The sequence below is a fragment of the Diprion similis genome, chromosome 12 (genome assembly GCF_021155765.1).
Source record: "Diprion similis isolate iyDipSimi1 chromosome 12, iyDipSimi1.1, whole genome shotgun sequence".
NCBI lineage: Eukaryota > Metazoa > Arthropoda > Insecta > Hymenoptera > Diprionidae > Diprion > Diprion similis.
This window is the reverse complement of record NC_060116.1, coordinates 7,449,822-7,594,000: the sequence shown is the minus strand read 5'-3', so window position 1 is coordinate 7,594,000 and position 144,179 is coordinate 7,449,822. Positions and strand designations below refer to the sequence as shown.

Here is a 144,179-nt window from a genome sequence, read left to right as displayed (position 1 = left end):
CTGGAGGTGTATAAACACATTGCGGCCAACCAGCTGTGCAATGATTCAATTGAATCGAATTCATTTTTTCAGCATATAGGTGACGGTACTCGCCTTTCAACCGAACAATAAATGAAAGAGGAAATCGAACCTACGATTGAAAGTGAAGATGAATATTCCGACGTAAAAGCGGCGTAAAAGCGGTTACTATTTTCTCTTTGACGCGATTACCCAGGCACCACATAACGGCAACGATTCATCTTGCAGAAATCTTAGCGAGCTTGATGCGTAATTAAATGATTACTCAAGGATGAAATTAGCCTCGTAGTCAAACATACAGTTGCATAATCAACGGAGATCTTGCGTGGAATAGTATGGTTATCAAATGAGACAACCATAGAGACTTGACCAAAGGCGAGAGAGCTTGTCGACAACATCAAACCGGGTGAACTGTATTCGTGCATGGTATCCCGTGCCGAGTAGTCAAAGGATATTGGCTGAAGGGTAGAGAAAGCTACAAACGAGCCAGCTGCTCGAACAACGCCATGACTCATTGTCACATCATGTGGAAAATTTTCAGTTGAAAAGCATTTCTGATATTTGTTACACAATTTCTTTCCCTGAATTTTCTTTGGTATTGAATACGCTTTTGTAACTTGACGGCGGACCCGGAAATTGATAATACAATTTTATCGTGGTTGCACAACGCCGCGCTTATATCCTTTCGTTGAACCAACGTGCGACTGAATGATATGAGATACGACAGCAGGCGAAGAGCAATTTACTCAGAGCCACTACATCTGGGGGTGTGCATAATCGATTCGGAACATTTATGAGCCGTTTACGCGTAATTGACAATCACCTTATTACTTGATTTGAATACTGTGTTTGCACAATCTCAATCAACGTTTCGCTCGATAGATAGAGACGTTTCTACACGTTCCGTGTAAAACGTGCGCAATCACATTACGAATTATGAGCAATACCGAAGATAACATTACAGCTTCAGAAATGTTGAATATAAATTATAACATATCATATTAAAATATGACAATGCAAAAACCCACGAAATTTATTTATCTTAAAGCGATTCAATTATTGAGTCATTACTTTAGCGTCAAATACATAAACATGTCTGCACCATTTTCTGAATCAGCTAGAAATTAATAGAAATAGGTTTTTTTTTACATTAAGACCCGTGGTTAGTCGCAAAAATGTGAAATTGTTATGGGTTATAATCACCAAGCACTACATGCCCTACTGGAAAAAAAATGAACGTTAATTAAAATTCATTTCAAATGTTTTCCAGGGAACCCATGAGAAAAAATGATAAGACCTGATTCATTGTAACAAGACGAACAATATGATTCTGGGACACGACAAACACGAAGGCGCATATTGAGATTTTTCTACAAATTATACCAACCAAACTCTTTATATTTGAATGTACCTTTCCAATTCGAATACATGTTGAGGAGAAATTCTTTTAATAAAATGCCTCTTAATCGACATTAGTTACACTTTCTACTATTTGAATTAATAATTCTTTTCATTTTATCCACTTCTGTTTTCTTAACAGATTCGCTAATGAACCAATTATCGGAAATTCCGAGTCGCACGATAGAACACAGCTTTCGTGAATAATATTTGAACAAAAATGTGAAATATACGACTCTTTTATGTTAAAAAAAAATGAACAAAGAAAAACACAATAATTCTACAAAATTGAACTCTGGTGTGACTATATTAATTTTAGATAGAAGTGAAATTAACGAAAAGTCTTGGCCAATGTGACATTATAAATCCGCGATCTGCTCGCTTTTTTTAAGTTTAGAATAATTAAGTAGTTGTATACTTCGTATTAGTTGTTTCCCAGCCCTTCAGAGGGCCAATTATCCGACGATGAGAAAGTGGTTTCAATAGGTAGGTACACGCGCAATTTATTAAAAAGCACTAACTACTTCCTGGAGATTTTAGTGGCACTGGCGCATTGCACTGTTACACTTCTCTACAGCCGTGTGCCATCAATACTCGTAAATAGGTATTAAACGAGATTGTTTACGAGGCGACGGCAGCGAAAGCTGCAGCAGCGCAGTGGTACACAGAGACCGTCTAATAAACGGGAAACATTTCGAGAACGAGGTTGGACCGCAGAGATAATTTACTGACTATCCGCATAACAAAATTATTGGAAACTTTACAGTCGCACTGGTGGAAGCCGGGAATTCTTGCAGTTTCCACACCGTAGATTTCCCGCGTGAAATATATCCTCACACGTTCTCGTCGCGTGATTCTTCATCCAAACGATCCACCCTGCGTCTTCGGGTTCAACTCACCTTCCTATCAATTTTATATCCCGACAAATCCGCGCAATCGTTTATTATTGATCATTGCGTTACGTGCGGGGAAATGGATGCGATATCCACTTTGGAAAACGTATATCTACCTATCCACCCTGTAATATTATTCTATTATCTCGTAACAGAAGGATAATGGTGAAATTGGTCCGGCCAACAGCGGCCATATTGTTTTATATACATACATATATAGATATATAGCGATCGGATTGATTCCGGTAATGCAATTGGTTGGGATTTTATGATTTTCCCCGAAAAGCAGGAAAGCCTCGTGCCAACTGTATCGCCCGTCGGTTCGTTGGCTCGGTCAGCTCGACCAGCGCACTGCAGTCACGTGTACAAGTTCGATAATTGATTTAACGCCAGCTTAAGGATATAATATAACTACCATGACCCATGTGTACGCTAGGGTTCCATGCTCACGGTTAAACTTAGTTTAATTAAACCCTGGATTTATCGGGCCAACCCTTGACACGGATATAGGGATACAGAAGACAAGGAACACCCTGTGACAGACAAATAACCCTGCTCGAAGAAGGTCAAACATAAACGAGGCAGAGACGAAATTTAAAGGTATGTCCATTTGTTACGGGGCTGGCGTACCTACAACTTGGCACCAAGCCTCCAAGATTACACCCGCACTGAATATTCCTTACGACATCGTTCAATTACCACTGACGATCAGCGGCCGAAATTTATCATTTTCAACACCGTTAAAATTATTCCAGCGAAATGAATTGCCTTTCATGCTCAATGCAACAAAAATTAATCATCTTTTAGAAAAGAATTTGAAATACTGTTTATCCATACAATAAAAAAAATAAATAAATAAAAACTAGACAGATACATGACCATGAACTGAAACCAAAGTCTTGCTGACAGTAAATATTCACTTACACGTCGGTTTTTCGTCCATAAATAAGATAGAGATCCTCTGCAGCACTTACAAGATGCGTCGTTAGCAGGAGCTAGCTTTTGTGCGCCGAGTCGCGAAATGAGGAAACGTTTCCGTTTCGTCGTGTTTCGAGTTGGTTGAAGACAGAAAGGTCTGCCAAGACTCGCCGGACAGTCGTGACGGACGGGATATTAGCCATTTTTTGCTTCCGCCCATACGTCATGCTCCGCTGTTCCCTGTCCTCCCTACACTGCTCGTCCAGGTTCCGCCCTCATGCCGAGCCGGGGTTTTAGGACGAGGACTCAGAACGGAACGGAACTCCTGAGCTGGAACAAAGACCTAGTCCTTCAGAAAATGGGCATATCAATGTAGAGGAGCGGTAATAGCATAGCCAACAAGCGGCGGGCGGTCACTTTGTGAATGCTGATTGAGGTTATTTCGGAAGTGAAATTGTTCCCTGTCACGCACACCCGACCACGTACACATAAAAAATACATGCTCCTACGTGACGCAGAGATGAGTGAGATTCAGGATCTGAAGGAATCTTATCCTGGTTACCAGGTAGGTGTTGAAGCTGAAATAGAAGTACTCCGTTGGTCAGTGCAGAATGTACCGCAACTTGTGGTAAGGTTGAATTTTTGCAGGTTGATCACTCGCTGATTTGACATTGATTTCAATAAAAATACAGCGAACAGCAAAAACAGTACAATGTTGTACATTGGAGAGCTGCAGGTTTGTTCGCAGTTATTTGCGGAGCTAAAGGCATTTTGGTGCCCCGTTTCCCCATCTCTTATACAATGAACAATAGAAATTGAATTATTTCTATGTCATAGACATTTTCACCACCGTATATTTGGATGGTAACGCTTTCTCTTCTCCCAGGCACCCCAAGCAGGGGTGCAACGCGCTGAACTACGTGAGAACTGTTTGACTGTCTGAAACAAGCTGTTCTGTCATTCTCACTTACGCTCAACGTGGCGCCACTAACAAAGATAAATACTCGTTTATCGTCTTTCGGAATCCGTTTCCGCGAAGGCGCAAGTCGGCAAAGATAATCCATCCATCGCCTCTCCCCTGAGCTGTTCGGTTGGATCATAAAAAGTGGCCGAAGTGGTTAATGGCCGCAGGTGTTCCTTGGGAACAGAATTATGTCCTTTTCACGCGAGTTGGTAAAGACCGGGGCTAATTTAAACAAGCTCCGAAGAGCTCCGTACGCCCCCCGACTGCCCCGAAATCACCACCGAAATCGCGCCCGAATCGCTCTCAAAATACCTCTGCCCCCTGTTACACCCGAGCCGGGCTACTAAGATGGCTGATTGTGGGCTTAGCTTTAATGCCCCCAATTTTTAGTCCCTTTTAATCACCCCCCCCCCTCCCCCCCCCTTCCATCCAAGGACCTCCTCTGGAACCACCCCCTCCTCCTTCCCCCGTCCACCCATCTAATCCTTATAATCTCTTTATTATTCACTCGTCTCATATTCTCACCAGTTTTTACTTTGCTCAAAAATATTTTCACATCCGCATTCATTCAACGGTCAAAATTGCCAGCCTGCTTATGCCAGCACATTATACCTAGGCAAAACGTATTTTTTAAAAATTTCACGGCCTGAGTAACTTTGCAAAACAACCAGGTCACGAGGGACGGCCTTAAGGGTTGAAATAGAAGTTCGTGCATGCCCATGGCCCATGCAAGATTGATCAAACAACAACTCGTTTGGGTATTATTTGCCAGAACTCCGACGAAACGGCCTCATAAGCATTATACGTCGTACATATTGGCACTGCGAAATTAAGTATACGTAACACCTGTATACACATATACATGCGTAGGAATCGCAAATGAATTTCTCGCATAAATGTGGGGATGGTGATTGTGCGCTGGTACCCGGCTTCGACACATGGTGTTATAGGTATGTGTATAAGAATGGCGACGGCGCAGCGGCGCAGGTGGATGTAGAAAAAGGAAATTCGGCGGGGAAAGGTCACTAATTCGCGCGTGCGTCCGCAGATCAATACGCCTTGAAACTTCCCCCGCCCGGCAAGTCTTGATTTGTAAAAGCACGGGACAACCCATAAACAATTCTGCAAACGTGAAGGGAATACATAAAGCGTTTTGCGGTGGACTTTCGAATCCCTTGCCGGTCGTTCCTGAAATTGCATAAATATTGTATTTATCTCGTCGAACGGTTTTGTTTCCCTCCTTATTCCACTCGCCCTATTGGAGCGATATTGTATATATGCTAATTCTTTCTTTGTTATGTGCTCTGATTTATGTCACAAGCGCAGTTATTTCGAGGGGTGTAAAGCCGAGCGTGAAACTTACTAAAATTTAATGGAGAATCATCAAACTATTTTTCTTACGGATGATACGCCCACCAGATATCCGCCCCTGTATATTTCTACACTCTGTCGCAAAAATAAGTTTTCTAATGTGTACGAGATACAACTAAACAAATTATTTGAGTCCCAATTACCACTGTACGCAGAGAAACAGATACAGCATCCTTATAAGTAATTACTGAAGTTTGTTACTCGCTTAAGTTGATTACAGATGCATAATTATACTATGGTGAACATTCTAAACATAAGACAGAAATATCTTCATATCATACTCAAATTCAATTATATACTATCTAATACAATTGACAAGTTTTCATCGCTTTATACTTTCTACATTAGCAAAATCGTTTTTGTAAGCCGTTGAGCGAACCCGGATATGAAAGAGAAACGAAACACTGACAACACGACTCACAGTGTGGGTAGAATGTTTTGATTGTCCTCGAAAACATAAGTACATAGGTTATATTTATTATCGATATGGTCGATTTATTATCGATTGCTGTCCTTTATCAACGCGAGGAACCAGACTCTGACATAGATTGTCTCATTTATTGATGAAAAGTGGATATGCTCACATTTTTTTCTAACCTTAGAACACAAAAAAATTGCGACGATGAGGTGTAAGAGGCTCTTATATTGCTCATACCGCGCGTGTCCTTCGTGTTTTAAGTGGGTCACTGCGAACTTTGCACAGTGCCAGTCCAACAACAATTTGAACACGATGCATGGACGCGTAATTTAAACGTACTTTTCAATTTGCCGCGATTCAGGAATAAGAGGTATTGTCCATATTTTTATAGTAATTTGTTTACTCGTCAAAACGAGGTGCCTGTCATCGTGCGCGTGTGTTTGATGACCCCTCAAAAAGCCATTTGACTGTTGGCGTCGTAACGTCGCGATTCGATCGACCGCCTTGTTATATCGTGTTATACCTTGGTGAAAAAGGGAAACTGTAATCAATTCGCGATTGTCGGAACAACGTCGAGCGAAGATACGTGGAGAAGCGGCGTATCCTCGTTCCTGATACTCGAAAACTCAGCCCCGGATCTAGCCCTCTAAATTACATGGCACTGAAGCTATTTGGATTTAAGACAGAATACAGAACAAGATTGTTTGCTATGAACTTGAGCAGCTCTGTCCCAGCGTGAAATATTTGCTTCCAAGGCTCTCTCAGTAGCGCGAGCAATTAGAACAAAGCTGCGAAGCCTTCTTCGCCCCGTCTAGAGGGCTCGTTGTCTGTTTTATGTATACGATAAGGGTGGGTGAGCAGAGACGCGAGCACATGAGTCTAAAGTGTTTGAAGAATGACAGCCTGACGACAGCCCTCCGCTTATCTACGATCTACAATTCTGTAAATTTCACCACCGAGCAACGCGCTGCACATTGGCGTCGAATCCGTTTGACACACCCGACGGAAAATCCGCCCCCCAATAGTCTTATCGGTTGAAAGTTAGCTTTACCTCCGAGATAATCTGGTTAACGTTAATAACGGGGGTGCGGAAAGTGGAATACCGTGGTAATTACTTAATTGCCTCACTAATTCGGCGATAGCGATCGGCGTCGGGGGTTGCAGGCCTGCAGTGTCCGTATCGTTGACAGATTTGCGGTTCGTTGGAATTGTTTGAAATGTGAAAATCACCGGGCGAGCCGCGTGCAGGTGAGCCGAACCGTGTGATGAGGGAGCGTTTTCTACCGCCACGCCGTTGAAAATTAATGCAAATCCGTCCGCAATAAAATTTAATTAGTGCCAATCAGCCGTTTCGTACGGCTCCCGGTAAGTTAACCAAATCAGATGAGATAGCCGCTGATGAGTTGAGAAAGCCTGCAGGTCGAATAAGGCCTCACGGTTGTAGCTCGACTATTAATTAGTCTTTCTCTGTCTCTCTCCCGTTCTATTCTGCAGTTTTATTAGGGGTGCATAATTAATTATATGCCCCCGCATATTTTTCCTTTATATATATATATTGCTGCGGAAATCCTCATTACGAACTAAACCCTTTTTTCCAAACTTTCCTGTGATCCTGTCGTACGATTTGCAGGTACATTCACCTGGAATATTATTACAGCCACAAGTATTTTCTTTGCTCCCTTTACTGCAGCGCTGGTGCAACTTCGGTTCGCAAGTTGAATTTATATTAGATCCTTTCCAACAAGGTGACCAAGTTATGATTTCTAATTTTTCATATTCAACTCGCACGTCTTATTTTTTGCCACATATTTTAATGTGTAATTAATTGATAAAATCGTCGGTTATTTCTGTAAAACTGTTCATCACTTCGCGGAATTTTTGTATACTTATGTATGGAGTATTATTATCTATGCCCTCAAATTGGTTGAAACAAGTTTGAAGCAAGATTTTTCCATCAGCCTGGGGTAGAATATTCACCTGCAGAAGTTGTTTCTGTCAGTGACAATCTGAATAGCAAACCCGTAACGCAAATTCATTTCAACCTTCCATCTCAATTGAAAAGTTTTATTGCCAATCTTCGCATTCATTCAATGAAAAATCAAGCACACCCGTTTCCTTTATTTCATACCACTCGCTCTGCCTCTGCGGAGGTGCAGAACGACTCGCGATTACGTGAAAAAGTATAAGTTCACAGGAATCGACTGAGACTTTGGATTCTCCGATTTAGAGGCCTTGGTGACCCGGAAAGAACCCGAATTCGTGTCAGGCGCACCGTTCAGTTTTTGCAATTACCGTTATACCGTTATCCTTAATTTACTCGGCATATTCGCGACAAAATTTCTGCGAAACATTGTAGGGTCGGAATGTAATTGGAATACCGTTGTAAACCAGCAGCCGGTAGCGCCATTAGGCTAAATCACATCAATGCTTCGAAATTGGAGAACTTGTTTCCAAGTTCGGAGGTGAGCGTGACTGGAATCCAGAATTAATATGTATTCGAAATAGTTCCGCCGTTCTTATGATTCAGACGCGTCAAGGCAGGCACATGCATAACTTGTATATAATATGCAAATCTAGCACTCCCATGTGACTACCCTCACCCTGATTATAAGTAAAATTTGTGTCTGGTCTGACAATCGTCTGGATCGCTTAATTCGTTACTCGCAATTATTATTTCTACATGTGAATTACGAATAATGCACAATTTACTTTCAGACAAAACAGTCTCTATACTATACCGCGTGAAAAACAGTCGGTTACCTTTAAGCTCGTCAGTGTCTTACGCTCGTCGATAAATCAGAGCCAATTTTTCGAGGAGGGAATAAATTCATTCGAGTGGATAACTGCATTGTGCCAGCGATGCTGCACGAGCACATCCGATTATTGGTGAAACTGGATTTCGGCATTTCTTTAACGGCTGGACCGTTGCCAAGGGATGTTGTTTCCTGTCGACGGGGGTTAGTGGCACGAAAGAATCGATTTGGTTATTGAAATAATGTCGGCGGTTCGGTACTTTTATTACCTTTTCCCGAACAAAACTTGACCCAAGTTGGTATCGCGAAGACGTGATCCCCTTGAATTAGATATACCCACTCGAAGGTGTAAGGGTAAAATTTTCGCCTGATATTAGAAGACCTAACGATCTAGATAATCAAGTTCACACAACGAACCAATCTGGACTCTTACCACCCCTTTCCGAAAGCCCATGCAGAGATATAACGGAAATATCCAGGATGTCTTACTCGCCTCGAACACGCAATCGGGACCCCGTTATGAATTCAAATATCACGGCACCTCGGTACGTCCGGGTTGGTAATGTAGAAAATGTACCCACTCGTGTTATACACACCGTCTACACCTCCGCCAAGTATAGTAGTCGAGTTCGTCATGTATGCAAGCGGCGCCGAGGCAAAGGCGGGAGCTTGTTACCGTTTCGTCGGATTGCCAAGGGTACCGAAACATCTCGAGGGATCCCGTCCGTTTCCCGTCTGCGTGTTTCTCGGTTAATTATTTAATAGAGATGGTATAATTAGTGACGTCCGTCGCCCTGCACACCTGCCTCCTCCACAGCCAACACTGCCGTATAATTATGGCCGCGTTGTGTAACCGAAGCACACTGACGACGACCCGCTGAATCAAAGTAATCACTAAAAACACAGTTTACTGTTGCCTCTGCAAACGAACCGGGAATTTTCCTCTCTTCCAAACATCCACCGAACCTCGCTCTCCATTTCCAAATCTCCACTAGGACCTGGAGCAATTAGCATCGGGTGGTGGACGGCCGATGCATTCGTAGATCAGCCGAGCCTTTTGATCATTACTGAAATATTATCTTCCTTGATTTATAGATGCTCGTAGTTAAGCCGAGCGACTCGAGCAGCCGCGTAGGAACTGCTTCATCCCTCAACTCTGATAAGGAACAGGTAAAAAATCTTCAGGGTTTCCATTGTCTCGCGAGAAAGCATTTGCTGCAAACTGCGCGGGACTTATCTAACACGAAGTGCACCCCAAACCAGCGCCACCAAAATATCCGTCTCCTCGTTATCGTTATGGATAAACGAATACGAAACCTTGGGGTTGAGCGCGATTCTATGCCTGATGGTTTTTTCGTTCAACTCCATGCCTTTAGTCGAGCGATGTACGATACGAGAAGCCCTCTTTTGAGCGTAGACAAGCTTTAAGTTAAATTGTAGTTTTTGATTCTACGTTTGCATTTGTATCTTTACACCGCTACGATTAATGTGTTTTTGAAAGAACCATACTAGGCCTTTGAATCGGCTTTTCGTCACGGACAACGATATAGTTGTTGGATTACTGGCGCTATGATTTTTGTATTTAAAACAAATTTTTCCTGTCATTTGACAGTTTCACCTCACACATAAGGCTTTTGTAATTTAACTTTTCTGAGGTAGGACCCCCTCAGGGCCGAAACGTCAAAACTCTTGATTCGTTTTCGTTGACCTTCGACACCGAGAACTCCCTCAAATCACTCAAGTTCAAGTCCAGATTATTATTCAATTATTGTCAGTACTTCAAAGTTGCATCTGTCGCCAAACTCTTGACGTCTACTTTTCAATTGGACCGAAATGAATTTTGTACGTTAACGAAACCTATCAGCATCATCAGGTGGGCCACATAAGATGAGAATTTGAAGTTGCGCATTTCAGTGGTTGAAAACTTTCAATTTAAAAATTTTGTGTTGTTAGAGGAGTTAACTATCACACTTTGCAATCGGTTAATATTTCGGCAAACCGTGTTCTTCACCTTGTCTCTTTCATAAGAGAAAGAAACTGATGTGCGGTGGTTGGAGAAGGTCGTCTGAGGAGAGCAGTAAGCTTCATGGACCAAAGAAACATGGAGAAAAATAATAAAAAATTGACTCGTATAGCCGGAGAAGCTTCCCCGGATCTGTACGAGCAGAAGAGGACCGTGCGCACCATGGCAAGAACGGAAACGAGGCTATAGCTGTGTGACGATATTCACCGTCTCACTCACATGCTCAGACTCGACCCGGCTACTTTCTCCTCTCTCTCTCTCTCTCTCTCTCCCTTTTCCTGAGCTTTCTTGCCGCCCCTCTTCTTCGTTTCTCCAGGACTTCAAGGATCGTTGAACCAACTTCTCTGTTAGTTCGTTTTCCGCCCTTGGATCACGCTCTATCCTCTCACCCGGTTCACTCGGCTCCTTACGTTCCATCCATTCCCTTCCTGTGTCCTAAAAAAGCGAAAACTCGCATCTCACTCCGATGGATTTGTTTGGTCCCGTACAGACACTTCCGGTTTCAAGTTTAACCCGAAGCTGCTGGAGTCTCTCACCCCAAGTGTTGTTCCTATCCCGGTTCAACACGGCCAAAATCCACTATAAAATGTTGTTGTACTGCCGGCCAGTAATCAGGACTTTGAAAGGGTCACAGAATACGCGTGATGACCGAAAAACGCGATTGGAGTAACTTCTTTCACGTTTTAGGATCCCTTATCTTTTGAGAGAACTAGTCGCATCCGGACGAGGAACCAGAACCTACCACGACGCGAGCAGTACTGGATTTTTCGGTATCTCTGCACCGCAACGAGGGGTAATATTCAAGCCAGTTCGTCAAAGTTAAATGAAGCTTTGTCGTAAACTAACCATTTCACTAATTCAGGTGTCGCGTCGGGGAGTTTGGCAGGCGCAAAATGGGACGACTCAGGGTCCGCGACTGGAAGTGAGTGTAGGGTGCAATTTCTGCTATCCCCTCACGGTGCGGTTCTACAGTCACATGTTCGATTTTAGAGTGCTCTTCGAGCCTATTTTAATCGCACATACCTAACCACTCTGTGCGCAGCGTTTCTTCATTGAAAGTCCAAGACAACGAAATGCTCCAGCCAAGACAGAGCGAAGGAGATGATCGCTCTCCTCCTCCTCGGCGCGTGATGGACCACGACCAGCCGCAAGCTGAGCTGGAACGAGCTTATCGTTAGCGAACCCATCGCGCAGGTTCGAGTTTCTTGCTGATAGGTACCTACCATGAGAAAAAGCTCCGATATGTCCGCGTGTACGTGTGGCCTGGAAGAGAGGCTTTATTACTGACATCTTTATTGTCGGGGATAATTGGTTGGGACCCTGGCAGGCTTCGCGGCGTCGAAAACTGATGGGCATCGTCGTGATTATTGATTGTTATTCCAAGTCCGTGTGGCCTATACTCTATCCGCGATATTGGCTGATGTTTTCGATATCGAGAAAAGTTGCTGGCGGGTAATCTGAAGTGAACGGATTTCTCCGAGGGAAAAATTGATGAAGGGTAATATCCTGTTTCATTAACAAATATTTATTCTCGATGGGAAAATGTCTGACTTGCAATATTAAAGAAAGAGAGAGAGAGAGAGAGAGAGAGAGAAAGAGAGAGGAAGAGGGAGCGAGAGGTCCTTGGAGACGGCGTGAACGGGCACTCGTGTGAACGAGTATCGAATATTTTTCTGCGAACACCGTCGGTTGTATAGAGTTTCTCGCACCGTGACACATCTCGGCTTTTTTAATTTCCCGGGTTTTATTCAGACCGGAAGTTATTGTAGCTGTCGGGTGGAAACCACCCGCTTCGCATATCCGACGGGGCGCCAAGTATCTCGATCCTCAAAAAGGACTGCATCTAACCTTTGGAAACATTTTTCAACTTGTTCGTTTCAAATTCCCCCGACTCGCATACTGCTCCGGAAGTTGATTCAAGTTGTCTGGCGCCTCCGGTCGAAAATGGTACAGTCAGCTGATTTCAATCAAAACCTTTCCGACGCTGCGCCGCTGCTCCTGTGCTACTGAATTTGATTAGGCAACCAACTAGACCCACGTTTGAAGTTGAATTACAGATAAAATGAAGTCGAAGTGATATCATTCGATTTCAGATTGTCACGTCCCTGCTCATAAAAACTTCCATCTTATCGAACTTTACTGTTCCGTCGTTCAAAGTACGCTTTTCATTTGCATGTAGTATAACAATCCAAGAGAAAATAGCAATTCAGGCCAATTACCTTTTTCATTCCATCCCAACGGCCTACTTTTTTCACTTTGTTTTCTCGCTTCGTCCCCTAACTCATAAAGTTTCCATATTCCGTTAGAATTCGCAAAAATATTTCATTTACTTCCGTCTCATATTACTCACTTTCCTGCAGAGATGTCTTCTCGTCGACATTTTTAGTCTACAGGTTTCTTCATGGACTGAGTAAGCGTTCTGATAACGAATATTAACGAACTAAAAACTGCACTCGTTGAAAATTGTTTCGAATCACGTTATATCAGCGACGAATTGCGAGAGCCAAGTGAATGTAATTCGTTACGCATGACTACCAATGGGGATGAATTCAAATTACACTCCACCTGTGTTTGAAAAAGTAACGAACAAAACTCCTGGTTTGGGGAACAGGTGAGAGGCGTGCGTAGATATAAGGTAAGTGGAAAAATTGTTCCGGAAGAGAAGAGACGTTCGTCTCGAGATTTGACTCCAGGGTGTCGTAAGAACCGCTAGCGTTGAGAGGTTGGACGTAGATTGTGCTACAACCGTAAACATAAACAGACCTAATTGAGATTGACGACTGGCTTATTTGCTGTGCTAAATAAATGAACTGAACTGAGTTAGCTTGATAATATCCGTCCTAGTGACAGAATTCTGGAATATTCCGCGCCTCCGGTTTCCCCTATTTACAGCGGACACCCGTACATATTTATAAGCTGAAGATAAGGTAACTCTGTCTGAATCCAGAGGAAATTGACCATAGGCTCAAAGGATGACTGAGAAACCTTACACGACCATCCCCGTTTCGCTGTGTGTCTCTGTGTGTCTTTCGGCTTATCTCATTATGGCCTGGAATTTGAGAAGCTGCAGCTGTGTTGGCGTTAGACAATCTCGCTGAAAATTCGAACGCAGAATTTAACTTATATTTTACAGACAATTTCCAGCACTACAAAGATAAGCCGTGATTCCATTCGATACAGCTTCGCTTGGTAAATTTATTCGCTTACTTTGCAAGAATAACAGGCAATTAGGATTCTCAATTTGCTATCCTTGTTCAACCGAGTGTGTCAGGACTGTGAGAGATAACGAGCCATTTTGGAGGGAAAAGGAACGGTCGGTGATTTTTCACATGACGTATTGAGAAACCTCAGGAAATTATTTATGTCGTTCAAATAAAAGAAAACCGTCTCCCCAACTGCTTACTCTTAACGTTAAACTAATTTATAAGTTAGAATCGACTTGTAATTCCTGCTGACGTTATACCGAGTTTTTGAGAAACATTGGCATGGCCGCGCACGGAGGTCGTTAATTACCGCTGCAGACCTAGATGAGCTTTATCGAAGTAGGTAGTTATTGAAAAATATCCACACGTCCAAGTACCCATTTCAGGGATATAGTTCGAGAAACTTTGCAAGTCCGATAGCGAAACCTCGAATGTCTGGCAAAGCGCGCGGGTATTAAGTACAGAGAAAGAAAAAACGAGGAGAAACTACAAAAACTTTACCCATATTACAGTGGAATTTAATTAAATTAAATAAGTGCCAAGATGTTTGTCCCTGTAGAAAATTCTTCAACATTCTACGATACAGTGGCCCCGAGAGTATATGAAAAGAATGCTGCATGCAGGCGAGAGCTGCTCTCATGATCGTGGAAAACTCTGAGATTACGTTATTTGGTTAATTGAAATTGACTTTTTAATCTCCACCCTCAAAGTCTCCGAGGCAAAGTATTTTCTAAAGACTCTTTATCGTCCAATTATAAACGCGGATGAATACTTAATGTTGATAAGACTTCCACGAAGCTGTGTGCTTACCGCACAACCACGGTTACCGTCAAGCTATATTACATCCCGACTTAAATCTGTTCAATGAAAGCATTGTCTTCGCTTTTTTCGCTACATTCTCTTCATATATCCATGCAGTGAATTAGGTATACACTGAAGATATTCTTGAAACCTCAAGATTATATAAAACCTTCTATGAAAAGTTCTTCCCAATATTTACCAAGATTTTAATTATTATATTTTCAATGACCAGCTCGTAGCGCAGGATCCGTTGGTATAAGCCTTGTTGATATAGCGAAGCTAATTATTAAGCCATCGAATCCTTGGACTTACCATGGATTGTAATTTCATCAAACTTGATATATTGAAGTTGTCTGATTCAACTCTGATGCCAAATCCTTGTGAAGCATTCCCATGATAACCTGGCGTGCCGTGTACCCAGGTCAAGTTTATGTTGGATTAAAATCACGTAATTATTGGATGGATAGATCCCAACCCGTTAGCTTAGGACAGAGAAACCAGAGTTCAGTAGGATAGTTGAAGTGGAAGGGCCACCCTTTAGCCAATATCACTTCATCATCCGGCGTTTTCACGAGGCAGACCGTAACCTCTTAAATCATTTGAAAAATATAGTCCCTATATGTTTTTACCCTCCTTGGCGTGTAATAAATCCAATTTTATTGGCACAAGTTAAAATATTGCGGGAATATTTCTCTTGGCTTAAACTTAAAGATTCCGCAATTTATACTAAGTACCACAGATTTGTATATACCTATAAAGACGCCTACGTTGCCCCCTGATTTTCAATTTTACATTATGCAAAACCCTGAGTTGTGCCGCGCTCCGTTCGACGAATAAAGAATAATTTCTTTTGCTACGTACTGGCAGAAATATTTCGAAGACTATCGCACGTCGGCTTAAAAACTTTGCGTTTTCCAGCACCTTCTGCACTGGAAATTTCATTCAACATCAAATTTCACCCAGCAGCTGGGGTTGGAGCCACGGATTGAATCTTCCTACTCTCCAATATTCGTGTAAACATTCCGTAAGCATAAGTGAGCGTATACATACCGAAGGATGGAGTCAATATCGGAGTGCACGATAAACATCGATGCAGATGCTCTTCTGTATTGTTGAACGATTTCGCCTCGACATTTGTATCTTACAAGCCGAAACTTTACTTACGGCCCTTCGAAAAGTTAAAATCTATGCTTCTAGAGGACTCGTATGTATATTTGTCGTGCGAAGTTTGGTATTTTTCATGTTAAATTCAATATTGCAAAAGTAGAAAACAATTGTACAGATAGCATGAATATCACTACCTGCAGTATCGCAATAAATGACAGTCAAATAAACTCGTCTTGACAAACGAATAATTTTTCAACGTCCTCTTTATCGATGGAAATCGTATTAATATCAATGGAAAAATTGTATAATTACCGAGAAATTGAATCTACATATTTTAGTTAATGGAATTGGCCAAGGTATCGAAATGAATACGTAATCGATTAAAATGAGAATTACTAAATTAACCCTGAAATTAAATCAGCTTTAAAGAATTTTAAAGTCGTTGTGCAAGGTATTACGATATCATTAACGGTCATAAGCGTTTTAGCTGAAAACAGTTAAGAATTTTACCGCGTAACGACAATCACAATTTATTTCTTGCTGGCGGAAAGTCAACCTATATTTTCATTCGCCCTGATACAGAAAAAAATTTTCACCGTAAAACTGTTTATAATCCGCAATTAACACGTCGATATAATTCAAATTCAAGTGAGATCCAAAGCTTTTCCGCTTCCCCTTGTGATCAATACGCGATTCCGTGGAGCAATATTTACGCGCTTTAAAAGGGATCTTGAAAACTGTAGGCAGGTTTTCGGAAAATCTTCAAAGTTCCCCGCGACGTAAATCTTCCCTCGAAGACATCTAGTGAGAAATATTCACGAATCGTGTATTTTTCGGTTGAGCACGCGGAACAGCTCTAGAATCCGGGAGAATTTCCTTAACATATTTAAAGGGATGGCTGCAAGAGAAAAAGTACGAGAACTACAAAGCGAGACAAAGAGTAAGAGAGAGAGAGAGAGAGAGAGAGAGGAAGAGAGAGAGAAGGGAATGCGCGGGAATGGGAGGAGAGACAGAAAAAGGCGATGCAAGGGGATGAGAAAGCGGAGCGTTGAAGGAGAACGGAGAACGCCGGTACATGGCAGTAAACGCCGACACTTTCTAGCGCTCCGGGAATCTTATATAAAAGCTCATAAATAAAATTCCCGTACGCCCAGGAACCCAGGAAGAAGCTTTTTCTTAATTGTTTTTGGCTCATTTTTTTCTCAACGAGTGGTTCATCCCCTGGGAGAGGATCGCGATAGGGGCTCGAAAGGCGAGAGAATTCAAAGATTGCTTCAACATCGATCGACCGCGCGTGCCTATATAAATGTATAATAATATACATCTGTATATTGTTGTTTATTTTGTCCTTTTTTTTTTCATCAATCAAGCAAAGTCAACCTGAAAATCCCTGAGAAAATCTGAAACGCAATGAAATTTCGCCAGTTTCTACGGCAACGACATCATATCTCGGATAGTATTAACGTCGAATCTCGTCTGAAGATCTTATTATACGGGAAAGAAGAAAAAGCTATGCGAGAAAATATTAAATACGGTATACAACTGACGCTTGTTACGCGGAGACAGACTGCGGCAGATCTTGGAGTATAACAGCTTCAATTGTTTCCAAAATCTCTCTCTCCCCTCCTTTCCATCCTAAGGGATGCTTGTCTAATAGTCTCGAGCCGAAACAGCGGCTATATTTGGTCTCACTGGACACAAGAGAACGTAAAAAAGAATAAAAGAAATTGAGTACATATGTATCAGGGATTTCAGGCCACAGGGCGACCCACGCAAATGGAGGAAAATCGTAAGAGATAAAATGTGAATGTCCCGAAAGATACGCCCCATGTGTATGACAGCATTAAAGTATTGTTACCAGGGAAGCAGAGCTCCGGAAGATGCGATGGGCATTCTCTTTTCATTCACCATTTCATAGATTACACTTTTTCATGCCAATATTGCCTCCCTGCTCAGGGGGAGCAGGGATTTCAAAGTAGAAGCGAAACAGGATCCGTCGAAAACCCCGAGCTGGTGGTGTGGCAGGTCCTCCGACCACTGCGAGTTTTTTCAGTTCACAACTCTCATTAAGCTTCTTTCCAACTTAATATCACGTGAATTCAGTCATGAGAGAGAAGCAACGACGGAGCAAACCTTCTTTGCCCTGCTGGTTTTTATTATCAAGCCAGTTAGATTCGCGGAGAACATAATTGTAGGCCAAATTCTCTAAACACGGGTCGAGCTTTAATGCTGTGCTCATGCGTAGCCATGAATCAAGCGCAGAACTGCGTCTCATCGTCAGGCTGAACGAATTCGGTTAGAAAAGTAACTTTTTTCGGATTCTTTTTCTCACTTTCTTTCCCACACGCATTATTATTACACTTATTCAAGCCCACTTTGCGCTATAAGCATATCGGGGTCGTCGATCAAATTGCTGATTATTATGTTATTTTACTTCCTAGCATTTTGAAATGAAACGAAGATTCACTCGGTACTTATGTACATATATCAGACGCAGTTTCAGATGCGCGCCGGTATCTGACGTCATTTCCGGAAGAATCTTGAGCCCGGAAGCCAGGCTTTCGAACACGTTGCAATCGGGCTGGTGAATAGTGAATGAGGTTCGTTACGGGAGACGAATGCTGACAGCAAAATTTCATAATTACGATTGTATTATGGTCGGGCGTGACTGGTGGCTTTTCACTTTCTACAAAATAATTACGACCCATTGTCTGGTTTTGAACAATAAATATACCAAATCTCGTAGGACTGGGATATTAGAATATTAATCGTCGCGATAAGGCAGTAAGCGATGTTCTGCAACCATTTGAAACAACCGTCAGTGAAAAAAGATTATAGCTACTTGGATCCACCAAATGACAACATTTATGCGGCAATCGCAGACCTTCGTTGAATGATGTTGTCAATTATGATTGGCATTGAATTGTTTTTTTTTGTTTTTTCTTTTTCCCTATCGCATTCTCTAATTGCCTAGTATCAAGAATTTTCCAGAGTCCCATTAGTAAATAAGAAAGACTGAATACCAGTTCCTTCCAGTCAGTCACGTCACATTCAAGACATCACCTGAGTTCTGATACCTATTTTTAAAGCCGGACACACGATATTCTCGATAGATCTATCCACCGCAGCTGAATGGTACTTTCATCTCTTAATAAATGTGATAAAAATCACATATCAGTCGTGACTTTTTTCTTCCATTCCAAGAAACGAATTGTCAGTCAATAGGTGTGATTTAATTTTCGTCGTGACGTCTTGGTTCCGACAAATAAACTCAAAAGCGCCTACCTGGATCCAACTCACAGATGAAAGCTCAGTAGGGGTCGTCGGGCAGAAGGGAAGATGGGTTTAGCTAGGTGCATGGGTATCCGGGTAGTCAGTACGTCGTGTTAGCTTTGCCTAAGACAACTTGACACGTTTGCTGTCGCGAGAGGTTACGAAGGCAGCACCCGACCCATCCACGCTACCCGACGTATATCCACCGTTACGTAGAGAAGCGCCCTTGAAGAACGAGGTACAAGACGCGTGTTGCTCGACAATCTCAACGCCCTGGTCGTATATCTCATTCTCGTGTCTCCGTGTCTTTACCCTCGCCCAAAGTAGGCGAATACGAGGAGGGAAGCAAGGAGGCGAGGGCAGGGGAAAGGAGAGCTTAATGCGCGATTTCTGGTCTGGAAGTGGATTTGCAAATATCACTCAATCACAGTGGGAATAAGTTCAGCGTGGTGTGTAATTCCTTTAAAGAGAACCAAGATCGCGTGCGGCTTGTGTGTCGAGGAGGGCGCCGAAGATGCTGAGAGTGCGAGCTACTTGCTCAATAAACAGAGAATTATTCCAGATTGGTGTTATCAGCTTGGAAAATGCTCATTTCCTCCAACCATCCGTCCGTCTCACCGTCGACGGTCCGTTTTAGCGGAGCAAGTGGAGCAAAGTGGAAACGGAGGAGGAAAGTGAGGAGAGAAGGTAATTACAGGGGAAGTAATTTTGCCGGAAAATAACGTCAAGACCCAAGGAGTTTCCGAGGCTCCTACAGGCTTCGAGGATTTCCAACTCTGTTTACACCAAAACGTCTCCATGGAACGTACTCGCTGAATTTCAACGTGTATTGTTTCATCGATAGCCGACGAGAAACTTTTTCGCGGAAAACTGAGCTATTGAGGAACGAGAAACGGAAAATGAATAAAAAAAGAAAAAAGACAGATATACACTTGTATTCGCCAATCGTCACACCTAGACACTGTACGCGAAGCCGGGAAATTGAAAACCGGAAACTCTGACCGATCGGTTTTAAAGACGAAATAACGGAACATTTATCACGAGCGCGAAGACACTTCGACCCCTTTTCTGCAACCACGTTAACCCATTAGCAATAGTTCGTTCGAACTCACCGTCACCACGACCACCGCTACCATTTTTCAACTCAATGTCCGCATCGTTTGACTCCCGAGATCCAACGCTTCGTCAATGCCGCAGTTAACCCGGAGAAAAGTAGATTTCCGTGACATTTTCTACTCAGTAGAAAATATAAACTGTATATTAATCGATCACCCAGAATGTACTTACTGAAAATTGTTGCGAAAATATGAAGCAAAACAATATGACATTCTGAGTACTTCCGGTGATTCCTCCTTATTGTATGCAAAAAAAAAAAATTACAATCAACGAGCGATGGTGAACGTGAAATAAATCTGGAAAAGCTGGATGGAGAAATTTGAAAAGCTTCTAGTGTGAAAAGAAATTAAAAGAAAAACAAAAATTCCATCCAAAAAGAGGAAACGGAACTTATCAAGTTACAAAAGTTTTGAAACACTGCACGGGCTCTTAGAGAAGCGAAGCAGCTGCTAACGATGCAACACTTCGGAATTTAAATTAATTTTCTTTAACTCATGAGCTGTTGAGTACAGTATAAAAAGTGACTTCAGCGGTATTTCAATTATTGTTGATAAAATTCTTATCAAAATCAATTTCTGATGCAATTTTCCTCTGGGACGGATGAAATAATATTTTCCCACAGAATTACTAGAAAGAAGAATTTGTGAGCTTTAGTTTGAATCGCGAGACTCTAAATACAAAGATCATTTAAAAACAAAAACCCGAAAAACCAGAGTTTGCTGGATCAGACATGAATAAACCGTCAGGAGCGTATAAGTAGGTTAAATTTTCCACATGAATAATAAATGTGGTGAAATTCAGAAGTGACCGCTTGATGCGCCTGAAATTAGGGACGGATGAACTTTTTTCAAATCCCGTCGACACTTTGGTGCAAAGGCTAAACCCTCTTGACCCAGGGCACCGACAAACCTATGCCTTTAGTCGCTTGCAGATTATACACGCGAGTACCGCACGCATGCTAAATATTGTGTTTGCCCGTAGGTTTGTCTTTCGCGTGCAATAAATCCCGGGAAATTTCTAACCCGGCCTCACTCACACCCCGCAGAGACGAAAGGGATAATCCTGCCCCGCGTTTCTTCATCCCCGTCCGCGACAAGCGCGCCCCCGTGATATATGAACGGTGCGTAAACGCATCGCTCCGTAACTTCCGACCAAAACGGTGAAGAGCGTCCGGTTATCCCTCCGTGTGCCGCTTCGCCGCGTCGCGGGTTATCAGGGCCCGGTCGGTCGGTCCCCCGGGGCCCGTCTGGAAGCCGACCTTCGTCGTTTCTCGGATCGGTGAAAGCCTGCGTCGCGTGCGCTTATGTATAATGTAATTCAGCGTCGGTTGAGGAGCCAAATTTCTGCGCGATTAAGAGATTTCGAGGCTCGTCAGCGCGGCTTAGGCAGCCACACATCGGCGCCCCCAAAACCCGGGGCCCCAGGTTCGAGCCCTCAGCCGAGAATTTGACGTCTCGTCGTCCAACTGTCGCCTGCCGCGACCCATTAAACCCGCGAGTGAGTCGGTCTATAATTCATCCGAGTAACGCTAGTTGCGTCAGGTTTCGCTCCCTTCGCCACTTCCTCTCTCCGTCCCTCTTTCGCTCCCCTGGAGGAATCCCGTCGTTGAAATAGCGAAGAAACCCCCGTCTCCACTTGCCACTCTACCACACGCGCGTACACGTCTTCACCGACTCACAATTCATCCCTTAACTGGCTGGACCCGGCGATTAATTAAGAAGAATTACGGAATCCGTACGTACAGCGACCGCGCATCGCGAATATTCATCCCCACCCCTCGACACCCCTCGGTATTATTTCGTCACCTACTTTCAGGCTTGAATAAAAATTCACCGATCTCATTATTTCCGAACCCAATATCCGTGTAAAGGCGCGATTTTCGAGGACTGAAGCGCCCCTCCTCTTCCCCTCACACCGCCACCCTTCCAAACGCTCCCGAATCCGCGCGGCTTCGTGGTCTGATCGAATCTGTCAAAGAGTAAAAAATGTCGGTATTAAGATTGCGAGTAGCGTTTGGCACGGACTAAGTTGGGTGGGACTGCTGCGGGAATCTAAGAGTGAAGAACGTGGAAAAATAACGGTTTGGCGTGGGAAGAGAAAGAGGAAAAAGAGGGATGAAAGTGGGGGGAGGTAGGATGACGACTGGGGGCGAGGAGTGAAGAGGGAATAGATGTATGGCAGCAATGAGTAACGCCCGATGTTTCCCCTCCGCACCGAAACCACCCCTTAAGCCGACACCTAATTTTCCGCATTTCAACCCTAATCCAACCTATTCTACGATTTGCCCCGAGATACGTCGCACTATCTTCGTTATCGGCTGTCCAGAAATGCGGTATTTTATCCAAATACGAATATACGTATTACGTACTTACGTTGTGGTTTTCCGTAGAAAGAAATCCACAGTCACTATTCTATCCACCAGTTCTTAGTCATTCGCAAAACGCAATACACCACGGACTAAACTGTTATCCGAGAAAAGACGACGCCACTATCACAGCAATGTTTCTTCACTAGGGTGATTGTCAATTTGAAAAAACACTATGTTTAGTGATTTTTTCCATTCACCACGAACTGTTCCAATAAGTTTAACAAGCTCAGTGACGAACACATTTCTTGCAAAATCGCCACAGTTCGAACAGTTTTCCGATAATCTCGCAGTAGTTACATGAAATTTTTTTGTTGTCAAAATTTACACCTGGCATCGATCACTTTCAATTAACAAAACACCGCGAAACATCCACAACCATTGTTTTTTTTTTTTTTTTTTTTTTTTGTCATATCTGAACGAATGAAACGTTTCTAGAACTGAAGAGCTGCACGCATCGATTCGCCCGATATTCAGGTGATTACGTGTCAAACTGAGCCAAGGTATTTACTCGTCAGCTATATCTACTACCTGTCAGCCGTCCCGGTGCGGGACTTTATCGCCGACGTTTGAGCGAGGAAATGGTAATGAATTTTTTGATGGTGGCGCTATACGGGGTCGCGTGACACGTATTTACCCTGAGCTTCCCCTTCTAATCCGTGTGTACATCTCGTTGTCGTGTTTCATTTTTATAAAATTATAAAACGTATTAAGCAATTTGGATTGATGAAGTCTAAAAGCCCTTGGCCACGGGGCGTTTTTCTATGCGAAACCATTAGCTCCGTTCGTTCCTTCGTTCGTGCGGTGAAATTCTAGAGGAACAGTTCACCCGGAATCTTCGAGTGGGAGTGGTTCGATTAGACCTAGCTTAAAGTACTGCAATCAGTGGATACCCACCCCCTCAGTGCCGTGTAGGTATATCTAGGTGGCAATTAACTGCTGGGACGCGGCATTTTGCCAGTAATCTTGGTGGAAATAAATAGACGGTGACTGCTGCTACCAGTTCCTTCGCACCGACTGACGATGGGCTAATGTCGTCGTATACACAGTCAGGCGATCTACAGTATAAAAGCGAGAACCTGATCGCGTGACCCTCCAAATACTCGCCTATCTCTCTTCAAAGTGTACATGTGAAGGTTAGAAGAACGATAGGACCGATAGTTTCATGGAGAGGATATATCTATCTGTACAATAATTTGAAAACTCGTTTAAACTTTAAACTACCTCAACGTTTAACCAGTGAACTCTGTTCTATCTGCCAGAATGGATTTTCCACCTTTGACCGGCACACGCGTCTGAGGACATGTTTCACCTACTGTAATCCGTGTAATTCATTCAGCAAAGAGCCTGAAGGGTTTTTCTTTGTTTTCAATTGGTATCCTTATTGTCATGATTGTAGGCCTTCGTCATACCACCGCACAGAACGTAACTCACGAATTTGTTGACAGAGTGTGACATCTAGAAGCATGGTTGTTTGGAAGGAAGATTGAGCTTCAAGTGCCGAACCGATGCCTGTGAAAAAGTAACTGCCTGGTCCCTCATTTTTTCACAGTTTTCCTAATTGACATCCATGAAGAGCGGAAAAGGCTGAACTCTAGAAATAAATACTTCCACAGAATACTTATATTTGTTGATTATCACAATCATTTGTCTTAATAATTGTACGAATAAAGATCTGCTGGGTGGAAAAAGACCCAGCAAAGCAAAATTGGAGGCCTAACAACGGTATAAAAACAAAACCTGTTCAGCAGCTGAGAAACTAGCATTAGGCGAGAAGTAGATTTTATTCTAGAGAAAATAAGAGCCACTTCGAAGATGCTGGAAAACTTTTCCCATTTCAAGCAACCACTCGCTCTGTATGTCCGTGATAATAATAGTAATAATAATAATAAGACGAAGAAGAAAAAGAAGAAATCCAGCCTCACCACTGAAAGACAACCAGCTACCAGCTACGTGTGCGCAAGATCTCGGCTTACGATGTTTCAGGTTACTTTGGGCTACTTTGGTTCATGTTGTCGCTTCTCTTGCACTCCTCGGTTCCTCGATGTTCCACCACCTTTCGGACCGAACCCGATACAGCCTGCAGGTGAATTTGTGTGTGTGTACCTTCCGCTTTTCTCACCCGGGACACTAATTCTCACCACAGTTTATATATATTGCATTTATCACGGCTACGTGAGCCGCGTTTAAACCGTGTTTTCCTATTTCCTTTGCCCGCGCTCTTCGCTCTTTGTATACAAAGGGTTGCGCAACGGCGACCGAATAAATATTGGTAGTATGCCAATATATTTGTATATATTGACACAATGATGGTCAGAAGTCTCAGCTCTCAGCGCGGAACGAAACCTCCATATTAGTATTGAAAACAACGATAAATCCTTTTTTGATATGTCGCAACACCCTTGCGGCAATTCGGTTATTCCTGATCAATTCGGTCATTGCGATCGGTGATCTATAGTCCATTCAAATCAATGCCAATTATTCCAACGAGATATGTAAATTCGGTGACAACGAAGGCTGTTGGAATGAGGATAGTGCAGAGCACAGATGTCCGTGAACATCGTATCAAACCTCCGTCTGCAAAGCGGAGACTGTTCCTAGATCGATCCAGAATCATCTGAATCAGTCATCCAGAATTCGAAACCGAGCCGAGCGACCGGCTTTGACTTTATTGGATCATGGGAAACACGAGGCTGTTTGCAAACCCGACGTTTACCACCGTTGGCCGAATCTGTTTGCCGACAACTGATATTTGCTCGTTTGTTCCGGCCATGATGAGCCTTCGGAGTATTACTCGGGATGTTAAGTTCAAGGTGATTTCAGAGAAGACGTTATTGCAGCATGCATAAAGTGGTCTACTCGTTTTTCTCTTCGATTTAATCTGAAATACATTCGTCGAATCTTGTAACAGGGTACTCGGAACTGTTATACTTACAAACGAATAAAACACGCTCTTTGTAACGCCCCCAAGGATTCTTAAACCCATATCTCGACGTAGAAAATAAGAAGATCGACGTTGAAGAAATAATTTTGGTAGAAGGTTTAGCCGGTGGTTTATATATATTTACTGTAAAAGCCGTAAACCACTTCGGGAAAATCGTAACACTACAGCGTCGGAAAGGCGGGCCTCGTAAAAACGAACGACCCTGGAAAGCACGCGATGTTCTTTAAATATTACGGCGACAAGAATTCTTCCGTCATAATATACGTCTACCGCGCATGAAGTGCACACCTATACACCAATCCCATGCACAATTCGGAACGGTAGAAATTCTATGACAAAATTGGTTTAAAGGGAACACGAAAAGAAAATATTTTGAGGAAGAAGTCTAATAAGGATGAGAGGGCGAATTATCTTCACCTTCGAGACGTTGGTTCAACGTCGTCGAATTGGTCTCTCGTGTTTTTCTTGAATCTGTATCGAGTTGTTCTACAGTTTTAAAGTAATTTGATCGTTCGTACAAAGTTTTGTGTGTATAAATTAGGATAACGGGAGTTAAGTTAGATCGAAGAGTTTCCGAACAAGCGTCAGGATCCCCCGTCACCCCCCTGATTGGTGGGGTTGAAAATCTTGAATCTTGGCACGTAGTGGCAGTAATGATATTGTTTAAAAGTTGCAAACCGATGTATAGATGGTGGATACGAGGTCCTCTCCTCCACTCCACCGACAAGACGCGGGGACAAAGCGTAACGAAAGTTTTGAAACAAGACAATTTTTTTGATTATGTCCAAAAGTTTAAAATCTCCGTAATTTATATGCAGCTGCCGATCATATCTCGGGGCACTTTTAAATTACTTTCTTCATTTTCCAATTTCTGTAAAACCCGTCGGGCTAAAATCCTAATAAATTATTGAAAACCCAGGGTATTCATGAGCCCCGCGACTGAATGAATATGTAACAGAGGCGATATCACGGCTTTCCCAGCGTTTATCCTTGATATCAATTTTACTCCACCAATATTTTCGGTGTGACACATACCTCCGTGCACCAGGTTTATTTTAAGCTGCTGATTTTATTCGATTACTCTCCCAGTATCTACCTGACGATGAGGCAGCCACGCGCCTCGCGGTCCCCAAACATATTCCTGCTCGAAATTCGAAATTTATCAAACATATTGTAGCCTTATAAGCCCACGACCCGTGTCTATCATACTTCACCGGCCTCTGTGGAGCTCAAATTGTATACTGTGTAAACACTGTGCGCATTTGGCCTATAGCTTTCTATTTAATAACCACATACGCCCTCTGCACGTCTCGGCCCAACTGCGATCAATCAAAACTAATTGCGTACCTACGTTCTCTCGATTTCACATGGATATTGAGATTTCGTTATCGCGCAGATTCGAATCCACGCCACTAGCTGATATGCAAACATTATACGCCCCGCGGCTGTTGCAGGCTAGGTAGAAATGAACCGATTGAACACAGTCACCAATAATGACATGTCCTTTGACTTTACGTTCAACTAATTTATCACGAATTCGATTGTAATCTTTCTTTCCGAAATAGATCAATTTCTGTCGGAGATAGGTACGTGGGCACGGGAAATTTCATCATCAAATTCTCTCAAAGTTATTATAATATCACCCGACTGTCTGCAAAAATTACATCTTTCAATCTCTTTCACAGCATTTTATAATTAATTTGACAAGATCTACCAAGGATACAGATTTATTCTCATTTCTTGTAATTTTCTAAACAGTGACGTTGTTGTTGTTGTTTCTTTTTTTCAAAACGTCGGAGTGGTGACAAGAAATACAACGTGGAAGTTCCTGAACTTTGTTGACTAACATTTTTCAACCTCGTCCATATACCGAAATCTCGAGATGTTTCAATTTTCGCCGAAATTCTGACACCTGGGATTTTTCTTTCATTCGTTTCTGATGTATTGTATGGTAAAAACATATACCCATATATCTAATTAACCATACAGGTACAGAAAATTAGAGGAAAAAGTGAAATGAAGAAACTGAGTGAAAAAAATGGAATCGAACAAAGGTAACTTGTAACTATTGTGTCATTAGTAACTTAATCTACCGTCAGGAAAAAACAGTTAATTCGCGAAATCACCAGCCTCGATTGAACTTGAATAAAGGAGCGAGAAAGTCAGCCGTCGGCTGTCTTAGCGAAGCTCACCTGTAGGTCGGTCGTGCAGATACTCCCGATCCCTTCGCAACGCTTCGCAAATCTCCATCCTTCTCAGCGAGTTCTCGCTAACTGTATCCCAGCTTCGTTACACCCCGTTGCTATTTTGTTCAGCTTATGTTAATAACCTCGGGTACTTGGGGTGGTTAAAGGAGATCGGGGAGATAGCGACGTAGCTGTATCTGGGCGTAGCACACATGTGCGATAATTTCCGTCCACATATTCGCAAGCGGGCGCGGGGCCTAAGTGGGTGGGTATATGGGTAATACTATATATATGAGGAATTCCATGTCAACTCGACCAATGAATTTCCCTCACCATTTTTTATCTGCTTTAGGATTCTTCGTAAGGTTCTCCGGCTGCAAAAAAGCACGTCTTGATTTTTTTAACATTTTTTTCTACAACCGTTAATTTTTTAGGATTTTTCAAACCTATCCAAAGATTGACATTTCTAAAAAATTTTCAAAAATCTTATTTTTCATCCCGATCATTCTGACACCCGTCCCATGATGTGGCGATTTTTCTTTCTATTTTTTTTACACTACTTTAAACATTTTGAACAAACAAAATACCATGTTTCAACATTCCAAAAACTATCAAAAAATTACGAACAATTTTATGTTCTTGCGGTAAAGGGTTCAAAATTGAATACAGAATTTTCGGTAATTTTTTGAGAATTCTTAGAGCGTTTAAACATGCTGTTTTGTTTGTTCAAAATATTTAAGACGCTGGAAAAAAATTGTAGAAAAAATCTCCCCATCATGAGACAGGTGTCAGGATGATCAGGGTGAAAAATACGATTTTTGAGAATAATTTTGGATTTTTAAAAGGTGCCAATTTTTCGACAGGTTGGAATAGTCCTAAAAAACTAACGGTTATAATGAAAAATGTGAAAAAATCAAACGGTGTTTTTTTGTAACCAGAGAACCATATGAAAAATCCTGAAGCAAATCAAAAACGGTGAGGGAAAATCATCGCTCGAGTTGACATGGAATTTCCCATACATACCCACTGTTTGTCGACGGAGTCTAGGTAATGTTCATCTCGTGTAGTATATTCCCATTGTGCGCTTTCCTGTTATACAGATGAATATTCGACGCGCTAGTTTAGGGTGCTACATGCACAACGCCACGATTAGGACCCGCTCTGGTATTTCGTATTAAACGAAACAACTATACGGCGAAAGGTGAGAGAGCTTATCGCCACCGCGTAAACTACACACGCGGGTTAATGTCTTAACACAACTCTTGGCGCGTCTCTCTAATTGTCAGCCGAAGGTTCAAGAAGTCAATTTCTGCACACGTTGTCAGACATAATAAATTCCTCCCAATTATCCCCATTCAATTTTTCAAGTTCTTTTCTCTTTCTCCGTACATATAACACTGTACTTATATAACTTATATAAATATATATGTATAGTACTGGTATATGCATTCTCACACGAACAATCAGGTGACAAATCAGCTTCGCCGAAGATTTCTTTAAAGCGTCAAAAGGCTTTCGCAGTCGCTTTCAGAACTAGGTAATAACTCAAACTCTGTCGTTTAGAATCTGTACTCCTTCGAACTGGAGGCTTCATACAAAGAATCCGATAAAAATCATTTTGCGGTACGAAATAGCGTAAGTTATCCTGAGAATGAGCCGAAAAACTCTGTAGAAATTCGTCGACCTAACCACAGGTTATTTTTCGCAACGCACCGCGTTATATCAATCCCGGGGTGAACGAGGCTTCGAGAAGAAGGACACGTTTTGTGCCCGAGTTTGACAGGCTGCGGTGGTCTGCGGTAGCTGTCAGGACGCTAATGCGTATGATCGATGGGGCAGGTCGAAGGTAGCCAAAGTGCCGGGATCGTAGCATCCGTGCACCTGGACATCCATCCCGTGAACGGGGGCGCGGAAGCGAATTTTAATACACTTTCACAGCCGGAGACGAGCCTAGAAAACGCGGGGGCGTTGCCCGAGATAAGCTCTCCGGGTATTTAACGAATACCACGGTGTGGAAATTTTTAATTAAACCGAGTACCTGCCCGCTTGCGAAGATTTCCGAAGCATACCGCATCGAGTTAAGGAGGTAGTCCAAGGGATACTTATACGTCGGATAATTAATGCGGGGAGAATTTGAAGGGACGAGAACGAAAAATTGGACAAGGAGTTGGAATATTATTCTCATTCACGCGCGTTTCCCCCGCAGCGGCCAATGAGGGGGAAAAAAAAGACGGACGACGGAAACAAGCTGGCGGACGGGGCACCGTCCGGTCGAGTCCTTGTGTTTTCCACTCCATTTACCACTTCTTTCATAATATATATAACGGCCACCCCTTCCTGTCCGGGTGCTTCGACGGCCACCGCGTTAACATCAGGAGCGGCACTCAACGCCGGTGAAAAGAGGCAGCTGAATGTTCTCTGTGAGGGCGTTCGTTGACCCGTGAACGGAGGCGAAACTTGTTACTATCAGCTGTTACAGACTTTTTACTCCGGGTTTTCTCGCCCTTGGAGGGCCGACAGACTCCCTGAATATTCCACCCCCGTATTTTCCTCCCGTTTAACCCGAGGGCTCACTCCTCATTGAACACTCGGGGCCCCGCGGAGTCCAACCGGAATTCCGCAGCACGGCGATTTTCTGAACTAGATGTGTAGCTTCGATCACCCCCAATGCATCCTCGATATATTTCACCAGGCATTTTCACCCCCTCTGGACGATTCGAATCACCTGAATCGGATTCAAGTATAACGAAAATAAATTCCACCTCTACATCTTCGGCGTTTCCCGCACTCTCGATGAACAGCAACCCCGAAGCTGATCGATGGAGAATATCATCATCTTCACACCGAGCCACACCAGGGTTGCGTTGCTCGATTTATTCTTATCAGATTATCCAGAAGGTAACCTCTAATAACTACACAATTCGACGTGGAGGAAACCTTACGCTGAGATAACAACGCGAACACACTGTGAGATGACGATCTCGCCCGAAGCATTTGGTAACGCCGTGACATTTGGGTCAAGAGCTTTTGAAGCGTAGAGCTTAGTTATCCGATAGGTTGGCGGTCGCCTTATCCCAAATGAGAGACACCGGGACAATGATCGCTAAATTAGGCCCTGCTCCACCCCAACGCATACGTGTTGACCCATACATGTCTCTATTTACCGCTAATATTACGAATGCAAACAAACGTACGTGACGAATAGAGAAACGATGCCTTCGGCACGGGAAAACTCTACTGGCTAGGTTATCACGGTGTGGAGATCGACTCACTCAAATGTGTCGTTTCATATTTTTCAATCATCGTTTAAAAATAGACAAATATCAAGAACGGTTCAAATCATATCACTTAAGACGTGATTGGCTATAGCTGATAGTTTTCCCCGTCGTCGAGACGATGATTTCGGAGAAGTGACGGTTGCATCCGGACGGATGAAATCTAATTCGAGAAATGATATCCTGCTAGCTTCTAACAGGGGATGAAAATGCCTCTCACCTTTTTCCACCCACGACTTGCAGCCGATATTCTTTAGTTTGGACCAGACCAGCGGACGTGAAGATTAGAATCGGATCAGCCATCCCACAGGAGAAGGTGGAATAGGACTGGTGACGCGCAGACGAGGAGAAGAGGTCATGGGTCACAACCGTCCGCCGATGGTGCATTAAAAGCTTTGAGCTTGACCGCACCAGCGCACTAAGCCTCGATGAATATGTCTACCTTTTTCCTTGCCGTCTCCTCGATTCGACCTCACCTGACGGAATTCAAGGATCTGTGTTCAGGATTCCCCAGGGCAGACAGGCACCTCCTTCTCTTCCTCGGCCACCTCGCCAAGCAAATTTAATTTCGCGAAAAGGAAAAACAAAAAAGAGAATCGGGCTGACGCGAGTCGCATTGGTAACGGGCAAGCGGGCACGAGTAGAAATTCATTTGAAACGTTCCCCGTTACTAATGTCTGCGGTCTTTATTGGATTGCCAAATTAAATGTCCAGGGTGCCATTTCCGCACCCCTTAATCCCTCGACGTCTCCGTTCCACGCTGTATCAATCGCCTCGCTGTCATCCCTCTCTTTTACCCATCATGTCTCAGCGATCTCCCTTAATTGATTGACTAACTAATACCCGATCGGAAGCTCGGATGACAGCGAAGCCCGCGAGAATACCTGAACCGAATTATGTCACTTGGAGATAGTAAGTAGGCGAGACACTCGAGTGGCTCTTTTCTTCCGTTATCATCCCCTCCGCGCCCTTGATCCTCGCCTACATTCCACATAATCCCTCAGATCTCGCGGCGAGATGCTCGAGAGCTGGTGACTTTACTCGAGTGACGACATCATCTTGCTCGCGTAAATCTGCTCCCGCAGAGCAGGAAGAGAGGGGGGCGAGGTGAGGGGAGAAGGAGTATTAACGGAATACCGTAATTAAACGATAATCGAATCTGTTATCTGATTTTTGAGGTAACCGTTGACAGATAACTCGCAAATTTCACATATAATAGGTTCGCATAAATCTGTTACGAAAATTTTGATACCGTCGTTGTAATTTCCATGCTTTATAACGCGATAGCACAAAGCGCGGACGCGCGTACAACCAGGGGCATTAATTTTTCCATTTGTCATCATTTCGTTGCGCGCACTAATTATCGCGCAGCTTGTATTGTATGCGCGTACACAGATCATACCTACATATACATATACATACGTTGGTCGTACGTAGCGTTAGAAATTTATAACGCGTTACACGCAGAAATGCTTTTCCCGCGTATTAGTTGTTGGCCAGATTTCATTGCACCTGCATTTGGCAACGAACCAACGCGCCTCACTTTTTCCCTCCCGCAGGTCTCTCACTGTTTTTCGCACTGTGCACAGCGGGTGAAAATATCTTTACCTGCAATATGCCTCCCCGGCTATGCGACGATAATCATACAATATCCGGAAAGAGAAGATTTTCGAAATTCATCCTCATTCTTCCCATTGCCTATTCCGTCGCTCGGTGTAACTCGCGGTGTCGTTAAAGGCTGGGGTGAGAGACAAAGGCGGGTGACGGTGTCGGGGGTGGGGGTGGGTGCAAAGCATAACTGATTGTCTTTTGTTTCGGTGCTTTGTTCTTACGTGTTTCTCCCACTCACATTTGTCCCTGGCCTGGACCGCCAGGTTTGTTTGCAGCCTCGGTTTCTCTCCATTCTCCGTTCCTTTTCCCCCTTCTCCCCCTTTCCCAATGGCTCTTCTCGTCTCACCACGTCGCTTATATTTTAGTTTACGCGCAGTGGCAGCGACGGTGGGGACTGAGTAATGAATATGGTTGGGTAAGTGTGCGCTTTTGTTATAGGGGAAAGAATGATGCGCTTGGGAGAGATTGAGACGGAGTTTCGTTTCTTCCTTTTTCTTTTCTTTCTGGGATTCCTTCCCTTACCTTTTATTTCCTTCTTCTATCCTTTAGGTACCTCTTCCTCTTCCTCTCCCCCTTCCCCTTTCCCTCCAACGAATTCGTCGAACTGTATATTCCTGCTGGCCCGCGATCCCAGCCTCTCGGTGATACCAGAGCGTGTCATTTGCCCTTCGTCTGATTGGAAGCTACGTGTCGTACGTGTTCGCCGAAGCGCGAAAATCCTCACGACGCGCCCTTACCTTCTTCCCTCTTCCCAAATTCCCTGCCCTCCTTCGCTTCCTCTGTTTCTTCTATCTTTATTACGTTTTCCTCTCATACATCTACTTTTTCCTTTCTCTCTCTCTCTCTCTCTCTCTCTCTCTCGGATAATCTAACGCTCTGATTGTTTTTCCTCGACTACGTTTGCGCTGCCGGTACTTCAATTCTGCGATAATCGATCGTAGCGACCGGAATTCAGCTCAAGCGAAGGGTGCGAAGTATAATATATATATATATATATTTATATATATATCAACTGACGACACTTAATTAGAACGATGGAATAAATCTAATTTTGTGTATGAGTGCATACATGGGGACGTTGTAGACTAGCTACATAATGAATCCGAAAGAACACTAATTTTCACTTGAACTGTCGCAACTTTGTTATTTGACCAAAAAGATAATATAAATTCAAGCCTTATGTTTTCTGGAAACCGAACAAATGGTACAAAAGAAACAAAAAACCGCCGCTGAAAATCGTCTGGGAAACTTTTAATTACTAACTTGTCAATTTCATCGTTGACTTTCAGTCGAAAGAGGGTTACAGAGATAATCATTTTTCTCCTTTTAATCCATATAAGTAGCTGGATTATTATGGTATATATATTGACTCGAGAAGTTAACCATTTCAAATAATGATTGAACGTACCAGGACCCGCTCTGGAACTAAAGCCATTCTAAATCCAACGGTGTAACTTTGGTAAGATTTACTGCAGGCCAGGCACTCATTTGGCAGCCAATTACAATGGCAGTCAAGTGAGGGCGGTGCGGTGATCGTCGGGCTGGTAGAGAGACGGTAGAGAAGCTAACGGAAGTGGTTACGACCTTCCCCTCGGTCCTACCACGCTCCGCCATTACTAGCCCACTTCAACATATCTCGGCCTCACCTTTACCACCGCGAAGGAGGAAACTCGTGTTAGCCCCATCGCGGTGGCTCCCGAACAGTCGTAGACAGATAGATTCATGGCTGTAACGCCGTTATGATCGCACGTGTAATTGAAACACAGGAATCCCGCCACTAAGCCCAGGGGTAAGCCTCGAAACCAGAAAATTATTATCAGGCTTCTCCTGTGTCCTTGCCAGTCGGCGCGAGGATCACAGAGACTGGATTCACACCGTCTAGATTACGCCAGTGAAACGGAAGGAGTCATCTTCGCCGAATAGGTAATATTATGTCCATCCCCAAGCTTGTCAGTCTACTTTCAGACAAATTGACAGCCCCCCGATCGTCGCTCGAGACTGAAAATTCTTTCCTTCAACCCCTACTGACAACACCGACAGGGAAAATTCATGCACATTCGACGACAGGCGTGAACTATGTGTGTAAGGATCGGCAGGATTGGGGATTCTCACCCGCGACGCGGAGTCATTACTGGAGATGACGCTTGACACGGAAGGCGAACGGGCTCTGCGGGGTGGAAATCATTTCAAACGATACTGCAGGGGCGGGAAGCAGACTATGCACAACGTCATCTACGGGGTATGCACGCTACCCTTTTTACAGGCTGCATCCCCCTTAAAACGACGCGCGTTTTCCACACCGCGGACAGAATGATTACAAAAATATTACTACACTTCTGGGGTAGTTTTTATTTGTTCAATTTTTTATTTTTCTTTCACGCCTCTTTCTTTCTTTTTTCATTATTATTATTATTATTATGTTGTCGTTTTCTTTCTTATACCCGGTGTTATTTCACAGCGTGCTGTTTCCCCTTTTACCGCATGTGCATATTGCACAACATACGTGCGTTTGCACGTCTCGCTGATTTCTTTCAGCGACGTAATACCTTGCCCCGAGCCTTGAGACAGGATTCAACTGGCGTTAACGGATCCTCAAACAAGGTTCTACGTTTCATACTCGGAATACATTAAGGCCACGAGTGTATGAAAGAGATTCGAATGACAATCGGATCAGCTCTTTCACCATTAAAGTCTTTCACACTCGCCTTCCAAGAAAATCATATATAACCCGCCACCAAGCTTCGAAGTACAAGACTGACGTCTTCTTACGTAGAAGAAAGTAGATAATTCGATCGAATTCCGCGAAATTGACAACGAAATCTATTTCACGTCTATCCTGAGATGATCGGTTTTTTCAGGGGATGCAAGCCGATATCTGACAATCGTTCATGAAGAAAATTTTCAAGTACAAAAAGAATAGTAGATTTCTTCACTCACTTTCCGTTATAAGCTTGCAACTCTGGAAGATGTATACTGTAGATATTTACACACCTTTTTATGTCAAAAGTCCCATCTCCCAGACAGGACCTCAATTCCTCAAGAGCGTATCCGTCTCTACAGCAGAAGCAATCGTCGTCAGGATAATGTATGTATATGTATAATGAAACATTTTACGCGCACCTATAGTACATATGGCAGAAAGTTTCGCACAGGTTGTTTTGAATAGAATCGCGGTAATAGACGAGAGACAAAAGAGTGTGTCAGCGCGAAGAGAAGCGGATTGTCAACGTAATCAGTCGGATTCAGATAATAATAGGTGTTCCAGGACCCCTGTACAGACGTCTGGAAGGGTTCATTATTCCCGCGTAGATTGTACGTGGGTCGAGGCAAAATCACAGACATCTGTAAATCCTCAGAAATGTAAATACACACACGTGTGTGGAACACAAGGGAGCACCGACACGGTACGCAGAGTGAAACGAGTAGAAACCCCGACGTATTCTTGGCCAAGAACCAAGAACATTAATTACTTTGTTGGAACGAAAGTCAACGTCTGGTGTCGCAGGATCCTTTCAAGTCTTCCTTGCAGGATAGTCAAGCATCAGCAAACGCAGAACCGATTCCAATTTCGGGCTGACCCGCGGAGGCCGGAGGTTTGCACACTGAAACGCCCCCTGGAATAATTATCCACCCCTTTATCAAACGAGCAGGAAACTCGTTACGGCGTACTATACAGGAGGAAACATTCTTGCGGAAAACGGAAGTTTCACGTTTGCGTCAGGAAAGTTATCGATCTGGAGCCCCGAACTTCAGCGATTGAACTGGTCACGCTATTCGCCATTGACGAAAGCACAGGAATTAGCATCGAAACAAACGATGAAGGCGTGGCTTGCGCCAACTTTTTTCCCCCCAAACTTTGCCAATTCTCTCGGGTGGGATCAAGCGGTGCTTATCTTTCTTATTAGTTATCGGACCTCAGCGTCGCGTCGCTCACAGTCAGACATTTCTTTGCGTCGGTTACAATCTCGAGAAGAATAGCCGGGCATGCTCGCGAGCTGATTCTCGGACAGATGGAGAAACGAGCTGCTGGAATTGTGTTCCGAGTCTCGTAAGGACCTATTAGCCCACGTCTTTTATATCCAGTAGACGACGATCCGAGTGCACTCGGGACAGTAAGGATCACTCGGCAACAAAAAAAAAACCTGGTTGTGAAAAGCTGAATTTCTCTTCTATAAGAGAGAGAGAAAGAGAGAGAGAGAGAGAGAGAGAGAGAGAGAGAAAGAAAGTATAAGAGAAAAAAAATAAGAATATCTCTTCGTCAACTGCAATTGCCGGTGAATCGTAACGACGGAGTGGAATAATGAACGTCGTACCTTCTCTTTATACACCATCAGTGCGAAAAGCTGCGAAAAAATTCCGCTTTCCTCAACTGTACAGGGGAATTTGGAAGCGCCTCACTTATTTTGGCGTGTCCCTACTTCACGGCGAATATTCAGGCACAAATAGAGATAATCTTGAGCGCTTTATGCTTCACTCAGCACCCCATATTGCAGTTGTGGCTTTAGCGAATGTGGCGCAGAAAACCCGTGGCACAACTACGGCGTTGCGTATATTGCGCCATTCAAAGTCAAGGATACTAGCTTGCAGACACGGTATTGGCACTCCGGGCACAATATATGTACATAAATCAAGCAATGGTCGAATGAAGGGGGGGAATTTTATGGTGGCGAAGTGAGTGAAAATAAAAATGTTGCCTGGGCGTACCCTTTTATTTATGAATTTATCTGTATAATAAAATTTATATAGAAATTCTGAAGGAACCTTCGGGTTCTTTAGCTGGTCCCATTAGGCGGTTCTATCTCCCTTATAAAGTCGATAGCTAAGAACTATTGTTGTGCTCCCTACAGGCTTAATGCGAAAACGGAGAGATATTAAGCATAATAACGGGTTGGAGGAGAAAATAGCCGAAAAAAATATATATCGGTACAAAAAAGTAAAACCAAAAAGATGGTCTCTCCGCGGGTATCCACTCCTCGTTATTTTTCTCCGCGAAGGCGAGCTAGGACGAGGCTGAAAAAGCTAGAGGCGATCTCTTTGAATACGCGGCTGGAGCAAAGATTGCCAACGGTAATAATTATGCTACCGGAGCTTTTATTTCAAAGGTCACTGAGTCCTCTGCAACTCACAATAGTGGAAGACACAGCGTCGTTCAAAGGAAAATTTTTACTCACTCTTTTTCCTCCTCTTTTCCTCTTTCGCGAGTTGTTACAAATGTATGTCACCTGGGATCAATGAAAAAAGTCAACTGCACGCGTCAAGTATTCGCCGATAAATTAACTCACGCTGAAATGCTTATCATAAAATACAATCCTTCCCGGTAAAATACAGAAATATACCGCGGTTAAAATAACGCGACGGGGGAATAAATCTGACGAGTGCTCTTTTCGCGATTTGTGTGTCAATCAATTTTTTTGCGACGATCACCCCATGCGGTCTCTGCCCTCCTGATTGACGTATGTATATGTTAAATTTTTTCACACGATCGAAGTAACCGCGGGCCAAGTTGAGTAAATATTGTTTAGCAACGGTTGAGATTTTATTAGCGTAAAAAAATAACAGTTATTGTCAATTGAACCACCCTTCGAGTGTTTCAGATATTAGGTACATATATATATATATATATATATATGTATATGACCAACCGCGTACGTAATTTCACCTGCTCGCGTGACAACGTCAAGCAGCGCCTAGAGGCAGAGCAATTATAACCTGGTAAGGTGTCGGTGTGGTTGAATAAGGTCAAGTTAGTCTCAGGTGCTCGACGAGGTCGAGTGACGTGTGTCCGTGATATTGTAGGAGGCACTCGACACATGGTTAGCTGGAGGCTTCGCATAATACAAAGAAACATCTCGTATATTATACTAACCGACAACAGTACAAGTCGTGCACAGTTGTTATTTTCAGACCAACTCAATGTTCATACAGTTGCAAATATGTACACACCGTGATGTGGCTGTCGAAAGAAGCTTTTTAATTTCAATGCGTAAGCCGTATTTCTTTCCTCGTGGAAAATAGAAAAGAAATAATAAAAAGAAAAACAGTAAAATCGCCAAAAGTCAGAAAAACGAAATCGAATCGAGATCGCAAGATTTCTACGAAACCTTATCCAGTTTCAACTATTTCGGTTGGTTAGATTTCAATTTCTCGGCAGTTGAAGGTAAGAAGTGTGTCAGACGCGTGTGTGAAAATTTTATGCAAGTACGTACGTTTTCAGACACTCTACTTCAGGAGGTGATTGCGTGGTCAACGGAATAAATCGATACGGAAACTTGAGACTTTAATTCACCTGCCTGTAGAGACCGCATGGTATTATACCTATGATATATTTAAATGAGACCTGGAAAAAATTTACCAACGCAGACAACATCCAGAGAAATAGAGAAATATAGCCTATTGTGTTTTCTAATTGCGAGAATATTTTTCACTTCACATATGTATTCATTGGTCATAAATATTAATAAAAAGAACCGCAACTGGGAAATTAATCCATTTTTGCTGCTTTCAAAAATGTGCCATATGAAAAAAAATATATATGATTATTATTTGTCATATATTTGACATATGAATATGCCATATGCATGATATATATTTTTTTGTTACATCTGAAATGCATATCTCTTCGTACGGCGTACCTAAAATTACTGCATCTTCTTCAATTTTTCACTCTCCTCATCAGATGAAAATTCAACATTCCTCGAAATTATGTTGAAATTTTTATACTGTTATGGTTTTTTTTTTTTTTTTTGGTTTTCTTAAACGAATTATTCGTCCGAAACGTGAGGTGAATACGGCACGTTTGAACGTGACAGAGAAAATCCAGTTTTGGAAATACACACAAGGTTGGGACACTCAAGCGACGAATATTTTCACGATGAATAACACTATTATCGAAACATATACTAACACGTGTTCAGCACGAAGCGTAATTGTATGAGGTGGTTGAATTTTCTCGTTCGGTTGAATAAGGGTGATTTCTCTGCCGCTTTTATTCCTCAATTTGCCCTTCACGATTCTGGGTTACCAAAGCTCACCAGGGAGCGAGGAATAAGAGACGTATAAAAGTGAAAAATCAAGGAGACTCGGCAAGCCGAGGCTAATAATCTTATACGGCCGGCGGATGAGGCGCTCGCAAAATAGGCATCATGAAGTCTTGAAACGACCGGTGAATCAATTGATTTAAGACCGTGCCGCAGGCTCCGCGCAAATCGGGGATAGAAGGCGAGAGCGCCGAGGAGTCGGGGTGAAATAAGAAGGAAGTCGGTGAGAGCCCGCGAAAAGACGGTCCTTCTGGATTAAAATAAATCCTAATCTAGAAACTCGGTCGTAAAGTCGAAAGCCCCGAGTGGATCGTGAAAGGGCGTTTGTCCCACGCGGTTTTGGGCGAATGAAAGGGCGTCGCGACGATGGTTCAGTTTAATTCCGTAAATACGAGTGACGAGTAGAAAATTTTTTTAATGAAATGTAAATTGCTCGATTTTCCGCCGAGATTTTTTTGATCGACGTATATGTCAAACCGCGAAATTTGCAGACGTTTGATGGCAAATATTTTTATACCTCCGCATACCGTAGCGGCGAGAAATCGTAATGCGATGCATTGCCAATATGGAATAAATCCGGAAACGCCGCATATTCGACGAGTCTCACACACGATGCACCTTTGGAACAATGAAATCGGTTGCAATCTTTCTCGCCATTCTCGTTCTATGCCGTATTCACTACACCCCCTGCGCTACCCAAGCTGCGGGTTCAATCCACACGGGTATACTAACAACCACGTTGAGATATGGAGAAGATGCGCAGGCGGGTAATATTTCAACCACCGTGCACACCTAAACCCGGTCAGGTAACGCGGCTCTTCCTACAACTGTACGTAATAAAGCGGCATCGAAATATAAAGCAGTATATCGTGACTGAAAATACATCCAACCAGGTATATTTCTTACACTTTGTTATCGGTACTGAGAATCACCGATACTGCATTGCACTTTTCGTATTTTTTTTTTTTTTTTTTTTTCTCTTTCTCTTCGTCAAACTGATTCCAAAACCATGCACGTCTGATCAGCTTAAATTCGACTTATCGCATCGAATTCGTAGAAAGTTTTACACCGAGGAAAAATAAAGAAGAAAAAATACATGTGGCACAAGCGGTAGCATTTTTTTTTCTTTTTTTTTTTTTGACGGGACGTCCCACGTCGATTGAAAAAATTGAATCCATCGTCTAGACGAACGAATTCTAATCTGAAATGAGCCCAGAGCTTATAAAGCTTCGAGGTATTTTGTAACTTGAATTAATTATCATTACTGAATATTTTAAATTAGCCCTATCGAAGGTACCATTTTTCTTTCGAAACACGATTTTAAACGAAGGAGAAAAGAAGAAGTATAAACGGAGAATCGAGAGTCTGTAAATACCAAAAATAAAATAGGATGAAACTGGGAAGAAGAGCGAGCAAATAAGAGCGTTTAATTCGCGGTAACGAATTTGACAAGCAATTATGACCATTGACTGTATAATGTATGTATAAAAGACACGTGCTAAAGATGGCAAATTGAAGAATATAAAATTTCCCAATTATAAAGAGAAATGTATTTCCATCCCCAAGGAATAATGAGATTGCACGAAACCCTTTACCGAGGCAAAGTTTTTACCATTAAAAAATTTATTGAACTTACTAGTCGTGAAGAGTACGATGAAACATGAATTGCCACGAAGGGTGGAAAAGAGGATCTGAAGAGTCTCTCCTCGGCTAAAAAATTAGAATTCGAGATGTAAACTGGGGGGAAGCTTTTGTATACTTTTCTAACGACAACAGCCTCGCTGGGTTTGTCTTTAATTACAGGGCTCTCACATTTCAAACTTGTTAAGGAACCCTGATTATTCCACGCTTTCGGCTTAAAAAAATTTCCCCCCCTTCTGTCTCTTTGCTAAATTTCAATTGACTTGAGCAAGTATCATTATGGACGGTTCGTTAAACAGCTGTCCCCAGTAAACACAACTATATTATACAACTAAACAAACGTATAGATATAACGGATGACAAAAAAGTGTAAAAAACATGGGGCGATTCGTTTGTTCTTATTAATTGCGAAGAAAACGAGATAACGCGAAGAAGGAAACTATATTACTACTCGTAATATTTAACCAGCAAAAATTTCTACATCGAAATATAGGTAAACCCTAATAATCATGAATATAATAATATCACTAAAACATCGCAAAAAGTGACGCAGAATTTAGTATTTACGCATGAAAACAGCACCCACACATATAGTCATGCAAATGAGTTTACGGTTTCGTTCTGCCAGAGTTTCGTCCCTGACGATTCGCTCCTGAAATGTACGAGCGTATACAATCAGGGTCTGCTGGAACAATGGTCGGACAACGTTATCGCCAAGCGTTGCGATAATCTACTCCCTACATGCAGCAGCAACTACCGAGAGGGGAAACGGAGTCCGTCGTGGTGGCCGGTCAGTTGCAATACGACTTGGCCGTATTCGTACGGGGTAAAGTAAAAAAGGGATCGTTAGACCAGAGGCAGCTCATTAGGCGGAATTACCCCCAAGACGCCTCTAGCAACACCTTCGTCCCTCGACGGCGAGGTTTTCGCCAAGGGCTGCAGGACGACGGCCAATACTAATTAGTTCCGTACTTGAGCCTGCACCTTATTCCTGCTCTCCCCCACCTCACCGTGTTCATCCCTTCACCCGGGCTCTCCGCTGATGAATAACCTAGATTCCTTTTCTCTCCTCGGCAAATTACCTGCAGCCCAAACCTTTCCGCGCAATCTGGGGGTCGCTTTACCCGGTTATGTTTGTCCGATAAACCGAATCATACCCGGACTTCACTAGTGCACCGTTGACAGATTCGATTTATTGTTGGTCTTTTTTTTTTTTTTTTTTTTTTTTCTTTGGCGACCATCTGCCACTCTCCACTAATCTTGCAGTTCGTCTTGTATCCTTTGGTCAAACGGTTTTTACATCAAAACTGTCACGTGACATCGAACGTAGGATAAGTTTTGTATTTTATTTAATAGTTTCATACGGTTGATCTGAAAAAATTCTCTGACACATCACCTCGAGAATTGTTAAGAGAAGAACAAGCTTCTAGGAAAAGTTTATCCAGCATAAATCAAATTTTTATCAAAGAATATTACAATATACCCAGTGAAGTTAAGCGTATGGATTCTGGATCGAAAAGGTAATCCGCAACGATAGAATGAAATTTCCGCCGATCTACAGGATAGCGGATGACGTGTCCGACACAAATACACTCTGTGCAGCTCCTCGTTTGAACGAATGAAAAAGACACATATATGTATCTACGGGCCCGCGGAGTTTCCAGCGCAATCTGGACAAAAGTGAGAAAGCCACTTCACTTGACTTTCCTTCACTTCCGGCTTTTGGTTGACCTAAGCAGAAAGTGGCATTTTCAGTAGCACCAAAGGTTTTCCGACTTCGCCCCTTATCGCGATTCGTGGATTCGAAATTGTTGCCAAGAGAATTCCCGTTCGCTTGCAGTATGTCCCCCGGAATTTCGTTCCCCGTGCCTCGTAATCCCGATCCTTGCTCGGAGTCAAGTAAAGAAATGATCGAATTCTCCTGATGGAATAGAGATGTATCAAAATAATTTGCATTCGTAAGATTTAAGAGAAATTAACTTTTTTTGGATAGTCGGACACCTTCGCGACAGATTTCGGGGAGACTTTTATTGACCGTCATGCACACCAGCCAGCGGTTTCACCCTTCCGAAGTCTCGACTAATTTTTTATTTTTATGTTTCCCTCCCTTTGTTTTCGAGTGTATTAAACGCATATTTTGTCATCCCTGTATAAAGGTTACGCGGTTACATACAAAACATTTGTTAGGCCAGTCTGTCTCTCTCTCTCTCCCCCCTCTCTCACTCTCGTGCACGAACCGTCGGCATATAAAAATGATGTAACATTCTACCCCGCAAAACTTCGTCTCAACGATATAAAAGCGATACCCTCGAGTTTTTAATATCTTACAAGAATCCGGGAAGGATATTATGTCTGCCATTATACTACATATATCCTTGATCGTCGCACGCGTCTTTTTCGCCCTGCATCCATCAGATTAGTGAATATATCAAGATACGTACATTGAGAATGATCCTTCCACTTTATAATTCGGAAGCAAATAATTTAACCCGATTGAAAAGTACGAGAAACGTGAGCCAAACGACTTGAAAAAAATTATGTGAATCCGGTAGGGATGTGCGGTGAAAAGGAATTCTTCGAATGTAGAAAAGAATATAGCGCATGCAAGATTCTGCCTGTACACCGAGGAGGAAAGAAATTCAAGAGTATGTGAGAGAGTGGCGAATAAGAGGAAGGAAAAATATTTAATTTACCGTGGACGGGGAACGAATTACATATATAAAAGGCGCGAAATGATAACAGCGCTTTATGGGTGGAAACAACGTGGAGAAAAAGAACGGAAATGTTAAGAGATATGCAAACGTACGTATTTTAATTTACATTTTAATGGTCTTCACACAGAAACTTTACTCCCTCAGATTTTAAGTTTGCCTTGACTTTACCCGCACTACAATAATGTCCCCCAGTTGCACGAATTACTTTAAGCAGCTCTGCCATTGTTTACCGAGTACTCTCTGATCTCGGTATTGTACGTGTCCAAATTGTTTTTTATTAATAAAAAAAACTCGTTTCATGTCTATAGACTTTTTAAATTTCCCGCGATAATTGGCTGACTCTGTGGCAATAATATCGGAGAAAGTGGGACGGAGTTTCTAACCCTCGTTCCCTGCGGAAATATACCAGCTATATCGATCACCACGAGACGAAAATTCCTTAGACGGTATAAAACATGGTTTCCAATTGGTATCACAGTACGATTATTATCGCACGAATCAGCTGTCACTGTCCTGTGATCTACGGTGAAAACTTCACCCTTCGATTTTGTTCTCCTCAAACCTTCTACATAAATAATGAAAATTGAGGTTTAAACACCATCCGTGTGTGCGTCTTTTTTTCTTTTTCATTATCAGGTCACGAAATTCTTTCAAGGGGTTGAACGATATCCCGAAGTCAAGTAATAAAAGGAAATAGGAATTTTATATACCCATTCTCACCCGTGTCATTAAAAAATACGAGCGAATCAAAGTGGTAATGAGTTACTCATCTGAGATTGAAAAGAGGGCAGATATAGTCTTCTAATTGTCACAGATGAACCCCTCGTCATCTAGTTTCGTTTTTACTTTTTTCCATTTTTTCTCCATTCTATGACACATTTTCTACCTCCACGTTGAATAATGCTGAGGTTCTCCGAGTGAAAATGAGGAAAAAAAAAAATAAGACACGAGAACAGATATAAAATGTAAATGCAGATCATATCGCTTGAGTAAGGATCGCTCAGATTTTGTTTTCATTTTTATTTCTTCTTCTTTGGTAGCTTAACCCAAATGTATCAAGCCCAGGCTTGGTTTTCCACTCGCACAACTGCAGAGTCCTAGATTAAACTTCTTGTTTCAAGCAGAAGTTCTTTAAGCTGTCCCCTTATCCGCGCAGAACGTAAACTAAAAGTTATGCCACATGTAAAGCATGTAAATCTATGTATCTTGGTGGGGTGAGTTGACATCGGAAAAGCTCTTCGCATATACATATATAAAGCATCTGTCGTCGGTCGAAGAGATATTCAAGAGGAAGCAGCAGCAGCAGCAGCAACGGCGAGAGAAGCAAGAAAGAAACAAGATGAAGAGGAACAGGTACAATCGTTGTAACAGAACCAAACCAAAATAACCTTCATCAGCGGGAGAACGATTCTGTGGGCGCCATATGTATACTATATGTTATATCTATCTGGGCGAGAGAAAGAGCTGCATCACTTAGGTGGAACGACACGAAATCTCGGCGTAAGGAACATACGTTCAATTTCCCATCAGAGCCCTGTGTATTAGAAATGGCAGCGGTGTTCAAGTGGAGAACGCGAGCACGTGCGCCCGTAATTGTCAGGGCAACTCCCGGGGCTCTCGGCTATCCGTAACGGCCCCAAACGGCACCCAAACGGTACCCAGAACGTAATGGCCTCCGAGAAACTTGGCACATTTTTTCACCCGCTCGTTGTATAGACTCTCGGGGTACAAGCAATGCGCGCGTCTTTGTTTCGCAGGGGTGAAAGAGAAAGTCTGCGCAAGAAAACTGGTGGGAATAAAGAAATTTTCTTTTTTATACTCTTTTTTTTTTAATACAGATTTTTTTTTTCTCTCTTTTTCTTTTTCCTTCTTATTCACCCTTCAATAAATCGCGACCCCTAGACTGTATTGATACCGATACTTTTGCAATTTATTTATCACCCCATGAGGGTTGTAGAGTCAAGGATATCAAAGATATCGAATCCAAGTTTTTCTAAGTTTTTTTTTTTTTTTTTTCTCTCTTACACAAACAAAGGTGATAATCTTATAACATTCTGATTTGTGACTTCGGCCTTTCTTTTCTTTTCTTTTTTTTTCTTTTTTGTGGGGAGGTCCGTTTCTGCTCCAACACATTATGCCGAGACAACGACGCGTGACTTTGTTTCAATCGCTACCTTTGCTGTATTTGATCAAAGAAAAACAGGGAAGAGAAAAAATTCGCGGTACTTGATTTTCTCCCGCAAGCCTATTACACGATCCTTTTATTTCTCAGGATGAAACACATTTGAGAGCGGAGAAAGTACCCACCACTTAAAGTGGCACAGCAGAAGAATCGTTTCAAAGGATTTGAAACACACGTAACATGATTGAAATAATGTAATACATAATGAGATTTTCATCTGAGATTTCTGCGAGATTGTTTGAAACAAAACAACGGGGCGGTGGGGGGACGGGGGCGAGTAGACCGTGGAAAGTGCACGAGATGCTATTTCGCTGGAATCGAATCACAGAACGAAACGTATAACATCAGGTCGCAAGTGAAAAGTATGATATTGTAATAAAGGGAAACCTAGGAATTTCGCCTGAAGGAACGAATAGGTTCTCCGTGCGTAATGAGCAAACATCGAATTACAGAAATCTCACAGCAAAGAATAATATGTGAAAAAAGCGGATATATTTTGAATTAAAGTACTTCTATCAAAATTTGAGGACTGGCTGTTTCTACAGAAATACTCGATGGCCGAGTAACCGTACATTATACAAATGATTTAACATTCGACGACTGAATATTACATCGACATCAGCTGGACTGGGGTGTATAAGGAGTGTGAACACAACTTCGTTACAATACCATCGCAATCAATAGAATCGGTACAATTCTGCGAATTTACGATAATTTAGCGATCAGTAACTGGCATCGAACACGATTCGATTGAGTATTAAAGAAGGCAATGCGTAGACTGTACTGAGACTAGTCAGCAAACAATTTGCATCAGAATACGCGGAACACCGGCTGATATCAGGTGCATTCTATACTATAAACCTATATATATATATATATCGATTGAAAGGGGATTAAATTTGGCAAATCAGCCAATCTAACAAAGTGCGCAGCATCAGAGAGGCAGGTAGACAAAAGCCGCGGGGAAGCTCAAGTTATAAGCGTTGAATGATGTGTACACATAGATTACAACGGAGGTACTAGAAGCCGGGCTTAGTCGGGAGCAGGCGTATATCCGTATGTGGTATACGGATATATCGCCCCTCCGTCATAGAGCCGTGAAAATTTTCCCAGCTGAAAACGGCACGGCACGTCAGTTTCCCATCGATGTTATATGTATACAGTGCCCTGTCGTGTAAATAGATACTCGACAACGAACTCTCGGCAAATTGAGAGAGGAAGTCGGTGGAAAAGATCCTTCAATCATCCCGTCGAGCCTCGAGCGGCGGCGCCGAGAATCGGATACTCTTGAAAAAATTGCATTCTATTTTTTTTTTTATATCCTTCTGTTTCAAAAGCTTTGCCATACTTTGTTAGAAAAAATCTAGCAAATTTTCCTGCAACCGACGCCTCATATTTACACCAGCGCGTATATGGTTGCCTAATTATTGCGGTAGACGTTCGCGTCTGACACTTGCAACCATCTACTACTGAGCGGAAAATGCATCGACATTAAGTGATATTGACAGTGACGGGAAAGGTTCGGTTTGTTTAAGGAGCTGGTTCCGAAATTGATGTAGAAATTACAAGGCTCGAAATGCCTGTTCAAAAACGAAAATATAGAGGAACTGAGGCAAAGGGGAAAACTTGAGAAAATAACATGATTATGGTTATTTAAATAATCTATTTTTGTAACTATTTTCACTTATACCAAATATCCCACTTTCAAGCTACCTGAAAAAAAATTTTGCTAGGCAAGAGCCATTTCAAACATGGCAAAACAAAATTTTTCACATTCTATTTTTCCTTCACTTTGCCTCATGTTCGCCAGTGTGAGATAAGTATTTCAGAAAATAATGTCATTGTGGATTTTTGATTCAAAAATCCGATAGACGAGTGAAGAGTATAAGTATCGAGGAGATGAAATCACAATTTTTAATAACGATTTCAGAGAAACCAGAAACACAAGACATCTAACTTGAATTAAAAACGCACGTACTTTTGGATTTTCTAGGTTTCGTGGATGCGCAAAAGAGATCTTCACATCTTGACGTCAGCCATCTTCACTTACACAGGAGACGCGAGGTTCGCCGTATTGCACCCGGAGTCCTCGGACGACTGGGACCTCAAAATCGAATATGTCCAGCCACGGGACGCCGGGATCTACGAGTGCCAAGTTAACACTGAGCCTAAGATCAACTTGGCAATCCTTCTTAGCGTTGAAGGTAAAACTAGCAGAAAGTATACATCAATATGAGGTACATCATAGATTACATTCTGTCACCCAGAAACGATCAGCTTTGTTATTGAGGAGAAATAGCATCACCAAGGAAAGAGGCTCGCAAACTCGGTCAATTGATAATAATTTACTCTCTATAATTTAGCCAGAAGAATATGTCACATTTAGCTAGCTTACACACAAAGGAAGGACTTGTTAACTTTATCAAGTGTGGAAGAGAAATTTGTGTTCTCAAGTGAAACTAGATTTATTTCAATTAACAAAAAATTGTATCCACCACATTTGTTCACCGTATTCGGTGAAGTCAACAAGTTTTTTTTACGTCTATGAAAATAGTTGAGTCTATGTATGCAACGCGAGGATATTTTCGCAAACTGTTTTCTGCAAAAAATACACATTCACGAGCGAGCTTACGCAATACAAGGCTTGTTTAATCCATCAGAACTACTCTCGAGTGAATTAGAGAAAAGTAATCATTTTTTACGCCACTGAATGGGCATGATTCATACGTCCAGACAAAAACAATACGAAAAATCACAACATTCTCCTGATTCAATGTTGCACGATGAATCTGGACCTCGCTACTGTAAAAAAAAAATATCAAGCTTGATAAACAGCTCGTATATGTACTATAATAGAAATTGAAGGATATCGAATAGTTTTCACTGATTAGTAGATATGATTTAACCAATGCAAGAACCGGGCGTAAAAATCGATTCTTCCAAGGGGAGTCGACCAGCCTCGCATACCGATTCCCCACCAACGCGTGTAACCTTGTGAGATGAAATGTTTACCCAACACGACAATCGAACTTCCTCCGTACATAAACTTACTTGAAAACTCGAAAATAGAGCACTCTCAAAGGCTTGAAATTAAGTGTATCGGAAAGTTTTAGCACTCTGGTGTGAAGACTCTTAAGTGTCAGGAGGCAAGATCGGAAAAGTTAGGTCCGAGGGAGAGAGGGTGGGTAAGGGAAAATGTGGGGTGAGAAAGAGATAGGAGAGATTGGGGGGTTGAAGGCAGTTGGGCGGGTTAGTGCGGGAAGTCTGATAGTTCGAACGAGGAGTTGACGTAATTGTTCTTCAAGTTAATTACACTCAACGACTATGGGTAATAAAGTCAGAACTAACTTTCAGCTCCCAACTTTAAGTTTTCAACAAAAACTAGTGTAGTTCTCTTGTTGATCGCGAGGATCGCTGGACGCGCTAAGAGCATTATCCCAAGAATATCGGAAGTGGATCAGTGGGGTGAAGAATTTGCCCAAAATATATTCGGTCCCAGCGACTTCGGATCAAATTTGTTTAAACTTTTCTCGAAACTGACCATTTTCCCAGCCTACCACAGGCCTTATCTCACCCTGCATCAGCGTTCGATTCGAACTTGGAGTTCCTACGCTTAAACGTTGATGTAAGACGGGACTGCGACCGATGAATACACCGCCAACCGCGTGAGGATCACAGTCCCTTTTTTTACCTTCTTTCGCCCTCACCCTTTTCTTGCCAACCCTAAAAATTATTCCTCGCGCTAGCTGGCGAAGTACGAAAAAAATTTCACAGAAAAAGACGAGCTAGTACCCTAGTTGGGCAGGAATTTTATTTCGCGGATGCTATTCTATCCTGAAAGGATCATCGCAAAAACTTGCCAGCGTCGATCCTATCCCATTGTTTTGACCACGATCCAGAGCTTTCTTACGGTTCCATCTAAATGTCCTAGATTGTAGTCACTCACTTGTATTTTACTTTTAGGGGTAGAAAATAGCAAGGTGACCCGAGTGTTTGTTTCGATTTTATTTTAGACTCTGCGTAGGTTCACCCCGTTATGCTTCTTGTCGGTTTTTGTTTTCAGTCTCATAGTTGTTTTTTCGACAGGTTTTCAGCCTGAAACTTTAAAATTCTGAATAATTAACTCGATGTGTATGTCTGTGATCCCGTTCCAGAAAGTGCCCCTGTCCCCGCCACCGCGCCCAACGCCATTCACCGGACCTTCAACTCAGGTTAGAATCAAGCCAGGCCTTACCATTACTGTTATTATTTTTTGGTTCATCTGCGTTCTGTACATATATATTTTTTAATTTCCTCACTGTTCGTTTTTTTTTTTTTTTTGTTTTTTTTTTGTTCATTTACTGCTATTCTGTGACTAACGCATTTCTGCAGCTAATTAAATCTTCGTACTTGATAAATATTTTCATAACAATATGCCATTTGCCATTTACCAGCATTTACTTTGCTTTACATCGTCGTCATCGGCGTGGCATAATTGTATTTGACAAAATCACAACCATATGATACACATTTTCGCTATCAGGCTTTGCTCGCTTCATCTTTTTTAGAGTTATACATATATGATATAAACTGTGTATATATGTAGCTATACGTATAATCGTATGAATTGCAGTTCAACATAACTCTATGAACAAACCTATGACAAGAAAAATGTGGAAACTATACCCAACAAAGTTTCTGTCTATCGCAAAGAAAATTTGCAACAAAAAAAAAAAAATGAAGATGGAGAGCCAACGTCATGTCCAAAACCGTCCAAGTTGAGACAATCGCTAACGCGTAAAGTGAACACCACATTTACTTGGAGATATTGTACTCGCTATCACGCTATAAATGAGTCAGGATCTTGGTAAAAATATTTCAAATCTTTACATGCATATTATATGATAAAATTGTCTTTTCTTTGGACGTAACTGCGGCTGATCGTATGGCGAGTAGGTAAACTTAAGCTGACACTGAATTTTCCATAGATGAACGAAATTTATTCACCATTTCATCTATATTGAAAGATTTTTTTTTCATCCTTATTTCTTCTTCCTGTTGCCCATATAACGACTACCGGGTTCAGATTTAGCCACCAAAGGTATTCCCTGGGCACTCCCGCGTATACCCATGGGTAGTATTGATATTTGAATGACATAAAAAGTTTGCCAGGCATGGTAAGAGATAAAATCGACAAAAACTATGAAAGAAAAAAGTAAGAAGAACCGAAGAAGTTTGCAAGGCCCTAGGAGGCTGGACCTTGCGTAAAAATAACGCGAATACCCTTAGACCGTCGTTCCAAGTTTGCATGGGTCGGTAGGTACAGATCAATCATCGACAGTTTTCCTTTTCAATCGGGAGAAGGTGGAAAGGGTGGAGGGGGGCGGGGGGGGGGAGCTCGAACCAGCTCCAACTTTTTGGGGAAGCGGCTGTTCGGAGTGTTGGGACCAAAAGGCCACCTTGAGGACCTATTTCCGATCCATCCATACGAACTTGCTGCTCGTGCGTATTGAAAAAGTTGCGAAAGATGTCGCTAAGAGATTGAAAATGGAATTAACTTAAAGAGAGCTCGGATGATGATCATTCTAGAGCGTTGATTTTTCTTGTTAGTAATTATCACCTTCACGTCGATTTACAACGTGATAAACTTGATTCAGATCAGCTGTGCAGACTAAAATAATGGACGACTATCAATTTTTGCCATGTATATATATATATATATATATATATATATATATATACGGTAAAATTACGCTGAATTTTCGCACGGTACGAAATCGCCAACACATATAATATACTGCAGGATATCTCGGGACGTGGGCGAACGACTAGGTACGTGACGTTGGGAGCAGTCGTCTAGCGCTTCTACTAGTGTCACGTAGGACATGAAGTGAGTTTGAAATACGTCAGAAATGTTCGCCATCGTGAGTCCGCTTGACTTATGTTCCAGGCCGTGGTCTTCGTCTCAATCTAGTCAAGTCGTACGTTTCTAGTGTGCCTCGAATAGCCATATATGTATATAATGTGATTCATCATGTACATTATATATATATATATATATATATATATATATATATCTATTTGTATATACAATTTACGAGGGGTCCAGTCTGCCGAGACAACAAATGGCTGGTAGGGCGATGGGGATGGGGTTGGGGGTAGGGGTGGGGAAATATTCACAAAAACCAAAGCGATATTATTTGTTACAGCTGCTCAGGCGAAAATTTCTGGACCAGAAGACGTATACGTGAAAAAGGGCAGCACCATCAGCCTCACGTGCACCGTTAACGTTCACAGCACACCACCAAGCAGCGTTTCATGGCACCACGGCGTTGCAATTGTTGACTTTGACAGTCCGAGGTTCGTCGAGTTATTTATAAATGTACTAAAATTAAACTGCCTGTCAATTATTTTCGCACATTAATCACGAGTTTTGAGTGAATTACTGGAAATATGTTAACGAAAGATTTTCCCGAGATTTGCATTTCAACTTTAAACGTCATTCTTTGCATGTAGTATCCTTCGACTAATCGATTTCAGTCATTGAATAGCAAATCCTTTAAATTATCTGGTAAATAACCGTGTTCATCCTGCTGTTTAAAAACGACAAGATATTTCAGGGAAATTTGCAAGTATAAGGATCTAAGTTCTGATTATATTGCAGATTGAATTGTAAACCGTGCGCTAATTGATATTTCGTGTTTCATCCGATAAGTTAGTGAAGTTTATAAAACAAGGGATGATTAGCATTTTATCCGATGAAAATCCATGTTCTTTGATATTGTGTAAGCGCAGATAGACGTATAGAATAAGAAAGCTGATTTTCTTCTCAGAATCGTAGTTATAATTCAGTTCTCTATTTAATTTGAAAGAGGAGATTAAGAGAAAAAAATTTTCAACGGAAAGAAAGAAAGAAAAAAATAAAAGAAAAGAAAAGAAAAATAATGACAAACAAAAATGTCGGAGATCAAGGGATTCTCAAGCGCAATATTTCTCCTCCGTAAATGTGGCATTAACCGCTTTGGCACCAAGTCTGGGTTGGGGCGATTAGAGAGAAGAGCATTCCTGGTACGTGGAGGGATAAGAAGGAAAATGAGGGAAAGAGCTTGAGGGCCGGATGCGAGGGGCGTGGGGTGAAAAGTGGAAAGCGGGAAGTGGAAGGGGCGGCAGAAGGGCGAAATGCCCGCGCATGGTAGAAGCAGACTTGCGAGTCCTCTCTCGGGCTCAAGCAATTGCAATAATTATCACATTTTTCCGGGGCATACACCCCGACAAGTTGCTGCTGGTGCACTGGCTGCAAAGTATTTTTCATAATTCAGCGTTCATCACAGGGGCGGCGTGTCACTGGAGACTGAGAAGACGGAAAGCGGCACGACCAGCAAGCTCCTGGTGACCCAGGCGAGGCTGAGTGACAGCGGAAATTATACTTGCATTCCAAGCAACGCGAATCCAGCAAGCGTCATGGTTCACGTGCTGAATGGTGAGTGTTACACGTATGTCTAGCATGCATACATGCCCATCTCCTTTTGATCCTCAACCACCGGGCCATGCATGCTATGCGTGTGGTGCACCAGCCTGAAATTCATTTGCACCAGCTACCGCGTGTCGTTATGACGTGGCTATTGCAACAACGTCGTTTTTCGCACTCGCACTCTCTTTTCCCATCGTGCAGATATTATCGCTACTTGATGAGTGATAGTCAGTTATTTTACACGCGTCTAGTTCATTGAACTCTTTACTGTGTATTACGTTATGAGCTGAGAAACGCATCTTATTCAGTCGTCAGGGACAAAAGACGTGATACGTCAACGAATAGCGATCAAAGTTCTTTATTATCGCCTCTCCTGACGGAACGAATTTCACAGTTTTTAACATGTGGAAATAGAGAAAAAAAAAGTAGCTCAGGCGATGATTAAACAAGTCGTTAAACAAGTTAGGCGGAAACGATCTTTCAATTGTAGCATTCTCATAGTGCGAAAAAATTTCACGTGTATATACAACCAAAATTCATTTACTTTTAAAATTGCAATTAATAATGATAATAATAGTAATCATAATCAAAGAATTGAATGTGGTCGCAAAACTGGACGTTTCATTTTCACGTAAATTAATTTGATTGAAATCCTGGCCAACATATTTGTCCGGTTATCAGTATGGAAATTCCTCAAATTTCAGACCACTTTAGCAACTGGATTGATTAGTATAAATTACCAGACATTCATATTACATTGGCAACAAGCTGGATTATCTATATACCGGTTGAAAATTTGTGGTCGAGTTTTCAGGATAATTAGCTATGCTTTTGAATTTACGTTGCTTCACGGTACATAACAGCACACCCAGTTTGGTTAGTTAGTTAGGTAATGAATCTCGTAGTATCCTGCACTTTGCCCTATAGAATAATTAACTGACCAGGAAAATCAGTGAAATAAAAGATTAATTTCTAATCCACTAAAGATGCACATTTTACCCGTCTTGCATAAATTTAAAAGAACTGAAGTACACGTCAAGCTATAGAGAAAGATATCTGAAGATGACGTGTTAGATCGCTAAAAAATTAATACCACTCAGCTGATTCTAATAAAACTTGCATCTTGCCTCGGTTTGAATATTGATTGATTGAAAACATAAAGAACTTGACGTCAATATGATATTAAGTACCGATGTACTTATTGTTAGAAAGAAAATCTCTGAAATTTCCTCCCGTTTGTTTTAAAATTGCCTCCCGAAACGACTTCATCTCTTCGTAGAGCTTATCAATTTTCGGAAAATATATAACACGAGCGAAAGCCGGAATTTTCTTGGAAAGTTTAATTAACGTTTGAGCTGAAGTAAGTTGGGAATTGCGTTGGCGAGTTTTTGGATTTGTCAAATAACCAGAGTTCTCCCAGAGTTTTATAATTTCGGTAATAAAATTTGTTCCTCTGACGTTTCACATCTCACACACTTCACGTTGTTTCACCTTCACACGTATCAAATTTCATTCTATCCAACGGTATTTACCGACAAGCATGAATATTAAAGTACATATCCGGTTCATTGGATGCGGAAACTCCGGCCCTCCGAGATTATTTGGAGCCTGAAAACAGGTTGAATTACACTCTAATTCGCAAGCGTATTTTAGGCAAATATTATACCACCTGGGCACGTCGCACATTGAATCAACAATTAACGGTTAATACGCTGACTGCGAGGTAGACAAACTCGGAGTATAGATATCGGGGTTATTGTCTCACCTGAATTAAACCAAACGTCCGGGAAGAGCTGCAGCAGAAGTCGATTGTTAATTAACACAATTATTATTAGAAAGGTACGCTTCGATGTGAATTTTGATCTATCCGTAACCGCCGATCCGTAATTGTTATTCGAACCTCAGAGTGAATTCAACACAGCGCAAGCTCGTTATACGATTTCGCATGTTTATTTACGGATAAAAATTTTCAATTTCAGGTGAACATCCCGCCGCTATGCAACACGGCGGAAGTTGCGGGGTAACGCCAACGCTGCTTTTGGCGACCATGACGTTGCTGGTCGCGAATTTTCTGAGGTGAGCAATCTCTAAATAAACGACGAGGCTGCGATCGATTATAAAAGTCACTACGGTTTGAACACAGCGTGTCAAGTGTATAAGATAATAAAAAATCAAGGAACCGGAAACGAAGTGTGTTCACCGATGATGACAATGTACATATAAACAATGAACGCGTTGCTAAATCGGCCAGTGATCCTAAAAATGAAGCGATTATTTGTTATAAAGTGAAAAGTCAGGCTGAACAATTGATATAGAAAAAATATAACGAAACAGTGACATTTTTCTATGATTCAAATTGAATAGATGAATAAATAAATCAAACGAATATAAAATATAACGAATAAACTAAAATTTACAAAAAATACTCTTCCCCCTCCCAGATTTGGACAGAAAGTGCTATACCTTGGGAATTGTACGTATACACATTAAGGATATGAAGTTGTACTTATGTGAAATGATTTAGGATAGATTATAATTTCATCAAGATAACATAACTACGTAGCTAATACCGTTTGTACACATAATATAACCCGAGGGTACCCGGCAGAGTCGTACCGCAAATACAGGAATGTGAATTATAGGCATACACGCATCTAGGGTACCCGGGTCGTATGAGACCCGAGGTAGAAGGCATCCAATTTCAAATTTTTATGTATAATGAAGAAGTTGGTTAACGATTTTAGTCAGGCATTAAGCGCTCTGTATCGGTAGAAATTCCCGACGGCTTTCCGCCCGAGGCTGAAAGGAACAATTTCGAATGATTAAAATTCTTGGAAGTAAATAGTAAGGTACGCTGTTATACCCCGTCAAGAAACGATCGGCAAACGTTGAACCTCACCACAAATTGGAGGGGTAAAATTTTAAGGGGTTTTCTGTACTTCAACGCTCGCGTAAGGTGTGGCAGAAATACCAGGACTTTGTATCATACACGCACGGTGTTTTGTTCTTTGTTATGCTATATATTGTTAACTTTCGTTGATTCAAAACGGTAACGATGTTTTTCATTCGAGCAACGATTGGTATAACCTTGAGAATAAAATCCTGATTATATGCAATTCTGTAAAGAGAAACGAGAAAACACTCACTTGTTCGTTAATGAAAAATTTCATCACATTATCTTCCCGCAATTGAACTGTCGAATAATTGATGGCGTGAAAAAAAAAGAAAAGAAAAAAAAACAATCAAACGAACGTTTCTATTATCATGTAATAGAGCGGTTGCATTAGGACGAAATCAACTAGTTGTATAACTGTTGTATATTAAATACTGTAATAAAATTTAAGCATGAATGACAAGGTATGTATTTAATATTAACACTAATTTGATATTATTAAACTCATGGCCTAAGGGAGATTAATTTTTGAAAGTTATTAACTTTCGAAACCGAGAATATCGAGAAGACAACAAAAGAATAACGAATCAAGTATTGATTCTGAACAGATCAATTTTGTACTTTACGGTAATGCGAAAAGTACTCTTGCCTGTTAAAAACTAGATTTCAACTTCGAATAGCCATACAATAAGTTATATAGAAATAAATATATTTACTATATGGTAGACAAAACAAAAAAAAAACAAAAAAAATAAAAATAATAATAATAATAATAATAATAATAATAATAATAATAATGATGATGATGATGATGATGATGATGATGATGATGATGATGATGATGATGATGATGATGATACCGGTATGTTAGTAAGTCAAGTCGTTGAAATATTTCATATGTGAAATAGAAGAATTAAAAATGCAAAAAAAAAGAGTAAATGACAGAAAAAATAGGTTTATAACACCACTGCGTAGCGGTTAAAGAAGTTTTCAACACCTTTGTTTCTTCCCTTATTGATTTTTCCCGTTTTCATCTATCTCTTTCACTCTCCGCAAGATTGTAAGAAATGTGTCAATCAGTTTTTCTACATAACATTTAGTTGCCACGATATGACAATATTTCAATAGAAAAACAAGTTACAGTAAAAATTTATCTAATCAAAATCCATTTCCATAAGCAAGTTCCAAGTTTTGATAACACTCTGTTATTACACACTGAATAAACATTACTATCAAATTATGGAGAAAAAAAAAATTTTCGAATTGATTAAATCAGAAAATATTTAATATGTGCTGATAATCATTGTGATTTAATAATCAGCACACTGCTCAAAACAATGAAAAAAAGAGAAAAAAAAAACCAATCATCAGGGCTGCCAATGTGGCGAAAAGCTCTGTCAGAAAAGAAGAGTTGAAAGAAATACGAAACGAAAGCACGAACAGAAATGAAGAGGAAAAAAATTTAGGCAAGCAGAGGATCCAATACGTTATTATATTATCATATAATTAGAAACCATTGTAAATAAAAATCATACTATTAGTTCTATCATATTACGAGACTTCAAAATACGTTAATGCATGAAAAAAAAAAAAAACGTGAGGCAAAAGTAACGAGAATAAGAAAAAAGAAAGAAGGACAAAGACCTTATTGTAAAAACATTCCATGACGTAAGCGCTGTTTAAATAAATGTAACGAGTCAAAATCAAATTAGTTTTATACTTGAAACCTTTACTTATATATGCTATCTATAGTATATTTATTCCTGTATATATCCGCCTCCGTGATTATTTTCACTCTTTTGCACGATATAATTCACCGGAGACTTTTTCCCGTCAAATCATCCCGTCATTCGAAATTATCCCAATTCCCAATGCAGATGCGTTCCAGAATACATAACTCTGACTCCCGAATGTGCAGTTCCTCGGTCACTGAGGTAACCTAATATTATAGTATCCCCAATTTTTTCCACCGTCAAAGCCTTGCTTTTTCCAGCTTTGAGGAAGCTCCGATGAAGCAGCTTCGTTGACGGCGTATGATCATGAAATGCCTATTCAATTCTCGAGAAAAAAGATCATTTATTCTTCGTCAGGTTTCTTCGGGGTTTTTGTGCCGCATGACGTTACGTCTTCACGTTAACGGGGATCAAGAACTACCAGCTGCTTTCAGGATAAATTTTCGCCGCACTTACGCGTATAATACGCTTCATACAACTGGGGCTACATTATATTATGCAAGCTCACCAATCATTCTGCGATTAATCGTTGCAGAGAATAAATAAATCACGAGACGGTAAGTCGAGGAAAACCAAAATGTACTTGTAGTTTTACTTCTACGCAAAGAGCAAAGTGCTGAATTATTTAACGCAAGACACTGCATGTGTATATTTACGCTAAATTCCTTTTCGCATCGCAAACTTTATACCGACGATCCGCAGACACGCATGACGGCCCATAGTTCATCGGCTTAAATGGTCTGGCTTTTAAACCTGCAATTTTCAAGCCCAACCTTAAAAGCCTGCTAAATTTGGAAAATTAACTACCCAAGGACGGGCAGTGCGACTTCGAAAAAACGGGTAAACCTTTTCTTTTTTCTCTTCTTTTTTTTGTTCGACTCTGCGAATAACACACACTGCGTAAAAATATAAAACCCATATATACGCGAGGTAAGTTCTTTTATGTATGTACGAGTTAAATTTTCATTTAAATACAAATTGCTGAAAACGGGGTTTAAACTGTTATAGTTATGCGGTCTGTTAATTGTTGGCAAGTAAAACATATGTGGAAGGTGTGCATACTACACGTGTGTACGCAATTCGCTGGTGATAGATAGCCGTTATATACAAACGCGTTCCACTTTCTGCCATATGTCGTATATACATTGTTTTATTTATTTTCATTTCCTCATTTCATTTACTTCTTTTATTTCCATTCTATATATGTATGTGTTTCACTGCGGGCCACAGCTCGCGATTTTTTTGTGACAAGTTGATAAAATATCAGCTATTCAACGATATATTCTGGCTAATATTTTAGAAGCTTAATTGCTTTTCGATGACAGTTAGACCCTTTATTCGTTATTTATAAAAATTTTCAGTTCAAGTAAAAATTCTGCCGAATACCCAGATGCAAGGAAAATGAAATTACAATATAAAAATCACAATGTTTATTTAAAAGTTCCCCACGACTAACATTAATTCTATGCTTGATCTTTCGACTGAAAAAAAAAGATGGCAAAATATGAATTATTTTCATCCCCGATTAAATGTCAAACTCGATCGCGATACCGCTTGAAAAAGAGTTCACCTGATATGAATTGAATTTGCCGTACCAAAATATTATATCTGTACCTCGTGATTAGATTTCGCAACATAGGATAGCATATAATTTTATATCTGCTTATTGTTAGTTGTTATTGCTGTACGACACCGGCGGTTTGAAGTGGTCAGGATCCACCTATATAGTTACGAATTGTCCTTCATTTACCCTCATAATATTGATAATTAGGTCACGTGGATACTGTCATCACTGATTTTCACCGTTCGTTCCATCGAATATCCGCGGGATGAATAAAAATCATTTCAAGCGACAGGGTGGCAGACTTGCGTTACGTATAGTCATGAAAGTACCGGAACAGGAAGAATGGCATCAAAGAAAGTGACACCCACCTAACGAGGTGAAGAGAAAAGAAATTGATGGATAAAATATTGAAAGAAAAAAGTAAAAGGCAACGTCTGATCGGATAATGGGGAAACGAAATATCCTTCATGTTCAGCATTGCGGTTGAACTAAGCCCCAATTTCGAGAGACGAATTTATGGTTGTGTGCACGCGGTGTCGATGCAGTGTCTGGCACCTACCTTCTATACATATACGAATTTCACCACGGGTGCCGCCGCACTGGGTGGGAGAGAGTGCACTTTTCCAATTTTCGAACCACCCGACCGTTCATAAAGCATTTTGATTCATTCCCAGCGGAAATTTGAAATTATTTTATTCGTTTTTTAACGCCCCCAGTCAAACGCGTTTCCTCCATACCGTGTTACAGCCGCTAGATATATATACGCGTGTGAATTCTGTTCAATACAATTTCAACGCAACCGTTATAACAGACGAATTACCGAAACAATTTTAAACTCCGTTGCTGCCCAGAAGTGACTGGCAAATCACTTTTCTTTCGTTTATTATTATTCGGTTTATTATTATAACTCAAGGAACAAATTTCGAGCAAAGATCGTAAAGCCTGAGAGTATACTTGGTCTAAACTAAAGTCATATTTTTCTGACGAGATCTAATGATCGGTATGAAAGTAACACGGACCTGCGCATACATACAGTGGACAAGTTTGAACGAATAATTTCGTTAGCTCTAGAATTAACTGGTAATTGAAACAAACAAGGGGGCTTTAGCTGAAGCGATTACTTTAGGGGTAATTTATTTTGGGGTGAGATTATTTCAGGTCTGTAGACCCGAAATTCACTGACTTCATACGGCAGAGGTGTGGGTGGATCGGACAGAGATTCCGGTATGATTACACTGTGTTTTTTACATTGTAAATCAGAGTTGGATGGTCGATGCTGTACGTGAGAGTTATCTTCCCTCTCAGCCTTCCGATCTTTGCCCGAAAGAATTAAATTCCTGAATACAATCCGAGGATTAAAAAATGTGGTAAGATATGACGGTAAGTATCATTCACTCATAGATCGGGTGACGAGCGATTTTTCAAATAATCTGAAGTGATTTCAAGCAATTTTAAAGTGACTGTTTTCCAAAGTGATTTGCAATTTCAACAAGTGAATATACCCCTCCGCGTACAGTCGATACAAAAGCGAGTAAAACTGATGAAAAGTCGAATACACAACGGGTACAATTTCAATTAGGATCGCGGTGCAGGCGAGTCATTAGATTGTAAAATATGGACCGCCTTGGCGAAAGCCTCTGAAATATTCAAATCCATTTCGCCGTCATTATCGGAATATTTCATAACTCGTGAGAGAAGTACGTTCCATATTTAGCATAAAGAATTTGTGAGTGCTAGAGAATTGGCGAGGGTGTATAAACGCGAGAGGTGACATCAGCTTAATTAATGTATCACATTACGCGGCTATCCCTTTTACAAGATATAATGTATTACACGTATTTCTATTTATGAAAGTTCGCTTCTCCACGTTGCGAAGCTCTTTGAGAAGAGAATTGAACATCACACTTACTCCCAATCGGTAATCAATAAAGCTCAATAAGGCCTATCGGTAATTCGTTGATTAACGTTGAATAACGGAAGTGTTGATTCGGATGCCGTAATCATTTCCGGGTCAAGCCCCTCGATCTTATATATGGGTACAATCCTACGATCGCCCCGCAGCTTATTAATTAATAATATTCTCTCGAGTTAGAGATCGCTGCTAAAAGCCAAAGCGCTCACCCGACGGGGTTTGTCAGGCAGGTTAATTAATTCAGTTTAAAATGTTGGGGAAGAAAATTGCTGGACTTAAGTTAATCACTGCTGGGAAGTGGAAAAGTATTCTCTCGGTGAATGGATTCTGACCAGCCGTATTCTCCCGCTCTCTTTTTATATCTCCACCGTCTGTTCCTGACTTGTGCAGACAGACGTGCTAGTTTTATTTTACACCCCTCGACATATTTTCCTTTCTTCTTCACTTAACTTTTCCAACTGTCACACAAAGACGAGGCGAGCTTGTATTCAAGTAAACCTCCGCACAAGAATGTTCATATTCACTGTAAATTATTCTCTTTTCTCAGAATAAAATAGTCATTCAACTAATCGTTACGCCAGCCTCGATTCTCAGCCCTTACAAAGATTATTTCCATAATTTCACACTAACTTGCTTACCGGGCGGGCAAACTTGGAATATAATCAACACGGTTGAATACGAGAACTGCAATGGATGTGCTGTAATAACGAGTTCTTTAATGACGTTGAAGTTTCCTTTTACCTTTACGATACGTGATAGACATATTATACTCTGTAATAATCGACCTATATTTGCCGACAAAAGTTGAGTTTCGTTTGCAGGATCGTTCCGTCGTCTAGACGCTCTATCCCCTCGTCGGTGTTAAAATCTAACTCTGTTTGAAAATTTATGTCCCCGCGTAACTCACGAGGAGTTACTCCGGCACTGGATAGTTGATTGTGTCGCATTCATCGGGAAGTCAGTTTCACGACAAGCTCCGATCTATCTTCAGACTTCAGCCAGAAGATCGGATACCCACGGGAGTCAAAACCAACCAGCCAAGGAGAAAGGAATCGGCGCCTTTATTACCTCATATGCTTAACATTTTTTCCCGGCTAACCAGGTTATTTTTTCTCAACGGTTCGGTCAAGAAGTTTCAAAATAACCGAAATCAAAGTAAAAAGTGAGCAAATTGTTGTAAATTGTTGTCCTGAGAGTATTGGAGAAGTTTGAAAAAAAAAAAAAAAAACTTCACGGTAAGAATTTCGAATGGTGAGAGATATAACAAAGCTGTGAGTAAAACTTGCGGGTCTGGCTCAAAGAAATTTGGCGGATGACAAAAAGAGAAATCAGAAAAAATCTAACGCATGAATTCGACAAGAACACCAGTTTCCAATCTTTTTTCGTTCCGGCACACACTCCAACGCTTATTCAGCCCAACTTCTGGATATTTAATCTGCAGTAATATACCAATACACTGTCTATAATATTCCTTATACGCAGCGAACGATTTTCCGCCTTCAAAAGCTACTCCCGGGCTTATCTTATACATATATACGAGAGCATTTACTTTGTTCGAGACCACCCCCTCCCCCCCTCCCCCCAGCCACCCCGTTGTGCCAGATTTCCCCCGCGGGCTCAAAAAATTTTCGTCATGTTCATTCGCTTTCGCACAGCAGCTCGCATCAATTATCTTACGCAGCGTAAAGGAAATTTTCATGAAACAAATTGTGCTTCAGAGGTGAAAAGATTATATGTATAATGTGAGGCATTTTATGACATCTTAATCAAGATTTTGAGTCGGTGTCTCAGATTGGCTTTATAAATTTGTGTATGAAAGTACATGACGAAAAATTCAATCAGAATTATAAAATTTTTCTGAATCTTTTTTTAAGATTTTAGAAAGCTGTTTTTTTTTCAATTCTTTGAATTATATAGAAGTTTTCTGAAAAAAATTACGATTGCATATTTCGTCATGTAAAGTACATAAAATATAAAGCCAATCTGAGACATCGACTTAGAATCTTGATTGAGATGTCATGGAATGCCTCGTACGTACAATATATGCGTACCGTACAACGCCAATCTTGAGTAAAAAAAAATTTCTCGACGAATTCCTCTGTCAAGACGTCTCGCTCCGAGGCGTGATAATATTAATTATCACGTTAGCAAATACCGAATAGTTCTCAAGGTATAACGTCACTCAAGATTAAGAGACGTGAGCAGGAGAAGTGTGAGGTGATAATCGAGGACGTGGTATAAACCATCCAAAAGCGCTATCTCAAGGAGTTAACTGAAGCCGGGCGGAAACTTGTCTAGGTTGTCAGCCAGCGAAACGATCCCTCGGGTCAATTCTGATGAAATTTCACGTTAAGCCGGCGCATTCAACGGTGCACAACGCTGCAGGTGTGTAGATCTTGGTACTCTGGTGGAATGACGAGGGCCCGAGATGACGAGGTAACGCGCTCCCAGCTTAGCTGATGCATGAAAACTTCCTCATATGCTATTACACCGCGATGAGTTGGTTCTCGCTCCATAAACGATGAGGACATCTCCTTTGCCTTCTTCTTCGTCTTCTTCTTCTTCGTCATCTTCATCGCTTCTTCCTGCTCTTTTGTTGATAGCACGGGATATTTGGCGATGAAAAAGGTGTGTGAAAAAAGCTGATACATGAAGAGATATTTGTTGGTAATGTACCAAGTTAAAACGTAGCATCATGGTCTTCTCTACTTTCATTTTTTATTTGCTTATTTCTTGTCTTTATCATAAATTAAATTGTCAAACCCTCGGACCACGAAAAACGGAACCACAATGATGCAGGCCCCGGGAAATTTCGAGCTCCAAAGCACATTTGCGCTTTGAAATAGTATAAATTTTAGCATATAGTCGTTTTCGTCGTTCGTTTGTTTTTCGAACAATGTATTATACGAATTAATTCTTCCGTCGAATGACGATAACTTCACTATTTGATCAACTGTCATCAATTGTTTTTAGAACAACTTCTGAAAAAAAAATTTCGTACGTCTATTATACATAGGTTCCACGTCATCTAGTTATTATAATGGTCAAAGAGCTACAAGAGGAAGCATAATTTAATACCTGCAGACCTTCTACCAACTTTAAGAGATCTACCAATTTAAAATTTGAGGAAATTATAAAATAGAAATCTACTTATGATTAAACAATAATCGAAAACCTCATATCCGCGTACCTGATTACAAATAATCGCTATCCAGTATAAAAATATACGTACATATTTATTCAACCGGTGATTATCTCAACTTTTAAATACCCTTTACTCTCGTGAATTATTCCTTTCTTCACTATTTCGTTGAGGTCACGTGCGTTTGAACTTTCTCACGTGCGAAAGTTAAAACTAGTGACTTTACTCAAGGCTGGATTGTCTTGCGATAAAAACCGTGCACCGATCGTCTAGCTTAGGTATAAGAGATGCTAGTCCAACGGTCACGTAGTCGGGATAAAGAATTACGATTATTACGAGCTGACGTAAATTTATAGCTTAGAACAGTTTGTAGAGCGTGAATAACGCGCACGTAGTCGCATGCTGTAAGCTCGTAATTGTTCATCTTCGACGATCACCTCCGTACACTAAACTTCATTCGTAGACAAGTTGTGAATTTTAATGTGTTGCAGAGAGCTCCGTCTGCCCTCAAAACAATCCTACAGCTAATTGTAAGTCGGAATAGCGATAGCGATTAAAATTATTAGGATAATTATACATTAGCGCGAATTACATCAAAATTTAACAAAATATATTCCGCATTTAGTAGATTTATATTATATATAGTTAAATAAAATAAATATCGCATCTCTGAATTATTTTAATCATAGTTAATTATATTTATAAACGCTTCGAGAATTCATCCAGCTTCTATGTAGGTTGTTCGAAGAATTTTTACGTACACTGATCAGAATCTAACTCGTAAGAAAATTTCAAATTTCGTCCAAACATTCTTTCGGATTCAGTGCTTCGATATATCCGCGATGCCTACGTTTTACCGCACGATCACCGCCATAAGTGAACAGTCATTGGCCGGTCCTCGCCTCCACGTTAGGGAAATATCAAAGCAATCTCGCAGTTCGAATGGAATATATACCTCAGGGATCGCGATTTGACGTGTACCAAGTCAATATTCCAATTCCGAGACGTGCGTCTTTTCTCTCTTCCGACTCCAATTTCCCTTGGACAAAGCGTATAAGAGGATTCGACGAATGATTGACTGGCTGTAGTGAATACCTACGCGTAATTGGTATACCTATCTGAAGTGAAAATACGACAAATAAAGACGGTTACACAGCAGAATTGTCCAGAGTTGGGGACGTTTGTGATTTACAACTTTGAGGGCGCGAAGGATGATTGGTGGAAAATTTTTAATGACAACGAGTGAGCAAAATGAAAATATGAATCATTGAGTCTGAAGTGGTAAAAGGTGCCTACGTGTGAACCGGGACGAATTATGGCCTAAATATTCGCCCGGCTTAATCCCAAGGCTTATTTTCGCCGCAGTATGTGGTAAATGGAAATATGAATAACGATTTACTGTGTCAACTACAGGCCGAAGACGATTTTAGTCTGTATAAAATTCGTGACTCAATTATCGGCAATGTGAAGAACCTGCCTGCAGTGTTGAATGAAAATCGAATAAGTTCGACGCGATCGAATGATATTTTACCAGCTGAATCAGAACGACTGGTAATATTCGTTGTACAATGTAGTAGAAAAAACAATCATTGGTCCGTAAAATTTCAGGGAATTTAAACGCCAGACTAACCTTATAAATTATTAATGTCTTACGTAATATCTAAATAATTTCCCTTGTTTAAAAGTAACAGGCTCGTCTTTTGAACTTTCCTTATCATTATAACGACGTCTTATACGAACTATCAATCAGAAATACTGGGATACAAGCGTGGAGATGCGCTTCCATGTAAGGGTATACCTAGGTGGAAACGATTAAGAGATTTTTACATTTATGGAAATTGTCAACCACGTAACAATGTTTATAAAAAGCCAGTTAGACATCCGCGTTCCTCGACTCCCCGAAGCCGCGAAGCTGGCGTCACGTTGCATGTCGTCATGTTGCACACCGTCGTAATGCATGGCCTCCATTCCTTGTCCTGAAACAATGATGGAGATAAATCTATATTAAAAATATTCATCAAACTCCTATAACTACAAATTACAACAGTATTACACAAGAAATTTAACGCTTCTTGTTTCTTACAATCGAATACCAAAAACTTCGGAAATATTTTACGATGTGTAGAAATTACACGTCAAGCGTTAAAACGAAATAAAAATTTCACCGCATAAATTTCTTAAGCGTATCTTTATCATTCGTATAAAACAAAATTTTCAACAGATTTCTCCATCAAGCAGACTATTAGGTAATAAATGGAAATGCTTCGTCCACACCGAAGCTTTCAAAGCTTCCATTCCAGATCGTTCGAATGATTCCACAACATTCGCATCTCGACGTGAAAGGCTAATGAAGTACAGGATGGAAGCTTTTCATTCTCGATGCGATCATTTTTAAGTATGTAATTATTTCACTCCCTTTATTATCAACGAACCGAGACTATCGAGGAAGAATTTTTGTTCGCAACCCCTTCCCCAAAGAGCTTATTCTCCTGCAGCAAGCTTTTTTATCGAATAAAATAATATGAAATCCACTGCATAATGGAGTCCGTGCTTCCTGGATCTTTGTTTCGTTCTATTTTATACTTTATATCTCCGGTTCTTTCTCTCATTTTTGTTTTCTCATTCCTATCACTGTCGTTATTATTGTTATTATTAAGGTTACGAGTTTCGCGCTGTTTATTGAAACTCGAGTCCCGCCAAACCCTCTCCGGCAACGCAGTAGCGGCGACTCCCGACAGGGAACGGTGGAAGATTTGTAGGTTTTAGCTCGGCTGCGTCGTCTGCGCTCTTTTTCTCTTCCCAACTCGACCCCGGTTCCCGTTCTCGCTTCCCGAAACCCTCCGACCCTTTCACTTTAAAAAGAACAACCACAGGGTAGACAACCAACCCTCTCCGCAAGGCTACAAACCGCAACGCGTCGATCTCTCCACCTCTTCCCACATTCCTGATATATACGTATATATATACAGTTGTAAATCCACGTTTCGATAACACACAGAATAGAGCACAACAAAAAAAAAACAAGAAACCAAACAAGATCAGCACCTTGCGGAAGAACCGATCTGTGAATTCAAGTTGAATACGTTTTGACAAAACGAAAGATATCAAACAAAATAAATACGTATAGGCAATATGCTTGCGTGAGCTTTGAGTCAAGTGTACGATTCTGGTCTGAATTTTATTTAAAGAAAAAAAACCGACACGTAAAATATTGTTTAGAAAAATTGCGTGGGAAACAACAAACGTAACGCATGGATTTATCAGATATATATTTCAGCACAGATAAACAGAGTAAAAAGTACCTCTGCGTTATACAACTGAATTTTGCATCCAGCATGTAAAGTTATATTTGTTATCTAACGATTAAGCAACCCTGGTATAATTACCAAGATTAGACGTTACGCGTGTATTTACCTACGTACAATACAAAATTCAAAATGTGTCTATAATACAAACACGCCCTGCAGTTCCGCGTTGATGTCCTTGCGGGGTATTCAACCACGGATTCGAAAGAACAGAAAAATAAAAATAAAAATAAAAAAGAATAAACACAAACCGGACGTACAGAGAGAAATATATATTTAGTTATTTGAGGAGAGAAATGCTGCATTGCGACCCCTCGAAATATTCCCCATATGTATATATATATATATATATATATATACATTATATACATTCAAAGTGTACCTATACATATATTCCACCGTCGATTTGTACCCGGTGCGAGGCGGCGGGTCAGAGCTCGGTATATATTAGCCACAAATCATACGATTATTTGTTCAAGTTCCCTCGATTTGGTGTTAATAAAACTATTTCATCGCATCGGTATTCCCCTTCACGTATATACATATACACATTATACATATATACACGTAGCGTATACCCCCCCCCCCCCCCGCGCCCCCCCGTACCAACTGCCTGCACACTCGATACGTAGGTATATGTATACCTATGTACTTGGGTGATTTAGAGACTGAGAAAAAGTTCGCAAGTCACTAACCGGTGGTGAGGGGGTGAGGGGAGTGGGGGACGGTCACGGTACGCAGGCATGCTGGGGCTAACCTGGACGAAGCATCTCTTTTCTCGGGGTTGGAAGGGGATGGGGCTGCATGGTACCTACGACTCTCGACGGACCGATTTGATCGCGAAATGCGCCCAGATAGTCGTTAGCGTTAACGCTCGCGTTAGTTCAACAACGAATCATACTCGTTTCGGCACAATCACTTCGCGAGTACCTACTCGCAAGGCATATTTGCGCCCCGGTGAATTACACAAATTGAGTAATTTCCGAAAGTTGAGGAAAAGAAAGAATGAATTATGCTCGTGAAATTTAACTTTACTATGGGTGTTCGCTTTCATTGAAGAGAAAAATATCGACTCTGAAAATTATTAGTATATACATAATCGGTTGATTGAATTTCAAACAAGATTAATTGTTAATTGATTATTTGTACACGCTACGATTTGGTCATAAGAATGGCAATTAAACTCGATATTCGACGAAACTTCGATAACTTTTCAAACGATTCTATTCATTCCGCGTCGCGTTAGCTCCGATTATATTATTATTTACCACCGCAATTTCCAACTAGTTCTCTTATACTTCTCAACCTCTATAATTATTTATATGTAATAGTTTTATTGACGGTGCTTCGTCGAGTTTTTGGCTTCATCGATCCCTCCGGAATTTCATCCCTTCTACAGGATCTCCTGCTCCATTGCCGTAATCGTTGTTCATTCCGAATGTCTTCGCTCAAGACAATCTCATTCGAAGTTCGATGACATTCGAGCGTCTCTCTATTTCTCTCTTAATAACGACCTCACTGTACACAATATACGTAGGTATAATATACGTCGAGTTATATTTATCGTCGAAAGTAATCACCAGAAATCGATTAAAACAAACTCGTTAGATTCCAGTAGGACCTCAGGAATTGCTATTAATTGCTTTGAAACACTTTTAGAACTGTAAATATTCGAACTTTGTATTTATTGCAAGAAAATTTTTGAACGTTGAAGATTCTCGAAGATTAAACCTTTCGTCAAGTATTCTGAAAGTATATTAAATAAAAATACGTTTTACTTCACAAGCATATATAACCAAATATTAATTTCATTGAAAGAAAATCAAAATTCCAACATTCATATACGTCTAGATAAAAAAAATTTGTCCAGTCTTATACTCTGAGTGTTCAATACGAACGTAAAAATTTTGCGATTCTGATCGTGTCTGCAATATTGAAGTACGAAAAATCGAAGGTGGATGAGGAGGAATTGGTGCAGATCGAAAGTAAACTTGCAGTAAGGGTGTGTGGTTTGGGTCGACGATTCGAGTTATGGCAAAGTGTATGAGGTACGAGAGGAAAAAAGAGGCGAGGATATGAACCGGGGCGGGGAAAGGACAGGTCTGGGACTTGGTCGTGGGTTGGAAGTCGTTGTAAGTTTTGATATATGCGCCAACGTTATTTACGATCGCATAAGAATTAGCTCAGACAGCCTCAAACCCCCGTCCTCGACAAAAACGTCTCCGTTATGCGGACCACCACTGAGTACTTAAGCCATTCTTGTTCGCCCTCCCACCAACCCCCCTTCAAGTAGGTATATATAGTTTTCAAAATAGTAGACTCGTGGCTTCCCCTTAATAAACCTTCGGCAGTCATTACAGCTATTTATCTTGTAATCCCGTGTGCGTCAGAAGCGATCATCGCGGCGTTTTTCTTTGCGTGGAAAAATGTGCGTCTTAACGATTGTGAATCAATGAGTTCAACTCTTCGTTGAAGTAAAGATGCGACGCGATTTTCTTCAATCACTTGAACTTAGTATGGGGTAAAAATCCTCGTTATTCTGCAAGCAAATTCACGCAAGCCATCTTCGTTCGATTGACTATTTTTCCGCATCGTTTCTATTTTCCGTTCAAGTTCTGTATTTCTTGTCACTGTTCTCAAGTTAATTAACTTGGAAAGTAACTTTCTAGCCCAGTGTATCAAAGGTGTCAGCAGAAAGGGCAAACGTCCCTCGATTACCCAACGTTCGCTCCACCACTGTAAAATGTGTACATACAGGTTATATATAATGCATAAAGTTTACGTTCGATTTGAGTCGTTAATCAAAGACCGACTGACTAGCAGCTACGAGGTAGGTAACATTACCCGGAGTTTCAACGCTTGGCGAATTCATGGTCGATGCTTCGATACAATAGTATATAAGGTACTTATACTACCTAGTACCTACAAATTACGTGCATAAGCTTAACCAACTGACAAGTACCTCCGCCACTTGCTGCAGTTAATTCAGAATCGTAAGGTTATAGGTACGGATAATATTATACGTATTAACGCTTCAAAGGACACACCGACCCTTGAATCACGAGTACGTATATTGACGATAAATTTTATATACATAACGCTGGTGTTTCATTGCCAACGTAACTTACACGATTGGATTGCAGTCACGGAAAAATAATAAGTAATAACACAAAAAATCGTAATAATGAAGAAATTACATTATACATGTTAATAATAATAAAATATGTGAGCACTGAATTAAAATATAGGCAATTTCTTTCACCCTGGAGAGTTTAATACTGCCTGCCAGGCGTTAAATCTATTAAATATTCTCGTCACTCGCCGGTAGCTGCATTTTATTATTATTTTATCCCCTCTAGAATTTATAATATTATAACGACAGTTTCTGCACTACTTGCACAGAAACTGTCTAGTGAGAGAAAATGCATTTTCACCGGTCCAAAGGAGGTAAAAGTCTGCAGCAGTCGCACGGAAAGCGTGAGTAGTAAATCGGTACTCGCAGAAGATTTGTGACTGTAATTTTGTATGGGTTGTAAATTGTGAATTCTAAATGCGTTAAGTGAATTGGCCAAGAAGTGGTAGAAACCCGATCCGACGTTTCTACCGCCAGTAATCCGTTTAGTACCTGAATTGTCGTGTATACGGTGAACGGCTAGAATCGGGAAAAAACCTATAGATTATATCTATACCTAATACATCTCGTTCAATACTCTTCCGCGGCTTACTGCAGCATGTTCCTCAATTTTTCATCACATATTTCTTCATTATCTTTCTCTACTTCCCCGTTTTCTCTCTCTTTCCTTTTTTTTGTTTTTTGTTTTTTTCTTACCCCCCCCCCCCCCCGTATTTATTATTTCATTTTACTCGTTCCCGACGCCTGGCTTCGTTCAATGCCATCAATTCGGGGACGAAAGCCGGGGAAAGAGATGCCCCTGAGATTTGCCGAATCTGGGATTCGCATGCGGGGAGGACAATGGGAAAGAGCTCACCTTCTTCCACGACGAGGAGAATCGTATCCGCACGTCCCTCCGTCGGTCGACAAGAATATCTGGCCCCATCGGCTGGGGTCACGCCGGCCAAGGTCAATTCAGAAACCGTCTGCGCAGCCCCCTTTTCCGTCTCCACTATGATGCCGCCCCTGGCAGCCTGCGGGATAATAGATAATGCAACTTATCGACAAAAATTCAAATTACCGGCATACTGCTCGCAGCCGCCTTAAAACACCATCTTGTAATCAGTTCTACGTTATCCAAATAATCACTCTGCCGCAAGTCTAATTATATGCAAAAGAAACTAGAGGGTAAAAATTTTTCAATAATTTCATTAGCTATTTTGCAATAAATCATGAAAACACAATAATTTTCTCGTCAAGTTTTTCCTCTCGTAAAAGAAATATACCTACTTTAAATTCAAATTCGAAGAGCACCTCGCCGAATTTCCTGTACATATATGTATGTGTATACGCAGTATAACATAATGCAAGTTTGTAATATCATAGGTAAACGCATGACGTGAAAAGCTTCGCGTCGTCTGATTTTGACAGAATAAGACGTCGCTCTTCTTCGAGGTATGAGATAAGTGTGTGGGTGTGAGTGTATGCAGTGAAATACGTGCATACTCACATGTAGCAATACACGTGTGTACTAAATAACGAGACGAAAAGCCACGAAATCTGCTTGAAAGCGATTTCATAGTCGCAAGAAGGAGGGAAATTTTTTGAAATCGTGCTTTTGGCACAACTCGGTTCGCGAAACCCACCACTACGCCGTGAGAGTTTTAAACGTTTCATTTTGCAAAAATACAAATACAAATATATTTCGCAAGGAAAATTTCCAGGACTATTCATGTCTACAACTTAACTTCCACTCTCGAGGAACGTGCATTAACGGCTACAATTTTTATCTGCAGTATATTTGTGATAAAATTCGAACCAACCGCGCATTTGTCACTTGTTTACACTCCATCGCGAAACTTTTCAATTATTGTATGATCGGATTATATATTATACATCGATCTCACCCAAACCTGAAACATCCATCCGGGTGAATTTATCTAAGGCATTGAGGTTGCTGACGAGAATATTCCAATTTCCGGCCAAAAGGAGGACAACGTACCTTACAGGCGAATAAGGATTCGTGAGGCTACTCAAGATTTGCGAGACAATCGCTTAAGCCTAACGAAACCGTCGATAAAACGCGAGGTAAATGCGGAGTTCGTTACTTTTACGAATTACGCGGCTTTTTTCTTCTTTCTAAAAATTTCTAAAATGTTACACTCCATACGTAAATCGGAAGTGAATCGCACTTGTCAGACTATACCAAGAATGCGAAGAATTTACGCAACGATAAACCGAGAGAGTATCAATCGAGCTCGGAGTTAGGGTGAAATTAAAGCCGTTAAGCCTCGAAAGGCTAACGTAATTCGTCGTGCGGCAATTGAAAATCGACAAGTGGGAGGTAGGTATTACCTAAAGCGAAACGGGTGGTTAGATGAGAAAAATAATTGAGTATACTGCAGTGCAGAAAGACGACTCGAACGTCAGAAAGAAAAAAAGAAATCAAGTAAGACAGAAAGAAAGAAAAAAAGGAAACAACCAGATTTAAACTCGAATTAGTTAAACTTTGCCTCGTTACAGGAGCAGCAGCGGCGAAAAACAGGATCTGAGAACAAGACGCGGGGCGAAAGTGAATCCATCACATGATCCTGAATGAGGTTCAGCATCGGGCAGACGAGAGGAATGGCTAATTACCAAAGAGCGTATTAATAAGCGGCGTACGTTGTGATTACCCACTTGGAATGTTAGAAGTTTGTTGTCCCGAAGCCATTGCACGCCTCTGACGGGCCTCGTCTGGTACGGCGACGTGACGACGCACCTTAGGGTGATAGTTGACCCGGAAGACACCCTCTGCTCCCTGGGGCCCATTATGGCCGCCAGAGGTGCTGTACTCTCGTAACCTGAAAGTCATGTTTTTAACAAATATTATTACCACGAGTGATACAGCGGGAGAAGATTTTTCGAGAAGACAAATTGTAAGCTGAAATCGGTACCGTTGATCCTTTCATCGATCATTCTTAACGCATTCAGACGCTATCTCCGATGTAATTCAAATATTTCAATTCAAAGTCACTCATACAATTACATTTCGTCGCAGAAATCAATCAGTGAGTTTTAAAATTGATCCCTGAAGTTTCTATAAAAGTGAACCACGTCAATTATTTTTTTTTTTTTTTTTTTTTCTTTCTTTGGTTTATTTTCAACTGAATACATTCGAGTACCTAAAGAAGGTGAATTGTAAAAACATCCGGCAATATAACGACGGAGAATGAAATTTTTTAGCGAACGAAGATCGGCTTTGTAATGTAAGGTGGATGCAGATATAACCGTGAGATTGGAAGATAATAAATTTCAATAAAATATCGTCACGACCCTGAATAACGATATATAAGGAGAAAGAAAGTTTCGTGTTCGACAATGTATCTGCAGATCAGCAGGCATAAGGTATACATAATTCAAGGTGGTACTTGGCCGCACGGTGGAGCCGAGAATCAATTTCCGCAAAAGAACTACTTCTACCTCTCTCTCTCTCTCTCTCTCTCTCTCTCTCTCTCTCTCTCCATTTTCTACGCTTTTAAGCTGACACGAAACTCTATCGAGATCAAGGATGATCCTATTAGACTTGAGTTAATCCATATAGGTAGTAGCCGGGTAACGCATCTTAGTGAAATATTATACCGAGCTTTCGCGCACCTGCAGCACAGTACCAGCAACATGGCAGTATAACGGCAAAAGCAGAAGCACTGGTACGAAGCTGCTGCTGCTGCTGCTCTCTTTATTATCATTATTTACCGAGTACCGAAATCGGTAGAATTGATATCCGTAATTATTTCTTACCATGATCAGTGAAATAAGAATCCTATAAAAAGTAGTTACGGGAAAATTGCTTTTAAAAAGATTGAAACATTTTTTACGACGTGTAAAAGCTGCACAAGCAGGAGACAATAAGATGAAAAGATAACCGCCTGCACCGGTAATTTGAAATTAAGGTCAGGCGAGGATCGTATAGATCCCTTAGGAAATTGAACTCCGGAAATTCCGAAGCGAGGATGCTTCGCTCAGAGAGCTTTAGATCAGTGTAACGTGTTTTTCCCGTCGCATAGAAGGAGAAGGTGACGCGGATGGCTCGGAAGGGACGGAAAATACTCGACAGCGACGCGGATAAAACTCGGCTTGCTCATAAAAAAGAGGAAAACAAAATCTAAGGAGAAACACAAGATTGACTTACATAGGTAACTTTATGGGAGCAGTAAAAAGGCGAATAATCAAATTAATTTCCGGAATTATCAATTTAAGATGGAATTAAATCATTGATTAAAGTTACCAGAGGCGTATAATCTAAGGTGATTTTCACTATTTTCCTCGCCTTTTTTCAACTTCTTCGTTACATCTTGGGATGAAAAATAAACCGAAGCTACAATTTTATCATTCCACTGCGAGACCGTTCGAGTACCTCAACCTAAATCCTACCCACGCAAACCCTTCGAAGTCGACGAATTTAGCCGAGGAGAAGATTGAGAAATCATTTAGAAATTAATCTCATACTCCAAAATGATGGTAGGTATGCTTTTATGTATACATATAAAATCGCGTGATTTGGTGAACCATGGAAAAGCAACAATTCCTTGCTATAGAATATTAAATTACCATTTCAGCACACGGAAGATATGCGGTATAATCATACGGTGGAAAAGGATCAATTGTAGTTATTCATTTTACATAGATCCCAAGATCAGCGAGGCTCTTAATTGTCCATAGCATAATTTTCGATAACCGAACGAAGTCTATAATATGTGGTTTGAGCTTTTGATAGTCCCTTCTCATACTTACTTATGCGAGTCTGCTGAGAGTGCGGCTCGTCGTGTCCCTCCGGTTTGTCCGGGTCTGAAGCAGACGAATAATAATCCCGTCATTGAATTGCATCATCTGACTAACAGGAAAGAAAAATAATGTAGATTTTACATTTCCTGTGATGAATGTAAGAATGGACAGCACTTTTTTTTAAAGTTAAACCTACAGCAACTGTGGCAAGATCTACAAATCCGATAATAAGAGTTACAACGTGCTTAGGTAAATGTACCACAATTGACGTAGATTCGACTCGGAGAAAGTGCTTCTCATATATTCACCACAACGATATAAAATCTACATTACATTTGATTTTTTTCCGTGCAACGACATGACTGTTGTGACAAGGAAAAATAGTTACCCACCCCTGACGGCGAGCTGAACCGCGTACATCATCTTGGGCTCCGTGTTCACCTGGCATTCGTATCTCCCCGAATCCGAACGCCGCGCGTTGTCGAGCCTGAGGGTCCAGGCATCGCTTCCCGGTGTGTGTTGAGGGGCAAATCGGGGGTCTGAGCTGAAAGCCACATCGGCGGAAGTCAGAATGTGAAGATCCCTGTTCCTGATCCACGAGACCTGTGAATTAACAGTCATGTATTTTAATGGGACATCGCACGATCTGCATGATGCAGCCAAGTAAGATTAGGTGGGGGTCAAAACTTGGAAGGGGAACTATTGCGAATGGCCTATACACCGAAATTTCAAACATGTGAAAATAAAATACCGAAAGATGATGAATTGTTTGAAATCTTGATTTTTAAAATTGTCTCTTATTAGAATGACTACTAACCAGTGACTCAAGATTTTCACATGTTTAAAATTACGATATATAGGCCATTCGCAATATTGACCCTTCCAAGTTTTGACTCCCACCCGTAAGATCGAGTCTTTCAACGCCTTGCGAAGTATTCCACCGCAGACGTGCCTCAAGCTGCTGGCAAATATGAAACAACGAGTATTTGTACAGGCAAGTACGGCAAGCAGGGTGCATTTAGCGCGTAATATACGCAGCAGCTATGGCTTAATTGCAGGATAACATTCGTTGTGCCGACATAAGCAGATACGTGCTGCTTTTAAGCCGCTCCGCCGTGCGGGTGTTGTTTTCAGAGAAAGTGCGGGTGAAGCTTTGTGAAAAATGTTGAAGGACGCGTACATACGCTTTGCGTGATATTTCATGTATGAACAGTACGTGTACATACAGCTAGTGCGCAGCGGTTCTCTTGAATCAGATATCCGCTAATTGCGGCTGACTGTTCGCTAGCAATTAGTTTTCGACAAGTGCAGCCTCCCGTCCTCCGCGTTTCAATTCTACAATATTGTCTATACATACAATATTATACATACACGTGCTTTCCAACATTTCTTTTTTCTTCCACACGGCGAAATTTGTTGGTATATTTATTGACGTGTTGTGTGTACATCCGAGCATGGAGAGCCTACAGTATCGGAACCCTTCACGTTGGCACGTACCAGCCGTTTACAAACGAGGCGATTTTTCATTTTCAGGTGAAACATTCTTCATCGTTTTCGATCGAACGAATCAACGAATGAATTTTCTGTCGCAACTGTCACAGGCTGACAGGATGACAATATAGGCGAAGCTTGGATTATGAAATTAACGATCGATCTGCAGTTCAGAGGGATGAAAAAAGAAAAAAAACGAGGATAAAAAAAAAAAAATTGGAAAAAGGTGAAAACAAAATGACAATAACACTGATGAGAATTGCCGAACCAATTATACACGTATCAACGTTCAGCGGATTGTACGTTTCGAATTATATCTGATCAATTATACTAACGAGCCATAAACGCCTGTCAATTTTCATTTCACTCTGTTTTTTATTTACCAATTTTTGAACCTCTTCTCTTTTCTCTTTCTATCTTTATACATCCTTCAACCGTAAATCCAACGACAGAGATCAACGAGGATTATTCAGATCACTACCTAGCTAATAAACCTATAAATCGTTGCATGCATCCCGCGTTGAAAACGCCAGACAAATCAAGATTTGTAAAAATGTTCAAATACTCTTTCAAGTTACGCTTCACATAACATTAGTCGGCACAGGTTACATGGCTACATTTCTCCGTGTCAAGAGCAGCAAGTTTTCTCTATTGAAAATCCACATCACGCTCGTTGCACGTATGTATGCGCAAGTGAGTATAGGTAGGTCGGTAGGTCGGTAGGTCGGTAGGTAGGTATTATATGACAAGCACATATTTGTGTATTTACGGATCCATAACGTTTTCCGTTTGTTATAGAAACAAATGGCCGTTACACCGAGGCATACCGGCGTGGTAGTTGACTATACATATTTTATAGATTGCAGTGCACGTATATGTACTATTCTTAGTTTATACATTCCACTATATTCCTAGGTGAACGTGAACCACACGTACAAATATGTCGGCATATATATAAACGGCAATAAGAGAGAATAGTAAAGAAGAAAGAAAGAAAGAAAAAAACAGCGCAAGCGGATAGATATAAATTATGAAAATATTCTTATTCACAGCCACGTGATATTCAATTTCAATATTCGTGTTTTCTAGATCTGTTATTTAAGTACTAGACGTAATGAAAACAAATAAGGAAGAGGTGGACTGAATTTATTTGGCTTTCTAATACGGTAAGACAGAAAAAGGTGGCAATAGACCTGTGCAGGTTGAAAGTAATTACACCGAGGCTTTTGTAATAATCGCCTTTTGTTTTCCCACCCTGTGACGATTTTGCAAACTTGTCATCATCGTCGTCTGAAAATAAGACAGAGGCACCTAATCGTCACTTTTTCTCGAGTCTGGCGTTGGCAGATGGCACAACGCTCGGAGTGAAAACGGACTTCTTTCTTATGACAAACATGTTATTACTGTCGTTTCTTTGCCCGTGCTTAACCTTGGAAGTAAAAGATCTTCGGAAGCAAGAATTTGGTGGTTCAAAGTTCGCGGCCAGGGGTGAAAGATTCGCTAGAGGTTAATGGTTGCATAAAACAAAAGGAGGCCCTGATTTTCCAAGTGTCCCCATAAATTCGAAAGGGAATATCCGAGAGGACGAGAAGGATGAAAATCAAACACCGACCTGGTCGAACCCTCATAGCTGCTTTCCCCTATAACCTCACCCTAATCGCTATTGTTTTTCTACCTCAGTGATCGCTGAACCCGCATGAGTTCCATTTTTTTTCTCGTCGTATTTTTCATGCGAAATTTTCTACTTTTGTACATTAATTGTATTTGAACATCGCAACGGCTGAATTTGATACGTTAACCTACTCGAAAAATTCGAATAGAAAATCATAGTTTCAAGATGAACGAGAAAACTGATATCCGAGTACACGAATGCATTGAATTAAATTTTTGAAAATGCTGTGGATACTGATAATCCAACTGATCGTGAAAAATACGCAACCTGATCGATAGTTTGACTCACGAGTAAAACGAAATACAAATATAATATTAACGACGAGCATGAAGAACCGAGCGTAAGTAAACTCAGTCACCATTTTCATTGACAAACCTTTCAATTAAACCGAAGTGAAGATAAAAAAAAAGAAAAAAATTTAAAAAAAAAACACTGAAACTTCTTTCTTCGTTGGCTCAAGAAAACCTTGGAATTCGAAAATATCTTAACCATTATGAAAAATATGCAAGATCGCAAAAAGCGGAGTTGATGAAAGATGAAAAGGAAATGCGAAAGGGTGTAAAGGCAGCAATGCAGCGCAGGGTAACAGTGGGTAATATCGGAACGGGAGGATCGGTCTACTATCTTAAGAGAATTTCCCACCCCTCGGCTGGTCGGACGGCAGTAGTAGTAGCTGTATAAGTGAGAATATACAGAGTCGGTAAGGAAAAGGAACCAGTGGAATGGAAAAGAGACTGGAAAGAGAAAAGACGACGGTGGCAACGCCTGCAGTCACACAACGGCCTCTCTCTCTCTCTCTCTGCCTCTCTTTCTCTTCCGCCGCTTTATTTTATTTTATTTTTTTTCCTCCTTTCTCCCCTTCATTCTCTCTCTAGCTCTCTTTTCCCCTTGCACGCACACGGAACACTTTACGAGAATAGCAGGCGTAGCAGATGAAAGCGCGGTTATGTCGACGCTATTGCTATCTTTTGTCTCCCGAAGCGCAGCGAACTCTCTCTCTCCGGCCCGTTTCTCCTTCCGTTTTTCCAGTTCCTTCTTCTTTTTCGCGACCTCAAAGCCAGAGTTCTATTTCGGACATCCAAGATGTTGGCTGGCGCGCGACCAAGTGCCATACCTATCCCCAAGCGGCTAGAATGCTCCCTCAGAACCTCCCGCAGTCTTTAGTGTTTCCCATCGCTGCGCCCGGGGTGTCACCCACCCCTTACTTATACAATAAGCCGAGTCACTACGTTGCGTGTCTCGCTTTTAAACGATTCTAAGACGTAATAATGCCCGTCCCGCATATATGCCAGTATTTTCCTCGGACGTGGTTCAACGGAAATGCAACTTTATTCAAATTAGCGTAATATAATAGGTGAAGGGGGACCGGATAACGAAGTGGGTATTAGCTATTCATTTTCACGTTTGCTATGGTGCAAATATTTCCACTCTGCAGCAAAATATGAGATAGTAAAAAGCGAATTTCAGTCGCCACTTGTGTAGATTAAACATAATTTTATCAATGTGTGTAGTATTAATAAATTCATGCCAGCAATTCCGATCCCCAATGGTATGTAATTGATTAGCCAATGGCCGTTGATTACACGCCCTTCGAGTTGAGTGTACGATAATAATTAGAGAAACGCGAACATTTTATTCTCGTTTTCCGTTTCTCCGATTGTTCCCGTCGTCGTATCTCCGTTCTCGGCCGCGTTTTCATATCTTCCGTCAAGCGGGAAAGATCAATTACGCGATGTCGAGCGACTGTCTCCTCAACTTGTACCAACGAACGAACAAAAGACGAGCGGTAATCTGCGTTATCGGCGAATCTGGTCTCGCAGTATACCCTCCATTCCAAAGGATAAAATCCTACATGGCATTGTTAGCCTCCTGCACTTACTGCCATCTTCTAATGAATAGAATTCATTTCGTTATCCGTTGCGAAATCCCGATTAAATTTAATCTACTCAGGGCTTTCATTTTTCGTGTAACACAGATGGAACAGAATTCCAGTCGTTCCATTTAGCATTTAGTTTTGAAAATTTTTCAGCCAATATTCCGTTCCACGAAACAATTTGATCGAGGTATACCGACTTTCAATTTTCCGGAAAAATGTACTTTTTTTTTCAACCATATCACGAAGCACGGAATTCTCTGTTCAATTTCACCACTGCAGGCAGAATTTTCGGTAGCTTTTGACCGGATGAATTTCGTTGTACACTTAGAGATACATAATCCGCGGCTCAATGCGAGCTTCCCATTTTCAAAACCGAATCACAAACAGAGGAAACAGAACCCGATGCAGCCGCACTATTCTCGTATTTGGGACAGTGACGATAGCCGGAGGAGCAACGTAACGCTAGAGAAAAGCCCTCAAATTCTTTCTGTTTCTTCTTTTCGTTTCTTGTCGCCAACGTCCCTGTCCATCCGTTTCACAACCGTCCACCAATTACCTGCCCTGCCAATCACCACGACGACGTCGGTGATACGTTTTGGTCGATGGATCGCTATGGCGTATGGAAGCTCTCTTTCCCCGGTCTTCATTCCGAAAATAAGTTAGTTATGTTCATATTTAATTTTTTATTTTTAAATTCCAATTAGTTTAGAGCTGCGCTCTACGCACTGCATTTTAACCAATTAACGACACTTTGCTCTTGGCGAAAACATTTTTATTTCCATGCATAAAAATATATGAAAAACCTGAATCGAAATGTGAATAAGATTCATTTTAATTCGAGCTTCTCGAATGAGGCTTTAATGGTTTTTAAAAAAATCAAGCTTTTGTGACGCGTTCGTCAACCGTAGTTTCATACTTTCTATTTGGAAAAAATATCAAAAAAATACAAACCACAGTTGCATGTATATATATATATTCATCTGCTTTGGGAAAATATGCTACATTAACAGCTAAAGCGGATTCGAGAACTTTGGGTGTTTCAAGAATAGATTTTATAAATGACAGAAGATTGAATACCGTCGTATAATGTTGTTCAAAACTTTACGAAAATACCTCAGAGGCCGTTTTTCTTGCGACTACTTTCTTGCCAACGTTAATACAATACAGAAGTGAACCACGTCTGATTCTTGATATTCGTACAATAGCGGGCTGAAGTTCCCACAAGACTTTGGACTCGAGTAACGATTTAGTATCAGATGAGTTACGACGGATGGTCAAAATCAATTCCGACGTTGTTTGTAACAATAAAAAGAGCGTCGGTTGATTTCAAAATTGAAATTACCCATTCGTAGGCACGGGGCTTCATTCTTATTCATTTTTACTTCAAGATTATCAGAGCCCACCTACAGGCGGAAAGATCATCAGAGTTTCTTCGTTATTTTTTTCGTTTTGTATGTCCACACAAGAAAGAATGTTATTTCCCAGTAACTTTTAATTTATCAATCTTAAGTAAGCAATTGGAAAAACAAGAATGAAGAAAAATAAATGCTGCCTAAATTTCAGTTCTCATTTCAAATTCCATTCCATTCCTAACTGTAAGAACGAAAAATATTGTATTTAAGGGTGCTGAAAATCTCACGATCAGATGTATCACCAATTGACATTGATGCAGAGACAAAAAAAAAACGGACAAAAGATGAAATCTACCATTAACAAAAAGTAATAATAATAATAAAAACAATAATTTAAAAAAAAATCACAGAAAAGTCAAAAAGACCGATTTCAGCTTTCAAATGAACACGCTGTCGAGAATAAGAATCCGCATCACTGTTAGAAAAATACACACAGGTACAGTATATAGTTTGTAACACTCGACCAGCAGAGCAGAGCTTATTTGGGCCTCAAACTGCACGGCAGCAAGTAGTTAAGATTCCATTCGTTCAAGAGATGGGAGCTGGTAGAGGAAGAGGATGAACGGACGGTGCATTTTCTTTGCGAACTAACTTCATTAGGACATCAAAGAGCCGAGGAGCTTCGCCTCGGGCTGAGATCAAAACAAAATAGGTACGGAACGACGCGACGCGACGCATCGCCGTGTCGGTGCACTCACACGACGCATTCACACGAGATACGCTGCAACGAATGACGATAATTATACTAGAAGAAGCTGTGGAACCGAGCCGGGACGCAGCGCCAGCGACGTCGGCGACTCGCGAACCTTCGGGACGCCCTGCCAGGTCTTACCTGGTGCTCTCTGGACACCCGGCGGGTCGGCGAGGCCACAAAAAGGCCACCCGACCCTCGACGAGTCGCGCATACCGATGAACCCCCTGCGAGAAATGCTTTTCTTCCAGGAGGAAAAAACGCCCCTTATCCCGCTTCCCCTTCACCAAATATTCCCCTCCGGCGTCCCGCCATTTCGTTTCGGTCAGAGTTTCAATTTTAACACACAACATACAATTCCGTCACAGCAACCACAAACGTGACCGTAACGCGTGTACCTTAAACAAGTTCTTTTTCTTCTTTTACGCGTGATCGGTATGGTATTAAGAATTCGACGTAATACAAGTTGAGATTTTTTTCTCCACAAACAACGGTTCTTCTTTTCGTCACTCAATATTTCTATCTTACGATTGTTATTTACACGAATTTCTCTCGAATGAGATAAAATTTTTCAACAAAACCATTTGCGGTCATGATTCACTGTAACAACATTAAACGATAATATGCGCAGTGTTTTACCATCAGGATTAGCACATTTCTTATAATTTTTAAGTAAAACTCAAGAGTGATTTGTACCCCTTAAGCAACCGAAACGACCGGTAAAAAAAAATACGCGTACAATATTTTTATATGTAGAATAACATATTATAGAATAAAGAAAATCGATCAGATACCTAGAGGATAGCCTACAGCTCGGGTATTCGTTTCCTCGTGGAATATCCGAGATAGGTGACAGATAAATAACTCTTTCGTCAATTTCGCTGGTGTAAGAAGGTCTCCGGGTGTATTTTTTGATGGGTAGTAAGGTTCGTCGCCCACGCTGGGTACGTGGGTACTGCGTAGTCTGATAAGCAGTATATCCCTAGATGGTAAAAGAAACGATTTGACCCTGCATTTTTATACATCCACCTTATACCAACTACTGGAATAAAAAGTCAAGATTACCGGAATATACGTTCACCGAGGTCTTCGGGCGTGGTGAGAAAGGCAGAAATCGCAGTAGTGGACACCCGAAGCTAGCTGATCGAGTTACCCGCCCTGCCGCCTCCTTCCTAACCTGATTTCTATTCGACCCACACCGAGTTCATTTATAACTTCATTTTTTTTCCCCTTTCCTTTTTCTTCTTCCTCTGCTTCGTTTTTCTTTCTTTCTTTCTTTCTTTCCTTCCTTTTCTTCTCTTCCTATATCCAACCGACCGATATCACACCGAACACTGTTTTACTGCCGGAGAGATATTGACACCAGCCTGCAGCCAACGGCTGCTCTCTACCGGTTGACCGCAGGAGAAAAACTATAGCTGACGCTTTCGATATATAAAATAACTCGTTTTTGCAGTTTCTTTTTTTCTACGGTCTGCTGTACGCAATCATCGAGATAAAATGAAAAAATATTTCCGCATTGAGTTGATACTTGGTTACAAATTCGTGGAATAAAATTAAATTGAATATCTCGTAGAATGATGTGATATATTGGCTCAATCGAGATACCAGAAATATTAATTAGTCATTAAAATCATCATAGTACATCTATCCGATGTCAAAGAAATTTTTTCTATACTATCCAAGAGGAGTTTTACAGTCCTAGATTTAATTTGAAATCAAAATTCAAGCTGTCAAGAATTTCCCCGACCCCGAATTGTTTTCAGGTAAAATTGAAATACCAATAATAATCGTACAATTGCCCGCTGCACTGCCACAGGAACTGTTATTAGTTTTTTAACTTCTGAAACCCGAAAAGCCACACGAGGCTTATTGCATGTATAATTGTATATGAATGAGGAGCATTATTGACCATGACAATAACGAGCTTATATCCTACGGCAGAGACGCACAAGCTTAAGAAGAATCGTCGGGGGTGTGATGGGGATGAAAATATCTCTGGTTAATTTCGCACCAGGCCAGCATAATTCCCGGTTGACCGCAACCCTTTACCAACGATCCCTTGTCACTCGAAATGAACCCGTGCTTCGTGCCAACGGCAACGGCAACGGTGCTAAACCTAAGAGGAATTTCTATTTATCAGCAGCCATGAAATTTGAGTCCGTTATATGATCGCTTCGTGACTCGCGATCAGAAATGCCTCAGGCAAACCACGATCGTCATCCAGTCAGTCCACCAGTTTCGAGAATCTTAGCGGTCAGGAATATTATTATCAACTTCCGGGTGTGCGACCAGAAGGGTTCCTCTCCCCTTCTATTGACCCGGTGACGTTTCAGGGACGGTAGAAGCCCCACAAGTTCCGGTTCTTTAAGTTTTCACCTTCACGACGAGGTAATCCTTGGAATACATAATTGAAGGTGAACAATCGACCTCCAACAATAGGTAGGCAGGCTCTTTTTACCCCTCGGCGAGGGTGTGTAATCAGAAATCTCCGAGACGTAAGCACCCTTAAAATTTTTTTAGCGCTATGTCCGAATTTCGACCCTTCATCGATTGGCTCGTATGATCGATAGAGCGAATCCGTAACCGAGAAAGCATCCCAGCGCGTCAAAAGGCTCGCAAAATTATTCTCTAGCCCGTGTGAAATATTTTCGGAAGTGAGAGTTAAACGATTTGTGAAAGTATGATTGCAGATTTTTTTTTAAACATGTTACAATTTTCCAATCACCGACTGCCAAACGATTCGTGAGTAAAAAAAATGTACGATATATTATTATCCTTCGAAGCAATCGTATCAGCATATTACGAAGTGATTCGATTGTCCGCATAGAAGAGACGATGACCGGAAAATCGACGACAATAATTATAATTAAGCACTTGGTTGGCCAACTAACTTGGTTTGATACGCGCATTTAGAGATCAGCGAGCCGTGGCCTACAGTTGTCCGGGGGCTAACGTCGAGCCCAACGAACCTGCAGGAGTCGGGTTAGGTCGGATCGGTGTAATAAATATCACATAAACAGCTGCCGAGTTTGATTTCGCGGCAAGGTGGGCTGCAAAACTTCTCGCCAGATGGTTTCTAATAATTTATGTGGCGTTACGTGTTGAAGCGAAGGAATGGCTACCAAAATTTCTCATTATAGTTCCGCACGTCTATTATAAGCTCTCTCTCTCTCTCTCTCACTAAAGTAGTAATATTCTCCCAGTACATTCCGAGCAAGTGTGTTCGTTATGCGTACTTAGGAATAATTGCACTCTATTTTTTGCAACATCCATGTGTTCACTGCATTGTATATGTAATACTAATATTCGTGCATAAGTACATACATGTATGTGTAATTTACATTATATATTACACTGGGCTTTGCGGAATAAGCCCTTCGAGTAATTAGCTCGGTGAAAAGATTATACCAGCGTCGTTGCAGGGTGAAATAAAGGAGGAAAAAAGAGAATAAAAGGAAAATAGATTTAGTTTCAATGGATGCTCCTCGTTGAAAGGGTGCTTAACGAAAAAGAAAACCATGGATTACTCCCCTCGTCTTTTCGGTAATCCCGTAAAAACGATCCGAATTGATCGCCGCACACTAACTCCGACGTACGTAAATCTACGTGTGTATACGTGCTCGTGTACAGAGCCGTATATATCCAACGGGGTAGAACCAAAGGAGCGAATTTTGGCAGAGGGTCTTTCGACGGAGCTTAAGGCTCATCCCGATTGACCTTCAACGAGAATCACGCGAAATACACTCGAGCTCCGGAATCGCTTTGAAGTTTGCATCTTTTTGTTTCACTCAGCTTTGCAAAAATATATATGAAACAGGAAATTGCTTGTTTTTGCTTTATCATTTTCACTTTCTCTCGCTCCACACGAATTTGAGGTTGGTGAAACGGATGTATCATCTTACATCACTGTTTCCAGCAAAAAAAATAAAAATAAATAAAATCGTAATTCATTTAAAAAAAAATCCCAATTACATCATTATAATTCAATTTTCCATATGTCGTGTTATCTTTTACACTACTGCGAAATTTCCTATCAACGATCACAATCAAATTTGTCGTGAAATTTCCAAATGTAAAAAGACAAACTTGAAAATTACCACAGACCTACGCGCAATCAATCAATAAGGGATTGAAATTGTGATCCCCTGCATCCACGCATCGAAAAGAAGCTAAATACCTTATAATAACCAGAAATATGTAACAATAATACGAACTAAAAGGACACGCCGCACATTCCCCAATGGTTGTACAGCTCATATACCTACACAGTATACATCGGATAGACATTCCTGCTTGCGATTCGGCGCGTGACCTATATGCTCGTTCGGCGACCCCTAGGCCCGGTGGAAATGCGGGTGGAAATAGAGGAACGGGGTGGCGGAAGAGGGCGAGAGGCGGAGGCTGAAGGGGCGAAGGGGTGAAGAGGTGAAGAGGTGAAGCAGGAATGGGGGAGGAAGGATATTGGGGATAGCCGATATCCTTTCAACGTGTCCGGCTCCGTAACTCTGTCCTCTGCTCGGTCGTCCGCTCTGATGACACTGCGCCACCTTCCATCCCCCGCGCGCACATATGTCCCTATATTACTACGGGTTTACACCCCACTGTAGATTGGTGCCTGGCATACACGACCCCCGTGTAATACGTACCTATACATACGATTTTATCTTTCTAACACCCCCACCCTCCTCAGCCCAACACACGTACAGATAATACGCAGTATCTAACAACGGAGATAAATGTACCCGATTCGTATATTATATCTATTTTACTGACGTCATATAAGTTGGCAATTTTTTTTTCTTTCTTTTTTCTTAATTAGATTTTAACACAGGTCATTAAATGTGCGTATAACAACACTTTTCAGGAAACAAGGAATTTTTGTAAAGTTTAAACGGTCCAACCTTACCGATGGGCGATCGCTGTATAGTTTATAGTTTTTCTATATTATTCTTGTCTCTTTATTTCTATAATCTATAAATATGAGAAATCGGTCACCAAAGGAGGTACGGTAGGCACACGTATGACCAGGGTGTAAAACCCACAGGTTTTATTTTTGTTCGCGTGTGGGTGTGATGTGCACAAAACACATATATACCGTCTACAAGCCAGTATGTATATAGACGATGGTGCTTTGCTATTCGCGACATGAAAAGTTCCCGAAGAAGAAGAAGAAGAAGAAGAAGAAGAAGAAGAAGAAGTAGATGAAAGAAAATAGAAGAAGAAGCGATACTACAGTTCGTTGAATTTCATCGGTGCTCGTGATTCGCCTGAGGTCAAGAAAGGCTGAAAATACTATAATGAAGACTGCAATATCATGGCCTGTCTATAATCGCAGAGTGCATACATTATGTAACACATGACAGGTATAATACGTAAGAAATAAATAAATGTCTTGTAAGGCAAGTCGAAGGAATCAGTTCGAATACCCTGAAGTTTCGTTTCGTACATCCGCAGAGTGACAAAAAAAAACACAGTATAGACACAACACTCGAAATTTGAGCCAAATTGAAAATTCTTTTTATACACTTCTCGAATCTCTCGTCACTTGCGTTAATATAACTTTGATCCAAGAAACAATCTCGAAGGTTGTTTAACGACGGACTATATACGTATACAAATGTTATATTATACGTACAACATTCAAAACTGTACTCAATCATACTTTTTCCTCGTCTTCTTTTTCGTTTTCTCACCTCGTCCCCTTTTTTCTTTTGTATAATCGCAATCACGCGGTGCGAGGTTACAAATTTGCATCATATTTCGTGTTCTTATTTAAGATATAGAAAGCAAGAGAGAGGGAGGGAGGGAGGAAGAGGAAGAAAGACAAGAAGACCTGCAAGTTGAACGAGACGAAAACTTAGCAGGATCGCGAGATTCGCGAGACCCTGTTTTATCTGCTTTTGTCCAGACGTCAGTCGTTCATTGTCAGTTTGTCTTCCGAGATGGTTCGTCGTTGGGTCCACGGTACGAGGGAGGGTGGTGAAAAGCTCCCGCTTAGAGTGGTCGACCGTGAAGTGAGGAGGAGAAGGACGAGGTGTCTGTCGCGTCTCGGCAGGGCGCATCGGGTTAACTGGGGTATATTCCCCGTGGATGATAAATAGCGGTGTATAGCCGTGCAGCCCTCCTCTCGTATAGCAGTGTCTATACCCTCTGTAAGGATATACGCTAAGGTTATACCTAGGAAACGGTTTTCGCGGCACACCGCAGCTCGCTCGCAGGGGGATATTTTTGGAGAACCTATTTACTTTTACCCCTTTCGTCCTTTTCCCTCGCCTTTTCTTTCTTCTTTTTCTTATTATCGTTGTTATGATTATGATTATTATTTTGCTCGTTCCTTTTTTTTCTCTTAATCATTCATTTCCATTTCTTCCCGTTCCTTTGTCCATTAATTTTTAGTACCACCTCCCCCCTCCCCCCCGCTGGCCCCCTGTACCTCTCCGTAACGAACCAGGACGTCAGGAATGATTCAGTAAGATGAATCTTCAAAGATATCCCTTCTTCTCGGTGTTTCGCGGCACCCCCGGAGGGGGTGGTGAAAAATTGATCATTTTATATGATTATATAAATGAAAGAAATAAGGAGGGTGAGTGAGGAAAAAAGTGAGCAAAATTATAAGGGTCGAGTGTTGAGGAAGATGGAAAAAAAAAACTGAATTCAAATTCCCGTAGCTATGTTTTCAAAATTTATTTAAAAACTAATTAATCAGCCTCTTCGTAATTTTCTTCCACCCTTTATATAGAGGCGTGAGAGGTGTTCGATTAATTTTTCTTTTCTCTCTCTTTCTCTGTTTTATCGTCGTCTCTTTTTTTACGCGAGTTTTGATACAAAAGTAACCGTTGTCAAATCTGTCTTGAATTATGCAGGAGGAACGGTGGAGAGGATGAAGGTGGAGTAGGAGTAGGAGTAGGGGGAGGTGGTAGGATTCGGGATCCCATGACAGGGGATGAAAAATAACACAACAAGAGCGCAAGTGGCACCCCGTAGCGAGAGATGCCAACGCGAGAGACTCGCTCTCTCACTTTCTCGCTCGCGATCACGCCGCGCGGCCCTGTTACCCGGGTTGGGTAATTTATCATCCAGTCAATTATTGGATAACCACGAATGACGGAGTCCTAACCGAATTAGTATACCAGAATAATGATATTTTATCAAACAAACGGTGAACCAACTAACGCCGCACGCTGAAAGCTAACTCACAAACGTTGCGCGTCAGCGTGTCACAATTGCTTTTTAAACCACCCACCCCCCGTTCATCGCCACTTTCCAACATCAATGCCTACAACCCGTCGAAAATTGATCCACTCAACCGTGCGACTAATTTTGACTTTTGGGCAGACATTATACCTACTTCTTACATGCATGTACCACGAGGACTTTGAGCGACGCTCGACGTCTCAAAGCGCGCACGTAAACGTACCACCATCAAGCAACTCGGATATATCTTAAAGGGGAGCACACCTCGAAACGTATTATATCCTAGTTTGCTTTCAGGCGAAAGATACAAGCGTGGTAGAGCAGGGAATTAATTGTTCCAGAGCTAATGTAGTCGTGCTTCAAACTAATATATACACACCCTCGCTTTAAAGTATACATATACGTATACAAATTTCGCATACATTATGTACCTATTTGTCTGAACAAAGCCGAACAACCCCCCCGTCCGTATTCCCTCGCAATTTTGGCACCATGAGACAGAGAGAGAGAGAGAGAGAGAGAGGAAGAAGGTGGGGAGGGGGTTATATAGGGGGTGTCTTTTCCGCGTGTAGCGGTGGCTCAAGTTCTCTGTTCGCACGACTTCCGTCTAGACCTCCTTCCAATTTCCCATTCTCGCCAAGTTTCTTCTCTCTCAAAACTTCCTGATTAGGGATTTGATAGTGTTTTTTATGGAGTTACCCCGACGTAGATTCAGCTGGTAGAGAAAAGAGAGAGAAAGAGTGAGAGTGGATGAGAGTGAGAGCGAGAGAGGTAAATATCCGGGACTCGGTAATCGGGTCCAACTATCTTTTTAGATCACTCCTTATGTCGAATCATACGCCATTTAGGATCGAACGCTGATCCTCGACTAAAATACTAGGCTTGCTCTCGCCCTGCACTCACAGGGTTTTAAATTAAAATCGGTAAAAATATCGGATAGCCGAACCCCGTGGAGATTCTCCTGCCTGCCTGCATGAGTCGTCTGGCCAAGGCCACGCATCCCTTGAATTCGTACCCGTTCCTGGCAGACTCCTTTAATTAAAATTGGGAAAATATTGACCTAGTACTACTCTCCGTCAGAAACTGTAACCTCTCTCTTATCCTCTTTCCTTCTCGATCTCAGCATCCGTGACACACGCGAAAACGTGAAGCTTGAATTACAACCAAACTGACGCGAATCAACTAAAGCGTGTACTTTATTCAACAGGATATTTACTCTCTAAAATTCAACGAGCTAGATTAAAAAGAAAGAAAGAAAGAAAGAAAAAAAAGGAAAACTATGCTTGAGGGATGATTTAGAAAAAAAGAGCTCGATAAACTTCGAGCCTCTTTCAATGAATGGGATATATATCGAGTCGTATCACAATTTAATTGCATCGAATTTAAGGGATCAGTGCGAGGAAGAGAACAATAAAATACAATAATAAAAATGCGAATGAAATTCAGTGAAACTCCTCGGCAAATTCGAGGCGCTTGAATCCTTGCACCTGGAGGGGCAAATTTAAACGAATGCGGATATCTAATACACGTGGCGTATACGTGAGATCGGAAGAATGAAACGAGGCTGGATGAATAGGCGGACGGATCGAGGTAAAATGAGTCGTCTAAATTCAGACTTGCCTCGCGAAGAGGATCGTTCCTTGACCGGGATATCGGCCTAGGTGACCACACCAGCCAGCAGTTCTCATTCGACGAAAGTGTCCAAGAGGCGTTCCTCCTCGTTCCGCAATAAGCAATCCTGCAGAACGAGGATCGATTCAATATCCCCCGCACACACAGGATTTTTCCCCCGACAGATATTGAAATTGCAAAATAGTTATTCCACCCCTCACTACGCAAGCTCTACTATAGCTGCAAGCCTCGCGGATTCACATCACATTTTATGCTTTTTCAATAGATAAATTCAGTGCCTTCCGCTGATTCGACCAACACGTAAAAAAAAAAAATATTAAAACGAGGAAAAAAAAAGACAAAAAACAAAAAATGGTAGAGAACATTTGGAGAGAGAAGAATCGCGAGGTAATGAAAACCGCGATCTACCACTGCATGCAAGGAATTCCCTTTTTTTCTCCCCCTGGATTCACGAAACCATTATAATATAATTATCATTCCGCTAATCGTAATATAATCCCTCGAGTCGTAGGTTACTTATATAACAACTGGGTAAGTTTATTCTGTATATAAAAAGCATTCAAGGTCGTTACGTGTGTCGCATACAGGAAGCTGCAAAGCTACATCCGCTGTTTCGAAAAAGCACGTGGTCTGGAGTGAAACCAGTGTTCCAGGTGGCCGGTGTCCGCGGAGGACGAGGTTCAGCCGTCGATTCCCGAGGGAAAGAGGCGAGGCGAGGCGAGGCGAGGCGTTTGTAGAAGTTCATTTCTAGAGAATGTGGGTGAAGTCGTGGGGGCGAATGTGTGCGAGCGGCGTGCAGGTATCGAAGCCTCCGGCGATCGCGAATAACTGGCAACTATTGACACGCTGGAGGGGTGAACGTTTCCCGCTAAACTAGGGATTTCCGAACAGTCGTATTTACTACCCTCAAAAGGGGTTCGCTAACCCTCGACCTCAAGAGCATTTAAATCAGCCTCAAGTACCCCCTCAAGTAAATACGTAGGTATATTGTGTGCATATATGTACCTTCCTATAGAGCCCTGCCTAAGGTGATCGGCAATAACCGATTACTGCCTCCATTTTATGTGTAATGAGAGTATAATGTACTCTTCGGAATGACCGAAGACCACCGGGTTCAAACGCTATGAAATACTCAAACAATGCCGAATCAGGTCAACAATGAACGTTTCGGAAAATTGAACAATAAAAAAATGATCAGATCTGTGAAAAGAAAAATTTATTCTTCTCGCGATAAAACCTAGAAAAAAGTCGTCGAATCGGAGCTTTTTCTGAAATGTATTTTTTTTTTTTTTTTCTTCTTTCTTCAAACCTTTTTTCTCTTTATGAAATAAATCGCAAGCAAGCTTTTCACACCAATGAACATTGGATTTATTTCAGAATCGCGTCGCGAAAGCTTTTTATTGTTATATCCTATATAATTCGTCAATTTATTCGATTGAACTCTCCATTGAATATAGATAATTCATAATTGCGGGACATTATCATGGAACCTCTGAAACAACGAACCATTATCTAAAAAAAATCCTCCTTTACGAAGACAACAAACTTTACCTTGGAACTGGTGAGAAGCTAGTTTATCGAGGCAGGAACAGCGACGAATAAACGGAGAAAATGAACTCAAGTTTATTTCAGTTTGACCAATTGATCTATCCAGATGCGCTTTATTCAGAAGCAGCAACAAAGCATCTCGGACTCTCCCGGTTTAATAAATCAAACAAAAACGAAGCTCGTCGATCGATTCTGCGATTAAATCGTGAAAAGCAAAGTTAACTCAATGGATCGCTTATACGTTATATCGAGCGAGAGAAGAAGACGCGGCTCGATCGGAAAGAATGAATGAAAAAGAGAGATTTCGACGATTTCTCTGCTTCTCGATTCTCCCCCGTCTTTCTGGCACTGTCGGCCCCTCGAAAGAAGCAAATTTTCCCCCTCGGTTCGCGAATAATAACCGCGGGGCGATTTTAGGCAGAGTGTAAAAGCTGCAGAGTCGGTGTTGAACCGATTTAGCCGCTAGCATCCGGCCTTCGTCGTCGTCTTATTCCAACATCAAGAGTCATCCCCTTTCGTTTTATGACATTATTTTCCCTCGGCGCTCGAAAACTTTCCGATTGCCCACTTTTATTAGAAATGCAACTCTGAAAATTAACGTGCCAAAGAACTCGCTCCGAGCTGACTTGTTTGCGAGCCGGAGTTCTGCTTGTAACGGTCTGACTTTGTACCCCTGTACCCCCGACGCCATCTTCCTCTCTGCTCATCTTCAAATCCATCCTTCTTCCCGTTTATCACTCCTCCCTTTCCTTTTCTCTCGCAAGCCGTGCAGCCGCTTTGTGTGCCGTTTGTGTCGCATAGCGAAAGACGCTAAAGAATTTTCCTCCGCGTTCCCTGGAAAGCTTCGCATACCTGCGCCATACTTATTATGAATATTCGAGAAAAAGAATTTTGTTGCACCCTGGTTCTTATAATACTTCGTCGAGATCGTCATCGTTTTATTGGTTTATTTTTTCTTTCATTTTTGTCACCCTCCCCTCTGCACGGCACTGCAAATAGACGCCGAGACTCCCGACGCCCGGAAGTTCTCCGATCACATTTTTGACGGTTAAGCGAGCTCTTGACGCGTTTAATTCTGCTCGACGTTACGTGCCAGGGATACGCCATCAATCAATACTAACGACCAGACCGGGGGTGAAGGCGGCACGCGATCGCACCCCGCCTCATTCTCTTTCCACGCTCATTCAGTCCGAAACGAGAACCATTTTCCAAGTGCGTAAATTCCCGTCTCTCCCCCTTCAATGTCACTCGGAACGTGCCCTCATATCCAGAATTCACGTGTACGAAAAGCTCGCGCGGTATTGCGCGAAAACAAAACTGTACTTCGGAACGACAAAGAAGAAAGACAAAAACCTGCTATTATTATTATTTGTAGTCAATTTTCAAATATTTTCTACCGTAACAAGTTACGAGTATAGAATAAAGTAATTTATAATTTATTAACAATACTTAATGCGATCTCTGAATAAAATTCAGCGCTGATCCACTACGCGTGAAAGGTGAAAATACTGCAGACTGTAGCTTTTTCGACAAAACCTGAAAGATATTTGTCCAATAATTGTGAAACCGTGCAGGTTATGCACCGGCAAATTGGCCACAACTTGTTTCACAACTTGTTTTCAAGCATGGCTTGAGTCCCCGATCGTGTAAGAGATACCGATAGAAGGGAAGGGAAGAGATGAGAGGAGAGGAGAGAAGAATGAAAGTTGGGGTCTGGCTCGTAAAATCTGTTTAATGAAGTGGTCGCATACACACCGCTTACTTTTACCAATATTGGAACCAATATTTTTCCCCGTAAATTATTTTTCCCCCACGAAGCTTGAGGCTGAAGATAATTAGATTTATTAAGTCGGCCGATGTTTACACGAGCTTGGAGCGTGATTTATTGAAGAAGGCCCCTCGACGGACAAGGAGCTCGAAGATGGTTACACGGAGGTGGGAAGGGGGGAGAGGCGAGGGGTACGCTTGGGAAGGCGTTCGGGGGCCGAAACTGAGGGAAACGAGGAAGGGAGGAAGCGCTTGTTAAGAAGATTATCAGGCGAACTCTTTAACTACTTCAATAAGCCCGCATCGGCAATCTGTTCTGAACCTGAAACTTGTTTGAAGAAAAAAGAGGGATAAAAACGAAAAAATAGAAAAGAAAAAAAAATCGACTCGATTTCAAAAGAGCGGTAAAGATTTCGCAAACAATTATCGTCTCGATTATCAACACGGATTTGGAGCAAAGAGAAAAAGAGAGAGAAAAGAAAAGTTAATTCCAACGCAAATACAAATCATTTATATATTTTACTTTTATAACAAAGATGATGACGAGCAACCATCATTGACCGGATAAAAATCAAGTCATAAATGATCAATTTAATTGAGATATCTATAAGCTATATCGCATGACGAACTCTACACCGGCTGTGTGACAAGTAAAATGTATCGCATATAAATTCTATTTGTCGATTGGACACAGCGCGACGGTTTGATTGATAGCAAAAAAAAAGGGAGAAAGCGGGGAAAAAAACGATGAAATATAAAAGAGGCAAAAGAAATTCGCTTTAACTGTGGCGAGATGATGTAGTCGCGTAAATGACACGTGTCGATAGTTTTCCATCCAATATATGCAGTGAAAAGCCGATATCGCATTCGGTGTATATATACCTACGTATAGGTATGTACGTAGGTATAGGTATGTATACACAGGGGGCTAAAAATAAGCGATGAGATGATCGAACGAATTAAAACGAAACGAGCTGCCTATAAACTGGAAAAACAGAAATAACATTCTCTCGACAAATAGATACGGAAGGAAGAGTAACGATTTTGTACATTTCTTTCGTTAATTGCTTACTTTTCGATTGCAAAAAATGTCCAGAATTCATCCCGATAGTTGACATTAAAAATTCGCACACATCGTAAGCGAAGAATAAAGAATAAGGTGAAAAAAAAGCAGAAATATTTAATTTAACACGTAAGTCACACTCGCCTAAGTTCAAATGGACGCAGTTATACCTTCCACTGCTGTACCAGCCAATTTGATCATGATTAATCGTAAAACTTGAAGAGAAAAAAACTTGTCTCAAAATAAAAGTGCAGTGCAATGAAAAATATATAAGGCGAGTAGTTTTGCAGGGTACATGGTTGTGCAGGAGTTGGATAATGGGAAGAAATGTTGAAATTTTAATTACAAAGACCATTCATAAGTCACATTGTATGAATACACGACAGTAGTTTCCCATCCAATCTAGAAACGTGCTTTTCAGTCGATATTGCGAGCGATTGAACTGTCGCAAGATTTTATCAGGTCCTCGATTTTTCTTTCTCTCTCCCGCTCTCGCTCTCCATCTTCCACTGTCGATCTAATATCCTTCTCTTTCATTTTCGCCCCTCTTGTTTGGCGTCTACAAAAGAGGCCATCGAATCAACCGGATGGCACCCTCGTCGATTTTGAATAAACATTTCGTACCGATGGTCATTTAACTAGCTACAATCCTTCGGCTGATCAGCACAAGAGTTTTAGGTCTTATTTTCTTCAACATTCCCCCTCGATTCTAAATCGCGAATTACATGAGAAACTTTTCATTCCACTAACTAAAAATATGCAAAGTTAGAAAATTAAGTTCGTATTACGTGAACGATTGAAAGACGAACCTATTTTTACAGTGACACAAATCGGCCTTAATCTGAATCTATTTATCTGAATACATTTTTCTACAGAGATGGGAATAAAAGTAATTTAGAATAAAATATACAATAACAAAGTCGGAACCGAGATTTGCATAAGTAAAAAATAATTAAATTAAAACGTTCCCGCGACAATACGGGCGAGAACTTTGCCTTCCAGTGTCGAGAGAATATCGAGAGGATTCATATCCGATAGATATTCGCAGGGATATAAACGCACACGTCTGCAATTCTCGCTTTTACACGCACAAACATACACACATAATACACACCAACAGAGCGGAAATCTACGAGACAGAGTTACAAACGATGACGTGGTATTATTTTATTATTTATGGTTTGAATTTCCCGTTTCGCGCGGTTCTGTGACGTTTTTCCGATTCCCCGGGATTAAGTTACCGCGAAGCGCTGAATTAAAACGCTAATAACAAGCCGGGCGATATTTATTGGGAAGCTTTGCCGCAGCCTGTGGCAAGGGCAGAGAAATTTCCTCTCATCTCCTCCCTTCGCCTCGCCCTTCGTACAGGTAAACGTGCAGGTCGCAGGACACACTCAGCCTCTCCGCCCGCCTCCCCATAGGCCAAGAGATTTCCCATTGTTTTCACCACAGTGTTCCGTACACATTTTTACGAGGACGATTTCGAGAGCTTATATCCTCGCGGTTCAGACCAGAAATAAGCTCGCGAGCAGGCCGAGGGTGGATTTAAGCGATTTTTCGCGAGACAATGGCGATTGTAATGCGCCACGATCAGTGGTTGGTAAAACGGCGTGTAAATTTTTGGAACTTACACGAGCCAGCGGCGTATCCCAAAGGAAAGGAACCTCGACTCCTGATTCCGCATCATAATAAAACGTCAGCTTTAACCCTTTCCAACCCTCCGCACCAGTCGGGCTGTATCAGCTCGGATGTAGTAGATAGCCGGTCAGAACAGAAGCACTCCGGCAGCACGCAACACATGCATATGCATGTCTAGGTATGTATTATTTATGGACGTATCGTGAAAACTCTCGATGCATGCAGCAAATTTTTAAAACATGTTAACGCGATCCGACGCCTCGCCTTTATTTTTCGCGAAAGGAATTTTCTTACTCGGCTGGATATTATTCGATGATAATATTTGTTGGAAATAAATTGTTGCACAAGTGCAATCACGAATCTCTTTCGCTGTTCCAACCAGCAAATCGCAGCTATAACAGCTCATTCAGCTCTCCTCGGTGACCAGCATGTCATATATTTATTTCGCTTTACGATCAAGCAGCTAACGTGTAACAGGTGAATATTCTATTATTGCGTATAGAAAGGGAATAGAAACCACGGCGAACAGGTGGATCAAATACACGAGGAAACCACGTATGTAAAAAGTATCACAAGGCCGAGCCGACGACAGTTTACATGTAGGTGGTATCGACAAGTGGAATCCCCGAGGTGAAATCAGCATCCGTTGCTTGATGATAAATTACGTATAGAAATCCGAAAATTACACAACTTTCATCGTGCACACTTCACTGTGGCTAGAGATAGAGAGAAAGAGAGCGAGGAGTGGAAAAAAAAAAGAAAGCAACAAAATAAAAAGAACCCGCAAAAACACCGCGTCTCGATAAATCCACATTTCGAATTATATATGTATATATATATATATATTATTTCTAACGCATAGTTATCGTCTTAAAGTCTCACCGCAACACCTCAGAAAAAGAAGAAAGACAAGGTTTTTAATTTCCTGCAAATCTTTGAAAACAAAGGACGAAAAATTATCATGCTGACTCGAGACGATACATACGAATTTAGAGGTGCGGCAAGTATAACATACAACAAACACACTTCAACACTGAGAGAAAAAGGGCGGGGAAAAAAAGAAACAAGAAGAAGGGGGCAGAACAAGAAAAAGATTCGAAAACCCTCGATAAGCTCTTGAAAGGCGTACCGTTACGGCTACGACCCCGCAACATTTCGAAGAATGAAAGGTTTTCCATCAGATTATTTTTAACCTTTCAGATCTTTCGTTCGATATCGTACTCAGTTGCAGCCGCGGTTTCCGTCAACGGGTAAAATTCTATGTAGCTATACCAGGTGTACAGATAGCCGATTCGTCTATCACGTGTGCAAATGCAACATATAGGTATGTACAATCGACAGAAACCTACGTCGCCGTATGTTACACCCTGCGGTGAGATACGTCTTTACGGGAAGTTTCCCTCTTATCTAAACTTCCAGTGCAGTCCTCTGATAGCTGTAGGTGCCATATATATTCCTGCATGTAAGGCTACATACGTTCAATATATAAATATACTTTATTTCGTACCTATGTCACTCTCCGCGTGATTCTTTAGATTTATCAATTCTCAACCCGATCACAGAGATATATATATATATATATATATATATATAACGTTTACATAACGATATTACGGACCTAGAAAATAAAGAAAAAAAAAAGAATAAATGACTCGACGAATTTCATTCGGTTTATATCAACTTAGCAAACTTTTGTTTTTCACTCAAAGACAATTCAATTTTGAAAACATTTTTTACATCATCTATAAATTGCGTGTGCAGGAACTAAAACCGCTGTTTCCACGTACCCCAGGAAAATTAAATTTCGCTCATTTTGCCGAATGACAATCTTTATTTGTTTTCATTTAATTTTTTCCCTTCTTGATCTTTCTCTCTCTCTCTCTCTCTCTCTCTCTCTCTCTCTCTCTCTCTCTCGCACTTTCTTGTAATCGGTGCGTGCGACGTTTGAAGATAAGAAAGTCTTTTCTCCTCGCCTTGATTCCCATTTCCATACATTTTTAATCTCCTCTTTACGGTACTTTCTTCTGCATCAATTCATTGAAAGAGTTTTATAATTTTCATTAGCAAGAAAGCGCTGAAGATAAGGCAGGAAAAACATTTCCTTGAAACTGGCTAATTGCATTGTACACACAAGCTTTCGAGAAGGAATAAGATTACATCCAGCCTCTATGGTTACATCAGATTTGCTTATTAACTACAAGATCCTGTGTGATCAACAAATCCCACAACCGGGCATGGTTTTCCAAGAAATTCTCTGCATAACATCGTAAAGCAATCACTTCAATTCGCGGTATCGCGAAATTTAAGCACCTTTTTCAGAAATTACATATTACCAGGCACAGAGAAACAGAATAATCTACAAGCATGAAATACATTGTTACATATAAAAATCCATTCGCATCTCGATGCAAATTGGTTCACCGATATTCAATGACGCGTATAACGATGGTCTCGTTTCACTTTCCATGAAACCAACACCCCGAAACCGGACAACGAAGATAAGGGATGTTTTTTTAACGGCTTACAAAGGTCCAGCCTCCCACCAACATCTCACCGAGGGTACCAATATTCCCGAGCTTTTTTATACCCTTGACAGATGACTCGGTCAAATGTGTCTAGCCCTATTCGGATTGCAGAAATATTAAAAAAAGTAAGCGTCGACCAGTGTACTACATAAAGAGATACGAGACTTCAAATTTTTTGCTAATTTTTTTCTTTTCAATTTATATTCATAAATATATATATATGTGTGTGTGTGTATATAATTTTTTGTTCAACCCCCGAATACCCAGCTATGCTTCAAATTTATGGAAAAACGTTGTGTTATCAGAGCGCGGTGAGAACGAGACGCTTGGTATTAATAAGGGCAATCACAGCGTTAATCGCCTCGAGATATCAATTAGCGAGAGCCATAGCGTCACTATAAGAGCCGTGACTATACCCGGCTTATCTCAGGAGGAGAGAAGACTGGCTTGATATTGGATATTTCGTGGCCAAGTATTTAGGTGCGTGAATGTATATGTGTGTAATATGTACATAGGTATACCCATATTACGTACGTAAGCGTAAGCACGTTGGTGAATGGAAGAGCAATAATTTTCGAAGGAGTTCTCTCAGAAAAATAACCAATCGTAGTTGACGACAGTTTTTCTTTTTCTTTTTCTTTATTCATCATCTCCAATGAAATAATTCATACCATCTAATAACTGAGCGTGAGTATGTTACATACTACATGTTATCGCATCGTAAAAAATATACGTGTAGGTTATCATACTCAAAGCATTGGCAAAGTGAAAAAAAATTGTCTCATTCCGAGCGTATGGAGCGAGTGGAGGAATACCGCCAAAATTCTGTTGTAGCTAGATGAATAAAAAATTACGACACAAAGTAAACAAATTAATAAGGGGTAATCAGAGCGCAGACCACGATTAGACTTGAGGATAATAAAGAACAACCTGTTTTAAAACAATTAAACAATTTACGCCACTCTAAATGCATCGCGAGGGACACGGTGGCAGAGAATTGCGCGTTGCGAGCTCTTTGAAACCTTAATTACTGAATTATATTGCCCTTGGGTAATTCAATTGGGTAAATCGCGGTAAAACAAGTCATACTCAATGAGTCATAAATCAGCGTGACAGATACAGTGTTGAATCGTTGTTTATCCCCTTCCTCCCGCCCTTGCCAAGAAAAGTGCACACCCTCGGCAAACCCGTTCACCCCCCGTAGAATCGCGGCGTCGGCGTCGGCGTCGACGTCGACGTCGGTATACCCTCGGGGTCTTCCGAGAATGATGTAATAAGTGCCTGCATTTTTCTCCGTCGTTCTATACTGTACATATACCCGACGGTGATACGTTTCCTATATATAACCAACGAATGAATTATACATGACCGGAATGCCGTGTATCTGTATTATTATACCAACATACATACTTATGCATAAAGGCACGTATGTAGGTACATAATATTCAACAGCGAGATATACCAGCTCTTGCAAAGCTCCAAAGCTTTCGCCATGTGCATGCAGATAATATATTTCGCTTAAACAAATTCTATTTGTTTAAATATATGTATACAAACGCTTAGACTTACAGCTTTGATTTTTTGTTACACACTGTGTAATAAATGATACCTATTCTATTCAGGAATCAATTTTTGTGGATGTAATAAAGTGCTGCATCGGTTGAAACATGCAATTAACATATTAAGAGTCATTAAAAGCAAGACCCAGTATATATATATATGGAAACGAGATCCTCGCTATTCAGGTATGATTAGATTGATACAATATTTTCCAGCTCGATTTACACGTATACATATAGTGTTGCACGAGAATTGATACGGACCCGTAAAAGTTCAAGGTATAGAAGAATCGAATTATAGAAGACGAGACGTCGGAGTTTTCGAAATTTTATATATTTCTCTTCATCAATCGTGCCGCATGCGGCGACGATGCATCGGTCCGCAACGATGATTCCCAGTGACGAAGGCGACGCAAGCGGTGAAGAGCCCTCCGCAACACAACCACTCGGTGTTCTCAAATTCGCACCTTTGATTAAAAACTGATCAAAGCACGGCCAACTGTGTTTCAGCAATGGCGGCGAGGAGAGTGGCGCGTGCTGCGGGAATGGGAAGGCCGACGTTTTTTCAATCCCTCACTCTTCACGTCAACCGGAATGTTTTGCAATTCTCGGGAAGGGTGAAAAGGGCGACGAGGCGAAAGGGCGACGGAGGGAAAACGCAGAGAGCAGGCAGGTGTACGGAAGATATAAATAGTTGAATTTTATTAAATCCCAACGCGCACACACATATTATTATTAAAGGGGAAAATTTTACTCCTTTATCGAAGTTTTCAATGAAAATTGACATTTTTTTTAAGCATTCCCTCCTCAAACTTTTATACATATGTATACACAAGTACATGCAAAATAGAGTGAAAATTTAGTCACTCGTATATACTATATATATGCTTCATCTTGCATTTCGTTTCACGCGTGACTGCCGATTTAAGGGATGCAGGATGAGAAATGGGAGTGAATCGACTTAAACCCCTTTTTTCATATATTTGCAGAAAAATTTCTATTATTGCTGTCATCAAACAAGGCTTTTTTTTACGTTCTCCTAATTTTCTCCCATATATCTTAAACCCACACATAATTGGCTTGATCTCTATCTTTCGTCAATTCTTAAGCCAGTTAATCCAATTTCAAACCTACGATTCGAAATTCCAGCATTTTACGTCTCCTTCCAGTGGGGCAAATTATATTTAATAAAGTCCCGACAGAAACTTTCCGACACTTTTCTCAGCCCTGCATCTTACGCTTTAACCTCTCTTCAAAAACTTCACCCCAAGTAAACCCGGGAAGGGCAAGACTGCACGTTCACGAAAAGTTTTTCCTTGCCACAGAAATTTAACTTGCAAATATATAAAATAATTCGCGTTATTCTAGTGTTGTTCTCGCCGTCGTCATCTCAGCATTTTCTAACCATTTTCTCTCTCTCTCTCTCTCTCTCTCACTCTGTCCCTCTAATTTTCTTCAGCTTGTTACACCGCTGTATCTGCACACATCACGCATAGCAAAACTGGCTTCGAAAACTCGCGTTGCGAAAATAACATAAAGAAAGAAACTAGTTCAAGACAAAAGCAGCTAGGGCGTGGTATGAAATCACACAAAGCGAACCGTGAGTGGTTGCATAATGCAGAGGGAAGAAAATGTGATAAGAAAAACTACGGCAAAGAAGCTTGTATGCAGCAGGCGACTGACTGATGTAACCATATGCAGGTTGCACGTGTATTATTACAGCCATATAACGACGCGCCGCATGCCATATAAATAATATGATTCAGAAGAGAAGGGATGCTTAATCGAATTTCTAATGAAACGGAATTGCCGCTATAACCGCATAGATCTACCAAAGTTACCTGCACGCGTTACGTACAGTTTTATAGTAAATGGGATCCGCAACAACGTTGCATTGCGTAACGGCGAACGCACGCTTATGTAAGTCGTTCATCGTTACACCCGTAAGTAACGACTCAATTTTCCCCCAACAATTTCAAATTGTAATCAAATCTCATCGAGATTTGATCAAACACACAACACGAAATTACAAAAAAGTATTTATTTAGGTATAAAAGTTGACTGGAGGAAAAAGGGGAAGGGAAAAACATGAAAGAAAAACAAGAAAATGCGCTCACCACTTTGTCGCCGAGATTTCTAACTCGACAGGGCAGATAAACGGTTTGTCCTTCCAGCGCGCTGACGTTCGCAGCCGTGGGTGCAAACACTGGCAAATCATTATCACCATTTTCACCGACGTCTGATAAGCTTGTGAAATTTCTTCCTCCGAAGCTATCGGATGTCGTGCCTCGAGGATAAACGGAACCTAAAATAATAATGGCCAGTATAAGTGCTCGGCTTCGTAATTAACAGACACATAGAAAATAGAATTTCGTTTCTCCAAGGCATCGTATAAAGAATTCGATCAAAATCCTGAAAATTTCAGAGAATCGACGCAGAGACTTTCAGTCCCAGAATCGAAAACTCTGCACAAGATTTTTCGGCAGTGCTCTTAACGTGCTCTTTCTCTCTCTCTTTCTCTTTTTTTTTCTTTTTTTTTTTTTTTTGTCAACCTGCAGTAGTTTCATCGGCGCTCGATCCCTTAACCCAAAGAGATAACACCCGTATACACACTGACTCGATGACGTTATACAAATGACAACTCCCCTCCGCATCGCTGTTGTTTTCCCCTCATTTTCCATCGGCCCCTCATCGCGCACCGCTGTAGCAAAGTCCCGATAACTCCAGATTAATTAGCAAAAAAAAAAAAAAAATATGAAAAACGACAAGAAAAAGAAAAATAAACCACGACGAGGGAAAGGGGAGTGGAATAAAACTCTTCACCGTGGAATGAATAGGCAAGTGGAACGCAAAACGCGGGCGTTATACAAACGACAATCTCGGTATTAACACAAAATTAAACCGGCGCCGCAGCCGCCTCTCAAATATATAGTCTGTATCCACGTTTTTACCTCGCACTTTACGCGCAATTTTCACTACAGGCTGCAGAATCGATGCACACGCATATATACAACTCATAGCCTAAAAGTTCTAATAATTACACTCTGGGTATACACTTGCGGTTACACATCTCGTTTTTACAAAAAAAAATCTTCCTCCTACTCATATTTTTCTTCTCCCTCGCTCGTTCGTTTTTCCCTTTTTTTTTTCTTACTCTCCTGCATCTCCGGAAAAAAGGAACACGGTTCGTTATATTTCCAAAAAGGTTTGCCAAGGAAGTAAAACTCGAAGCAATCTTGGAAAGAAGAAATGAAAACAAGGTCGTGGAGGGAAGCGGGGAGTAGGAGGGGGAGTCAAAATTGGGGTGAACTCTTTACTTTCTTTCTATATACGTATATTGTCTGTATAGGTTTGTGTGTGTGTGTGTGTGTGTGTGTATATGAACAGCTAGTCGCGAGACACATGGCACACGGTCCAAAGTTTACACAACAGCATCAAAGACAGAGAAATCTTTGAGAAAAGATCTCGTACTCTGACCCAAACTACGATCTTCGTGCTATACTTCCAGCCGTCCTAAAATCAACGCGAAATAAAACATAATTTATTACAGATGCAGGTCCGTATTGCGTGGAGTCAGGGAGTGGTCGACACGTTCGTGGCTCTTCGTTCGCCCTGCGTCAACGGTAAAAAACCAACCGCAGTGTGAATAGTAAAAAACAAAATACAAAAAAAAAAACAAAAAAAAAAAAAAACACACAACAACAATGATCACTTTTACGATACGGTGAAAAAAGGCTACGTTTTATAGCCGTCCACGCTCTCATCCCATCGTGATAGCTCTCCAGCAGCCGTTTGTCTCGCAGTGGGTCATTACGCGGTCATCCATGTGTATCTCTGCTCGACTATTATAACACCCTCGGACGAAGCCCGATTGTTTCAAGGCGCAGCATGCCGCAGCACTTTGCAGAGTTTTATTCCACCACCGTGCAGCCGTTTGCATTCAAAGTGCGAGCGGTACAGAGGGATAAGGGAGAGACTACGCGGTGATCCCTTGGAGTTTCGAGTTAGAGTTTGGAGTACGCGTCCTCGGAGCACGTTACAGGACGCGAGATCCTCAAGGGTTTGGGGATGATATCGACGGAGAAAACGATTTCCGCGTGTGCCAACCTGCATTAGTCGTTGTTCTTGCCAACTTTTCGGTCGGCTTACGAAATTCAATTGGGCGTGACGAAGATCGTTTTATGTGTGTACCCACATCCCCTATTCGGATTACTTGGTATGAAAACTGAGCCCATAGGATTTATAACAGGGAAAAGATTTGCGGGCAAAAACAAGAGCTGCGACGGAGTCTTTTCTTGTGTAACGTACAATAGAGGGAGGGGGGAGGAGATCGATATGAAAAATTTTTATACCACGATATGAAATATTTCGGTACGTTTGGAAGGGGCAGCGTTTTTCGTCGGGATAAAATTTTTTTTTACCTGTAATATATCCTGAGAAAAAGAATAGTGAATCGGAGCTACCAAGTTATGAAGTTGTTTACTAAAACAAGTTGAATATACGCACAAAGGGGCTTTTAAACTGCAGTACAATATCGATAAAAATTTATTACATACGGCGTTGGAATTCGAGTAGTTTTTTCTAGAAGTAACTATTTCGTTTTTGGATAATTGAAGAGGTACAATTGACACTGTGAGTAAAGCGAGGCTTCCGCTTGATGATAATAAGAACAATATCATGGAATGAGGGAGAAGAAGAAGAAGAAGACTAAAAACGGAAAGAAGAAAAAGAGTGTAAGAAAGAAAGGCCGACGAAGCCAACCACGCACAAAACTCAAGACGAAGGAATGGCAGAAGAAAACAACAAACAGGCATCAAGCGCATGTAACTCGTAGGAATTTCCCCACGCTTTATGCCCCATATTCCGGGTATTTTGTAGCGCCATCTTCCACATGTTCACGCCTTCAAGCACGCCACATATAAATATAGTACACCTGCCCCTCGCGGCAGCCGCATGCCTTCACATCTACACACCCCTCTGCGCACGATACCTCTATCTATAACCTAGACGTGCATATTGTATATGGCACTGGCAAGTATAGCAAACCCTTCAACGCACACATGATATCCATAATCTAGAAGATGAGTATAAACATATACGTTACAAGATGATCCCTCCGCAAGAAAGAAATATTTATACACACCTATTTCTCCTAGAGATAAATTCTCCGCTTCCAACAATAAGTTATATGGATTGTGTGAAGTACCGGAAGAACAAGAGAGAGAGAGAGAGGTGAAGAAACCAACAAAAGGATTGGGTAGCAATACTCAACTCAGCGAAGATTCAGGCATCGGCCTGTATCCTTCTGCCAGGAGATTCCAACGTCACCTAATCAAGTCCAGTCGTAAAATTGATCACAAAGGTGAAATTTTGGTAAACTAGTGCAAGCGTGTCCACCACAAGAGGATAAGTCATCAAAGAAATCTCTCTCTCACTCTCTCTCTCCGCGGAAACTAGTTGTCATCATTTCCTGGTTAGCCCGACGCGAACTGGTGTCTCCATAATTCTCATCGTCTAATCTACGGTGCTGTTAATAAATCATTCGGATCTCCTAAACGAAATATTTAAACTCCTGTACAAGGTGCAAAAGTGTCGACAACGACTAGATTTAAAATCTTAGTTTGACGTAAGTATGTAATATGACTATACATGTAGATGAATATGTTTTTTGTATTTTGCTTTAATTTTTGTCACGCCATGGCGCCAAAAAGCCAATAAATTTACTTTCACCACATGATAACCTCCAACGTTTCGGTAACCGTCCTTCCCTATTTCTCTCTCTCTGTATTAACTCCCTCTGGGCATGTAAAGTACCATCTCTATCGATGATTAAAATCAAGAATTTATAAAATATAATCTCACAGTATAGATGCGTACATATTTACAAGTACACTTTGATGTGTTGACTCTATATTCAGCGAAGCTAAAATTCTGAACTGACTTTCGTCAGGCATTGCAGATAAGTTAGTAAAAAAAAAATTTTCTCACATTTTCCAGCATCGTTATTTCTTATAACGTCGACGAGATATTAAGAAACCGATTAGAGATTAAATTCATATTATACAAATGTTTGGCAAAAAATTCCTCGGCTGCAGACGAATCAAGTTCTCATGGCTTTACGATGATCATCAGGTGTTGTAATGTGCTGATTAAGTTTGTCGGACGATGAACCTGCGCCATTATCGCTGCACCGGTGCGTGTGCTTTGATAAAGTACACACCGCGCGTGCAAAGTCAAGCAGCGTATGCAGCCTCCTCCCACCACTTCCAAAGTACTATTATCAGGCGCTATTGTACCATGACAGCATCTCATGTCAGTCAGTTTACGTTTCCGCGCACCACGCATCCTCTCACCCACGCAAGCAGCAGACACTTCTTCCGTCTCCGTCTCCCTCTCTTTCTCTCTCTCTTCCTCTCTCGACAATTTTCACAAAGAGAGGAAAGCCTTGTTCCCTCCCTTCCCGACACGATGAACTACGTCCCGGTTCCTCGTGCTGTAATGAAACTATAATAGTACCTATAGGTATGTGTAGCAATAAACGCGTGAACCGAAAGGGAGGCTGCACGCGATGAGAAACGGAAGAGAGGAAGTGAACAGAGCAACGGGTGAAACAAAAGAGGAACGAATATACATCTAGGGAAACGACCAACGGAACAGAAATGATAAGTTTCGGAGCAGTTGGATCCGGATCCACACATACATAAACATACAGTAACACCGGTGAAAATTTCGCCCAACTATTTTTTTCATTGTTTATTCTAATTTTTTTTTTTTCTCTCTTCATTCATTCGTTTTGGCAATTTTCTTCGTTTTTTTTTTTTTGCCTTCTACAAATTTTCACCGTAGCAGGAAAGTAATTCGCGGTGAGAAACTTTCCTCATACTACACGAGGAATGGCAAAACGCTCCCTGTACAATGCGGAGAATACGTATATATATGCCTCTTGCAAGTTCAGGATTGTACAAAGACAGTCTCCGGGCTCTACGTCATATCCTGTGGGGACTGTTGCGGGTGCCGGAGTTTGTAAAATGCAAAGAGAGAGAGAGAGAGCCACAACTGCGCAGGGACAAATCTTCGTTTACGAGCGACGTACGTATACGTCATACATACATATCGTATTACTTACACTTTATACATATAGATGCATATATATATATATATATATATATACAACATGCCTAGGCGAAGCAAACCGCAGCGGCGAGGAAACGGGACAGAAAACATCTCGAAATAACGCAATAAGAGAAATACCGTAGCTTCGACATGTGGCTCGTTCTCCCTGGCGCCAACGGTCTTTTTCCCCGTTCCTGCAGCTATACGTATAACCCGAAACTAATTTTACTGGGAACTACAAACAAACAATTCCCGCCCGCCAGGCATCGACTGTTCCTGCACACGAAGTAGTACGTACACACGACAACCAGCCAGTACCACCTTACACCACCATCATGCCTGCATCAGGTTATAATATACTTTTCCGCTGAAATTCCCGGCGATTCGTATATTCCCCCCCCCCCCTTCCCCTTTTTTTGCGTCGTTTTTTTCCTTTTCTTTTTTTTTCGCATTTTGCGTCGCTTCCGCCGCTTGCACTTCTTTTCTGCTATTTTTCTGCACAGAGCATTTGCGTACGTAGGTACGTAAATACATACGTACCACTAACAAGTACGAAAGTTTCTTCGAAGTTTACACAATTTTTCAAACGCTTCTGAGACGCGGTGTCCCGGCAAAAATATGTATATATAAACTAGATAGCAAGTGCACACCCATCGTTAAAATACGATATGGAATTGGCGATGCAGGAAAAAGATTTTACACAATTTTTCTCTCGTTTCCGTAATCTGCCACCTGCAATGCAGAAATATCACTACTCTACATGCATACTTCGTTCACACAAGGTAGAACTATTTCATATAATATGCTTTGAGAATTGGCACCTGTGTCTAAAGACAAAATAAAAAAACTTGAACTTCAAAAAAACTTGAAAACAAAAAAAGCTTTTACCATACAGGATCAAAAACCTTTTTTTTCCCAAATCGATATCTCGTTGCAATTTTCTTTCGCACAATAGTAGAAACGCGAAACACGTACATCGAAGTATCAATGAGAGCAAAGAAACTGGGGCTCAAATGTTACACAGGCACTAAATTCCACGAGATTCTGAAACGTTATATATGCAGCCACTGCTTGTCCCCTCATCTCGTATTAAAAGGGGAAACACAAGCCACGTGACATTATAACCTCGGTTAATGCTTCCTGAATACATTGCCCGTGATTCTATAATTATTCACAATTTTTTTATTTCACTTTTTTTTATTTCACTGCAACGCCAACGGCACTGTCAGCATCGCGTGGTTTCACAGCTTTCATCGTGACCTGCAACCGTTGCAGGATGTCGACAAGGGAACGGTTCCGGCCACTGATGCGAGATAACGCACTATAATACGACTTTATACTACCTGCTGCATTTTTTTGTTCTATAAGATGAATTCTATATATATTACGTGCACATACATATATAACCTGTGCATATTCCCTAACAGAAAGGCGATGCTCTAGCGCAAAATTCGATTTAAACCCACTCTCGACTGAACACTGACTAAAACTGTTCTTTCTCCATTCTCTTTTTCTTCATCTTTTGATACAGATTGTATTTTTCTACAGTAATCAGCGTATTTTGATTCGTTGACGGGTATTTTAAAAAATTCAAGAGAAAAGAAATCACGAAAAGTATCGATGAAAAGAATCGTTTTTTTTTTTTTTATTCATTTTTTTTTTTCAACCCGAGTTCGAGGAAACGTTGACTCGTATCGTACGGCTTTTTGTATACAAGGTAACAATTTACAAGCCGATAATACAAATGAATCCAACGGATGCGGCAAAGGAGAACCGTTTTTTGATACTATTCGGTAAAGAGAAGAAATAAAAAGTATGCGAGAATCTGAAAATCCATTACTTTGGCGATCGAGCGACGACGCGGCGACAGACGCGCGAGCACCGCTTGTCGACATCCCGATAATCACAAAATTCCGAAAAACCAATTTCCCCGAGAACACGGAACTTTTACGCCACCACATAGGTATACAAACATACATCTGTAAGGTGCACACATGCTTCGAGACGTCTCACGACACACTTCGCGTGGCACTTATACTCGTACGGTATCCGGATATAACGTCTACGTATAGGTGTGTACATTTAGGTGCCTATATTTGGTCATAACGTGACGGAAAGAGTTCAGAAAATGTATTTGAATAAAAAGTTGAAATCGAAGACAGTGAATATTATACAATTTGTCAAAACCTGGTCCGAAAGTTGCAAAGATCCAAATTATTAGTTCTTATATTACAGCAATTATTTTTAGTGATCGAAAATCCCAAAGAAAGAAAAAAAAAATATCAACAATCGTCTTGTCAGAAGCTTGAATACCCGATAAAATCATAAAAATCCTGAAATCCTGGCAAGTATCCAATTCGATGAATAGCGCGAGAAGAAAGAAAGTAAAAGAAAAGAAAAAAAAAAAAAATGGCGAACAGTTTTAGACGCTGAATAATACTCGAGGTAACGATTAGCGGAGCTCCAAAGGGTCGCAGGTCAAATAGCTGGTGCGATTCGCTAGCGTGAGAGTGTCGCAGCCATACACCAACCTAATTGCAAGTCCGCCCCAGCATGGGTATATAAACTAACTAACAGATGTCCGTTAAATACGTCTTGCAGCAGTGAAGTTGCCGAACTTAAAATACCATCAGGGGGTCTCCGTTTAAATTAGACGTGTTGTGATCCGTTTAAATTAGACGGCCGCGCGCGTGCCGTTTGTATATACCTACGTGCACAAGTAAGAGAGCTCGGAGGATCAGAAGATCCGGATTCCTTCCCTTGGATCGTCATGGGGTGAAAAAAACGGGTGGCGTGAATGGGCTAAGACGGCGGTGCTGATTGGAAGAAATGGTAGGAAGAGGAAGAGGAAAAGGAAGAGGAAGAAGAAAAATAAAGAGAAACCGGGGGTGAAAGAAGTGGGAAATCAAAAGCGACGAGAGCTAAAGTCGGACAACCTGCGCACCTAAATCAAAGAAAGCTGGGGTAAGAGCAGCGAGGCGATCGGCCAGCAACCCGACCGCGGCTATATCGGTAACAAACCTTGCCCCCTTCGCCTCCCCCTCCTCCAACAGCATCCGCGTATTCCTCTATTCATAGACACTCTGTTTACATAGCAATCCTTGAATCGTTTCCGCACTGATTGAAATATGGTCTTGAAAGTTTCTTTTTCATTTCCATTCATTTTTTCTCCTTTCATTTCATCCCACCCTTTTCATTCCATCCTTATATTTCTTCCCGCCAGGAAAACGCCGTAAATGGCGGTGAATGACCGTAAATATTATACCACTTATACATCTAGTGCCAGTGATATAATAAAATCGCGTTAAGAATGTTTCTAAAAGACGGAGCTGCGGCATTGCACCGCAGTCAAGAGCTCTTGGTTATTGCAAGCTTTATTTTATTCTTCCTTTTACAATTTTTTTTTTTTTCTATCTAATCGTCTCATCTCTTCCTTACGTGCTAATAAAATATTGCACTATATTTCACGTGCGCCACCAAATTGATTAAACAGGCTTCTCGTTAAAGATTAGAAAGTTTGCGTTCCAGGAGGAAGAGTTTAGTATTGATTTCTATTTCGTTTTTCACTTTTTACAATCTCCATTTTATGAACTCCAGCCGTAAAATGTTATCGGCGAAAAATGGTTTGGAATAAAAAAAAAAAAAAAAAAAAAAAAACACCAAGATCAAAATATTCGCTGCAAAAACTGCAGGCAGTCCGTTGAAACAGAAACAAATTGAACAAGGGATCTGCAAAGAACTGCGATGCAAAGAGGTGTTGAAAAAAAAAGATGACTCAACGCATCGTCGACGTTTTGCACAACGTCAAACACGCGTTCATCCTCCGGGCGAAAGCCAGTACTTGAAAATTATATCTGACATCCGTTTAACAGGAGAACTGCTAACCGATACTAAAAGTATAGATATATACCTACGTATGTACACCGAGAAGAGTTATAGTGTTTGACTTTACCGTACCAAAGATTAAGTTTTCAATCTCTGCGTCGAATCTAACGAGGTTGAAGAGAGCCCCGCAGGGTTAAGCTTTCGGTAAAAGAAATTTGCCTAAAGAATTTAATACCGAGCTAATTTTACGATATTGCAAGGGTAAGAAGGAGCAAATATTCCGCAGCTATAATACGATACTTTTCATTCTATACGTAGGCCTAATTTCATCGCGAATTTATACGGCAGGCAGTTTATCGAACGTTGATGTCAGCAACATTTCAGCCTCTAATTCGAGGCAATGCATATTACTGCGAATAGAGAGTATTCGAACGGCGGCGTAGAGAGTAACGCGGTGAGCGGTTTAAATCGTTCGAAATAGAGAGAACGCAGCGTCGGGTATAATAGCTGTCTAATTAGTTAATCATAAAGTAGATCGTTGGTAGAAAGGCGCCACTTTGGTTGATCCACGACAACGAAGCTTCGCCCGGGCGCAAATTTCCCCCATAATATACGATTAATAGGGAATCGCCCTGCTGGCGGAAAGCTTAACGTATAATCGTACCTGACGGCTTTTACCTCAGCGTATATTATAACGTATTCAACACGAACCGAGAGTCGACACGAGCTCCGAATAAATATTACAGCGAGATAGTTACACGTGTCGAAACGCACCGCAACCCTTGAACTTCAAAATGAAAGTCAAGTCTGAAGCCAGCTGATCTTTCTCCTTGAATTTACAATGTATTCGATGTCGTCATTTCTATATTATTTGCATTTTAACATTTCCGCGCAGAATGCGACGAGAGAATGCGGCATTTTTTTTTTTGCTTTTTCTATCGCATCATAAATGCATGACGGGTAGTCGTTATTAGACTAATTCGTCGACTCCCAATTCCGATCCAGTGATTGGTGTAAATTCGCGCTAGCAAATTACTGGAGCAGAGCCTGCAGAATTTTCGCAATAGCGAAATTTCAGCCACGGTGTAATTATCGTACTGCAACTAGCGATTGACACGTCCCTCATCTCCTCGTCGAATGTTGAAATAACCTGGCTCGTTAAATTTTCACCGAAGATCTGTGCCTGAATAATTCGAGTGAAGAAATGTTTGCTAAGCAGCGTCAGCCAGTAGATAGGTATACGGTTCTCGAAAATTGTTTGAATTTAGTACATTGCATGTATAATTTAACGTAACAATGGAAGGAGGGCAGGTAATTTTGTCCAGAAATGACTAGATTTAAATGAGACTTCCTGAAAAGCGTTCGTCTCGCGGCAAGAGGAGAGTCACATCCACACGAGTGGCGGCCAAGCGCCGGCAGTTACTCATGCTTAGGACAATTTAGCTTAATTAATTAACCGTGCGTTGTGACGTCGCGGTAATTTATGCTCATAGAATGATTCACTGCACCGTAAACCCTGCAGCAACCAGCTCTGGTTGACGCAGACTCTTCGCTCCTCTACTTCCTCGTTCTCCGGTTAGGCTTTCCCTTCTACAATCAACCCCGTGACAAACTTTCACCATCGTTCTTGCGCTTCGCGTTGATTCCTGGACTGTTGTAGTGTGTTTTTCTTTTCTTGTTTTTCTTTCTTTTCCTTCTCATGACACATCAATCAAAAGTAGTGCGATAATTCGTTTACCCCATGCGTACAACGCAAATCAAATTTCCAATTTCAATTTTAAATGTATCAAATTTCTAGTGGCAAAATATCCATTCTTGAAAAATGGTATCTCATCTTTAAAATATAATCGTTAATAACGTGCGAATATTGATATAAGTTCTCATTTTAAAAGAAAATTCATAAAAATCTAGTGTAAAGAAAAATCCGACTCTTTATACCGATTTCGAAAAAGCTCTGGCGGTAGGGGATCAAAAATGAATAAAAATAAAATACGAATAAGCGGGTGATAAAACGGTGTACATAAAGACGTGTCTGGATTTGGCATGGGTATATCGTTTGATAAGAAACGTCGAGTCTGATTATATACATACGTTTGTACCGTTTTACATGTCTGGGAAGGTCTAGCGTCGAGAAATAGCGGGTGCGCACAGGCATAAACGAAAGAGATTACCTCTAATCGGATGTGTGTAAAAGACGAGTTAAAAAAAAACAAAAACAACAAAAAAAAAAAAACATTTCGTCAGTGCTAAAAAGAGCCCCGGAGTGATCGGTGAGGTTTTATAAAAGTTAGAATATTCTCGTTCAGGATTTTTGAGAGATAGAGATAAATTGATAAACAGATAAATGGAGATCGAGGAGCATAGAAACCGCCAAAATCGTTTCTCCGCCGGTGAATAAAATTTCGCAACAATCTCGGGTGCGTGTGCGCACGCTGAAAACGTGAAACAAAAATGACTAACCCTCCGGAGCGTAGGCATAGCGTGTTTTTCCGCAATAAAACCCATCGCTCGTCTCCGCCGATGCAATAACCGCCCACACTCTAATTACCTGCTGCACACAGTTTACACCGTGGGTGCACTTGCACCATAGGGAGCTGCTGCCAGAGGCTATAATATACGCTCATAACCGAGGCACCTACAAAGAACCAACAAGCACGCACCAAGCCGAGCTTGCGGCAGTCCGGTGAAATCAAAACCGACCTAACTCAACATCAGCCAGTAGTCCGTTCATGCGTGCAACAAATGTGTACAACAATATACGCGCGATGTGTAGTATTATACAGAGTGACTCAAAAACGTACGGAGAAACCTGTTCGAAGGTGGATCTTAGGCCTCGAAAATTCGCGTATCATTTTCTCCTTCAAATATCGCAACGTGTAGTTTGAATGAGGGGAAAAGATGGGGGGAGGATATGCCGACGCGTCGATTACAGTTTTAAATAGATGAAAATTGGTACGAATTTCGCTTACGAACACAATCGAAATAGATTAAGATTAATCTGCACGATCTTCACACTAGATAGTGTAAATTTGATATAGAATTAAATTTGAATGAAAAAAATTGATTTGCAGTTTTTTTCCTGTTGTAAGAATAGATACATTTTAATTGGTGGAAATTCGATACACACCTCAGAACTGAACGATAAAATTAAGGAGGTTTGGTGGGACGAATTCAATACCTAACTTTGGTTTGGATTTCAAGAGAAAAAACAAATACTAATGAAATTGTAATCAAGAGCTAAGGTACTGGTTTTCCATTTCATTGTTAGATCGCATTACGAATGGGTGAAATAATCTGGTAAATTCGTTAGACTTTACTCCACGATGACTTGTGTTGTTAAAAGCTACTTTTCACAAATTTACTGCAATTTTTGTCTTCGTAACAGTAAATTTATAATATTACTGTTTTTTTTTTATCTAATTCAACATCAGTGCAACCTTCAAGAATTAAATACTTACAAATACTAACGTGATTGAAAATAAAAAGTCAACATTTCCACAGGCTCAAGTTTATAATTTTAAATTACTTTCTTGCTTCACGATTTAAAAAAAAATTTCCATACTGCATACGAATACGTAAATTTGAGAAATCCTGAAGATACGAATAAATATTTCATACGAATAAAATGAGTAAATAATTATTGATTGCCGACTCACACACCGGCTAAAAAATAAATTGTTCAATATTTCGTCTTACAAGATATACGACAAACGACGCACATTCATTTCGGCGCCAAATTCACACTCATAAATAACATCCCCTCACCCGAATCTACGATACAATATACCTGCGTAAAAATACCGACTGCAGAGCATGCAGGTATTATATGTTATACCAAACAGTAGTAACAATATCGGTATGAAAACCGCCTGGTGTACAAAAACGCATAAATACACAGACGCGGCTAAAACACGTTAGTTTACGGGAAAATGTTACACCCGGTATACACACGGGGTGCGTGCTTTATTTGCGAGCACGAAACCAAAACCAACCGAAGCAAGGTAAACCAGAGCAGCGTGAGTAAGGTGGGTAAGCTCGCATTGGGTGCAGGAGGAGGTATAAAGTATAAAGCACCTCTGCTCCACCTCTGAGGCTGCGTTATGGCTGCCTTAGTTACGTGGCTCACAATCAAACCATGAGTCAACGTCATGGGGGAAGGAAAGGCCAACTGAAATGCAACGGGATTTTCACGGAATGGACGCTGGGTGAGGTGTTTGAGGAAGAATAATTTGCGATTTCCCACCATGGCACACCCTAAAAAGTTTGTTCAGGTTAAAAGAAATATTCTGTCAGAAAATGAGTGTTCTACGTTATGTGGAAGATCTCGATCTCGTTGACTCCTCACTTTTATACATATTCTCAAATATATGAAGTATCGTGAATGAAATTTTTCTTTATTGCTTACATCGTTCGTAACATCAATTTACGTAAGAAAGAGGACTTACGCTTGTAATATTAAGTCTCAAGTTGATTGTTGAGAAGTGAATCTGACGACTTTTTCATACTTAATTCAATCTAAGGAAATAGCTATAATTCAATATGAACTTTTCATTTAGGAGAATAGGATTTCCTGTTGATATATTGTTGTGCTATGGATCTTGATCTTCGGGTTTAACATGAATGTCAGGAAAGAAATAATAATTCAAGTGCCACAACGCGTTTCTCCACAAGTTCAAAAAAAATATGAACAAAGTGAAAAATCAAATGAATACGATGTTCCACATAACACATAACGCTGATATTTGCAGAACATTTTTCTTTTAACCTAAACAAACTTTTTAGGGGGTGCCATAGGTGGTGGAAAATCGTGAATTATTTTTTTCTCAAACACCCTAATGGACACCTTCGCTTCTCCCCCTCGGTTGAAAAATCGAGGATTAAAATTGTTGAAGAACAAAAGATTGAAATCGAACGATGGTGAAACCGTGTCTGGTTTATTGTTAGTAACGGTGCTCGTATCACGTATGACGTTTTACCGGCGTCCCCTATAAGTGTAACGCTATGAGCGCACCTCTGGAGAGAATTTAACTAGTGAAATACTCTACAAGCAACAGCTTTGCACCGTTTGCTTTATTCGTGAGAGCCAACGAGTCTTCGAGCAAGGCTGCAGCAATGCGATGCAAAATTGCACACACACGTAAAACAGTTTACAACTCGGCATATCTGTTTGATGAAACGTCGGGCGAAACGAGACGTGTTGATTAGATTACAAGTCCTGCAGGCAAGAAACCGAGAACGAAATAGATACGGTGAAAGGATTTAACCCAGCTGTCGAATAAAAAGCACAGATTTCTCCGAGCTTTTCGCAAATACGATTAATCTGCGATATTGCTTTCTTTTATTCTTTGCAATTCCATCACCTCAGGGTGATTCCAGCATATCAACAATATTCCGTTATTGAAATGTTTCAATTTATTCGTGAGTAGGCTTGAAATGGTTAATTCTTATGATTTTTAATAATGGAAAAGCTATTTTGAATTTTTCAAAGTCAAGAATCAAACTCAACGCTGCAGTTGACTTTGAACTTGTATTTATTTCAATACCACTAACGATGCTCGAAACACGGTTAAAACTTGAGGAAGTAATCTGAACAAAGAGATAAAAGTGGAAAGAAAGTATAAAGGAAGAAAAAAAAACAACACAAACAAGAAAAAAGAAAATGAATCACAAGAAAATTTTGCCCAAAGCGTCCAAACCGCAAGACGTTACTGCTTGTTGAACGAGTGCGTAGCTTCTGTCGGTGGTTAAACAAATTTCTCAGGAGTTCGAACGCTTCAAATAATTTCCAAAGTGCTTTTCAAACTTTGTACGAGAATTACGTGAAAGTTTAATTCTTGATTAATTATGACTCTTGCCGCAAAGAATTTCAGGATTAAAGCATTATTCAAGGGTCAGGGTCGAAAACGATGTTACAATCAGAGTACAAAGGCTCTGGCGATAGTTGAGCACAAGTTTTTTAAGGTATAAACTCTAACCAACGAAATACCGAAAAAAAATCTCCATGTTACAACCTGAGGTAGACTCTGAAGAAACTCAGTTTAAAAAATACAAGTTTGGTAAGTTTTAAATAAACAACTCGGTGATAAAATATATTAAAACGTTCGACAACAATATCGTAATATATTATATGATACAGTTATTTATGTCGTAGCTATAATTGACAGAATAATAATTTTGTATAAATTAAAATTTGAACGTCAATTAACAAACCAACGCATTTATTTAAGAATTTTATGCATCAGAGCTATTTTATAGAGCGTTCAATTCTCTACAAAAAATATATATTTTTCATATTCGTCAACGACTTATAAAATTCCAAAGAGCAAAAAAAAACTTTTCACCATCTTATCTCCACAAGATAATTTCATCAAAGGCTGACTATCTTAGAATTGATATAGAGAGCTTAAATTTTTATGGATTTGTTTTCTTTTTGTATCAATTCGAAAGCGTTTAAGCCTCTGGGAGCATAAAAATTCAAACCAACCCTATTAAGAACCACCCTAATGTGAAGTATCTCTAAAGTATCGGGTGATACTAGTTAAATCCTTGTTTTTAAAAAGAAAAACAAAAAGAAAAACAAGATACCCAGATTGGACACGCGGCCGGAGAGTCACGTTCAGATTCACTGATTGGTCGGCCAGCTTGGATTCTTTCCGGTAGATGGATAAATAGTTCGCGATTTCCACCGCTCGTGAAAAGCGTTGCACCTCTTAATTCGCGTTAGAACCACGAGCCTTATACTGCTTATACATTATAGTCTTACACGATCAAATTTCCCACTCACCTGAATGGACGAAATTTGGCAAGAATATTGCCGCGGCGATGGCGAGTAGCGGGTGGAGCACGCAACTGCGTCGTCGCCCTCGTCCTCGTCCTGGTCCTCCGTGTTCTTCTCTCCGATGGCATCGAGCCAACGGCTCGCTTCCGAATCTCCGTATCATCGTGTATCGCACCGCATACTTATTCCCAATCCGCACTCTGCGGCACTTGAACGCGCACTAGGCGACACGCGACTCATCGAACACTAACGACTCTCGGTTCGCCGTCCTTCCGCCCCGGCCAAAGAGCCCGGATTCCGGGACCGCCAGGCGATCCTGCCGGATGAATCACTCGGTATCTGAAATAAAAATTGTCGTACATGGTCAAATTATGAAGTATTAGAAATCGGAATAAAGGGCGCCGATTATTTTAAGAAAAATCACTTTTTTGCCTTGAGGTCTGATAAGCAAATCATCAATTAGACCGGCCACAAATTTTTTGTGAATAATATTCTGTCACATTTCTAGATTTTCCAGGACCTGAGACTCAGTTTTCTCTGACATTTTCCCAGTTCTAGTAACTTACTAAAATTTAAATCGTTCAGCTTATTAACGCTTTATTCGGTTCGAATTCAATTCGAATTGAAACAAAATGTAATGTACAAAAACGTCCGTTTAAGCAAATTTTTGTTTCTTTTTTTATCAACGTAAAATTTGTAAATTAGTCACCTGAAAAAATCTTATCTTATTCCCATGGTAGTAAAACCCTTACACCAGTCTTAAAATAACCCCAAAGCATTTTCACTGTAAATTCCATTAAAAAAAACGTCCAAAATAGTCTGATTTGATCAAAAATAAATAATGAAATATCGTAAGAATCGTTAAATCTCATTTTTTTAGAAAAATTAAACCTCAGTCACTGAAATAAATACCATTTTTTCAGCTCAAAATATTGAAAATTTAGTGAATTACGATATCTTGAGTAAAATGATTCATTTCCCGGTATTTCCTTGTTTTGTGAATTGTTTTGTCATAGGTATTGAAAATTTCATTCTGCCAAGGATAACTAACTTGCCTTGAAACATAACAGTTAAAAAGTATCCCGGAATTTTGTCAAGTTCTTGAAAACATTTCCATTTCTTCGCAATCATTTTCGACGTGGGGTATTCAACGACCCCGATGTGACACCAGTGTTATACACAAGAGGTGTGCAGCGTAAGGGTTAACAAAGTAAGTAAATCTCGTAGCCTCCAAAGGAGTAACCTTGTGCCCATATTTACAACGATTTGGGCTTACCGAAGGTACCGCTATATAATATAGATGGAATTTAATAGTCAGGCAGGCGAAAGCCACACATGACGGGATGGGCGTGTTGTATATAGCGGTCAGCAGCACCAGGTGATTTAATTAGCCGTAAAACCACGTTCGCGGTCGAGACAAGAACCGCCTTCAATTTACCTGCCTGAAATACACGAACGGACCCAACTTATGCCACGAACGACGAGGGAAAGAGAAAAGGAATCACTCTTTCGAGGTTTGCGAGTCTGCTAATTTTCACACGCAGTCGAGTTAAGGGTGTACCTGGTCGATTTCGACGTTGATGTATATATCTTCAAACATCGAAGTCCGTCTATCACAAAGCTCATCATCCCCATTCTATACGCAAGAAACAAATAAAATAGTATTAATTTTATGAATTTACTATTTTTATTTCGTAGAATCGATACCATTTCTTTATTTTAGCGTATAGAATGGAACTGGCAAAAGCTTTTTGCTGTTTCAGAAACGTTAACTTCGATATTTGGAGATGCATACGACGACAACGTGAAAAGCAACCCTGAAACTGGACGCAGCGAGCTTTCTGATCGGTGCGAGCTTTTGCTTTTCGAATGTTATCCAAAGGCGAGCAGCCTTGACGCGAGCGAATAATTCTCCGGGTACAGGGGAAGGGGGGACGTCGAAAGCTCCTTGTTTTACCCCGTATGGTTGCTCTTCGTATTTTCTATCCAGCAGCTACCTGCCCCCTGCGTTGCAGACTGTTCACCAACTTTCGGGACGAACTTTCCTCCAATTAAACTTGACTTCTACAAACGAGCTTTTTAACCAAATCACGAACTAACTTCACCCCCGAGCACCTAAGTAAGCCGCTGTACGCCGTAGGTACAAGAGCGACCTTGTCTGAACGATGGAAAAGCGTTCTTCGAAGCTGCATTATCGTACCTACGTATACCGAATGGGAACAGGCACAAAGAACCCTTCGAACCTGCACGCGTCAAGAGCTTTTCTTCGCCACTACAAACCCCTACATCGTCGGGACAGTTGAAATCGGATTACAGGGAACTCGCAGAACGATATGGTTACACCATAAAAAAAATTCTCATGGTTAGACAGGAATTACCCTCTGAAACACGATTTGTTTACACATGATCGTGAAATGTGCGCTTGCAAACATGAATATACATATAATACGCCGCACGTAAAAAAAGCACTCAAGAAACAAGGGTCACCGATCTACGAGATTGATTAGACTTTCTAACCGTACGGCGTGAAAGTATAATTATAAAATCTAACACCATCCCCCTTTTATTTCCCTAACACACTCCGTGACACGAGCAATTAATTTTATTCTAAACAAACCACCACGTCGCGTGCAAATCAAGCTCACGATCAGCGGCAAGCTTTCAAAAATTCTTCGAGTATAAAAAAAAAACAAAAAAAAAAAAAATCCCCGCCCAGGTTAATTTTTCTGTACTTATCAAAAAGTGGTTTAAAATTTATTTTACACGCATTGTACAGCTGTAACATGTATAAATTATATATCATTGTATAAATACAGTTGCGACTAACGCTCGAAGAATGATCTGAAGAGTGGAAGAGCACAGAGATAGGTGTGCGAAAGAGACACATTGGTCGAATTCTCGCTCGGTGTTTAAATATATACATTACAGTTCCCGCTGTCACTCAAACTTTTGAACACGCGAAAAGCGATTCGAGTGAGCTACACAGGAGCTTTTAAACGCCGCATGTTCGCGACAGTTTATAGTTACTAAACCGCGAGACCTTAATTGAATTGGTTAAGCTGAGATTTTTTCCTCTCAGCGTTAATCACACCTGTTGACGATAAAAACGAAAATATAAGAAAATAAGAAGAAAACAAAAAAATACAATCTTTCAGATTTTAAAGTTCGCGAATCTTTCAATTAAGTTCACGAGTGAAACGCCTTGCGGTATTTCGTTTATTTCAATGCAGTAAGTAAAATTTGAGTAATATAGCTAATTACAAGGCACATCTTTTATAAAATTCCGACAACGGAACTAACATATTGCCGCAATAATAGTAAAAAATTTATTGACCAAGTTGAATCAGTTTGTTTATTTGATCGAGCTATGCTCATTACTATTGAATGATCCTAATTTTTATATCCACGTGTTAAACTAGATTCTCACTATCTACTTAGTTTTCTTTTCTTCAAGTTTACATCCACGCAAAGAAAAAAAAAGTGATCTAATATTCACCATCGTCGTTCACGTTTTCCTATAATTCCGATAGTAAATGAAACATATTTTATCTGCATAAATAAAATTATATTTATATACGTGAGTCATGGAAGAAGTATTCTACTTCTTTCAACACTTACAATATGTATATCAACTCATTTATTCACGCGATTGGCAACAAGTTCCTCCTCACTATTTTATTTCAATCATCCGGCAAGCGCCCACAGCGCAGAACTATGTTTATTGGTATAGTCGTCGGTGCTTTGAAGCCTGATTTGCTTGGATGTAATAAAAAAAAAAGTGCGATTCATTCGGTAGTCAAACATCACAACGGATAACATTAATTATCTGTAAGAACACATCGTTCGAAAATTAGTCATCAAATTTTTTAAATTATTAACATATAATATATATCGATGCAAATACGCAGTAAATAAATCATTATACATACTAGGTTAGATACTGCAAGTATCAAGATTTCCGGATGATCGATGTTTAGAATGAAAACAAAACGAGTAGAAAAATTAGTTAAAAGAAAAAAAAAAGGAAAGAAAAAAAAACAGAATCTGCTCGAGGACGAGAATACCGAAATACCGGTAGCGTGAAACCAAAGTATATAGTGTTTGAAATATAATTTTAACGGCTCGAGGCGACGACGTGCAGGGGCGTGCGTTGGTATTCACGTACGAGTTATATATAAACCGTGCAGCACCATTTAAAGCGTAATTAAACCGTGTTTAAACTATTTTCAAACATCATTACGTACCCTTTCATTTCAGCATCAACATCGCCAAATGCTTCTACATAAATCCGATAGAAACGCCCTTGTGTTGAATCATACCCAATTCCTTTACTTTGCCTTTTTCTTCTTAGTTTTATCGAAAGCTCACGATTAAAATTTGCACACACGTACAGGTGCGCAAAGTTTTAGCATATATATACGATATAAAGAGATCCTAAATAATTATAAAACAAAGCATACAATGCGCTTTGAATTTCTTTGCTCTTTTCATACTCGGCATATTACGATTCGTAGAACTCGGCCGATTATAGTTACTTTTGCTACATATACATACATATACATACTGCTAAAACGCGTGGATGACGGCGGTAATGGGATGCTGTGAATCAGTGAAAAGACCATACGTTGCGACTTCTTTCATCTTTGAAAGGCTAATTAACTTTTGTAATTATGTATAACATAGCACGAGGCTGCCGCATAGGGTGTAAATGAGCGTATAGAGTAGGTAAGGTACTCGTCAATTCCGTGTTATACTATGTATAAACAAACCAACAAACGTGTAAACACACACACACACACACACACACACAGCGTAACAGCATGTTCCATATTATACCTCGTGTTTCAGGCACTTGACACTTCTTTTCACGAAACGAATTAGTTCCTACACCTATGTATATAGATACCTATGCAGGTATGTTTCGAGGCGTTGGCAGACCCGGGCAAGTGCATAAATCCATGAATTTTACACGCGTGTTGAGTGTCCTCTTTAAATTCGAGCTTTCACACTGATCCTGTAACAGCACCGACACGGGGCAGCAGCAGCATATATGGATTATACGGTGCATCCCGTGCAGCTCTCGCCGACACGTACCGCGTTCCTAGCGTTTCATACCAAATAACGATCACTCGCCACGTCACGTTTAAACGAGCCCGTTAACTAATAATTAATAAAGCCCGTGAGTAATTTACTACCGAATCCTGGGCATACCTACAACATAACACGACACCCCCCTCCCCCTGTTACGAATCACTAAATTTGTTTTAGTCAGCGTCGAAACGAGCTGGTGAAAATTTTTGTTAATTTATTCATTAATATTTTTAGTTACTTTTTTTTGTATTTTTTCCTTTGTTTTCCGTTATAATTTTTTATCTGTCAATTCGTGGACATTATTATTATTCCATGCTTCGTACCTAAATCTATTCTGTGATAAATTGTGTTGAATATCGGTAACTGGACGTAGAAATTATCTGATTCCGGCAAAACAATATATCCTAGAGCAAGTTATTACTATAATACAGATGAATTAGCAATTGAATTACTAATACCGAAGGTTATTCTCAGAGTGAAAATCTTATTACATACGCAAAGACGGCAATAACAGGTGGGTGTATATGGTATCTGGCTAAACGCAATCCGGCCGTTTCGTAGCGTATTATATTCAATGTAAAATCACAAAGGATCACTTGGATCTTAGAACTGCGAGACTCGCTTTTGCGCAACCCTACAATGCTTATCACGATTGAGGCGCAAAAGAACATTCATGCGTGCAACCTGTGCGTAGTGGATGGACGGATGGATGGGTGTATCAAGCTTTCATATTATACGTGCGTCGTACCAACGGACGCAGAAAAAGAAACCGTAGGAGACAGCGACGGGTTTTCTGAGAGGAAAGAGAAGAAGGGAAAAAAAAATGTAAAAAAGAAATGATAAGAAATGTCTCTGTGCAGGAGGTTTCCTCGACGCTTTGTATCGGCGATGAAAGCGACAAGATTCCTGTACGGTTCGAGTATTGCACATACATGTGTTCGAAATAACCGCGCATTCTATAACCAATGTCAAGGGTAAATATAGATATCCGCAATGATCGCGCTCAGCGTATATACATATTCTGTTTTAAATTTACTCACCAATGGTAAATATAGAACGTCGCACTTGGTATTAATAGATCGCGGTAGATTAAATAACGCATTTCACTGTAACATTTACGTCATGTTGTAAGCGCAAAATAACATTTACGAACGCATACCGATCGTCATGCAATAATAATATACGAACTGTGACAAGAATAAAACTGCGTATTCGAAAGTAGAGAAATGATTGACTTTGTATCTTGAAATAATTAGGTTAAACAGTTATAATTACTTATAATTAAATCGAATCATAAACAAGCCGAGAATTAATATAATCTCAAAAATATTGCATGTATTATATATATATATAGTCTATCCGTCTGTTGATTGGATGAATGCCCATTTTTTCTCTTCCCTAATTTCCTAATTTACTAATTTCCTAATTCCATTTAATCGTAGACCACCCGTTCGTTTCTACAAATGTTTGGGACCGTGTGAACTTATACAACGCAGCTGTTCCGACTCCGTAAACTGCGTCGCTGATTGCGTGAATAAAGCGTGATTTCACTTGACGATGAGACGTCGGTTTGAAAAAACTAATAAAATAACTGCCTACCATTAGCATTGAGACCCAAAACACAACATGACGAGTAACTGACTGATACCTGCTACCCACTTGCGTTTTCTCATTTGTCATTTTTGCTGTTTCTGCACTACGTACGATAAACAGTCAGAAGTTAAATGATGTTGCATATTACTTAAAATTATCTGACAGCTGAAAGTCTGGCTCGAATAAAAAAAAAAACTTCCTTCCTAAATTCATTATTTCGAAAACTTATTCTGAACGTATGTGATTGATCGAGTAAAACAGATCACAATGACAGCTGCTTTATTTATAAATAATCACACGAAAAATCGAAATCTTAATGTTTGTTCGAAGAAGAGTTCCTCTCGCTTCATTCAACGTTATAAATTTGATAAATTTTCACGCGAAACCTTGCAAGTCTTTTTTCTTCAAGAAGTTCATATAACCAGACGAATAAAAAGATTAAAAAACTATCGTATCATGCAGTTCGTGAAAAATCGAATTGAAATCAGCTTTTCAATATATTAAGACGCCTGCAAATAACGCAGCGGAACATCTGCCTAACATATCAATTACAACTATTACACAACCACATCGAACCACGATGTCTAATAAGACTAAGAAATCAAAACTGAGATTAAAAAGAATGAAGTAAAAATAAACGGGAGTGTAAAAAAAGAAGGGATGTCATCGATCCTCACCTGTTACACTCTCGACACGTGTGCGGCACCAGCCCTCGTGTCATCAAGAGCCGTAACGCAGGTCGATGAGGAAGGTGAAAATAGATTTCAATGGAATTGTCAAGGGTTGTGGGCATGGGAAGCATTATTTCCCCTCTTTCACCTATAGTATGCGTTCACTTTCCCCCAAGGCACATACACACAAACACACGCTATCGTCCGCCAGTAAATATTTGCCGGAACGATGACACTTAAAACACGCGCAAAAACGGTTTGTTATGCCGATTGATTTTTCGTGTATAAAAGTGCAATTCAGCCGAACCGGAACCCGACTTTCGAAGGGCCCTCTTTAAAAACCCTCCCGAAAAAAAACATGGAAAAAAAAAGAATTTTGTCCGCGGAAAAAAAAACACAAGAACGAAAACGAGGAAACGCTTCTCGCCCCCCCCCCCCCCCCCCCCCCCCCCCCCTCCCAAACGTAACGCAGCGCAGTGCTACCGCCGCTGCTGGAGTGCACCCGTAATTTTTTCCAAAAATAAACACCGGAGGGATCCGACTCTCCTCGATCCCTGCGGGTTGAAAGGGGTGCCAAACGGCAAAAAAAATAAAAAAAAAAATAACGTGGAATGAAAAAAAAAAATTTCGGTCATACGTCCGCTAATTGCCGATGAATTTCACTCTGTTGTTTGCCAACTTCATACTCCTCGATTAGAGATATCTCAATCGCCAATGTGAATGGAATATCATACCAATCGCTCCACTCTCTCTTTGATCCCTTTCTCTCTCTCTCTCTCTGCATATTCAATCTAGACAATTAAGATGTTAATAGCGTGCAAGATATACGTATACGGACATGTGGGATAATATTGCTTGATTTCCGTACAGGAAGTAATGTACCTACCGCGTAATTCGAATAACCGAAATACTATGTCAATCCACATGTATTACAGGTAATGCATATTGAATCGAACTGCATTGCTGCTCAAGTGATATTTATTTGTTCATAGCTATATTCCCTCCGTAATTACCAAGAAAGTTCATCGACAAATTTAATTATGCGAGTGCGCGCGCACACACACACACACAAACACGCACACTATGTAATATCCAATGATCACAGTAATTATCATACGGTTATCGACACCTATATGTATATATTATATTATTTGCTAGTGGGGAACGTATTGAGCCAATCGCTGCCGCAACAGTTATTACGTTATCCCGTTAAAATTATCGTGAAATTGGAATAGATCAGAACTAAAATGAGTAAGAGTAAAAAAAACAATTTTTTTTATCAAACTTACGCTTTTCACAAATACACTGCGACACGCTGTAACAACTTGGAGTGAAAAGAGAACCGTCGTCTATTCCGGTAGCACGTCAAAACACTTATAAACCAAAGTGTGAAGCGGGCGTGAAAACTATCGTTTAGAATCAACAGAAACTAGTGGCACAGGAAAAAGAGAGAAAATGAAAAAAAGGTAAGGAATAAAAAATAAAAAAAAAAAGAAGCAGCAACTTGTAATCAAATAACACCGCGTCGGTATAGTTTGTCCCTCCCTGCGGAGGCTCGGCTTCAAACTGCAGAGCTTAAAGCTTACACAGCTTAGCTTAGTTTAGATTAGGCTAACGATACCCGAGCGAGCGAAGGCACACGTGGTTCAACGACAAGAGTGCCAGTTATACTGACCGAACTCTGATGCGTCTCTCGGGCGACTCGCGCGAGTAGAAAGAAGCGAGTAGCGCTAGTAGATACGTAAGGCCGAGCCCTAGCTGGAGTTGTGTTGGTTAGTCCTAACAATAACCTGCACACTATCGCGTCCTCCTGCATGGCATGCAGGCGTGCAGACGTGCAGGCACGGGACTCCTTCCTCTTACCCGCTTCCCCAAGTTCATCCCTTCGTCCGTTGCTTGAAAAGGTGCGCAGTTCGATTCCATCAACGGCTTCTAAAACCTCGCGTTTTCCAGCTTTGCTTCACCTGCAAAAGACCCGAGACTCTAACCGAGGTTCTCGAGGTCCTGCGGTTGATGCAATTATTGTTTCACATTACCTGACCGCGGATGTCAAGATCGAGTGAAGCTTTTTTGAAAGCTTGAAAGTCTCAGAGTAACAGGCATAACAGGATCAAAGGAGAATTGAATAAAAAATCACACATCTCGCCACGAACGCCGACAATAAAACTATGTAAACCCCGGTTTTACTACTGGATATACACTTATATATGTCTTTTAACATGCATCGGTTTAGGATTACATTTTATAGACGTATCACAGTCTGTGCAGGTTCGAGTTTAGTAAGCTTGAAAGCGACTTGCAGCGTTATGGACGAATTGCGTTTGATATCTATACCTTATACGTTAGTACGTACATATATTTGGCAGCTGGGTATTACCGATATATCGGATATTCATTGATATCGGATTTCGTACACCTTATAGCATGTCTGATGTACCACGTGTGCCGCACCGTCGTACTCGAAAAGAAATTTAGGCGAGGGATGAATCAGCGGTGAAAAATACCGGTAAAATGTCTATTCAAAAGTACAAAAACCGCCCCAAATGAGTCCGCGATTTTGATGGAACTGTGCGAAACGCGTTAGAGGGCGGGCTCTGCCCTTCCCATTGTTTACCGTGAGAGTGTAGGGGCGATTTCTGCTTCTCATCCCCTCTCGCGGACGTTTCAAAACTTTGAAAACGGACGATAAAGTTTGAAACCTTCCAATGTCGATCCACCGGGACTGATTGCTTTTTAATTGCTTCCGACGTTTCTTCACCCCTCGTCTCCGCCTTCGCATCATGTCTACAAACACTGCGAAAAATATTACGTAATACTCGTGAAAAAGTTGATGACTCGGATGATCGGGGAACATCGTGTTTTCAAAACTCGCCTACTTTTATGTGAGCATATTGTGTATTAGCAAAGAAACATTTTTTCCCGATCGATAAATTATCCGCCACGGACTGTGTTCTTAAAATTATCCGCCACGGACTGTATTTTTAACTTTCCGTTTCTCTGTTTTCAGGGAAAGAAAGAAATTATTGTAATCAGCCCGAAAATGAAAAGTTGAGTTTTTACTAGATCTCTACGTTTTGAAGTTGAGAGAATCACCTCTAATTATTTTCAAATGGATGTCGGTACATGTGTATGTACGTGAGCGATCATTTTTTTGGTCTCAATCGCTGCGGATTTTCCAAACGTAAAACCGATTGGAGTTTGGCTTTGATCCGCCCGGTACTTTTTCAATTCTTCAAATAAAAAAAAGTCCAAAAAATAAAATAAACTTGATGATATCTTGAGAATGAATGAATTAATTGGAATGAAAATTTCTGTCCGTAAGATTTTTTGGGTCACTGGTCACGATTCTAAATTCAAATTTGCAAAATTTAAATTCGGCGTATTCGATAGGCTAAAAAAAAAACTAAAAGTATCAAGATTTTTATGAAAATTGGTACTCGAAGGTTTGTTGGGTGGCTGATCATGAATCTGAGGTGAGATCTGTAAAATACAAAATGGCGAATCTAATATAGTGAAAAAAAAATCTCAAACTATTCAGATTTTGGTAGAAATTAGTAGGCGGAGGTTTTTTGCGTCACAAGATTGCGTCCAAGATTTTTAATGGTGGATCCACCACAGTGTTTAAAATTATTTTTAAATGGTCATATTTTCATCAAATATGGTACCCAAGAGCTTCTAAATCGTCAATCCCGAAGCTGAATTTCCAGTTCGAAACTCGAATTGGATATCAGTATTTTATTTTTTTTTTATGAAATTGGAACCTGCAGTGTGAATACGGGAAGTTAGAGGGCTGGCTCATAGCCAGCCTGAAACCGCTTGTTCTTCTTCTTCTTCTTCTTCTGTTTTTTTTTCTTTCATTTTTTCGCTTCAACGTACCACTCGAATTCACCTCGATCACCCGTTGCGTGAGTTGATCGGGCGTGTGGCATCAATTGGACATTCGGACGCGCTCCACAAAGTTATTCGGGGGCGTGAGACATCAAAGGCCACAAGCGACTCTTGAAAGTGGTTAGACCGATTACAATAAGGGTTAGGGTGACCCCTCGATCATCGTCAGATTGGTGCGGCGGTCGCGAGAGACAAACAAATCCGATCGTAAATTTGCCACGCCTGACGTTATCGTTTCAAAAAGATGCCAACCTGCCTCGTATGCTTGTTAAACACACTTTGCAAAAGTTACGACCCACTCGATGCGGCAAATGTAATATGCCAAATTGCAGAATGCGAGTAAAAAACAGACTCCTGGATTACCTCGGGATTGTCAAACTTTATTTACTACTTCGTTTATTCGATAAATTTTGTTCTAACCAGTTCTAGAATAAAAAAATGGATGTTTTTATCCCTCCTTTTCATTTTTCTCCTCCAACCTCTTTTTCTTCCCGCATGCCAATTAATCTTCAATGAGCGCACTTTGATTCAATTGCAAACTCGATGCTAATGCGGTATTTATAAATCCTTATATTCCGTATGAAATCCGAGTCGGCAGTGCAGCGACTAAAAATTTTTTAAAACTCCCAATCACTGTTGAATAATTAAGGAAAAGCTTCGTGATACGAAGACCCTTTTTATATTCCTTTCTATAATGTCACGTGGCCCGGTTCGCACCCTCGACGCCTGCATAGCGCAAAAAGAAGTCGATAAGAAAATGGGTGAAGGAGTAGGGGAAGGGCAAGGAAATTGGAAATAAGAGGAAAAAGACTAGAAAGTCGCGAGGCACGATACGTCACATAGCTCGTGTGTCCTGCGGTCTTATCGTCGCTTCGTGCGAAGGGGATATACGTCACTTTAAGATGTTATATCTATACACAAAGAAAGAGACCGTAAATTTTTGTCCAATGTATAAAAGCAAGCGGGCTTCTGCGCACACACACACACACACACACACACATTTGCACACAAACGTCGTTGCTTCCACCATACTGCTTTGTTTTCGAGAAAATTTTCACAACCAATCGAAAGCCTTTATCACTGTCGTAGAATAATTTATCCATATGGTATATGTAACATACCTATAGATATATGCTTGAGGATTTTTGCTACATCGGTAATTTAGCAAAAGAAGTTCGAAAATGTGAGTCCTGATTCGCAAATGAACCCACGATACTTTTTTATACATAATATACCAGCGGATGAAAACGCGGATAAAAGTCTGAGGCTACTTAAGAGTTGCCTCTTTCAAAACAGCTCGGCTGCTTTTTGTTTCGCGAAAAGGGGTGCGCGACGAGAGCTTTCGCAAGACGATGATGTATTCGAGGTAATTATTAGCTTGTATCGATACGATACTTCCATCCCAAGCAAGTGTTGCGTGAGTAGCCAAGGTGGGCGATATCGATTCCCCAAATGCCCACGTGGTTTAAGAGGAAATTAGTCAGCCAAGTTTTCAACTTTTGACCTAGTTACGGTTTTTAGAAGCTCGCTACAGCGCCCTTAATGATCTCACTGCTAGTGAACTCTTTTTTCTTACTTAAACCTCTTCAACTCGTATATACCTTCGGTATTTCTTCTTGGTTATACAAAAAATTCTCGGTAAATGTCGTCACCTCGGGAGTCACGCTCCGTGTAATTTAGTTCTTCATATCCCCCCCCCCCCTCCGCCCCCCGCTATGCATCTTCTTCCGGAAACTATTAAAAATTATCGAAATAAACGAAATCACGCGATGTCCCCACTGCTCTGGCGACACCTCGGCGTCGCGTAGTAGCTCAATTTCTAAATCCAGATACTCCAAAAATAGCCTGTACCCCACGTACAATAATTACCGGGTACCTACAGTTTAGTCGGATAAGCAAACCTGCAGGACATCTTATACTTTAAATACACCTGGATGAAATATGTGATAAAATTATTAAAACTAATAATCATCAAAGAAACTCTAGGTGAAAAAGCCACCCTTTCGGCGCGGTAAAAGGTGACTCAGAGTCGTACAGTTATATGCGATGGTATCGTACGTGCGCGACATATGCATAACGCGTGTGGCGTCGATGACGTTCTTTGATCATTTGGCGGGCTTCAATCACGGCTGCAGAACGAGGATGTCGAATCCCTGGTAGTTAATTAAGGAGCTTCTTTTAATCAAAGTAGAGAAACGGAAGCAGCGGCGCAGAGATTAGTCAAGGGTTGGAGGTGGGGGTCGGTGGGGGTAGGGAGAGAGTAATTTGTAACGAGACAATAATCAAAGTAAAAAAATGGGGCAGCTTTGTAGATAGACGGCAGGTAACGCGATACCTCCGAACAGTCGAGAGACCGGAAGGTAATAAGGCTACCGGCACCCCTGAAAGTAAGTGCGAATCACAAAGACGGATGCATGCACCGAGGAAAAGGGGGATAAGGGAAGGACAATGAGCAGGGGGTGTGTGTGCGTGTGGTTATTAAGACTTACGAAGACCATCCGGTAATGAGATATCCCGATACCGTAACGCTATCCTCTCCGGGTGTGGTCTTACAAGTGTGGCAGTACTGCACGGCTGAGATACTCCTGGGATTAATTCGCCTTAGATGTGAAAGGGAAACGGAGAAGAAACAAGGAACGGGAACTACGAGGAGATTAGAGAATCGGATCGTCTGGCTCACGTATCGTTAACACGATATTGCGCAATATGCAGGGAGTTCTGCGAGCGCATAGCTGTGGACATTTTTTTCATCGATCATTATCTGAAACGGCTAGTAAAAATATTGATCGCAAAGAATAGCGAGTTGGACTGACTCGGTGGGTTGTCGGTGCACTTTTCACGCTTCAATTATTTGACTGTAATTTCAAAACACGTTGCAGCAGGGTGAATGACTGAATGTAACGCTATTTAGGAACCATGAGAAAAATATGAATCGCTGTAAAAAATCTACTCTTGTATGTGACAGAGAAAAGAAGCAGGTCGGAGTAAAATGGATTAAGGAATGAGAGACATCAAGGGTAGGAGGACGAAATCGAAAACGTGAAAAACGACGTTCTATTTTCGTCGCGAATTGCCACTTCGAAGTGTACATTGACAAAAAGAAGAAGTATTGCAAAACAAGAAGAAAAAAAAAATAAAGAAACAACGAACGAACGAAGGGAGAAAAATGTGCCCTAAAGCGATGAGGGTCGCAAGTTCTCGTGAATGCTAATTAGGGGCACCTTCTCAAGTTTTCGTTGTTAATAATACGCGCTGTTGGATCGGTTTGTTCAGGTCCAGCAGCCGTACCCCAGGTCTCCCTGTGAGTATAATTTCGCAAAAACTTTTCTGGTAACAAAGTCTATAGACGACGAGTCTCATATATATATATATATGGGTTTCGAATACGGTAAATCACGGCGTACAGTAAATACCTAAGTGTAAAATAATTTATTTCTATCGATTTGCGTATTTTACAATTTTTTACTATCCTTACTCATCCGAGTGTTGCTATTCACGTTTTCGTGAGAAATCCCCAAAGCCAAGGAGCAACGATAAGCAAAGCTCTGTATGGCCTGTTCAAAACGTAAGCGGAACGTAAACGCGGCACGTTCAACCGCCTACAATCGGAATGATCAAGTCGCCGTTCGGCACGAAGTAGTGGTAAATTTGATACGTGACAAGTGATCACAGCCGCGCCTTGTACAGTGGGTAACGTATAATACCGGGTTGCGTATGTGCGTCGGTGAGGGTGGGGGAGGGGGAGGGGGAGGCGGAACATCCTATCATTATCCAATGATCTACATCTGTACGCCGCGGCTCGAGATCCGCGACCCATGAACGACTCGCTCGATTGCCTATGAGAACCTCCAGCTATCCATGGGCTCGTATCTGGGAACATCGGTTGCGAGGAAGGTCGAAAACCTAAATATCGCTGATCCGCGTGATTGCGATATTGGTGAAAGAAAAAACAAATTAACCAGAAATCCCCGAGTTGTTGGGTCGAAACGACCCAATCGCAAGTCGGGTTCGATAAGCCACCTGCACGTACGAGAATTTCATACACGGTACCGCCAAGTTTGCCAATTTTCAATCACGTCAGACATTCACGTACAGGTCACAGACGGGTGTAATCGCGGGGTAGAAAAACGACGGGCGTACCATATGCAGCAAGTGATTTGACGTTTTCGATGATCAAACGATGCACCTGTAAGCTCTGCAGCTCGAAAGAAGGTCGAATAAGGTAAGTCTGGTAAGTTAACCGGAACTTGAGGCTCGTCGCGATACCGTATCAAGTGTATACAAGATATAGTGTAACGCTTTTAAAGAACTGATTTAAAGACACGGATAAATAAAACTGGAAAAAGACTTTTATTGCGAATTGTGTTCTCGGTCTCTCGGTCTAAGTAAAAAACAAGAATGTTTTTACAATAATGCTAATCGACGCAGCAACCTTACTCACTTTAAGACCCAAGAACATTTAAACTTCTTTTATCTTTGCCGACTACTATAGATCATTATAAAGGAGGTAAAGACGGATGATTTCACCTTTCGTAACAATATATAAAATTATACATAAGTATACGGAGGCTCAGCAGACTGCAAACGGTGTTCGCGTCGTGTTTCTCGAATGTTCTTGCAGGTGCGAAAAATAGGGATGAAAAAGGCTCTCTTTGGGGTTAGCGATTGAAAAAACTAGCTGTACCAACGTAAGACAAACGGCTTTTTTGGGACGAAGGATGAGAAGCTGGAGGGCGGGTATAATCTCGTATACGTACAGCACTTAGCCTTACTAGCTTAAATGCCGGGCGATTTTCTCAGCTCTCGCTCGACATATCTAGCGAAAATTCACATCTACTCCATCTAATTTCGCCGCGAGACGAACGAGCTCTCCGCGGTTCTGCCTGAGCTCCTCGGAAGAACTGTGGAGCCGTGAGAGAGAGAGAGAGAGAAAGAGAGGCGGAAGAGAACGAGAGAGTGAAAGAGTGAGAGGCAAGGCGCGGCGGGAAAGGCAGGGGTGGGGGAGGGGGGAGAAGACCATTGTCACCATTTATATGCACGTATATACGTATACATGCCAGCATCCTCGAGGCCCCTCTGCGCCCTTATGCCCGCACGTCTTCACCGACTGCAGCGTATTCGTGATTGTTTTAGCCATACGAAAATAAACGAAGCCGTCTAAATCGAGGATGTGCGGCCCCGCTGCATTTCCAAATTCCGCTCAGGAGACACCGAGGGCTTCGTTAAATCCGGGCGACCGACCGACGACCGGTGGATGGATGGTTGGATCGTGAGAATGCATGCCCGAAGGTATTAGATTCGACCACGAGCTCGTTATTTCACCCTTTTCTTATTGACGACTGCCGCAGCGTCCTTCTTGCTTTAATTACAGGAAAGATCGATACTTCATCAAGCTGTCCCGACTGATTGTCTGCCTTTTCATAAGCCGACAAGTGATTCTCCCACTGCATGGATTACCGGAAAGAGCAAAGGAAGTAACACAAGACTGTAACTGTAACCGAAACCCCTCTGCGTCCTACCCTAACTTAACCGTGAATATTTCTTCAAAGGGGTGATGAAGATATTTAAATGACCAAATTTCCTTCAGGTAGGATATAATGTTTGTGCAAAATTAATTCGTCACTGATATCCTAAACAATTATACAATTTTTTCTCTCCAATAATGATACGCATTAGCTTAGAAAATCTCAGAGAAACTGACGTAAGCTCGCAGGTACTTACTTATCCTTACACGTTAAATTAATGATAAGGATATCCGTGGAAAAGATCCTCCGTAAATTATTTACAACGTGATTCAATTACACCCTTGAAATTTTAATTAATAACACGACATCGGGCGAAGTGATACATAAACAAGGAAAAACCTTTGAGAAAATCTATAATCTTGTCCTTCGTCATCTCGTTCGTCAAAGAAAACCGATCAACGAAGCGGCCACGCGTTAAACCGAACAAAGATAGTTCAGCCTCCACAAAGAGAGAAGCTATTATTTTTCGAGAACCTGAAGAACTGTGAAGATACAACGAGATGTTTTCATCCACCGAAAAAAGGTTGATATATAATGTAACTTATACGCTCAGACTGATAAAACAACGAGGGAAAAATGCCCCTCTGAGGTCTCGTTTTAGCGAAGAAGAACCTCGCCGCGTATACCTGCCGGAAAGAAAATGAGAAACAAAAAATTATTAAAAAACTGGTGTGTAGGTACCCAGAGATCCCGTTAACGGGAGAATATAGTAATAAACATAATAGTAATGACGACAATTTATCCTGAAAAGGTCTTATCGGAATAGAAAATGAGAGATACTTAAAAAAAAAAATCAACAAACACAACTGCAAAAACCCTTCCGACGATTCGTTTTCAAAGAAAAACCAATAAAAGCTGGTTTCCTTTAGCAGGAAATATTTCACCTTATCAGGGTTTCGGGTACTTTTGGGTAATTTGCTAATTTCAATATAATAAAAGCTGCGTGCACGCCGAGAGACGCGACTTGACAAGGGATCGGGTATAGGTACTCGGTAACGCGGTATACCGCAGACCTTGTCCAGCATATCGCACGATGTCTGGGGATTCCATTGATTGAGAATTTATTTACACCGGTGGAACAGGAGCGGCGATGAGCCTGGAAAATCCGCGTCTGCAGGGGACGTTCGTCCCGCGAGGTCGGAGTGCGAAGTTGATAATAAATTCCGAGGACCGCCGATCGGCGTTTACCACACGAGACAACCGACTCTTGGGGACTATTTTATCTTCAATTATCTCACATCCATTCGGTCGGAATGTGGGTTTAAACCGTGCTCGAAATTCGGTTGAGCGTATCATTTTAGCTGGGCGAAACAGTTTCGATGAGAAGAGATGAAAGAAAAACACACAAAAAATACCGCATACCTCAAGAAATTTTGGCAATTTTGGTTTCAACGATTGCGACGATTCAGCCGGTGATTAAGCAAAACCTGACCATCGATTGGCTTCTGATAAATATCATGTATTTTTGAATTACAACCGTGAAATAAACATGCACTCAAGAGCTTGTTGGCCAAATTTCAAATTAAATATCTCGTTTGGGTTATTTCCTACACGGAGAGACATTTCGTATCAATATCTGCTTTATTATTTATCCATGGTTGCAATAAAATGTACAAATTTAAGGATAATTGAGGTACTGTAATAGTCATTCCTACAATAATAGGAGATATTATGACTAAACCATTTATAAAATAGTATCAATATTGGTGCCACGTGTATCTCTACGGCAGAATTTCGATTAATAACAATAAAGTTAGTAAAAAACTAAAGTTTCAACATTTTTCGTCAATTTCAAATATTAACAATTTTTCTATTTACGTATTCCGTTTTACGTATTACGTTTTCTATTTAAATTTTTTTCTAAAATTTTCATTAAAAAATTCAACGTTCCGTACGACTTACAACAACCGGAAATTGGCAATATCAGTTGAAGTAATTTTTATCGACGTAAACAATTGCACGGTTTGCATGCACGGCAAAGTGCATATCTGCGATATCGTAAACATACGAAACTCTGCGTTCACCGCGAGATTTATTTGTTGAGTAAACAAGGATCCAATATACTACGTACCACTTTCGACAAAATGATGGGATTGGAAAAATTTTTCCCATCAATTTCACAGTTGCGTGAGGTTCAGAACCTCGTCTGGCCTCGCGACAGGGGGCATAACTCGGACGTGTCAATGAGTCTATCGAGTGGTTAACCGTAACCCGTGTAACGCAAGCAGGCGCCAAGAGTTTGAAATGTAATTAAACCCGTCAATGCGTGTTCCGACTGACGAGCTTCGGCGAAACCCTGTGGAGTGAGCTTTCGGGGCACAGCTAATTGTAATAAACAAAAAGTCCGCATGTATGTACCTAGCTCCGGTAATTCCATGCGTGGAGGCCAGACGCGTCTTGAATTCACGGCGTCGTCGGTCCGAAACTCTGAACAACCTCAAACACGCGCGATATGGGTGTAGGTAGTTACCTACTCTGTTAGAAGCGGAAAGCTCAGGGTGGTCTCTCGTGTCCTGGGGCACAGGAATCCTTGTCGAGTCGCGGCCGGCCCAACGTCGTAATAACAGCACAGACGAAGGGTTGCCCGACGCCGTTTAATCATACTACGAAATATAATTCAATACCGAACGCCGTTTCTCCGGGGAAAACTGAAAGCCGGAGGGGCGGAGGATCGGGGGCACTAAAAATGACGTAGGTCCAACCTTCGACCAGGGTTGAACCACCCTCGATGTTTTCCCACCGACACCGGGGGTGCAGGCGTGCGTATATCGTGGTTTTGGTCACTTTTCCAATTTACGTAAATTACAGACACCAAATACCTACCTACGTCAACGCTTAGGGAACTTAACATTCTCTAAAAGGTTATTCAATCGTTGCTTGTGCATCAAAAGTTCAGTTTTCTGACCTAATCCTCTCCACAATTGAACGTGAAAATTGATGTATTCTTTAGGTAATTAATTATCATTCCTAGTTACGACGAAATTTCGTTCTAAGTTCTGTGAAATGGCAAAAGTTTATCTTCGTTTCGATGTTGTATCACTTGAGTTGATTTTCGTGCGTAAGTAAAAAAATTTATGGTGTTTCTAAAAATGATGAATGTTGATAAAATAAGAAAAAAAGTTACAAATTCCAGCAGACGTGCCTGACATAAACCTGACACTTTCTTCATATTTCTCAACATCTCAACGAATTTCAGAATTTCCACGAGAACTAAACACCCTCCAGGCGACCGTTTCCATTCTTCTTTCGCTTGAATATCCGCCGTTTTAAATATCTAAAGAAAACGATCTCCGACCAAGAGTTCCAGGAATCATGCAGAAGTGCGCTGCAGCAAATCGATGAGCGTCAGTTCTGAATCTCGTTGTTTGTCGTCTACGAGGAAACGCGCACATCTATATGCCCCCATAAACTGGAAAAATATATCCACACAGGAGGAACCGGCCGCGGCATGTGAGCAAAGAAACGTTTCGGGCTCCTGAAATGTGGTAATAAAGATATAAGGTGGCATTTTATAGGCTCCGCGGGCTGCTGTTAGGTCAGAAAGCCAAGGCATAACGGCCAGAGAGCCCCTCGGGCTAGCAATGATGGCTTTGAGCGAGCCGTAGAACCGTCGATGATTGGTGACGGTTTCACTTTGTTTCTCCGGCTTTTCCCTACAGTTTTGCTCTCATCGACGTTGACTTTATCCATGACCTGCACACCCGCGTCATCGCCACATTTGTGTTACCCTTCGATTCAAATTTTTTTAAGTTACACTTTCTGTTTACACAGCCGCATACGTTACAAGATAGCGAGGAAGTACAACAATGTTATATAAATTCAACAACTGTCGACAACAATTATTGCAAAACGTGGAAAAAAAAAAAAACTTTTGTCCTTCAGCGGAAAGGATTCCTGACATTTTTTCTCATCGATACAATATTCATACCTCGTGCATAAGCGATATATAGAGAGGAAAAAGGTCGCGGATTTTTACGACTTCCGGTACAATTTTCAAAGATTTCTTTGTCTTGGTTTGATGACGTCACAAAGTATGAGGTAACCAATCATTTTCCGGATGCGTACCCCTTTATATGATGCCTTTATGGAACGGCATTAGCCGCAATTTTCCTTACGTCGACATATTTTATGACCAAGATAACTCTTTTCCACGGCGTTTATTGGGGATCACTGAGGGACGGGCTTCCTGTTCTTATTCATTTTTTCTCTCCTCTCGGGCTCTCCGTCTCCCTCTTTCTTTGTTCTTTTTCCACTTTGGTACCAATTCTTCCTCTCCCTCCCACTCTCTTCATCATTCTTCTTATACAAATCTAGGCAATCCCGGAGACATTTTGTCGATTTAAATTCGTGGGTACAGCGGTAATCCTTCGAGATTTCACCGCACACACACACACACACACGCACAGATTTCGTACTTCCCTTGATATTATCCGTCTGCAGACAAACGTGCACTTCGGTAAATCCGATACGGCCGCGTTTCTCCTAAGGTAACTATATCCTTTGCAAAGTAACCTCATACCTCGTTACTATTCTAGAATTTCATCTCTTGATAAAAGAAAAAAACCTGTAATAACAGCATACAGGACTAGACCATTTTCGTGAGTCAAATGTGTCGTGTGTCAATTCTGAAGGTTCGGACGTCACGCTCCGATTTCAAAGGCTCTCTTATATTCATTATTGAAAAATAATACAACTACCAAACACGGATGCCAGAGAAAAAAAGCGAGCTTGAATCTGATACAAAAATTGATCAAGTCGTTATACATTGGCGCGCGGATGAATCCTGAGGGGTTGGGTATAATACGATACGCTTTTGTATAGCGAGCCGCAACAGCTGTTGCCGAAGGATCACATTCGCGAGAAAGACGCCATTTTTTTCCGTGTTAACGCACCACGAAATTATTGCGACTAAAAAAATCGAGAGAGACACGTTCGTTGATTGAAACGGAAAAGGCAAATTGCAGATTATACGGAGATGCTTCAACGCGGATAGTTTGAGTGCGAAGTTGCGTATACGTACCTGACTAAAAGTATGGAAGAAAAGTAATCTAACGTAATAAAGATATATGAGATTTCCTGCCCTCTCTTTCGTAAGCCGCCATCTTAAACTCGTTTCCGGAAAATCTGAGTTTGAGAACCTCAGCCCTCATACTTGTCCTCCGTAATGGTAAGTTGAAAAATTGCCTTCAAGAATTATTTTTTCAATATTACCACGAGGCCGCGGCACAGCTGTGCTTCCACGTTGTAGGTAGGTACCATTTGCCGTTGGGCCATTGTTGCTGCGTTTGGTGCATGAGGAAGCTGCCGATGTGTAGAAGTAGGTATATCTAGCTTGATGCGCGATGCGATAAATTATAAAGAATGCCCCGCAAGCTAAAGGGTGGCTGCGTGCCTTATACGAGCAGCTCTCGACGAGACTAACCTAGCCCAAATAGACCAAACCAAACCCTAAGCTCGGCGATTTATCGACAGACTTTTTGAACCGCAACAAATCTTCGCAACTTCCAGCCCCGGCTACCTCACGTATTTTTTTTTTTCACAATTTAATCTATAATCTTATACTTCCTACATGTGACTCGACACCGGAAGGATTTCGGTCGTAAATAGATGAGCATAAATACATCGCAATTTGTTAAACAGACCGTGTACCCTGCTACAGAACGTGTACAAGTGGGTGAGTACCAGCTATACATCAGGTAAGGGAAAATTTTATATACTTCATAAAGTTTTAAGCTCTGTTTCAACAACGTTGAAATTACAACGTCAACTTTAGAACTATCGGTGAAATCCTCCCATTGAAACTTTCGAAGCGCTTGCGCTTTAGAGTGATAGATTTATACGGAGAGAGTAACTGCGTCTGAGTTAGCTTGAGATTAATAAAATCAGGAAACGGTGTAGATGATGAATTCACTTCTGACCCAACTTTAAACTGCTATCGCTGTCGCTCGACAACGGAATCAGAAACAAAAATGACAACGAAATCGCTTATTCTTAATTTTTAATTTTTCCATTGTGCACTGGGCTAGACTCCCAGAAATAGAGACAAGCTTAGCGTTGACTATCATATTCGTTAGTACCCGTGTGTCCCATTCCGGTCTCCAATCCGCCATGCAAGGTGGAAACTGGTCTCGGACGGCGTCAAAAATTAATCAACGTGATTAAAAACATATATAGACGCTGGAAATTCACTACAAAATTAATTATAAACGGCCGGTAAAGGCTCTCCCCTGTATTTCTCATTGTTTTGGCTTCTCTATGAACTCTATTCATGCAGGATTCCATCACCCCCGGGTACTTCTGGGAAATTCTCCAAGGTTTCCGGCTCGAAACTTCAAAGGTAGCACTTACAACCAAGTCCGCGAACGATCGAGCTTATTATTAATTATCCGTCATTGCGGCTTTACGGATCCAGTCGCAAGGTGTTTTGTTGGTTGATTCGACCAAACCAACCAAGTATTGGTGGTCTCGGAACATTATAATGCGGCCTCGTTTGACGATTAGTGTTTAAGTAAGCCGCTTTCACATGCCTGCAAGAGGGTAAGTACGGCTCCAGCTTTGTTTACCACTTATCCCATGGGCATGGCGGCTGGTTATTCATCGATTCACGTCTGTTACGATGCACGATATCGTTATATTATATAGACTGAAAAATAATTTATACCCACTCCGACTTTCCCATATGTGGTTACTTCGCCAGTTTCTAGGTAGTCTGGTGAAACCCAGAGTGTCACGTTTCGGGTACAAACGGGATACTGTTCCGTTTTAAAAAACTTTGACTTCCTGACCACACTTCGATATTAATTAAATTCAACTGTGAGAACAGCCTATCAGTAGAATTCCGCAAATGCGACCGACGATTCGCCGGTAGATACGTAACCGAAGTTACATTTTACACGCAGTAAGTTCCTCAGATATATTTTCGGTTGTCTATATTTGCCGGAGCAGCTTCGTTCGCATCGTTTGCCTTCACGAAATCCTCTCATTGTCAGTAAAAGTCCATTTTTTCTCATGTTTAAATTACAACATTCTGAAGCTCCGTATCAACATTAAGTTCTACCGTTAATCTGACAAATGAATTATTATTATTATTATTATTATTATTTAAGAAATCTTCACACGTTTGCAGTAGATAGTGTCACAAAATCTATATTTGTTACTTTCAAATATGATTTTAAGCTGGTGTGGATGTACAGGATGACTAAAATGTGCGCGATGGCATGCAATACCCTAGATAATCAAGAACCAGGATTAACTAATTAGTGCACGACGCGACAGGCTCCCTGCGGTAAACTGCGCTCATTTACATCTCAGGAAATGGTCGCTGTGTGAAAATCGTTACTAATGACGCCATAAAACCTCTGGATGTGGCATATGCATGAAATTTGGTCCTCGAATGAAGACCGTCGATTTATTTTTTCCGTCCTCTCTCTCCCTCTCTCTGTACTCGACGTTCTCCCCACGACCCAAATCTGAGAAAACGTGTTAACGCTATAACAAAGAGACCGTTGGACGTGCAAGTGTTGCCCACGTGTCACGCT

The 144,179-nt window shown here is 41.1% G+C and overlaps 2 protein-coding genes across 3 annotated transcripts; one reads left to right on the top strand and one right to left on the bottom strand.

Moving 5' to 3' along the window:
• The first annotated feature begins 52,315 nt into the window (after positions 1 to 52,315).
• LOC124413624 lies at positions 52,316 to 53,693 on the top strand. The gene is made up of 5 exons (XM_046894345.1): positions 52,316 to 52,322; positions 52,400 to 52,550; positions 52,855 to 52,862; positions 53,223 to 53,382; positions 53,510 to 53,693. Exons 1-5 carry the CDS (start codon positions 52,316 to 52,318, stop codon positions 53,691 to 53,693), a joined length of 510 nt encoding a protein of 169 aa, XP_046750301.1.
• An 11,311-nt stretch (positions 53,694 to 65,004) lies between these two features.
• On the bottom strand, positions 65,005 to 120,185 carry LOC124413129. Of its 2 annotated transcripts, none has more exons than XM_046893504.1 (7): positions 119,880 to 120,185; positions 104,275 to 104,462; positions 76,479 to 76,689; positions 76,096 to 76,149; positions 74,002 to 74,174; positions 72,200 to 72,356; positions 65,005 to 66,881 (listed from the first exon to the last, which is right to left on the bottom strand). In XM_046893504.1, exons 1-7 carry the CDS (start codon positions 120,034 to 120,036, stop codon positions 66,718 to 66,720), a joined length of 1,104 nt encoding a protein of 367 aa, XP_046749460.1. In that variant the 5' UTR covers positions 120,037 to 120,185; the 3' UTR covers positions 65,005 to 66,717. The 2 variants fall into 2 exon arrangements, with proteins under 2 accessions (XP_046749460.1, XP_046749461.1); XM_046893505.1 differs by having other exon boundaries at positions 74,002 to 74,165.
• Between the last annotated feature and the right edge of the window lie 23,994 nt (positions 120,186 to 144,179).

Excerpts from the sequence above, each read along its gene's own strand:
- LOC124413624 (XM_046894345.1), top strand. Across the intron at positions 53,383-53,509 it reads GGGCGAAATGCCCGCGCATG|CGTTCATCACAGGGGCGGCG; the intron begins GTAGAAGCAGAC and ends TTCATAATTCAG.
- LOC124413129 (XM_046893504.1), bottom strand. The coding sequence starts at position 120,036 with ATGATACGGAGATTCGGAAGCGAGCCGTTGGCTCGATGCCATCGGAGA. Across the intron at positions 76,150-76,478 it reads GGTTCAGCTCGCCGTCAGGG|ACCCGGACAAACCGGAGGGA; the intron begins GTGGGTAACTAT and ends CGTCTGCTTCAG. Across the intron at positions 74,175-76,095 it reads CTCTCAGCAGACTCGCATAA|GACTTTCAGGTTACGAGAGT; the intron begins GTAAGTATGAGA and ends TGTTAAAAACAT.